This window comes from Rhipicephalus sanguineus, chromosome 1 (assembly GCF_013339695.2).
Source record: "Rhipicephalus sanguineus isolate Rsan-2018 chromosome 1, BIME_Rsan_1.4, whole genome shotgun sequence".
NCBI lineage: Eukaryota > Metazoa > Arthropoda > Arachnida > Ixodida > Ixodidae > Rhipicephalus > Rhipicephalus sanguineus.
Genome location: NC_051176.1, coordinates 177597654 through 177741832, shown reverse-complemented (window position 1 = coordinate 177741832; position 144179 = coordinate 177597654). Strand labels below are relative to the sequence as shown.

The window sequence follows — 144179 nt, the reverse complement described above, 5'->3', positions numbered from 1 at the left end:
AACCATCGCAGCTGCCGTTACTGGCTTGTCCATCAGGCCAACCTCGGCTGTGTACATCCCACCTCCACCAGTTTTGTTCACCGTTGATCATCCTTTCCTGTACTACATAAGGGACAACGACAACAACCGCATCCTCTTCGTCGGCGAAGTCCACAGGCTCTGATGCGAGTTACGAAGTGCTGGAAGATTCGCTAGCCCATAATTGAATGCGGAAGACATTCCCGTTCGGAAATAAAGTGTGCGATTTCAAAACATCCACTTTCTCTCCCGCATGGGTCTACTAATTTAGCATGGCATTAAATGCTGCAAGAAAAAAAAATAAAATCGGCAGCATGTTACACTGTCTGTGACACTCGAAGGCGAAAGCCTGCTGTGCGCTTGGAATGCAACCGGGGAACTGACTTTTTCTAAGCCGTAACGCTCGAGCCACAGTGTGAGAGACACGCATTAAATTGCCATGACGTTCTCAGTCGACTCCAATGTTCCTCCGCTGAAGCTTTCTGCATCCCCACGTGGTTTTACACTACCTCCGGGATCGACCCACCTTTCACCAAGCGACGATGTGATGTGATGACATCATCCCGTGGCGCCATGTGATGGCAGCATCACATGACTTCATAATGGCGTCACGAATTTCTGCCATCTGTGGCGTCACAACTTGACGTTATGAGGGACGTAGGTCACGTTTTTTGTACCATTTCATTCGCCTGCCATGTTTCATTCAAGGGGCCGCTCAACAGACACAAGGTCATGAACCAACCCCATGCTTGGTGAAAAACATATCCTGCGGAAAGCACTCACTGCTGTGAACTAGAGTTACTGTATACCTAAAGGTAGCATGTAGTACAGTAACTCTACTATATGAACAGCTCAGCCAAGTCTTGCAGTCCTGCGCGGCAAGAAGAGTTTAGAACCGAAGCGTGAAGTTGCCATTTTCTCAGGCACCCTCTTAGGCCTATATGCTCACTCGCTTCGAAGCACTTTGTAAAAGCGCAAGGGCGGGACAAACGAAGCTTCTCTATTTATCCCGCCCTTGCGCTGTTACCCAGTTAGGATGCACCAACCAGCCGACACACTCGTCGGAGCTGCTGGTGCCTGGTGTTTGACGCCACGCAACAGAGACCACGGGTGAGGATGGCCCGAGCTTCTCGAGAACACTAGTTTGCTCCGAGCTCTCACTGCGGTGGTCATGAGAGGCAGACAGTGCAGAGCGTGCGATAGCAGCGTTGATAAAAACGGCTGCAAGAACGAGCATGGCGTCACAAACGCATGTGCGGTATTTGCAGCGGTTTTCAAAGGAACACCGCGCGCGAACGCGTCAGCGCCGCCGCTCAGTCAAGATTTGAACAGTGTAGCGACGTCAGCGTGATTGTCGCGCTATCTATTTTCCAACTGAACATCGCGCCTCCCACAGGCGTGTTCGTGGGCGTTTTTCCAATTAGCTAATCCAATTAACTAATCAGCCGGGCGCACGTGCTCGGGGAGTGAGCAGACGATGAAGAAGAGGACTAAGAGGGCGTGCGCCGGTCGAGTAACGCGCTAGAATGTACAGGCCGACCATGATGATTATACACGTGGCCTCGGCGATTAGATCTGGCCGCGGTGTTGTAAGGCGCTCCGCTGGAGCCAATCTGAGAGGCCACGGTGCTGATTATTCTAAAGTATACATTTAGTGAGTGCAGGCATTAAACGCTTGAAAATTAATTTAAACAGCCCGTACCTCTAAAAAATATCGTTAGTAAAAGTTTCTGACACTTTTCTTGCATGGGTACACTTCTGCACTCAGTGGAACGACATACAAATGAAAGAAGATGTCTCTTTGAAGACACCGCCCAATTTTCCCGACCGCCCTTGACGTGACCCCGCGTTCCATCTTAACCAATGGAAAGCAGAGCGCGCTGAGGGATGGATGGATTTGACCTTTTCGTACTGTTAGCTCGTTCAAAGGGGTGTGTCGCCAGAGCTCGGAAAGAATCCGAGTTTCACCAAACTCGGGCCATCCTGCATATCACCCCGTGTTATAGGCATCTATTGGGTGACGTCACTGCATGACGTCACCGGCGCACGTACATCGGCTGTGGTTGGCAAAACACTACCGTATTTCCAGAATTTGGGGGCATCTGCACATGGTGTCACCTCTCGGCGACAGCAACGGCGTCCTGTCGTAACCGAATGGGAAATAGGCGAGAAAAAGATGGTTGATCCCTCCGTCATATGAATCGGAATAACACGAAAGTGAAGCGTGCCCTTACAGAAGTAACTGAATGTTTACTGTACATTGATATAAGAGAGTTTGCACAATGTATATTGATGTCTGGCAGCTATAGCATCGTTTAACGTAGATGCAAACACTTTGATGATTGGTGGTACATCTCCATCCCGACGACTAACGTCCATGTTAAATGATTACACAAAACCTTGTCGTAGCTGTAGTAGTTAACGGTGAAAGCCTTATCAGAGAACGAAGTGTGATAGCCAGAAGAGCGTCGCATAATGAACACAGAACTTGGTCGCCATTCCGCGGCATGTTAAAATGTGACTGAACACCACGGCCGGACTAGAAGGAAACGCAAAGCGCGTCGTGCCGCCCCCAGGCCGCGATTTTTCTCGAGGCGAGCGCGTGAGCGGGGAACGCGATGTAACAGCCAGGTGAGGCAGGCGCGCGTCGCAGAGCTATTTTTGGTTTGAATTAGCGTGGTGCTATGAGCGAGGCCGACGCTTTTACGACGCTTCGGCTAAGATCGCCACCTCGCGGTGTGTTAAGGCCTTGACAAAGTTGAACTTCTATTGAAAACGCGCCGAATAGGACGGAAGTGTAACGCGTTGCAGCTATTAATCGCGGAGACCACAGTAATGAAGAATTGCTTTACTTTACCGCTCCCAGGGAGCAACACGACCCCGCCGACCGGGGGAGTGGTAGATATAAAAGGCGCGTTTGTAAAGCCTGTAGAGTCTGTGACCGTGGCGCAGTGGATAGCGTACCCGGCATCTGTTGTTGCGGACCGATCGTTCGTGGGTTCGATGCCCGTTGACGGAACTTCTTTTCTTTGCAATCTGATCGTGTAAATTTTTTCGACGTCATTTCCGTGACGGAAATACGTCACTGAAGTCTTGGTGGACCCCGGCATAAAACACTTTCGTGTTAAAAAAACTTAGATACAGATATCGCGTACAGCTTCTTTAAATTGGTTAGTATCCTTGATGGTGACAACATCTGCAGGAAGGTGATTCCACTCATCACTTGTGTGTGGTACAAATGAGTGAAGGAAAGAGGAGGACCTACAAGATGGAATGCCGACTTTGTGTCGGTGATCAATGCGAGATGATATGTATATGTGGCGCCGAAAGGAGTTGGTGTCGTAAAACGGGGTGATGATATATCCCATGAAAGAGAGAGAGAGGCGCGCGTTTTTACGTCGTGAGGCTAAAGATGGTAATCCTAGATTAGTTTTCATTAAACTGATGCTAGCGGTCCTGTTATAAAGGAAAGAAGATGACTCTTAAGGGCTCGTTTTCTTTGTTAGACACAATATTAATGAGAACTCATTAATTCTCATTAATATTGGTCCTGTTATAGTTAGATGAAATGAATCGCGTGGAATTGTTTTGAATCTTTTCTGCTAAATCGATTAACTTGTGCTGACTGGGGTCCCAAACTGAGGCTGCATATTCTAGTTTAGGCCGAATAAGCGTTTTGTAGAGAATTAGTTTGAGAGATTGTGATGCACGTGAAAAATTTCGTCGGACATAGCCCAGTGATTTGTTAGCTTTGCTTGTTAGGTATGAAATTTGCGTGTTCCAGGTAAGGTCAGATGAAATGTGGACACCAAGATATTTGTAAGATGAAACACAATCTAGAGGGGTGTTAGCGATATGATAGCCTGGTGGAGTGTTAGTACGCCTGGTAACGCGCATTGCATTGCATTTTGTTATGTTTAGTTCCATCTGTCATGTGTTACACCACGCACTGATAGCGTTAAGGTCTGATTGAAGAATGGCTGCATCATTGTTACAAGTTATTTCTCTAAATATTGTGCAGTTGTCAGCGAAAAGATGAATATTAGATGAAACACGGGAAGGTAAGTCATTAATATAAATTAAAGATAAAAGCGGCCACAGAACAGAGCCTTGTGGAACGCCCGAGCAAAACCGGCCTGGAGGGTGAGTCAGAGTTGTTAGCAGAAACATACTGAGAACGACGGGACAGGAAGGATTCAAGCAGAATGAGAAGTTGGGGATCTATGTTAAGCTGGCGTAGTTTGTGCATTAGTAGATTATGAGAGACTTTATCAAATGCTTTTGACAGATCTAGAAATATACAGTCTGCAAAAGAAGAGCGATCAAGAATGTCATGCAAATGGTGTGTAAATGACGTTAGTTGTGTTTCGCATGAATAAGATTTGCGAAAGCCGTGCTGAGAGTGCGTCAAAAAGGAGTTCGATTCGAGATAGTTGGCAAGATTAGAAAATAATACATGCTCGAGAAGTTTACATGGAATGCTGGTGAGTGAAATGGGTCGGTAATTAAACGGAGAATGCTTGTTACCTGATTTATGAAATGGAATCACCTTCCCTATCTTCTATTCGGCCGGTATAGAACCCGTGTCAAGTGATTGTTGAAAGATTTTGGTTAGTATGATAGAACTGTAAACACTCGTGCGCTTCAGAAACTTCGGGCTAAATGTGTCACAACCAGAGGGAGAAGAAAGCTTTAATTTATTGATTAGGCATTCTACGCCACTTGGATATATTAGTATCGGATGCATTGGTGAGGGATTACGACACTGCGTGATCGGTGGTAAAACACTGGTCAATGATGAAAAATTGGAAACAAAAACATCGTTAAGGACAGATGCGCACTGTTCAGAGGCTATAACGTCTCCTGCGTCATCTATGAGGCTTATGGTGTTATCGTCTCTTGCATTGATGACGCGCCAGAATTTTTTAGTATCAGTCTGAAGCATGGAAGGGAGGGTGTCTGAAACAAAAGTTCTGAGTAATTCCGAGGCGTCCCCAGTTTTATTGCGATAGCAATCATAAGAACCCTCTCGGCTGGTTTTTGCTGCCATGTCGCGGCCGCAGCTGATTTCGTTCGCTTAAACCACGGCTGAGGGCAGCATTCTCGCGGCAGGCGAATGCGCTAGTCACGTGGTTCTTTTTGTATTTCGCGGGCTTTCTTTGCAGCTTGGAAAAAATGGTACACGTGAGACTTCCTTTATCGCAAATAATGCCGTTGGGGTTTCTGAAGACGCTCTCGAACTTTGCAAGCCGCATTTCTTGCCTACAGTCAATATTTAGCAATCTAATGAAATAATCCTAATTAACAAATTAGTTAATTACCAAACAAAAATTGTCTGTAGAGTGCAAGGTGACTGTCAGTAATTTGCAAGTGATTTCACTCGCCTGCCTCTAATGTATTTTTAAACCCTTGGCTAAAGATAGCTGGGACACCCTGTATAAGCCACAAAGGAAATAACTCAGAAATTTCTTCCGAAGCGCGCGACCGGGGATTCGAACCTGCGACAACTCGCTCCTCAGCACGCGGCGTTTAAACGACTCGGCCATGGAGCATACGCCCTTCAGCATACTAGCGGCGAGCTATTTGCGCGCACCTTTTACCGCTGGCGGTACGCAGAGCTCGGAGGCGCTTCAGCGTGTTCTCTTTATCACCAGTGAGATGGCGCGAAGGGCGTGCTTTAAATAGGGTGCCTCGATGCCAGCGCCACCACTTCCAGGGTGGTGACACCTTTTGACCCACTCCGCGCCTCCGCAGAGAACATATGCCGCCGTTTGAAAGACATATTGGTTCTAAAGTTTCAGGCGGAGTGCAGTGGCTACAGCGGGGACGGTGCCGCAAACGCGTTGGTGTTTATTATAAATTATTAGATCTATTCTTTGACCGCTATGACACGCTGCTGTGTGCCACTGGGCATAGGCGTGCGCACGGGGGGCAGGGGGGGGGGGGCATCCTAGTCACCTAAGAGAGGGGGGCGGCGCAAAATCTGCCCCATACATTGGATTAGTAGAGAGGGGGGGAGGCGCTGCGATGAACCTTCGCTCAACCTGATGGGCGAGAGGGAGAAAGCTCTTTAGTGAAAAACAGAATTCTGCCGGCGTTTATAAAGGCGCCTACATGCTACTCTGTATAGGGGAGGGGATTGAGGACAGAAAAGCCCTAGGAGGAGGAGGGCAGGAAAGGAGAAGGAAAAAAATAAGCTATGATCGTGGTATGTACATTTCACAACGTAATGATGCTGATGTAAGTTAAGCTACACTTTATCAATTCGGTTTAAAATTTCTGTTCAGATTCCCCCTGATGGGGAACCCTGCGCACGCCTATGTCACTGTGTACCGTTTCACATGCAAAAGGCCAACGGATGTTTCGCTTCCCTCGTAAGAGCGGGTCATGGTGCAGGTAATTATGTGGTCATGCCATATGTGCATAAGTTATCCGACAATATTAAAAAGGTGGCGATGAAACATGGTATGCGCATGGTTTTCTCGGCTCTGCGGATGTTGAGTGGTCTGTGCAGCCGCATCAATCGGCATGCGCAGAGAAGGGCCACGTGCGGCACGAATCATGTCTCGAAATTTGTGCCTTGCGCTACTCATGTTGTCTATCATATCCCCTGTTACGAGAGGCACCAGGGTATAACGGGTAGCATGACACGAGGGCCAAAGGACTAGGCTGAGAGATCCAGGCAGTAGCAAGGAAAAAGGTAGCCAACGAAAAAAGACGTTTAGTACGTGACGAGGACAAAGCACAAACAAAGCATGTGGAAGAAGAAGCTCCCGACGCTACATGCGCCGGCCTTTTATGAGCACTGAGACGCTAAGAGGAGGAGGGCGCAGCTCTGCTGTTCGGACGCGTCCGGCGTCTCTGAGGAACGCGTCCAGTGTCTCTTAGAGGGACGCCAGCAAGCAAAAGAGCACTGCACAGGGGGTCGCGCGTTCTGCACGTTAATGCAGCTCGGTTCTGAAGCCCTTTTCCAGGTAGTCATGTTCGGGGTCCAGCCTGTGGGAGCCTTTACGCGCCGCGCGATCATAACACCCTTTATCGTGTGACAAAGCATACATCGGCCGAACTGGCCGCTGTCTTAATTATCGCCTCAGGGAACACAGGACCTCTCTTCCTACGAAAGACGGTGCTCATCTACCAAGCCATTGCAGGCAGTGCAGGTGCAATCCTGTTTTTGAGAACACTAGAATCTTAGGTTGGGGAAAGACAAAAGCTGAAAGGGAAATTTTGGAAGCCTTCTACGTTAACAAAGGGGGAACGAAGTGCGTCAGTGACACGTCAGTGCACCTGTCTGCTAAGGACATGGCCTTTCTAGACGCCGTGATAACGCGTTAAGATTTTGTTTTGTTTTGTATGACGCACGGCTGCTTCACGCACGCGCGAAGGTGGTTACCGGCGGGGATGTTTGCGTTTCAAGCATTCTGTGATCAGTTGTACCAGCCTGTCCCGTCGCGTTCCTTCTCTGTGGTTCGTGTTTCCCGCTGGTTTTCATCCAATTCGACATGTACCAACTAGCCCAGTCCATCGCCTTGATCTCACCGCAAAGTTTGCGTTGAAGTTACAGAGCGCACGAAGGTCACTTCGCTCGCTACAGCGGCCGCGTTTGCGAAAAGAGTGAGCTGCTAGCTAGAAGAGCCAAAATAGGGGCAGTTGGTTGTGCATAATCGACACTCGCACCGTGCTGCTCAAACACAAAGTAACAACTGTGGCAGTTAGTTCGCGCTCATCCTGTATACCTGTGCGTTCGTTTCGTGCGCCCTTCTTAGTGCTTGAGCAGCGTGCTGCTAGTGCCGAGCTGTGACAATTGTCGCTCGTCCTGTCTGCGTTCTTTTCGTGTGCCCTTTGTGCTTGAGCAGCGCGCTGCAAGTTTCTAGTTGCTTGCCGTTCTTCGCGTGACATTCCAATTTGTTGCTATCGCATTCATTGCTTCAAAGCTCCCCGTAGGGCCCATGCATTGAAACCTATAACCGCATGGCATGCCGCATGGATTCCGCCATGATGGAACAAACGAACGTTGCCAGACCCTGAGACGCTCGCTATATTTGACGGTAGTAATCAGATTTAGTCTACCAACCTAAGCCAGCTACGCGCTGTTCATGGAACATCAGCTGTGTTTTGATGCTTGAAGCCCTGTGTTAGTGTAGCGTCGTCTGTGCAGCTGGCCCGAATGATAACAGTTAACATTTCCACTTGTTTGTGCATGGTTTTTACTAGGCACGCCTATAACGAATAAAGTTTCTCCGTTCGCTGGAACAAGGGTTACTCCGCAGATTCGCAGCTCGAAGCAAAGTACAAGGGTCACTCCACAGATTCGCAACTCGAAGCAAAGTGCGTAGGTCGTGGTCGCGCAGTGCTTCGATTTGCAATGACGAGACGTGTATCCACGTTATCTTTCAGCTCATTGCTGCCGTACTTCAGCGCAGAGAGCCATAAAGCAGAAAGATGTCGACTGCAGCATGCAGCGGCGAATGTGAGTGAGGCGTCACCCAAAAGCTGCAATCAATACTAAAGAAACACGGCACACGAAATTTTATCGCTGTTTAAAAGACTAAAAAAAATCGGTTGCGCCTAGTTGGTACATAACTTTCAGTGCTTGTCTCATCTCTTCTTTGCCGTCCGTCCTGGTTTGCACTTGAGTTTTCAGCTTGAAAGAAAAAAAGTCACAGTTTCGCCGCAAGGGCGAAGCAATGAATGCGATAGCAAGAAAAGCGGCCCGTGATGGACGCGCTGCGACTACTTTTAATTTCACGTACGCAGGGACTTCTCATACGCAAACGTGAAAAGTACACGTACGTTACGTGCACGGCATCTGAAACGCTTTTAGCTACACGCACGTGACGCGCGGTGAGAGCTACCACGTCATGTTTACTATGTTACTCTATGACCACGTAGCTCTGCTGAGAATCATGAACACTGCGGTAGTTTGTTCGAGCGCCCGCGCGACCAGACGGTAGATATTCTCTGACCAGACAGCGGAAGTGCAAGGTTCTCGCTGCGCAAATATAAGAAGAAGCGAGAGAGCTGGCCGACGCCTTTAAGTGCGCCCGCGCGCTCCTAGCACCATCTCGCTGGTAATGAAGAAACGCTTATAAGCGCCTCCGTCTCGGAGGACTGCAAACGGTAAAGGGTGTGTATATAACGCTCGCCGTTAGCTGCCACAGGCATGTACGCTTTGTGGAGTAGTGCTTAGCGCACCGCGCTGCGCATTCAGGGGTCGCTGGTTCGATTCCGCGCTTCGGAAGCATTTTTCTGATTTTATGTTTCTTTGGGATATTGATGTTGTTATGTCTGGCAGTCGGTGGCGAAGCGCTGACCATGAGAATCGGCGGGCGAGGCGTTCTCACACTGCTAGAACACCTGCATCCTTCCTGGAAACGGAATTCCCGAGACGACAAGCGACCGACAATGGGCAGAATCTCGACCTCAAAGTCGGGGACGGCAAAGCCAGAGACAATCGGCCACCTGCGCTTGTATTGGTGTGCTGCAAAGACGACCTGACCCGTATGTTTAGACAGGAGTCGCCGCAGACCCTTTTCTGCCCATTCGGGGAAGAACTAGAGGAGCAAGCACGTCCTGCCTGAACGAGCCCGAGGAACCTGTCGCCTTTTAAGTGCGAATGCACTTTATAAGCGACCCTGTGTCCGCCGTCCCATAGCAACGGCGCGAGCAGAGGAGAGGAGCGTCTGTAGCAACGGCGCAGCGACGTCACGCCCCACGTGACTGCGCGCGCTCCGCCCTCCGCTCCGTGGCTGCGCGCGCCCCGCGCATTGCCTGTGGTGATGCAGGCCGGCGGCGAGACGCCGAACGAAAGCGTGCGAAGCGAGCCGAGCACCCCGAAGCCGATCTGGCGCGGGGACGCGCGATGCGCGAGCGAGCACGGGCCCTCGAATTCGATTGGCCGGACGCGCGCTTCAAGCGAGACTTCCTGGACCGCAGCTTCGGATATAGCTGCGCGGTGTGCGATCGACTGTGGTTCGACAACAACCTGAGCCCCATCTCGGGCGTGCGCAACGCCGCCAACAAGTTGAACGCGTTGCGGGTTCTTTGGAACGAGTTCGGAAGACAGATCATCATCATCAGTGAAAGTGCTTCGCACTTAAAAACGGCCAGACCTCCGTGGGTCGGCTGGCGCGTGCTCTCTCGCTGCCGTCTCCTTCGCTCGGCTCTGCAGTTTAGTCGTGCGCGCCGCCCCATAGTATCAGCCCGTGCTTCGCACTTCCTCATACTCCCCTTCGGGGAAATGCGGGTTTTTTTTGCTTCCCCCACAAGCGTGCCGATGACCACCTGACCCTTGCTGTTTGAAGAATGCAACGACCCCTCAGCGACAGTGAAATGGACTATGCCATGGTGGGTGGGGTCGTGTGTGGGATTGATGGTCATCAAGAAGGAGGAGCCAGTCTGAGGGGTTAAAACGACGGTGCTGAGTGAGAAATGGGGCTCTGAGCCCTCGGTAACAGGCTCATCCAATGCGCTCGTCGCTGAACTCTTACCTTGTCACTATGTAATTGAGTGTTCAAAAGTGCCAGTAAACTTGTTATTGTTTTCCCGTCTTGCTAGCATCAGTTCCTCAACCCGGAGACTCGACTACGCTACCAAACGGAGTCCGGGTACGACGCTGCCCTATTCGCAACTTTCACAGATGGTAGCGACGCCATGCGGCAGCCGTCAGAACTGTCCTTCAGGGGATGCCCACGCCAACGTTTATATATACTTTTTCAGTTTCCGAACTCCCCGCTTCGCCTGCGGGGAGCAGATGGCCGGCTGCAGTTCCCGCCACCGCGGCGCTGCAGTCCAACTTTGCGCCAACCAAACGAGGGTCGTCTGCTACAGCTAGGTGCGATGTGCAGCGTTTATCCGACGAATTCAAGTTAGGAAAGAGCCCTGCCGCGCAACTTCTTGTTTTAGGCACGAGGAGTACAACTTCGGGCCTAGATACGTACCCGAGCTATGTCTTTCCGGGACCTCGGTAAAAACAGTATAGTTCGCGTAAGTTACGCGTGCACTCGTAGATTAAATAGCCGTATACCGCCCTGTAATTTCTCGTTATTTCAGACACTAGAAGCAAAATTCAGAGTTCAGCTGTATGAGCTACGTCTTAAAAGCCTCGGTAAATGTTGCGACTCATCTGTTTTCTAATACTTATTTAAAAGCTGGTTTCGCGAGTCTTAGCATTTGGATCTTCGACGCTCTGCACATTAGCTCAGCGTGCACTGCCCTAAAGCAAGTTGAAACTGAGCCCTTGCTGTAAGGTACGACCCTCGTTGAAAATCCCACTGAAACAACGTTATTTTTCTCTTCAGGTGACATAAATCAGTGGACTTTTTTTTTCAAGTATTCAGATTTCTGGATGTCTGTCAGTGGATAATATTTAGAATCATTCAAAGAAAAAACGCAAATTTTGCAATTTTTTTTGTTATTCCTTGCTGTTTCATATTGTTTCCCTTATGTATATCCCCACTCCCCTCTGTAATGCCCTTGGGCCCTGAAGGTACAGTAAATAAACAAAGACATACGAACACAAATTTATTGACACAAGAACACTTGCCACGATCATACAATATTTCACTAATATATCGCCTTTAGCTTATGAAATTGAAAATGCATGTTTAATGCATACTTTCCACGAGCATTCGAATTTCACACAAGTTTAGCTTTTTTTCTTTCCCTCTGCGCTTTGATAGCACTGTCGTTGTCTTGGCACTTTTGTCTTGCAAAAAAATGCATCCGGGTTACAATGTATACGTGAATCAACTCTGCAGTAAATTCGCTGTAGTGTTGTTTGTAGTGATCGCAGAGGTGCATCGAAAGGCAACTTATTCAGCAATTTACCGCTCGCCGAAACCACGTAGGTCAAATCCTCGCGGATGACAGTGCTCTTGAGGATGCAGTAGATGTCTTCTTTGAATTCTGCATTATAGAAAATGATTACCGGACGTTTTCCCGGCTCTTCAGGGACCGCCCAACTCCAGTTGCGGGGAGGCTGAAGTGCAGTACTTTTTTCCACCACGTCAGAAAAACTGAAGTTCTCTGAAGGAGCGGGTACCTGTTGAGGGGATTCTTCCGGCAGATCGCAAGGCAGCTGTACAGTTTGTTGAGGTAGTACAGCTACCCTTTTCTTCGGCGACCTTCGTCTTCTGCGGCTGCATGACAAGTACACTGGCAGGTTCGGAAATAAACGAGGAACTACATCGCTCCTCAGTGCCCACGCACCACGGTCGATTTCGACTACTTCTCCATTTATGGTATACTTATGTGTCTTCAGTATGTCACCTTCTTGAAAGTGAAGATCGCATACCTTGCACGTCTTCCCCAAAAGTTTGTCCGCGCGTGGAATTGACCTTTGCCACTTCTGCAGTAACAATGGGTCCGACGGCGGAGAGAAAAAGTGGCGTTTCTGAGGTTTTTTTCTACACCCGCTGGTGCACCCGGGCACAAAACACGTCGGCACGACGTCCCGAAGGTCTACAGCATCACGCACAGGATATCAGAAGGTCCACACGTACACATGTGCTCGGTGCGTCCACACGTGGTTAACGCTTGGATCGTGCCCGCGATATCAGCAATCGGAGAGTCCTACGTCGTTAATGTCCGAGTGTCTGCATGAGTGTCGACGTCGAATTGTCTTCAGAAGACCGTGAAAGCCTGCCACGCGCACAGAGGGCGACGAGGCATACACACAGATTAGAAAAAAAATCACAGCATATCCACGGGGTGAATGATGATGAGTGGGGCGAAGCTACGGAGGGAATCATCTGTAAACCGTGAAACTCTTCCGTGAAATGCGCCCAGTACATAATATAAAGAGTGTGAAACATCGTGTATATATTAAACATCAAACTTTTATTGTACTGCTGGTTTACGTGGTCCCTTCATTATCACTTGTGATCGGTGAAATGCAAGGAAGAAGTCCGCTCCCGAGCGAAAGAGCGCCAAGAGCGACCGCATTCCCCGCTCGCCCTGTGCGAATTAAAGGCAAGGCTAGAGGGAAGACAGGACGCGCGTTCCACGACGCGAGGTCGGTAGCATGCCCAACGAAAGCCAACGGAACGCGATCGTGCAAGTGCTCCGGCTTCGCATCGCCTCATGGTTCCATTTAGCGTCCCAAAACCAAACATATTGCTCAAGGTGTGCCTTGCGTTTTTCGTAGAAATAATTTCTTTATCATGTACATTAAGACGAAAAGTTGAAAGCTCACTAGAGTGTATCGCCCGCAAAGTATGTCTTTTAGTGTGATTTAACTCTCGTACGGCAGGGTCCTCGCGCCGTTGCCTGTCCACCTCGCCCGTTGACGATCGGGCGAGGTGGCTACATACAACTACTACTACTACACTTTAAGAAAAACATCTGGCGTTCTTTCGTTCTGCTTTTACAAAACATCTGGCGTCTTTCGTTGGTTTATTTCATCAATCAACGGCGTTTTGAACAAAATTTTTATTGTTTAATCACGCACAGGTGAAATCTCACCAGGCACTACCTTGGAGGTAAACAATGGCTGCTAATGGCAATGAGAGACAGAAGAAGTCGGCTTTTAGCTAACACTTACACTTCTACTTCTACTAACGTTTCCTACTGGAACATGCCAATGGCTGCTAATGGGGAATGAGAGACAGAAGAATTCGGCTTTTAGTTAACGCGCACGCTGCGAATTTTTTATTGTTCAACAACGCACAGGAGAAATCTCCCACCGGCACCACCTTATAGGTCAAAGCGTAAGACTTGTTACTCACTACTACCAGAGAATATCTACCACTTTAGAGAACGGAAACTGTACCTTTGACTGTAGTACGGAAATAAGGGTAGCGGCGGCGTACTGAACTGCAATAGAGCGAGGCGAGATGGCGCTGCAAGTACTATCATCATCATTAGACAAACGCGTTTTTGCGGTTGGTTCGCCCTGGTCGCGCTACTGCGCTTTTTGCTCTTTATGGTATTTTGTTCTTTGTCGTTGCTAATCGCTGCTCGCGTGTGTAATATTTATCGCCAGGTGACCAAACTGGCCTCGACTGGCAAAAACAACGTCAATCAAGTAAGGTTTGCATCGTTTATTGTGAGTGCCCAAGCTGGTACAAGCAATGTATACAGTCAGGTCCAAGCAAAACAAGTCACTCATACACGTCGAAAGCTTTCAACCCGTACGTGTGTAATCAGTCTGAAAGCTAACAAATATGTGCATATAACTGAACACCGAGATCGCTGAAAGAACGTTGCTCTCGTTGTGTAGCAGCGTCCGAGTTTTAACAGCATAGCTTTAGGACAAGGGTCTGATCCTTCCTTTAGTTATGCGGCGCTTGCCAGGTTGTGTTGATCTTTGAGTGCATGGTGTGGAGTCGGAAACGAAACGTGCGCTACGCCGACGATAGTTGGCGCAGTGAGAGCAATGTAGTTTTGATTAATCTTTTACGTAAACAATCGCGGATGCGTACAGTTCTGCATCTTTCTCGCTCTGCGATGTCACCTTGAATGCGTTACAAATAAGGAATATCGCGTCGTGTCTACAGGGCAGGCACGAATTTTTCGGCCGTGAAGCCATACCATAGGTAGTACGTATTCAGGTAATAGGTGGAAGAAAATATTTCAGGCTCGTTTTGTTCCTCGATATAGTTCAGTTACACAGTTTCTACAGCTAGAATTTCTTGGCGCTAGTAGTAATCGGACTGCTGAGTATGCAGCGTAGATGAATGCTAAAGAAACAGAGATATAAGGCAAGTGCTTACAGATTCTAGAAGCACAATTCTAAGAAAATAAGCTTTAGGCATGCAGTGTACATCTTCGTTGGTGTTCGCACAGAACACTAAACAACTGCTCAGCCGCAAGCACAATCTCTGTATCACATAGACATGTCGATAGAGCTTGAGCACTCTGTTGCAAGCAAACACTCACGAAATCAAACTGTGGGGCACGATGTGAACCTGTGCCAATGCTGGATAAATAAAGGTCATATATATATTGCATACTTGTTATTGTGTTATTTACTTTTTCAATATATTTGGGCTTGGGAGCACAAGTATGTATTCTCCCTGCTACTTTTAGAAGCTCCGGCTTGAAATACTGTCACATGCGCTCCTTTCTTTCTATGTTTTATGTTATTGGCCAATTGCACGTGTAGTTACTGCATTGCACAAACCGTGCCAGAATGTCTGGGAACATTCCAGATTATTTTAGGATCTTCTGTTAGGCTGGAACGTGCAATTGCAAACAGCTCAGTTTATTGTCGAACTAACGCAGCGACCAGTGATAATGCTGGAATGTTCGATGCCTCAGGTATAAATGCCGACGCGCCTTGCCACAGATCAGTTTATCGACGGCCAACGCCTGTTCGCCGCTATCAGTGTGCAGTGTGTATTGTTGTAGTTTGACTTTTCGTTTCCCGGCCACAAGTTCGGCCGAACAAAAAGTTTCATCTTGGACACACCGACTGCTGCTTTTGTCGACGTGACGACCCAGTGACAATACGTAAAATCTTGTAGTGTGGCTGTGGATAAGTCCAAGTTCATGTATGTTTTAAATTACCTCTTCGATTTCCTAGGTTTTTTTTCGTGACAGTAGTTTACAGACTTTCACTTCATAGTGGTAGGTGCTACAACTGTGACATGTTAATTTAATCAAACAGCAGAAGTAGGTGTGTTCAAACAAATTTGGCACGTTTCTCTGCTATGTAAAAAAGAAAACACTACCATACTCACTGAACACAATCTCACTCATCACGACAACGTAAACGTGCTTGGTGAAGCTGTGCTGGAAGAAGTGCTCGTCACACTTATAATTTGTTTATTAGCTGTAAATAATTTGAAGGAGCCTATTGAACATATGTGTAAAGGCTAATGTAATTGAGCACAGCCTTGTAAAGCTTTGTCGTATCTTTTTGTAAACTTCTATGATCTAAACACAGTTAATTAAGGCAAAACAGTTTTCAGCATAGTGTGTAAACTGTATCATAAGGCACAACTAAATGTTGCATTTACGTTGCGCGGCAGCTGTATTTTCAATGGAGGCGAAAATGTTTGAGGCCTGTGTACTTAGATTTAAACTTTTTTATCGTGCACAAAAGACAAGGACATTAAGGCGCAACATTTGTGCCAGGCCGTTGCAAAAAAGTTCAGAGTGGGGGGAAATAAATGCCGCTGTGGCTTAAAGGAGGAATCGAAGTTAACAAAATGCCGAAAAGGGGTGGTATATCGCATACCTTTAACCTGTGGAAGTATGTACATAGGACAGACTGGCCGCTGTATCAACACACGGCTAAAAGAGCATGCTAACTCACTAGGGAAAGAAACATTTTCACACTTGTCTGATCATTGTAAATCATGCCATTGTGAACCCGTTTTTCATGATACAGATATCTTGTTTGCAGATAAAGACAAACTAACACGCATTTTATATCAATAGGTGTGCAGAGAAATGCATCAGTCACCCTTCGGTGGCTCTAACAGATAAAGAGTTTGTTTTTTTAAATTCTGTTTAGCCCTTCTGACAGTTGTCACATGACTTGCGCCGCACATGCTCTATGCTGGTTTTTTGGGTATTTATATGTATCGTTCCTTTGAAAAAATAAACAGTTGAGAGTTAGCGCTCGTGTGTCTCTTGCTTGTCCTTGTCTTTTGTGCGCGCTAAAAAATTTTAAATTTATGGATCCATACCAACTTGCCCAGTTATCTGTCTTACTGTGTACTTAGGTTTAGGTGCACGTCAAAGAACCCCAGGTGGTCGAAATTTGCGGAGCCCTCCACTACGGCGTATCGTGATTTTGGGACGTTAAACCCTACATATTATTAGATGTTGGAAAGACTATTAATTCCCCTCACTGCCGTGATGTTCGTTTTGTAATGCGATTTATAATTAAAAAAAACTGACCCTACGTTTCGAGACCCGTTTGGTCTCTTAGTTTTTTTAAATTAAGAAGACTAATGATTAAATGTGGCTGGAGAGTGTTTTTATTCTTATAATCTTGCCCAGCCAGACAGACTTCTATATATTTACCCTTAAATTTATAATTTACACACCATGATATTATTATGAGTCATACAGTAGTGGGCAACTCTAGATTGATTCTAACTGACTGGAGTTAAACAAACGCAGTTGTAGCCTTGCAGAAGACAAGACTGCTTGTCGAAACATTTGCTCCAGCGACACCTCTTGTTAACAAATTCTTCGTCTCTTCAAGCTTCCGTCTTTCCCTGAACTTCAGACGCAGATCTAAGCACACGAGCGTCTTTGCATTTCGCCCCCAATGAAATGTGACCACCGTGGCTGGGTATAAAACCTGCGTCGTTGAGCTCAGCAGTGCCAGGTAACGTAACTAATGCACGGAGCTAGTGCTCAATTTCAACGCTATTGCGGTGTAGACTGCATGACACAGTAGACAGCTAATACTTGTGGACGATTGTAGGCACACCTCCATGAGATGCCTGGTAAATCATTCACAAATACAGCATTGCAAGCGTGAGGTTCAAGATGACCTGTTGTAGCAGACGTTCACTTGTTTCGCCGCACTTGCAGGGTGGACATTCGGGGGTAGTCATCCTGTTGTTGCCCGGCAATCCTGGAAAAACAATGACATCACCAGATATTGATAAGCATTATCAGTGAATAATAAAGTATTGGAAAAATAAACCTTTGGAAAAATAAACGTATAAACACAGTGAACAAAAACAGCGGTTTGTTATACATATATGTAAACGTACCTTATAATGCATGTTGTTTCACTCGGGCTAGCTTCTTTACAGGCGTGTCATGTAACAGGTGCCTTGCTCATTGCACACAGCTGTTTCCTTGTCAGACCAGGAGACTATGGCAGAAAAAAAAATATTTCTGATTATAGTGCCGGTTTCTTCATCACAATAAAGTGAATGTGCACTCACAATTATGTGAAGCTTTCGTTGCACTAAATGTGCAGTAAAAATAACCTAAACTGACAATAGGAGAAATGAGGCCTCTAAACCTGGCTTCTCAAACGCGACTGCGGCAAAATATAACTCGTATCTTTTTTGCACTGATATGCGGGCTAGTTACGAAGATACGTGCGAGACGTTGGTGACGCAGTTGCCTTTCTTTATTGCAGCGGCCTGGTCAATGTGAACCGAACGATAAACTCAGCAACTTGCTCCCACTTGAAGCCACGCCTCAAGGATCGCACGTTTTCTCATCGACAGAGTTTGATACGTTGAAAATTTTAATATTGCAGTGCGTCGCCTCCGTGTGACACCCACACGGTCATTGGTAAAAAGCTGAAGCAGTGGGTTTTTATACTCACCGGTTCGTATATTCTCGAGCTTGAAACGAGTGTTCATCCGGTGAACGCTTCAACGGTCCCTTCGTTCTCCCGAAGTCTGCTGAATGCGTTTCGCGAAAGCATTTCAACGAGTCAAAACAAATAGAACGAAAGCGAGTGTCTCGGCCGGCAGTGACTGGAAACATTTACAGCGAAACGAAAGAGCGCGAGACCCATCCGAATGCACCGTGAGCCGTTACCTGCCGTTACGTTGCCTCTGCCGCCGTATATTTTGAAATGAAGATAATGATGCCGATAGGCTGCTGACAACTACGAGTCTGTTGGAGCAAAAACTATTACAAAAGATTGATGACGTGGTAACTGGCAAGGCAAGGCCACTTCGTATAAACAGCAATTTGTTTATTGAAGTGTAACAGTAAGCAAACAACTAAACTTCCTTATTTCAAGAATATTTTAATTTGAAGTTTGGGCCCGACGAGGGCGCCCCTACATAAAAAGTCAAATAGCGCGAATGGCGGCCACCACAACGTCGCCATGTTATCCTAACGCAGAGGTTAGTAGATCCACTCCCTGTGTTTGAAGCTAGAACTCGCCGCGGTCGATTTTTTCGCCCTCTGTGGCGATCGCTGGAACTTGCGACTTTCCGGGGCCTGCTACTACGACCACGACGACTACGAGGGACGAACGGGTGCCGCCTTAAGGAGCTTCGCCCCTAAAAAAAAAAAAAACGGGACCACCGAACACCAACACAGACACGACTGCGACGGCAGGGAAGCGAGCGGAGAGTGGAGAGCGGCTGTTTACTTGGCGCAAAGTTGGACTGCAGCGCCCCCACACTCCCTAGGAGCAAATCGCGCCCGCCTCGAAAGGAGTTCGGAAACTCCATTCCCGCGTTCAGTCGGCACCACTTCGGCGGTTCGCTGGTGCTTTATTTTTAGTCGATGGCGAGTTTAACGACGGGTTTTCTGAACGCTGTAGTGAACTACTGAAGTCGGACAGGTACTGCGAGTCGTAGTGACAATTATTTACTTTATTGTTTCCTCAGTATGGGCAAGAGGTCCGCGTGGCGGTCGTGAGAACTAGTGGCGCTGCAGTCACGTCTAGCTCCCGCGGCTGGCGCTTGTTGTGATCGGCGCCGCCGATGTACGAGCGCACGTGGGTTACAGCGACGTCTGCGTTTTGTCCGCTCGTCATTTTTGCGACTGTTCTTGGCCAGGCTTAGCGTCTTGTACGAAGACACGTGCATGATGTACGAAGCGTAACGAGGGCGAACAGATAACAGATTCACGGTGCGGTATGCCGACTTGCTTTGCGCCGGGCTGCAAGAGCGGCTACCGCAACGACGACTCCGCTTCACGACACTTCTTCGGACCTCCAAACGGCCCTACGCCATTCAAGCTTTGCATCGCAAAGATAGAAAGGTTACTGCGAAATAAGGTCTGTGGCGTTCGTTTTGAGAGTGACGACATTGTAAAGCACTATCGTCGTGTCGTTGCGGGACAAGAAGTTTTGATCCCACGTGGAAAGTGGGAACTCGCGCCCGGTGCCGTGCCGCGCTTGTTCCCAGCACTTCCACCCCACATTTCAAAGCCAAAATGTTCAGGGTTTAGGCGCAAATCCCCCCCCCCCCCTCCCCAAAACCGCACAGCGTCCCGCGAAAGCCCAGTGCCCAGTTTGGAGGAGCCGCCAAAAATAGAACAGCAAAACGAAAGGCAGGCGATTACCTATATACGCTACCGAGACTGAGAGTTGCATCACACTGACATTCGATCAGTTGTCAGCTGTCGCTATGCCTTCAAAGCAGTGGATATTCGAGAGATTTTATGACGAGGTATATCGAACAAGATGTGCGGAATATTTTACACTCGCCGGCTCGGAAACGGGCTGCTTAGCGCAAAAAAATTTGACACGGTGCACATAGAAAAGATGAGGACCAGCGCTGGTCCTATCTATGTGTACCGTGTGTCCTATGTGTACCGTGTCAAATGTTTTGCGCTGAGCAGTTCAATAATGGAATACCAACTACCCCAATCTCACACTTTGCTTCGGGAACGGAGACTTTATTGTGCAAAATATAATTGTAGTTGACGAGCAGTTTAACTGCGTAGTGAACGGCTACAGCACGAAACGCAAACGGCTGTCGTATTGGCCTCGAGGAGTTACGGAGTCGCCCTCTATCGGACGCGCCTCGATTGCGTGCTAGGCAGGATACCGCCGGCGCGCTCCCCGTAGGTTTTGCTGTCGGCGCTCTACAAAAACACCTCGCGGAATCCCTCCAGAGCATTTCTGTAAATACTTTCGAAATGATCTGTGTTCTTTACTGTCAAAATAATCATTTTCGACGAACTGAAAGCACAAGATAGTCTACACTCGCTGTCTCTTTGCGCAAAATTGAGCACCCGCTTCACGCTGTCACCGCGTTGGAGACCCCTGAACCGGCTTCTTGCGTGAAAGGTAGCCACTCGCTCAGTGCAAACTATGTGAAATATCTCGTTAGAGTAGACTGCCTGTATAACCAAACGGAGCATAACAGAAAGAAGCCTCAAGCCAGCGATCGCCCGGGTTCGCGACGACTGACGGTGCCTCTGCTTGTATGAGCGTCTGCATGTATGTTCGTTTCGCTCTTGCTACGAGCGCGTTTTGGCCCCGCGCTGTGAACTTTAGGCCGAAAAATATGAGAATTTGTGAGTAAACAAACAACTACTGTTGCGCGGACGCTATCAGAACAGTTCAAAAACAATTGCCTTACAACTGCGCATGGCAACTTTGCGCATGGCAACTTTGTGATCTGCCGTCCCGACGATACAGTGTTTTTTTTTCTTTTTCGGTCTAAATTCGGGTACGTTTCAATGTCATTTGACAAGCTGTCTCGCACGTATTGATCGGTCTTCTCAGCGGGCAAATGCCGCTCCTTCTGTTTCTTTTTTCAGCGCATTCGTTTCGTTTGGTGCTCACACAAAACGTGAGCAAATGCGACGCCTTTTTTTTTTTTTTTAATGCTCCTTAATTATCGTTCCGTTTGCATTCCAGTGAACTTGCCGCTCTCTGTCATCAACAAATTCATAGACCAAAGCTTCACCACTTCGAGATTGCCGGTGGAAGGAGAACCAGTCTACGAGACCGATCATGTAGTAGCATGCAAAGAAAGAAAATACAGTAACGTTTGCCGGACTTGTTCTGCAAGCGTCGGCTGTGAACTAGGACCCACATGAACTTGAAATAGTGGTGAATAAAATAAAAGGTATTGCAGCAACCAGCAGCCGCAAAACACTATAGTAATTATATGGCGTGTACCCCAGCAATTTTGGCAGCAGTGTCGTGTCTAACTCCAACAGGGTGGCATCATTCCCACGTAAATAAATGAGGCTCCAAGAAAATACATGGGGTTGGCCGGTGGGCCGATCACGGAGGCAATGCAAAATTTATGTTGCTTATGAAGCAATGCATGCCTCATCAAATGGGAAAGTTGCCAGTCGGCGTCCCGCGTCGGCGGCGTCAACACGAGTGATGCAAAAAATAATCGTCACGTGATGGTGTCACCATATGACGTCATCATGACGTCACAGATCGCCAAAATATGTAGCGTCATTATGACGTCACATAATGTGACGTCACATGATGATGTATTCACACGTCATGGTCACTTTTCATTGCCTCCGTGATCGGTCACGGAGGCCGTGCAAAACCGCTTAGGTGCAGAACGCTTTAGGAGGGAGGCGCGGGAGAATCAGTACATCGACTGACAAGAAGAAGATGGCTTTCGCCTTCTAGTCATCTTTAGCGAATGCATAAGGGACCCTGTGCGTTTTTTAATTCAACGTATCTAAACAATGACTTGCGCATCTGCAGCCGATTTGTGGACGCTGAGCACGGGGCCGACGATCAAGAGGTCGCATTGGAGGGTTCTGAGATGGCATCGCACGTGGTAAAAGGCAGCGCTTGTATCATCCTGTGGCAGATAAGCATCATTTGCCGGCGGGAAGCGCGCGCGAGCCATCGTCTCAGTGCGCGCTGTCTGCTGCTCACCGAACACCGCAGGCCCGACGCAGTAACAAAAGTCTTCGTCGCGGAAGTGCTTGTTGCACACAAGACTCGTAGAGGATGGCTACTTGCTGGTTCTTAGCTTTACAACCCATGCTTCACGCTGTTTCTTGTCCCGCGGTTACCAGTGCAGGCTGACACTGGTCTCCTTTGCGTAAGCGCGGCACTGCGGCCGAGCGGTAGAGCCCCATGTTCGTCGCCTTCAGAGGCAGCCGCTCTATTACAAGGGTTTCATTTGAGTTGAAAATGAGAGAAAACTTCCGAATTTGAACAGACCGCAGCGCATGTGGGACTTCGAAGTTCGTTTTCAAAGCACGCGGCATGCGCCACCACAAGCAGCCGACGCGGCCGCTGAGACCACGTGATTCTGCCAAGCACGTCACGCCGACGGTGGCGCCGGCGTTTCCAGTGGTGGGCCTCGAGGCCAATAGTGTAAGAAGTGCTGCGGGCATGGAACATCTGCTCGGTGAAGTTGAAAAACTGAAGTTGAATACTGACGACTCTACTCGCGACAGAGTACGCGCGAATAACTGCTAGGTGCTCACATCACAGCCGATCTGTTCGAATTGTTTAAGGCACCGTATAAGGATGCGACGTAGAAAGATGAGACACCGAAAATACAACTATCCGCTGAAAAAATTGCTCAGAGACGACATCTCTTCGATGTAATCGCACACTGAGATTTCATTTACTGAGTTCTCGTGAAATTTTCCGATTTTGGGTCAGTATCCCTTTAACCGTCGCGAAAACGTGTCTTGTAAACATTGCAAAGCATTGATGTTTTTCGAGAAAGTTTTTTTTTTTCAATAAATTGTAGACAACATGAGTACAGTTTTTTCTAGAACGTTTTTGTATCTCGAGTAAGTACGCTTCTTTGTGCACTATAAAGGCTTTTACAAACGTGTTGGGTTGTTCTTGGTCTAGATAAGACGGCAGCGGCTAAAATTGTAGTGGTAGTTATAAAAATTACGTTGAAAACCCTCATTCGCTTAGAAACTCCTATGCTTGGAAGTTAAGCGCAATGTAGACAGCTCAAATATTGTCACAGTGTCGTGACGTCGACGAAGGCAGCAGTCAGCAGGTCCGAGATGAAACTTTATTAGGCCGAACTAGTGGCCGGGAAACTGAAAGTCAAACTGCAGCAATACACTGATAGCGGCGAACAAAGCGTCGACCGTCGATCAAGTGACAAGTGGTCTAGCGCGTCGGCTTTTATACACCAGTGCACGCCTGTCTCGCACCCAGGCTGCTGGCGAGCCGAGCGGATACTCTCGCACCCAGACGCCGGGCTGACGGGGCTGCCAAGGCGCGCGCGGGCTGCACCAAGTAAACAGGGCAAGCTGCAGTTCTGAGGCTTTAAAGTGCGATAAAGTACCCGTTCACGCCGCTTCAGCGTATAAGAGCTCGTCTGGGCACTACTGCGTCGTCTTTGGATGCCAAAACAAGCACCGCAACAAGAGGATATTAGCGTTGTCTGCGACGATTACGACCGGCGGTGTTTTCAGCTTCGCCACGAGTGGATTACTGCGATTCAAGCAAAAAAAAAAAAAAAAAAAAACTAGGAGCCAAGTGAAAATGCGCGAGTAAGTACACTAACTGCGTTTTCTGCAGTGTGATGCCCACCTATTTCATTTTGCGAACCTAATTTGCGTGACACGCAGCTGGGTTGAAGGCAGCCGCGAGCTTTGTGTGGGGGTGCACCTCATACCTTTGAGCGTTTCCTTTGACGAGAATCTAGTGCAAGGTAGCGCTTTCATGCACAAGCAATCAGCATGCTTTGCCATTTTCAACGTAGTATTAAACTTTAGTGCTTTTGATAGCATCCACGCCTTCGAGATTTCGTCTTCAAAAGGTAATAAATGGCACGGTGCTCCTCAACAGCTGGCCAGAATTTCGTGCTTTCATTGCAGTGTTTGATCTCCCCAAATTTATCTGGACACGAGGCATTCAGCTGCACATAATACATATATTGGCACGTAAGTAAGCAGTACTCGCGCCAGTGTCCTTTACGTCGCAGGCGTAGCTAACCGGCTTAACTAAGAGTAGCACAGTTTCGCTTGTAAAGCACCATCGTTACAAGAATAAAATCGCGCAGGTAGCTTCCAAAAGGGATCGCTGAACAATACTGCAGGTTATACTCTTTGATAGCCCGCTTTTGTGAGCAAGAGGCGTTATTGAGCGCTCGTGAAACAAAAATTACGTTCCGCGAAAGTACCCGTATTGCGTACTCTAATTATTACGTGATGCATGCTGAAATAATGAGCTTTCAAAAAACTTTGTGCACAACTTGTAACATGGGGCAACAAAACATCGTTTCACTCTTTCGCGAGCTGCACTGCAATTACGATGCACGCGTACTACAGCGAGAACGTTTTATTACAAATGTAATAGCGTACGTATGTGACGAGGTTGCTTCCGCAGCCCACTCAGCACTTACTGTATACATTGTGGACTTGCATGAGCAAGATGTTCTTGATGTTCCAATAAAATCAGCGAAAATGTCCAGGCTATAAAAGACGCGAAACACGCTCTCCGAAGGGCTGAGTTTCGGGAGTTTCACGTTTGCTCTGTGTAGCGTCTGCTGGCGTGGCAGCCCGTGCATGTTGTTTCGTCGTGTGTGCGATAGATGGCGCGACGCGCGATGCAAATATGGCGATGCGCATGGAATTCGCTGTGTTCTGGTCTATGCTAAAGCTCCTCGATCGCGTCTACTGCCGCTTTTTTTAAGTACCGCCATCTATTGTTCGACGACGACGCCCACTTCCGGTTCCGGAGCTTCCGGAAGGAAGTTCTTGAGCCACTTCCTTCCGCTTTTTCCTGCCGTCTTGTTTCTGCGCACGCATGTGCACACGCGAGAAAGCACATATTTGCTTCTCCGTTTCGCAAGTGTTGTTGTTTTGAGATTCGTCGTAAACTGCCTGCCGCCGAGCGAGTTTTCCCTCGGTGTTTCTGCGTCGCGAGGGCATGGGCGGGCATGGGGCAGGTGCATCAACCGGAAAAGCAGCAGAAAGATCATGGCGGCACTTCGGCTTCCGCTAGGCGGGGAACCGGTGTAAAGGGAGAGGGGGCGGACGAGTTGGCGCTACTTAACCTAGCCGGCGGAAAACGCATGGAGGGGCTTTAGTCTATACAGGCGCTATCGAACTTTCCAGCGATATCGCTGGTGGCGGCGTTATCTTTCGACAAAGCTGGAACATTCGCGTGCGGCGCGCAGTCTTACCAAAACGATCTACTACAATCGCGAAGCTTCTCGAACATTGCTTCGCGGACAGCGTCGAGCGTTGATAACCGTCCTTGCTGGTCAAACCCGAATACAACAAAATAAAACAAGAAGTGGGCGTGGCAATGTAGACCGAACAACGATTCTTAGCCAATCAATGAAGAACGCACGCGGGCCAATGCATACAGACGACCTTACGCATATCCACCTAAGTTGCCTAAATATCCACCTAACTAGTACAATAAGAAAGTTGCCGCACAACTGCCGCGAGCAACTGCGCGGCGGACCGCAGCGTTATGCTGTGGCAGCAGACAACGCGCCGATAGTGGCGCAAGACGGAACTGCAGCGCCGCTAGTTCTCGCGACCGCCGTTCGGACCACCCTCCTCCGCTGGCGGATACGGAGCTTTGAAACTGAGTTGTTCTAGTAACGGTGAGATACACGACGTAAACTAAGTTTCAGGGGCTTTAACACGACGCGCAAACCGGCGCAATCGGCCGCGAGCGCACTCTCGAGTGTTAGTGTTTCTAGCCTCTCTATTAGTGTTTATTGGTGTTAATATGGTGACGCCATCTAGTAAATCATATCCTGCAAACGCTCCTTTCCACGCACAGTAAATTGCATAAATAGCCGTCGTATTCTTTCCTAAAAGTATTCAAAATAAACACAAAACAATATCCCCGCGTTTGTGCAAATGCCTCTTTAGGATTTATATGTGAAGGCAAGAATGACAACGTTCCAAGATGTCAGCGTTCTTGTGGTTAGCGGTCATAGGCGGAGAGTTTTCATTTTACCGGAGGGGGCGGGGGCCCGACTTGCTCTTCCACATTTCTCTCTCACTCTTCCTATATATATATATATATATATATATATATATATATATATATATATATATATATATATATATATATATATATATATATATATAGAGAGAGAGAGAGAGAGAGAGAGAGAGAGATGAGTCCAACTTCCAATTGAAAGAATTTATTGTAACTTTAGTCTCTTAGGTGCCCGCGATATCATGATGAAGATCTGTAAGTGGAAGATCCTAGATTTATTTTTCAATTTACACAAAGACATCGATGCACCTCGTAACTCTTGGCTCGAAGCGAAAAAGGTCGCGTAGGCGACCTTTTACGTTGACTCGTTCACTGCGTCGAGTAAAATCGATTCACATGCGCCACACAGGAGACAGTAGGCTAACGCTATCACGGGAAGGATTAATTATATGCCAGTGAGTTCAATTCAAGATGATCTAAAGTAATTCTGAGATGGTAGCAAATACCATTTGCTACCAGGCAGTGTCTCCTTCCACCGGGTGGAAGGAGACGTTAGGTGGGCAAAGCGTTCGGTTCACCCATATAGCCGCTTAAAACCGGCTTGACTTGGCTTGAAGTGTATAAGTAGGTGGCGGCAGAGTAGCGTTCAGGCCCGTTTGTGTGGCTTGCGTGGTGAGTGTTGGCAGAGGAGGCACACTACTGTACTGATGTAGATATTGAGCGTGAACCGTGTGCATTAACGAGAACTGTGTGTGTTGTAGAAGTCGTAGCAAATCGTTGCCGCTTTTGTTGCGATGTCCTCCGGTTCAGTGGACCACTGCCAAATCTATAAGCAATGATAACGAGCTGTACGAGCATGAGATAAAGGCCATGTGTTACGTGATTTGTGAAATGTGTCTGTTTGACGCACAGCTTGTACTGTGGCGTACGTGTATGTGTGGTAAGTGCGTGCTCTGCGTGGCCCGTTTGTGTGCCTTGCGTGGTGGGTGCTGGCAGGGGAGGCACGGCACTACGCACTACTGTACTGGTGTTGATATTGAGCGTGAACTGTGCGCATTAACGAGAACCACCTCTGACCGTAGGGACGTGATCGCGTTGTGTATGTTGTAGAAGTCGTAGCAAGTCGTTGCCGCTTTCGTTCCTGCGATGTCCCCCTGTTCAGTGGACCATTGCCAAATCTATAAGATATGATAACGAGCTGTACGAGTATGAGATAAAGGCCATGAGTTACGTGATTTGTGAATGTTTGTCTGACGCACAGCTTGTACTGTGGCGGACATGTATGTGTGGTAAGTGCGTGCTTTGCGTGGATCGATCGCTTACAGTTGGAAAGTCATTTGGGCGAAGTGTACTTGAACCATCACTTTTATTTAACGGTGCGTCTAGGGTTACGTCCAGACGTAACTGTAGCCGTCGCTATCGTTACGCCCAGACGTAACTGTCCACGGGGTCCACGGTGCAATTCTGCCTCCGTGGTTACGCGTCCTATGCGCAGACTAAAACAACTCCTTGCTGTTTTTAATCTACTGTCCCTAAGAATATTTGACGTAAGTTAGGGGTGGTCACCTTGTGGTCGGTGTGAAAGGTTAGACGTTTACACCTATCCACTGTAACTGTAACGTTCAGCACGGCCGCTCGCTGAATTAAGCGGCCATACATTCAGTATCACTGTCGTATCACCGATTTACTAGCATCACTTATGTATTTAAACGTGCGTGGTTTGTTTTGCCGGACTGTTTCGCGTATCAGCAGCTCTGTTGTCGAGACAGACCAGCTGACGCACTTTAGGAAGACGTTAATTTCGGCCTCCGCCGGAGTCACGCTGCCTTCAGCCATCGTCTCGGGTGCTGCCTTTTCCTTAGCTTCGTTGAGGCGGTCAACCTCAGTTTGGGGCAATCACGGTTAGTGAAATAAAAGTGAAATAACTGCAGGTCTCCATCGAACTTGATGTAAGTACGGTTTGCGTGCCCGTGTTGATGTATCACACGTCCACTAGGGTTACGTCCATACAATAACAATCGGTACAGCTGCCCCGCGTGTGTACACATAAATGTCGTCTTTAGAAAGCCTCCTTCCGTTCAGTTATGTTGGTGCAGCCTTACTAGGCCTACTCGCAACACATTGGTGCGAGGTTGGGCTCACCGTCGCGGCGTTAGCAGTGTAGTATGGATGGGCGGTCGGCGGCACATATCCAATTAAGTGTTGCACATATCCAAGAAAGCGCGTTGAGTACAGCCCAATGGTGGTATATACGCCCTCCATTGCCACATTAATGCACGAAGCCGCCCTAACGTTCCTATTACGTGTGTGAGAAGTGCAATCCGCCAATCAATGGGGTACTGGCCTTCGGCGACAGTCGTGTTTTCCACTGTGCTCGACGTTTTTTTTTTTCTTGCTTTATTTGTACGTGCTTATATAGGTTGTGTTCTGCCCATACTACAATATAAATGGTGTTGTGCGACTGAACCAATATACTTCTTGCTGTAGCGGCTACAAAAAAAAAAGCCTGTATTTCTGTGTAATTTTAGTTGAAGTGGAACTCTGTGCACTCTGCTTTTCTGTTTGCATGAATCCGTGTACCTCTCTATAGAAGTGCGTGACTTGAGGTCTTTTTTACTGCTAACCGGCCTTTGCAGACTATAGTTCATGCTTGGTATCACAAGGATTTCTAAATCGCCAACACTTCACGAGATTGCGAACAGTCATTTACGAAAAGTCCTTAAAACACAGTTCTCTCCCGACTGATTGGAAAATGGCATTGGTTGCTCCTATACATAAATCTGGCCCGCGCAACGTTATCAATAACTACCGCCCCATTTCACTCACTTCTGTGTGCTGCAAAATTCTTGAACACGTTTTATATACCGCCATTGTTAAGCATATAGATAGTAATTCTTTATTGAACTCAAACCAGCACGGATTTAGACATGAACTATCGTGCGTCACACAACTGGTAGAGTTCACACATGTTTTAGCAGCAGCACTGGACGATAACTCTTCGGTTGATTGTATTTTCCTCGACTTTCAGAAGGCGTTCGACACCGTTTCGCACTACTTATTACTGCAAAAACTGTCCAGCTTTGACATTAATCCCCAAGTTATTGCATGGGTTGCAGAATATTTACGTGAGAGGCGACAATGCGCAGTTGTAAACGGCGAACAGTCTGCAATAACTGATGTTACGTCAGGGGTGCCTCAGGGATCAGTACTGGGACCCCTTCTTTTCTTACTTTATATCAATGAGATTAACGAAAACGTACAATATCATATTAGGCTATTTGCAGATGACTGCATATTATACCGCAAAATTACCTCTGAAACTGACTGATCTGTGATCCAAAACGACTTATGTGCGATACACGCATGGTGTGAGCGATGGGAAATGAAACTTAAGCTTAAGAAAACGGTGTGCATGAGGTTCACCAGAAAAAAAAAAAAAGTCCAGGTGAATTCGAATACACAATAAACTGCTCACCGGTAAAAATGGTGTGCGAATACAAATGCCTAGGCGTTTACTTTTGCCCCTCTTTATCATGGAGTCGGCATGTGGATTATATCGTAGGTAAAGCTTGTCGGAGTTTGGGATTTCTGCGACGAAATACACGTGCATTTCCACAGCAAACCCGGGAGTTATTATATAAAACATACGTAAGATCAGTGCTGGAATACGCGTGCTGCGTGTGGGACCCTTCAACAGCATCAAAGAAAGAAAGATTAGAAAAAGTTCAGTCCATGGCGGCAAGATATGTGCTTAATATACCCATGTATGACAGACATAAGCGTGCGCAGGGTTGCCCTTCAGGGGGGGCGAAGGTTCGTCGCAGCGCCCCCCCTCCCTATTATGTCAATGTATGCGCGCCTGCCTTTGCGCCCCCCCTATCGCCCCCCCCCTACAATGTATAGGGCTGATTTTGCGCCCCCCCTTCTGGCCCCCTTTGCCCCCCCCCCTCCTTCGCACGCCTATGATGACAGACAGTTTAGTTCAACGGAATCTAAGGCGATATTAAAATGCAAGTCTCTGCAGCATGCGAAGAGCGTCATTTCGACTGAAGCTATTACACAGCATATATCATTTTCATACTCGAATTCCCCGTGACGTATACATTAACCGGCCTCACTACACATCAGCACGCAAACACAATTAAGATAAGAGAATATAAATGCAATACATCGTCCTTCAGCAACTCTTTTTTTCCCAGAACTATCAGTCAGTGGAATCGACTTCCTTCCACAATTGTAGGAATTTCGTCTAATGACGCATTCTTTTCTGCAATAAAAATGATTGAATCTTTTGACCACGAGCCTTAAAAGAAATCATGCGTACGCCTGGTAATCACCATGATCTATACTGTATCCCATTTGTAAACTGTGTTGTTTTCTTTTAGTGCTTCCTTTGCATCTTGTGCTGTACTATATATTTACCACTGCCGCACTTTGTTGTAATTACTGTTCGCATTGCCATTAACTATTATCACTGTGCTTTCTGTTTATTTTAGATTGTTTTCCCAATGTATACGACATTTTTGATGTAGCTGTTTTCGACGCAGCTGTGTACGTTTGTGTCGGCGTAGAATAATCTACATTTTCATTTGCACCTGCAACTTTCATGCCCCCCCCCCCCCCCACTGTACGTAATGCCTGTATGGGCGCTATGGGTATTAAATAAATAAAATAAAATAATAATTGTGTCTCAAAAATTCTGCATTCACACCTCCATACCGAGACGTGCATGCACTCAATTATTAAAAATATAAAACAGCGCTTTTTTAAACACAAGACGAAGGAAAGAAGAGATGTATGTGTCCCTCCATTCCTTCGTCTTGTGTTTAAAAAAGCGCTGCTTTATATTTTTACCATGGAACCTCACCAACTCGCCCAATTTGCGTGTCTTGCTCACTTATTAGTCTGCATACAAGCCTTGGAAATTGAAATGCTTGTTTATATCGTGCAGACATACGTACAAGCATTTGATGCTGTGCTAACACAACGGAATAGGCTGCCCTCTGAGGACGCGCGCAGGACGTTTGCACACTAGCGAACACGGTGTGGCTAGCAGACGACGCAGGGAGCCATAATCAGCTGCTAAAGTTACGTCCACCGTGCGCACTTAAGTTTAATAATTATCTTGCCAGTCTCAGTGGTTGGCTCGTGTCACTGGGACGCTGTCGCTTCGCGGTGCGCCGTCGTCGCTCCACTATTTTGCTCGAGTGGCTGGTGTCACTACAGCAAGAGTACGGAGCGCGACGTGGGCTGGGGCGTCCACCGCTGCCACCAAGGCGATTTCCTTAAACAAAAAATATTACGGCGCCCGTGGAGCACTTAATAAAAAAAGAGAGAGAAGGACAACAGCGAGGTTCGAACCAACGTCCTCGCAGATCCGAGCACGACTCGTACTAGCCCGCTGCGCCACTAGAGCCGATCGGTTCGGTGCGTCTGCTCACGCTGGACGTAACTTTAAGATTTGTTATTCTTACGTCCAGACGTAACTGCAACGGCTCCTATAGTTACGTCTAGACGTAACGCGCTAGACACTCCGTTCTTCCTTTCCATCAAGAACCACTACTATTACAGACATTCACAAATCGCATACACATGGCCTTTATCTCACGCTCGTTATCGTTGCTTATAGATTTGGCGGCGGTCCACTGAACACGGGGACATCGCAGAAACAAAAGCGGCAACGACTTGCACACGAATCACTTTCTACAACACTCTACACAACGCGACCACGTCCCCACGGTTACACCACGGCACCACGGCCAGAGGCGGTTCTCGCGCACACAGTTCACGCTCAAAACCAACACTAGTAGTGCCGTCTCTGCCAACACCCAACACCCTACACACCACGCAGAAATAAACGACGGCCTGAACGCTACTCTGCCGCCACCTACTTATACACTTCAAGCCAAGTCAAGCCGGTTTTAAGCGGCTATATGGGTGAACCGAACGCTTTACCCCACCTACCGTCTCCTGCCACCCGCGCGCAGGAGACGCGGCCCTACTTGCTACCACTACACCTTGTGCGAAGCTGCGGTTATGAATCTGGACGAGTAATGGAGTTGCTCATTGGTGGTCGAACTTTTAGTAAAACCCTTTACTGATAAATCAAAACTGCGTACAATCTTTTCTCGGCACTTTTATAAGCAGGCATGTCGAAGGGTACGAATATGTAGGCAACCAAGAAATTACCCGGTGAGAAACAGCGCTAAAAAGACGGGACAAGAAAGGACACGAGACCACGGCGCTGACTAACAACCAAATGTGCTTTATTCCTTCAGTCAGCATAAATATACTTCACCACTAACGTAATGAAAATACAGAAAACTCAGCCTGCGCAGAGGCAGTAAGGCGATCAACGAGACATGAATTCTATCTCCTTCGGAAGGAGGGAAATCGAGGGGAAGCTTACACATGCCTCGCCGTTATTGTAGATGTGATAAGCTTCTGAAATGAGGCGCGCGCGCTCGTCATGGTATTTTGACAAGAAAGTGGTATCGTTAAAAGATGGATGGCAACCGCAATTGTTACAGTGAAGAGATAACTGACTATCTGTAGCTTGTTTTTGAACCTTGTTCAAATGCTCGCGCATGCGGTCATTAGCGCACCGCCCCGTTTGCCCGACATAGTAACGCCCGCAAACGGGGCGGTGCGCTAATGACCGCATGCTGGCTTGGTGATGGCGAGATCAGCGGCAGCTGATAAAGAATGCGGCTTGTTATAAGCACAGTGTTCAATTTAAGCATGGACATAGGATTGTTGCCCCAACGTAACCCTGGCATGCGACGAAGAGCGTTGATCCTTTGCACTGATGCAGTGACTATACCATCAACCGCACGTCGCAATAGTATATATATAGCTTGTTGTCGAGAGGCAGTGCACAGAAAAGGTCTCTACTTGGCGATGGGAGTTCCTCAGGCGGCTTCAAACAAGAAGGTCATCAATGAAGCCGAGTCTCTTCCGCTCCGCCTTTTGGCGTCTCAGGCCTTATTGACGCAGCTGTCAAGACTGTGTTATGACTGGCAGTCGGTGGCGACGCGCTGACCATGAGATGGACGGGCGATGCGTTCTCACACTGCTAGAAGACCTGCATCCTTCCTAGAAACGGAATCCCCGGGACGGCAAGCGATCGACAATGGGAAGAATCTCGACCTAATAGAGGGACGGCCAAGTTGGAGAAGTTTCCACAATGGGCCACCTGGGTTTGGATTGGGTGCTGCCGGGGCCACCTTACCGGTATGTTTTGACAGGAGCACGGCCGGTCTAGAGGCGCGCGCTCGCTCCTTCCCTTACGGCCTGAGCAGCCGCCGGGAGTACAATGGAACTTTTTCTATACAGTCACGACGACGCGCTCCGCGTGAGGGCGTCGCGAGCCAACCGCCCAAAGCGCGTTTCGCCGCATGCGCTTCGTGTTGTAAACCAGCTGTGCCCGGCCAATTTCTCGTGCTAATTACTTCTTTCGGTTGTAGCAAGCGGTGAAGGGTGCGTGTGGGGACAGTCTGCCTTTCTCGGCACTCGGCAATAGAAGACGCACACGCAGCGCTACTATAGCAACAACAATATTTTTTAAGACCCGACCACCTCGATGGAGGCGAAAATGCCTGAGGCCCGTGTGCTTATATTTTGGTGCACGTTAGAGAACCCCAGCTGCCACAGCAGTGCATTTTGAGTGGGCCACGCATATTTACAATGTCACAGAGGGGATTACCCATCTAACCTGGAAAAGATGAATGTAATGCGTGCAGTGCAACTATTAATTCTCGCTCCAAGTCATTGGCGCACTGGAACATCTGCGAAACTTGAGGGGCAACTCCTCTATTGTTCTATTCAAGGATGCAGCATCCACAATCAACTTCATGAAAGCCATAAAGAGATGGTTCGACATTCACAACACTAGGTACAGTGGAAATGACTGCAAACTTCCCATCTCAAAGCAGGACGACAGCCGATTGCTGTGGCTGGAAAATGAATTTTCGTTAAGCGCATCCAGGATTCTTCTGTCGCCGCAGGCGTTGGAAACTTTACAGACGAGGCGTACGCTGCCCTGCTTTTCACCACAAAGTCCACAGTGTAGACAGTCCGATTTCTTCTGAGAAAAGGAGTAAACTATGTGCTCACGAAGAAATTTAACAGTGATCCTATAGAGGCATTGTTTGGAAAATTGAGTTAAATGTGCGGGGGCAATGACGCGCTAGACGCAAGAGCCGTCACAGCTGCTTCGACCCACATTGTCAAGGAAAAGGCGCTACCTCCAAAAGACATGGGCATTCGCGACGAAAACATTGAAGAAGCGGCGGTGTCTATTCCGGAAGATGCTATTGAGGAACTTGAAGCTCTGCGAGAACCTCCTCGCAAACCACCGAACTCTGTTGCCTATTCAGGCTTGGTGTATGTAGGTGGTTGCATTTCCAAACTCATCACTGATGTCGGTTGCGAAACATGCGCCATGCTAGTGACGACAAACAAAACGAGCAGTCCTTTGTATCATCTTCTCCGTCAGCAAGAAGCCTATGATCTACATACTACCCAAAGCCGGAGTTACTATCAATGCTGGACACAATTGTGGCGTTCTTCGAGAAAGCAGTCAAATATCTTCCTCGAACGAAAATCCTCGAGACTCTGCAATTGACTGTTAAGCCATACCTTGAAGATTCGCCACTTCTGGACTGTCCGGAAGGTGTGGACAAGTCACGCGACAGTGCTGGCTCATATTATTTTCGAGAAGTTTCTCCGGATTCTTCTTATTAACTACACAAAAAAGTTAACAGATCAGAATGACAGGCCTTCCGATTTTATTCAAAAGCCCTCGCGGAAGCATATCAGGCTGTGACAGACTTGACTCCTTTAAACTGTGATCGTCACTACAGTGTTTTACCAGCAGTAATTTTTTTCAGTTCTCCATTCGCATATTGTTGTAGTACCAAGGAAAACATTCTGTTTCCCATTGAAAGGATTCTCTGAAAGTTTTTTATGTTTCCTCTTCGTCTGCAGCGTGGCCGTCCCCATTATGCAGTGACTTTCACTTTTTTGAAGTATTTGTTTCAATATTAAAGCACGAATTAAGATGCCTCCAACAAAAAATGTGCAATTTTGTTATTTTCAAGTACAACGACGGCCGGCACATATATTTGAAATAAACATTTCCTAAACCATGCTTAAACCGTTTCCTCAACCAAATGCAATGTTCATCCTCTTACTTATTCTCGAAGTTACAGAAACCTAAAAAAAAAACAAGGCTATGTTATAACCGCGTCGATGCTTTGCCCAGCAACAGAAGCGGGCTTATGAGCGGCCTGCGCCACCACTTCTGTAAAGCGGAATTTACCAGAGTCCTCATATATGCTTGCTACCATGTTTCTGTCGCATTGGTACCATGAATACCATATAGAGTAACTTCAGAAAGCGCCACGGTAAGTCGGAAGCCGAGCACTCCCTGCGTGCGCTAGCCTCCGCAACGGCCGGGAGTGAGCTAGGGAGCAGTTGGCTCGGAGCGCCCCCACGAAATTGCGGCCATAGGTAGCAACAGCCCCCCGTGCGCAGGCCGTAAAGGAAGGAGCGAGCGCGCGCCTCCAGACCGGCCGTGACAGGAGTTGCCGCAGACCCTTTTCTGCCTTCGGGGAAGAGTCCGAGGAACAATCCCGAGGAACCTGTTGCCTTGCTTCCCCCACAAGCGTGCCGTCGCCGGACCCTTGCTGTTTCAAGAGTGCAACGACCCCTCAGCAACAGTGAAATGGACTGTGCCACGGTGGGTGGGGTCGTGTTTGTGATTGGTGGTTATCAAGAAGGAGGAGCCAGCCTGAGGGGTTAAAACGACGGTGCTAAGTGAGAAATGGGGCTCTGAGCCCTCGGTAACAGGCTCATCCAATTCGCTCGTCGTTGAACTCTGACCTTGTCACGATGTAAATTGAGCGTTCAAAAAGTGCCAGTAAACTTGTTATTGTTTTCCCAACTTGCTAGTATCAGTTCCTCAACCCGGAGACTCGACTACGCTACCAAACGGAGTCCGGGTACGACGCTGCCCTATCGTAGCAACAACTTGGTTGCCGAGGAGGGATGGATCCAAATACCCAGGCACGACAACTGGGAGAGTGCTTCGCAGGCACGGCGCTTCTCCGGCGGCTAAGAGCGAGAACTGGCTCACATTTCAACGCGGCGCTGAACACGTTTCGATATTTAGGCTTGAAATTGCCTAAACGGCGCCTTATGGACCCGCCATGGTCTTTTGTGGATGTTGCCTGTAACTTCGGTGTACCCAGGCTACCAGCGAAACGCACCATTCCAGCCGCGGAAGCGAGGTTTCTTGTGCTGGACCACTTGAGTACCATGTACCACGGTCACCTACAAGTGTACCCTGCCTTGGCGTGTCATGGTCGGGCCGCCTGGATCGTGTGGTTTCGTCCACAACGGTAGAAAGCGCTGCGATCACCGCGGCTTTGCGAAAATTGCGATCCTTTTCTGCACGAGATGTTGTAGTGCTGACGGACTCCAAGTCGGCGCTACAAAGACTGCATCGTGGCCTACCTCAAGAAAAATTCACCAGGCAATATCTGGCGCTCATTAAACACCTTATTGGCAAGAGCTTTAATATGAAGTTTCAGTGGATCCCATCCCACGTTGGCATTGAAGGCAATGAAAAGGCTGACGCCCTTGCATGCGAAGCGCGGACATTGTTCCAAAAGTAAGAACTCCTAAAACTTACCAGAACAAAGATGCGATACGCAATCATTTCAAGGCGATCTACAAGTTTCCACACCAAGCATGTGTAATCCACGGACTTTCTCGTGAACAAGCGACGCTGTTGTACCGCATAAGAACCGGCTCCGCATACACCCCGGCTTGGTCGTTCAAGACTGGGCGATACGCTTCCCCGTTTTGTGCCTTCTGCGGTGACATTGGGGGCATTGAACCTTTTATTTTGCTTTGCCCACAGTTTGATGTAGAAAGAGCAGCGATGGTGCGCACCTTGCAAAAAGGTTGCCATAGGCACCGGACATTTGAAGATGTCATTTTTCCTGAAGGGCCCGCGGTAACGAGGAGGAGCGTGCAACGAATTTTGTTGGTTTTCCTGCGAGACACTGGGCTGTTCAGCACTTGGTGACATACCCCTACAATTCAGAAGATGCTCAGGCGGAACAATTGCCGGCCATGCAGGCCAGGCTAACCCCGCCTGCTGCAACATCACCCACCACCACCACTTATAATTTTTGTGTTCCGACAACCATTCACTACGGGGCCAAGACAATTAGAGCGCAGCTCTTAGGAGTCCGTTCCTACGTTGAGCGGCATCGCCGTTGGCGTCGGCGGTGTAACCGATAGCGCGAACGAGGACGAAAGAGAGCGAACGCGGAGTCTTGCTTGCTTGCTTGATCCTCTTCTAGTGGCTCTTACCCACAAAGGGGGATTGGCCATGAAACCGGCGGTAAACATTACATGGAAATTTAAAATTTAGGCAAAAGTAATTGAATTAATCGGACTACAAGCGAGTATTGAAAATAAAATAAGAATCTTTGGGTTATGTGCCAATAGAATGAGAAAAGAACCGTAATATCGAAAATAATCAATTAGAGAAAAGAATTATAAAATACCAAATTGCAATAGGAAATAACTTAATAAGGAACTCTTCTTGTGTCTCGAAGAAATTCGCAGACAGCTATGCAAACGTTCCTGTTGCTGTGGCCCAGAGAAGACGCCCCAAGGGAAAGAATATTGGCAGAATCTAGAGGAATGTTCAAATTTCTGAATAAATATTCGAAATGTTTTTTCCTGTGACTAGAGAAACGACGGCAATGTATTAAAAAGTGATCAATGTTTTCAGGCTCTTGACATAAAAAGCAAAGAGGGGACGGAACCAGACCAGCCCTGTGTAAATAAAAATTTAGAGGAGGAATACGGCATCGAAGTTTAGTAAGGGACACCTCCAATTTACGAGAGGGACACCATTTATTGTTCCAAGGAAAAGAAAGGTGACCATATTCTTGCTGTGGTAATCTTGTCGATATCACGATACTGGCCTCTAACCTCGTTTTCTTCCTCTGTCGCGCGCGCTGGCCCCTCGGTCGGAGCTCGTGCGCATGCAGGGCTGGCACGTGCACTGCGGCTGGCTTCGCTTGTCGTAACGGGGCTGTGGGCGTTTCACTTGGTTCACGACAGCTGCAATGCAGAGTACATAGTGTGCGTAGCACTCGAGCGCTGGCAGTTTCTGTGGCAATATGTAACGAATATTACATTGCTACAACTGCGGATAGTAAAAACTTCAAACACAGCTGGCGTTGCCCGAACACGAGGCTGCGCTCAGCGAATTAGGCAGTATCGTAATCGCCGGTGAATTTTTAAAATTTGTCATAGCTTAAGTCGTCGCTTCAGTTGTTCATCAGCGCAACATATATCTGCACGTAAAAATCCGTTTGAGGGGCACTTTTCCATTGAATGTTTGACTTGTCACTGGCCCATATGGCGAACTTTAAATGGCTGAAATGAAAAAGAAGCGGGCATGAACAGCCTCCTGTGAAATAGCTGCCAGACAGGACGACCCGGGGACCTAAGCCAAGCTCTTAAAAAATAACCTGTGCCGGCGCCAGGGGGGCTCTGCCCCCCATGAGGCAGCCCGGGGGGGGGGGGGGGCAAGCCCCCCAGTACTCTCCGCCTATGTTAGGGGTCTCGCGGCCCAGCTTTTCCTCTAGAGTCAGTATGTTAACTTTATGGCTTCACCCTTGCGGCGAAACGGCGACTTTTTTGTTGTGCTTACATTTCGTACCAAGAGGTGCCCTCTCCCAATAAAATATCTAATGATCCGGAATGGGATTTACGATAGTTTACTACATATAGTACCCTTTTTCGGGGCCCGATTAAAGCAACCTTTCCACGTGGTTCTCTGAGATCGATTGTGGAGATGAAGAAATGCTATTTTAAACAAAGTGGATATTCCCTCCTGCTTAGCGTAAAACCACTTCGGGATGCTCGGAATGACACAAGCCGCGTTTGTGATGTTCAGATGTCACCCGAGGCCAGTGTGGTCAGCACAATACTCTTTCTTTCTTCCAAACAACCACAAGCGATAGTCGCTTTTTCATAATCGAACGTAACCTGACGTGGGCCTGTGAAGGCAAACACGTACGCCGCATCTTTTGCGTATGCAATGCCGTCGACTTCAAAGCGGCGTGGTGACCGATAGTCACCTAGCAAATTGCATCTAATCAGGTTTTCTGAAATCTACATCTCCATATTAACCACGATATGATTATGACAGACGCCGTAGTGGAGGGCTCCGGAAATTTCGACCACCTGGGGTTCTTTAACGTGCACCTAAATCTAAGTACACGGGCCTCAAACATTTCCGCCTCCATCGAAAGTGCAGCCGCCGCGGCCGGGATTCGATCGCGCGACCTTCGGGTCAGCAGTCGAGCGCCATAACCACTAGACCACCGTGGCGGGGCTACATCTCCGTATTTCCCACTTAACGCGACTTGATCTTAATCTTTGTTTATTTTCCACCAATGCTATGAGCGTTTCTTGCTTATTACGAATGCTGACCAGTTATTGTTTTCGTATGCTTTGAACCTTAGCTATTCTGGAAGGCTGTGTTTGCTGTGTCTAATCAATTGGCCCCCAAAAAACACCTTGACAGTTTTTGCATATATATTGCAATGTGTAGGAACACTTCCCAGGTCATGCCTACTTGGTGGAACTACAAGTCAGAACACAGTGCACACAAACATAAAACACACAGAAAACATTATGAGAAGTAAACTTTCAATATTTAATAAATAGTATCACAGTATCCTTTTACAGCATACAGCAAAACATGCAGGTAGATAAGAAAAGCACAGAACATGTAGTAATCAATCACTAGGGCATGTGATGTGCAATAGGATCAGCAAAAGCTAAGGACAGGAAGCTGAAAAGAAAGGCACACATTCCTTGGAAAAGCTGGACTGGCACACACACACACCAAAAAAAGTCGTTCATTTGAGCTGCCAACAGCAGTTAATGCATCTGCACCAGTACCTAGCTTAATGGCACAAATGTGTTCATGTGATACAAGACTGTAGACGCAATAGAAGAAAGCATCAGTTTTTCAATTAGGAGTGAAAGTTTTAGCATGGATATACTTATTGAGCTTGCAAAAAATGGATGAATAATCCAAGCAGCTAAATTTGTCTGAAGGTACGTTTTAAGCCTCCTATCACAAGTGCTTAGCTGAAAACAATGACTTATTGGCTGTCACTGAATGTACAGTCTGTTGCAAAAGTGTAAATACCAAAGTGCCTTTTGGCAGAGCTTGCCAGCTGATGTTGGAGCTACTACAGTTATGGGTCTTTGCGACAGCAAAACTAAAGCCAAATTCTCGTGAAGGTAAGAGCAAGCACACACACTGTCAATGCTCAGAAACGAGCACAGCTTGGTGAAATAACATTTAGCCTTTTGAATAGCTCGAGTTATGAATAGGGGCCTATGAGCTGTGGCAGTACACAGACAGCTTGCAACTTTCAGACCTTTCACAATGTGGCATCGCACTGACAGTTTTTTCAGAAGTTTGTTAAGCACAATAATAATTTCTGGGGTTTTAAGTGGCAAAACCATGATATGCTTATGAGGCACACCATAGTGCAGAGCTCTGGATAATTTCAACCACCTGGGTTCCTTAATGTGCACTAACATCGCACAGTACATGAGCCTCCAGCATTTCGCCTCCATCGAAATGCAACTGCTGCAGCAAATCGAGCTCATGTCTTTTAGGTCAGCAGCCGAGCGCCGTAACCATTGTGCCACCATGGTAGACTTACGTACAATTCCAAGTGTACAAAATACTAAGGTGTAGAAAATATTGTGCCTAAAATTTAAGTGTACTATCAAAGAATGACTGCAGTGAACAGACACAAGTTGAAAGAGCATTCAATTCAAAACGTCTACCACAGTGAACAAGCCTTTTCTATTGACTTATCTACATCGTGTAGGGCAAGGGGGAAACTACTCTGCATAACTGCTGAAGAAATACATAGCGACTATGCGCATACGAAACTATACATCTGGGGATGCTTCCATTAAGTTTATTTTTTTATAAAGTCATATATGACAGCTGATTAGGTGGGCTATACCTATTTACACAGTCACCAAATACAGCACACTTCAGTGAGAACCACTGATATAGCAGCAACCTGAACAAGTTTTTTCAGTGTGCTTTAAAATAAAATGTACACAGTAACTGTCCTAGCACGAAAGCAATCACACTGCTTCAAAAGGATGTGCTCTCTGACATTGAAACTGGAGTCAGTTTTTAACAGTTCGACCTTTTAAACATTGCAAACCTGGTGAGGTATTCTCAAACAATCTTTACATAATTGCTCTTATCAAGACACTTTAGTCCACACAAAATATAAAATATAAGGTCTTTGTTATCACCAAAGAAGGCCTTTGTCTTTACACACACAAACATCATACATGTTTTGAATTAATCAATGTTCAGAATGATTACAGGTGTATGCTTTTCACTGAAGAGTTGGTGACAAATATTCAAAAATGTAAAAGAGAAACATTAATTGTGTCCAATCAGTCAGCTACTTGGACTCAATCCAAACCTTAACTAAGCCAGCATTTTAGAAAAACGATAATTATGACAAGAACGTTTTTGTCAATTACACAACACAGCATCACCCAACTCTGCATACGTAATACACCATATGTCAGTGTTGGAATATATTTTATGATAGGTAGGACCTCTACGCAGTTCACAACATGACACACTATGAGAATTTCTTTTTCTTTCAGGTCATTGTTAAGTGAAATGTCAACTTAAAATATTAAGAGATCAAAAGTTAATTCATTGTGACTAATAATCACCATACATTTGACCTTCCTGATTATGAAGCCACTGAAATGAACAAAGGGCTTGCATTCTAAGTGATAGCCAAAAAAGCAGAGGTATCAAAGAATAGTTCTCATAAAAATGAAAATATACCCATCCACTGCCTCAACTATTCTACCAAATGTATACTTGTTTTGCTGGCAACACAAGAATATATTCAATAATTTTTCAAATGTGTATAGCTCGTTTTTTGTGAAGTATCCTAGTGCACCTTGACCAGAAGAATCAAGAGCAAGAAGCAACTCGCATTAGCATTCAAGAAAGAACAAAGGACATTAATACCTAATTATTCCTTACAAAAGCTACATTCAATGAAATGTAAGTCCACTATAAATAAAGAAAAGAAGATGACTTTTTTAAGGGCTTGTTTTTCTTTGTTAGACACAATATTAATGAGAACTAACAGACAATAATGACAAAGAAAGTCTAGGAGATGCTATTAGTAATAATTAGGATATAAATGTGAAGAAAGTAAAGTGGACAAAAAGATAACTTGCCGCCGGCAGGGACCGAACTTGCGACCTTCGAATAATGCGTCCGATGCCCTAAGAAAGTCCACTATCAAAAATATAACTTGAAGAAAACCTGAACTTCGTCTTCTCAAAAAGTGAGCAATAATTTGCACCTGTGAAAGCAAAAACTAAAAGCAATATCAGTCAATGAAGCATATTGTAAGTGAACAAGTCAACATTAACTCAATGCGTCATACAAACCCCAGTACTCTAAGTGACCTCTGCAACACCAAAAACAGTGTAAAGAAAATAAATACTATGCACTAAAGATATCAATCACTAAGCACATAAGTGCCAGTTTTCTTTCTTTCATCTATCACAATTAGAGACGTTCACAGAACTTTGAACGCAACCACTTTGCGTTGGCAGAAATCAGTGCAGCAGTCAACAAACCATTAAAGCATAGTCACTTGCATGATCTGCAGATGACCATGAGCAGATAGGGAATACTGCCGAGATACCATAAAATACACGGAGTTTAGAAACCAAATGCTTCAGCAACAAGAGTGTAATTCACTATAAAATCTCAGATGGCCACTACAAAAAGAAAGAGAAAAATAAAAAAAACATTTAAAGTGCCCTTCACCAGGCTTCGGCAAATAGATAAGTGTGGCACATACATCATGTGGTGGTGATCATGCCTAAGAAGTATGATATGGCTGCATGGTGGAAAAATATTCGAAGTTTCGAACAGAAGGCTGTGTTTTTCCTTCCTCTCAAGGAAGCCACAGTTTGACTGGCTTCAAGGAAAACATGTACAAATTCCCTACACAACATGCAGTGCTTGCAATGTGATTGGCAACAGCACGTCATTCAAGTCAATAAATGCATGACATGCAATGCCACTGCTGAAAATAGAAATAACAGAAATTTTTACTCTTACAAGCGATCGTGGATGCGATGTGAATGTAGCGTGGTCCCTTGACTCTGGTACAGAGGAGAAGGCAGGTAAGGGACGCCGCCTACAGAAACTTGCCAACGAATTGGAGGAGAGATTGCATTTGTAGTATGGTAACAGGACAGTTTAATTTTTATCTTCTCCAATAATAAACAGATTTGAAAAATTATTTTGCTCATAGGCTTCCTAAATGAAACACTTATAAATTCCAGTACCCTACTAAAGAGTGCAATAGAGCCTGGCAAGGGGCCTTTTAATGGAAACCAGATCTTAACACTGCCACATTACAAAGGATTTTCGTAAAGTTTGTATCCATGAATGAACCAAGATTAAGCAATGAGACGTGTGGGTTCATAATCCGAGCCAACATACTAAGCTGCTGCAAATATTTTTCCAGATTATATTCCAGTCAGCAAACACTCGAGCCTCCACTTGCATGTCAGCTTGTCATTCCTAATCAAGTGATGGTCAGCCACTCTGTTCTTTGTCACTGTGGCTTGTTTGACAATATTAAAGTCTGCTGCACCATTTCACGCCATAATCTGGAACATTGCCACCATACGTTGCCACCACTTCAGCATGAATCTCCTTGGCATCAAGTCCCTTCAAATGGAGAAAGCAGATCACTTCTCATGCTTCAACCAACTTTCCAAATCGATGCTGCTACATACTGTTTTGACATACCAGGGTTGTTCCATAGTACTACTCATGACAATGTTATCATATTCTGCTGAAGCAAGAGAGACGTGCACTCATTTTGATGTTTGTTCTGTATGCCTGAATTTATTTTACCAATAATATGGATTTTATGAGCTCCTGCTGCATGTACAATGCTCTACAGAACTATGAGAGCTCAGTAACCTCTTTTGCTTCTCTAAATGACCTACAATACTGACACTAACAAACAATATTGCTGAGATAAGAATAGTTCCACCAGAGAAATGAACACCACTCAGACACAGAGCAGGAGATGACAACTAGTATGGTAGTTCCATTATCAAAGCACAGGATGCATAACAAAATTCGTTGCTGGGTTAGTTGGTTCATAATCTCAAACACCGTATAGCACGGACCAAGTTCTTTCTCTGTGCTGTGTTGAATCTATGCTATCCAGTATTTAAGATTAGGCACAAGATGCAGCACGGACAGTTCAAATCTTTCATTTTTAGGATAGTTGCCTATATATTGCTTTTTCTAGTATGATCCACCTGCAGTACACTTTTCTTAATGGTTTTAACTTCATTACAATTCCACAAAATTCAGCCCTTAACAGTGCACAATTACTCCATGCAATGAAAGCCTTCCATCTTCAATTCAGCCAAATTATTTCAGGTTATGCAAGTCATTCATCCCCAGTTCAGTTGAGCCAAAATGCACTGAAGTAAAACCTTGTAAGCTGTTTTAATATTTCAATTGATTACAATAACAGCAATTAATATTTAGTTTTACTATGACAGCAGTTATACTTAGGATGTGTATTCATGCTGTCCATGCTGCACATCACAGGCTTCACCGGCTGTGCATCCATTCTCGAAGCCCCATGACAGCACTGCACCAACCCAACTGTTTTGATTGTCTAAAATGCAATGACAGGCCAAGAAAACAATCGCAAGGAGCACCTGCCCTTCAGAATCACTTGAGATTTATATAGTTAAAAATTTTAGAGAAACAGCTAAAAAAAGCCAGACAAATGATTCAATCACGGATAGAAATTTTGCACGATAGCATGCAGCAAAAGCCAATGGAGAGGAGGTGTAGACTGATCAATATTTCTGAAATATTGTAAGAAATTGCACAGAACTTGCTGGCAAGCACAGTGAAAATTGCTACACATTTTGGGACATCGCTATCATTGAGAGTGATTATTCATAATTTAAGTTGCCTTTGTTTTTTCTTCAACTGTGAAAAGAACTTCCAATTAAAATATATTACATCTTTCATCTCATCTACTGAATAATAAATGGAAGCCAATTCAGTTTAGAGATAAAGAATCAAGACGTTGTGATCCCCCAAACACTTAAACCAGTGCACACACATGCAAGCACACACACACACAAACACAGCCAAAAAATATGCATAGCTTTTCAAAAAGATTTGAGCACACTGCTATAAAAGCACTAGAAATAAAAGGTAAATGATTCTACTGCTTAATGCAGTACACCCTTAATTAAAAAAAAAAGCAAACCCAGTAATAGTCTAAAAGTACCTCATCACATAAGTTTACACCATGTCATTAGTTAACATGGTAAGTAAAAACACAGTTTTTCAATGTGGTCAGGTAACACTGATAATAAGTAACAACTCCAAACAAAACTAGTGTACATAAATAATTGCTAAAAAATTATGTGAAATGATACTTGTAAGCAATTCGGTTCCACTGCTCATAAAATATTTAGATGCAATAGGTATAGCAGCAAAGTGGTAACATGAATTTACATCTTTTAAAAACAAAGATCGCATAATTCTTAGTCTTAGAAGTGATCTTAAGTGCAGCTACCATAAAAGCATTCACAAGCAGCCGAGTCCTCTCTAACAGGTATCTTTTATCTGGTGTGAACAGCAGCAAACTTTATATGCTTTGCATGTGCACTTTCTTACAGTCAACAAATGCATCACTAAGAATGCTTCTCTAATGGCTGAACATTCAAAATGCTGGCACCCGGAAAACTGCAACCACAATGGTGTACACGCTACTATATTGATCCAGCACAAAAGGCACAGCAGGTCACACAGGAAAGTAAATGCAGCATCTCACTAATACAAAAGTGTCAAAATTTGCATCCTGGCATGCATGAGCACCTGCTATATTTCAAGTTACAACCTTGTCTCTGGCAACTGTCTTTGGCAAGTCCATGAAAAATCCTTAACAATCCAACATTAAGCGTGCTACTTGAGGGAAAAAAAGAAAACTAAATGCATGCAAAATTTAAAAAATATAGGCAGTAATCCTTACACAATAGCTTTCTCCTTTGTGGCACAAACGGGGGAACACGCCCTGCAATGCCAGAACTCACATTAAGGTCTTGTCTGAGATGACATCAAGGTCATCTCTACAGCGAGGGACAAACAGGGTGCAACACACATGCTCCCATACATCCTGTGGGTAAGGCTGCACTTCCTCCCAACCAAGGCTGCCATCCAAGTCAAACCTCTCGACGACTCCACTTGCCCGGTCAAATGTTGTGTCACTGTGGAAACCACCAACTGTGTAGAGCCACGAGCCAAGCACTGCAACACCAGCATGGTATCGTGGCGTTGGCACTGTTGTGACAGGAGTCCATGAATTAGCAGCTATGTCATACGCTTCAACCGATTCGGCAAGGACGCGTGTGCCCGTTGCAGCATCTTCATACCAACCACCACAGACCACGAGGCGGTCCCCGTAAACAACCATGGAGTGGTCAGCTCGGGGTATAGACATGGGCACCATTGTTTCCCAGTTATCAGTACGAGTATCATAGCGAAGAAGGGAGTTGAGCACTGAATCTGCATTGAGGCCTCCAGAAACAAACAAGTATGGGCCCCAGGCTGCACCAGCATGCTGAGTTCGAGCACCAGGAAGTGGGGCGACAGGCATCCAAACATCAGTGTGCGGGTCATAACGCTCACAATGGGCCTCTCCATCCTCAGCAGTGTCAACATCACCAAGCACTTCACCGGCACCCCCAACTGCATAGAGATGGTCTCGAGCAACGCAAAGTGCAAATCGACAACGCTCCCAGCGCATGGGTGCCATAGTTGACCACTCACCAGTGAGTGCATTGTAACGAAAACCAAATGGGTGCACATTTTCCTGGTGCAAGCTTTGGTTGAAGCAGCCACCCACCACATAAAGCTCATTCCCAAGAACAGCTGTGCCGAAATTGCACTGCTCTACGTGAGGAATAGAGGTGAGGTATTTCCAACGGCCTGCACTAGGCAAGTAATATGTAATTTCATTAGTCACACCCGACAAACCAAATCCTCCTACCTTGAGCAACACAAGCTCCATGCCTCGAGTATTCACTAGGCTAGGGGGTGGTTGGCCGCCAATGCCAGACAGGTGGGGAGGAATCCTTCGCGAAAAAAGGCACTGCAGCACTGGGGAGTCCCATAACTCAGCAAGCCTGGATGCTGGAATTTCTGAAAAACTTATGTAAGAGACCAACTTGCGTGCCTGTGATAGCCGATCCCCTAGATCACAGGCAACCCAGTTGAGGACAAATGAAAGTACATCCCCCTCAGGACAATTCACAGGGAAATCACAGGCTAGCAGATGCTCCATTTGTGTTGTTGATAGCCGCTGAAATTCTGGTGTTTTTGCAAATTGGTGCAAGTTAGCACAAATAAAACGATAAACTCGTTTCCGAAGTCTTCGCAATGAGTATGTTTCTGCAAGTGTAGCAACATCAATGCAGTTTTCTAAGTCAAGCTGATCTTGCAGGTATGAAGAGCAGGCTTCAACGACGGGGGTCAGTCCAATATGATTTGCTGTAGCCAATACATCTTGAATGTTGGCTAAGCTGAGCACTAGCCTTGATGTATATGCATATTCCAGAAGGCATCGCAGACCCTGGGCACTGACTCCATTAAGACAGATCTCAGGCTGACGGCTCTCGAGCATAGCATCCGTGAACATAGCCCGAAAATAGTCACTGCAGGCAGCAAGAACAGCACGATGTGCCTTGAACTCTCGGCCACCAGCAATAAGAGTCACATCAAGAAGCTGTCCTCGGGCTCGCAAAAGATTGAGGCCATTAAGAAGTGCATTGGCATGTGGCGGAGACTCAAAGTGAACCATTCGGAACCCTGGTACAGTTCCATCACTGTGCCTCGAGACTTCCTTCATCCTCTGCTCTTGGAGTGAATGTCTTCAGCTAGCAAATGTGCTCAGCTGTTGCTGCTTTAGCAGAACCATTACTGCAAGGAGGCCGCCAGCACTGTTACCTGGGCATAGGAGAAACACACATATTTTTTAATGGGCATGGCTGAAAAAATTATTAAGGTGTAAAAAATTTGTAATAAACACAATATAGCACATGCAAGGGTAAATGAGCTCTCACTATGATGAACCAGCTAGCCAATACCGATTACATCAAGCCAAAAGCAAACTCAATTGCTAGTCCTTCTTGAGCAACTTCGAATAAAATATGGTCAGAACAAACGAGACATACACACCTCAGCAATCTCTTCTTATGCTCATGCATGAAAAAAAAAATGCCATAATTCACCATTGTAACCTACCTGTTAAAGATGACCATCACCATAATGTGTGCTTACACTTTTGCTATTTTACGACAATGTTATCCCCCCATCAGACTGAAGCACGTACACTGCATGCCAGTGTCAGCACCCATAGTTCCATCAGACTTTTCAAATTCTCAGCAATGGCACACACTTAACTCCTTCTTTGCCATTAAGGATTATACTACAACTTCAGTGAAAGCCAACACTGCCTGTACACATAATTTACCATGAAAAAAAGGGCAGCATAAAAAACACAACACAGAGAAGATATTGCCTGTCTCATTCCTTGTCTCCTTCATGCTATGCCTTCTGCACCGCCATTTTTTAATTATGCAAGTGTATCAACATGCCCAGTTAGCCATGCATGTACATAAATAGTAGATAAAAAATCTGTAGCAACAGCACATTAATATCCACTATGTGATATGCCACTAATGTAGGTACTTCGGTTAAAAATAAAAAAAAATACTTATAGCTCGGAAAGTGCTTAAAAAGGACACTGGTAGTCTAAATAACATGGTCACCAGAATATTTGTTCATAGAAGGTGATGTCATCATCAGTGACAATAAACAGTTTTAATATAGCATAAAACACTTGCGTTAGCATTAGTGTGTGTCTCTACGCTAACACCAAGATAGGGTGCACTGCATGCAGTGCTGGGCAGTATCGAAGATACATGTATCTTAGATACTCTTTGGGTATCTTGTATCTGTATCGCGATACGCATCGCAAGACGTGTATCAATATCTGTATTTCTGATACATTGAAGAATGTATCGTGTATCTTAAGATACAAGATGCTGCGATCGCATCCCCACGGTGCGAACCAATAAACATTGGTTGAACTCTGCTTCTCAAGCTGATACTGCTCCAACTAAGCCACTAGATTAAAACTGAAGACAGTGACATTATTTTATCTTTCCGCCAGAGTTTTCCACAGAGGGTGGACGATGAGCTGTGAGCGTCCCCTATTGGGTGAGCAGAGTCACTTGGTGGCGCTCGCGTCATCTCGACAGACAAATGCGCGAACTTATACGCCCAGATGACCTTTGTTTTCACAGTTTCATTTTTTCTCTTTAGGTTTGTCAGTGCTATTATACTTGGGTCTTTGCCACTATCCTGTGCCGCGTACTCCGCGTACAAATTCTGACGCCGCTGTAGTGCCGTTATCGAAGTTTCTCTTGCGTTGTGCTTCGTTGCAAAGTCAGAAGAATGTAAGAAAAGGGGTTTCTTTGCATCTCATGGCTTTCACACATCGGCGATTTGAAGGACCTCTGCAAGTTTGACTTACATGCAATGAGACTGACTTATATGCAGACAAGATTCAAACAGCTATGGCGCCACCGGTACCGATGCTGGATCTAACAGAACAAGCATTCACTTAACAGAAGCTATCTTGGCGTACGTCTCATTTTCTTTTATTCAATGAGTTCTCAAAATCATAACTGAATTGTTAGCACAAGTTCTTTCTTTACTGTCCTTTTCCATCCCACGCATTACCTAGCTATGTCTATGTATTGCTTTTTTTCGGGTCTGCTTACGGCAATATTCCTTGAGCGTGCTGGCAAGGTAAGCTCTCTCCTTTATTCTTACTTTTAGCTGTCTGCATCATTCCTGCTACTGTTTAAATACTTATATTCCACTTGAGTTTACTGTTATGTCAAGGTGACGTTGAGAACAAATATATAGTAACCTGAGCGTGCTTGGTGTATACAGTAACAAAAATTCTGCTTACTGCTTATTAAAACAGCGAAATTGAGTTTTCATAACGTAAATTATTAGAAGCCATCTCAAAGGTGTTAGCAAAGGGATTGGAGAAACATTGTTATGCAAAATGCTCAGTTTTTCTAATGAGCGTGCCAACGAGTGGGTTTACGCTATTTTACATAGGCACTGAATTTTCTGTGGTCTTACCTTAAATGCCTAATTGTCATAACTATTAGGGGTTACCCGCCACGGTGGTGATTACGGTGCTTGAATGCTGACCCGTAAGTAGCGGTGGCCGCATTTTGATGCCCGTGTGCTTATATTTAAGTTTTAAAACGGCACGTGGTCGAAATTTCCGGAGCCCTCCACTTCGGCGTCCATCATAATGATATTGTGGTTCTGGGACATAAAACGCAACAATTATTATTAGCTCTTCGGGGTGCCTCCTGTATTGTGCTTCTGCACTTACTGTGTTTGATACGGAACCGCTCTTCTATTTTACATAGTTACATTTGTTTTTCTTTTTTAGTCTTCACTAATCACCAAGTAATTGGAGCTCTAAATGGCAATATAGTGTGAATAGCGGCAGTGTCCTGCAGCGCTTTGTGCAACTATAGAATACGTCTGACACGTGACGCGTTTTCTGGGCTGCAGATGTCCTCTCATAGAAGAAAAATCACTATAAGATAGCACATTACTCAGTACGTCGCTAACGAAAGCTTTATGCTAGCAGATATGTAGAATATAGAAGTCATTGCAGATTTATGTCCTATACGTAAACACGATGAGTCGCAAAGAATGTCGCTACTAGCGTTGTTGCTGACGTTACCTGTCCAGTGATCGGGTATTGCGAAAACCGTGATATGTTTACGGGCAAGGTAGAAATCCACAGCGGTATTTGCAACTATGTGCGGAAGCTTCTTATTGAAGTTCTTGTGATTAGATGGCAACCCGCCAGCTGGTCGGCAAGCAGTGCAGCGACTCCACCCTATTACAAAAGCGACAAGCAAAAACCGCTATCAGCGAAGTGTATAAAGAGCTGCCGTCTTAAGGGGAGACCCTGCTTCTGAAACACGTTTCTTGTTTTTGAGCTTATCATTATGAAACTTTCACAGCTTATGTATTTTTATGTGCTGATTTCAAACATGCAATTATTGTTCTAATACAATATGTAGTTTTGAAACTATTAGATAGTTTTTGTATTGTTAGGAGCAGGCTTTATTTCTAAACTGTGAGAGTTATCAAGCAAATCAGCCTATCACAATAACCTGGAATCAATGCTGTTTGCAATAAGACAAGAATGGATGTTCTAGACCTATTTGAACAAAAGTTATGGTATGCTGAACATTCCCAGCTTGATCCCAGTTTGACCGAGCTCGAAATCGCTGACTTGCCGAGTGTTCAACGTACTATAACTTTTGTTCAATTGGGCCTAGAACATCCATTATTGTTTTATTGCAAACAGTATTCATTCCAGCTTATTGTGATATGCTGATTTGCTTTATAACTCTTACAATTTATAAATAAATCTTGCTCCCAACAATATACATGAAATATTTGATATTTTGAAAACAGCATAGTGTACTAGAAAAATAATTGCATATTTGAAATCAGGACATAAAAATACATAAGCTGCGTAAGTTTCATAAAAATGTACTCAAAAACAAAGAAATATGTCTCCGAAGCAGGGTCCCCCCTTAAGCAGCTAAAGCAACCCCAATAAGTTGTTCTGGAATGAAAGTGATATACTTTGAGCAAGATATACAAAACTTTTGAGATACTAACAGACATTTCATTCAAAATGAAACAAAACTGGTCGCAGTTAATAAATTTTCAAGCGAACATTTTTGTGCACCAGCGTTAAGTGCTACATTACTGTAAATACAGATATATAATAACAAATTTCCGAACGTAGTGAAGTATCTTAAGATACAATTGGAATCTATCGTATTGGATACAATCAGCGTTGTGGTATCTTGTATCTGTATCTCTAATACTTCTTGTCTGAGTCTCTTGTATCGTATCGCGATACAATTTCAAAGTATCTTTGCCCAGCCCTGACTGCATGGCACAAATTAGTCCTTCAGTACAACGGAAGGGAGTGAAGCACTAACGATAACACATACGGTGGCATCTAGATGTACAAACACTAGGTGCTGAAAAGCCTAATCCATACGACTGCATCTGACTTTTCTTTGCAGCAGGGAACGTGACACATCTAAGCTTATTTGTGGCCATACCCTTTGAAATGTGAAAACGGACGTAGTAGATGCAGGCAATGGCTCCATCTTGGTGCAGCAACAACAAACATGAGCAAGCTCACTTGTTAAGCCTTCTACACTGCTAATTGACAGCGTTTCTTGAAAACAGGGCTATTTTGTCACCAGCATGTGGTTGGTAAAGCATTATTACTGAGATCTAAAGCAAATATCAGAATCAGTGCAGAATTAATGACATTAGCAGTGCAGGTTGACAACTCGATACATCCACATTGAGTGGCTGTTACTTCGACTATCACTGTATTACGTACAGTTTCCTACATGCATTAGTTAGCATTGAATGTTAAATTCGGAAAATAGTGCATGTGCAGCATGGAGCACACAACGGTAGCTCTGAATCCTTGTATTTGCTGCTTTCTGCTGTACTGCTTTTTGCTGCTTTCAGCTCCCCAATAACTTCCCTGATAATGTGACCATAGTTACTATGAATGTAGTAGCAATGCAGGTTTACCAAGTAAGATGGAACACCATCAAATTTAATTGATAAAGTGAGCGCAGTGTTCAGGAAAATTGGCAATTATATGGGCTTTCCTTTCTTTACACAAAAACTTCATTATGATTGGGTGCTCCTGTAAAATCATAAAATTATGCCATGTTTAAATTGGCAGATGCAGAAAAATTGCACAGCATTAGGCAATGGCACTGTCGCAAAGTTTTACTGGATAGATTACCGACTAAGAGATACAGACAGATTAGAGGGCACAGATGAGAGGGGAGATCGTGCAAGTGTCTTGCTTTGGGAATGTTCACTTGCTTTCTCGTGATTTGCTAGGTGTCACACTCCCTCCGCACCACACTGACCTCTGGTGACAAAAAGTAGGGCACCCGGCAAATCACGAAAAAGCAAGCGAGCAACAACAGGGGCCTGCAAGTATTCAACATTTGAACACAAAGCAAATAATATTTGCTAATTGATTCAAGAAGTGAATATTTACACCTGCTCAAACATAAGAAACAACATTTATTGTAGTTATAGGGAAGAAATGGTGCTGGAAACGATGCCTGTTCCAAATGACTTTTTCGCAGGAAAGACACAAATGCTGGACAAACGCACTAGCTCCTCGGCAAACACGAACAGCAGCCGACTTCTGCATGATAAGTTCCAGACATTCAATAAGAACGCCTCACTTTCTAGTAGCGAATTAATGTGCTGCTCAATTTACGAAACTATTTTTAGAGCGCAGCTCATGAAGGGACAATAAAGGCAAATATTAAGTCGATGTGGATTGTCGAAATAGCATTCGAGACCTCATAGTGCTTGTGTCGTGCCAAGGAAATGCTTAGTTTGAAAGAAAATCATGTTTTAGTGGTCCGCATAACTTTAGTGCAATTCGAACCGTCCACCTCCGAGAATGGGCTTTCTGGCATAGCATTCACAACGTCCACCCTTTACTGCCCAACAGCCGGCACTGTGGAGCAGCAGAGCGTAGCCCGGCGAAAACAAAACTTACATCATTCTAAAGGGTAATGTCAAGAAGTCCTTTTTTCCATGAATCAACTGAAATGCACAAGCTGGATTTTATTTGGTCTTGTAATGCACTGACATGTTCTTTTTTTATTATGGGTAGTTGAGCACTTGGGATTAACTGTACTGGTGGCCCACTACGTCATCGGGCTTGTGTTCCAGAATGTCCCACTGGTGGCGCAAATTGTATCCTACGCTTACCTTAATTTTATGATTAGACAGCACTGCTGTGTATAATATTGACATTTTAGACATTCTCAAGCACTGACTTTTCACAGTGACATAAAATGTTATTTGCCTTTGGTATCCCTTTAAGCACCCCTTCGTGGTTTAAACATCATCCTCAGCTGCTTTTGCACCATAAAAAACCGAATGAACTAACATCATTCTTGGCAGTAAAATGAGCAAACGATTGATGCAGGGGAGAATGAAAGAATGAACTTCAAGCACACCGGAGATTGACGAGATTGGCAGTGATATTGAAGATGACGAGGGGATGAAGGCTACATTTACCTTAATTTCTCTGTCACTAAAGCACCGCTGTGTATAATATTGATGTTTGAGATGTTCTCAAGCATTGACATTTAACACTGACAATTAAAATTTCATCACTTCCTTGTCACGTGTACTTGCAGTCTTACGTAACAGAGAGGCCTCGTTTCCTTCACACAGGACGCGGTCAGTTTCGATATTGCCCTTAAAATTCGACAATCAATATCTCAAATTATGATTTTCATGATTTCTAAAAAATGGCTATGCCATAAATTGGCCCGCACTACAACATTCTAATATGAGTGTAAGCCCTCAAGTCAACAATTAAAAAGTTCATTCAAGAGTTTTTTTAATTAGTTATGTCAATGTCATCTTAGTTGTGGCAAAGTATTTCCGCCTCAACATAGAGTTTGCGTTTGAAAACAACAGGAGCATGACTGTCATAGCACTTTTTTAACCCATTCGCTGCCAAAGCCGGTAAATTGCCTGGCTCCTTTATTTAGTACTTTCTAAAGTTATTATGGGGTGGCAGCACTTGGCTTATCTAAAGATACTTAGGTACATTACCAATACATGGCAGTACTTGTGTAGGTTGAAGGAACTTTGGTGATGTTTTTTACGTTTTGGTCTTCTTTTCACCTAATGGCAGAAGGAAAGGCAACGCCTAGCACCTTGAAGCAAGTGAATGGGCTCATTTTCCATGCCAGATTCCTCGTAATCCCATGAAAAAGAACCCCCTCAAGCCAGTGTCAAGTGTGCAAGGCACAAGGCAAAAAAAGTGAAAGCCGCTGAGAGTGTGAAATGTGTGGTGCCACCGTCCACATGCCACAGTACTTTAAACTTTTTCACACTTAACTTCATAGATCAAAACGTGAATTTTGTGAGATGTAAATAAATGTATTTTGATGTCTTTTCTTGTAAATACTTTGGCTAGGCACGATGCAGATAAAAGGGAGCCTGTTGCACGGACATGTGCGTTTGCTGAAAAACGCGTGGTATGGAGGGCCCGCACGAGCGCGTGGAGGGCGGCCGCAAAAGGATTAAAAAATCTCTAGTGTCTTAAAAAAAAAGGAACACCCTATATACAGGTTTCAAAGGTGTAGTGATTAGGCGAATATTCTCTGGGCAAAAAAATAAAATTACCGTTACTATATGAAAACAAGCAATTTATATCACATAGTCATATACAGCGGTTGCGATCAAGGAAGCACTTCGGATTAGTCAGCCTGTCATGCCGCTCGTGCTCCATACCGCGCATTTTGCATGTGTATATATACACGAACGCACGCACGAACACGCATAAAGGGTGGTTCAACCCCCCCAGAAAAACATTTCTGGCTACGCTACTGAAGATGAGGTTATCTGATTGGCTAAAATCAAGGTAGGAGTGAAATTTAACCCTCCACTAAGTACAATACATACTACTAGTCATGGCTAGGTGGCGTGAGCCGACGCCCGATCAAAAGGGTGCAGCTTTATCCATATAATAATAATAATAATATCTGGGGTTTAACGTCCCAAAACCACGATATGATTATGAGAGACGCCGTAGTGGAGGGCTCCGGAAATTTCGACCACCTGGGGTTCTTTAACGTGCACCTAAATCTAAGTACACGGGCCTCAAACATTTTCGCCTCCATCGTGCAGCTTTATCCATCCATCCACCCATCCACACACACGGGTATTTGTGCACATGGCCAGTGTATGCTCACATTATGCACCTGCCTTCGTTCTTTCTTTTGAGCAGTACTCAACCAACTGCACATAAATTCAGGGCAAGAGCTTGCATGTACCGCAGAATGCGCAAGATCTGTGCACAACAGTATCGGTATCAACAAGTCAACCAACAACAAAAAAGGCGATGCCAGAACACGCCAGAACATTGCGATACTGAAGTGGATCCGAAAACAAAGAAGCCACGTAACTGCTCTTCATTTATTTTTACTAACAGACTGATGATGTCTCCTACCACCAGTTTAGCTTATTTACACCATATGATATACAACGTGAAAACCTCGACGACTGTAGAAGCAATTACAAGTTAATCAATGCCGTAATTCCACAGACACCTTCGGCGGAAACATCATAATTACACATCGCCAAAAAGCAACGAAATAACCTCGAATAAATAAGCGCCAGTACCAGTAATAGCAGGTAGATGCAAGTGAAGCACGACTGTTTCATCGAACGCTCGTGCATAGAAAGCAGCATTTAAACGAGAGGCTGGCTGATCGCGTAAAACACGTCCATATTATAAAGAAGCATGTTTTATCTTGTTCGATGGAACTTATCTTGCGCCTTCGTGCAAATTAACTGCCGCCAAACAAGTCTCATTACCGAACGGTACTAGATGTCGATACTCGAATTTAGAGGAAAGGGTGAGAAAAATTGTAATCAAATTAAAAACTCACCTACAGCACGCCCTGTGGGGGCGATTCCATGCCCAGCAGTGCATGGCAGGGGGTTGTCGATATAACCAGAGCCAGCGCTGCCAGAGCACAGAGGGTTGCAATATCGGTCAGCTGTATTGGCTTGCACGTTAGGACTAACCTCGGAAAAATACCTCTGATCGGCGAGCCGACAGATTACATGTGCTAACAAATGCCCATGCCAGGGGCATTTAAGTAAAGCATAACGAGTTGTTAATCACTGGTTCCGAATAAAATGTTAGTGAACGGGAGAGCGCCTGTATTAAAAGCTGAGGATCAGCTAACGACCTCAAAAGTGAAAGGATTAAAAAAACAAAACATATTCGGCAGCGGCTTTGACTGCGCTTATATTGGCTCGTGTGTAAGTCTGGCTAAAAGCACATTCTTATTTTCTCTTGTTCGGACCTGGATTTGCGCACCACCTGCCCGAACTTATCAAACATAGAGTTGATATAGCATATTAACTCTATGTTATCAAATAAGAGTCATACCGGTCATACGCTCACATTGAAGTTCAAGTGAAGTCAAGAATACGATGCTTCTTGTATTCGTTCACGTAACTGTGAGTCCATCTAATGATGCCCTCAGGAACTTAATCACTTGCGCATGAAGCAAAATCTGTGGCATTTGCACTTGCCTATGAAGTGAAGTCGCTATGTGTGATATGGTGGTTCGTGGTTGCAAGCCGTCTACCATGGCATCACTGGCTCATACTTGTATGCAGGAACTATTGCCCGAAACGTGACAAATATGATGACCAAACGCGCAAGCTGAGAAAGCGCAAACACTGGAATACTTCTGTTAAGACACGCGTTGAAGACAACTATGACAGAACCGAAACCAGAACTTGGTAGAGAGGGCGCTACCAACCCGTTGAATTACGTATGTGTTTACTTTTACTAAACGTCTTTTTTCCGGAACAAGTGAGTGGAAGCAAGCCTAAGTAGCGGGTAGGCTGAGTGAAATTGCTTCCAGTAATCGTTGCGGTTCAGGTGTTCAACGGTTGCCACTATTTTGAGTTGCTAAAGCAGCCAACAAGTCTCCGCCGCTTCCGTGAGTGCTCGCATTTCCACAATGTTTCTCATCCTGTGCAGAGTGCATATGTGCTATGCAGGTCGCTCAGCATAGCGGTCCGCACAACTATCCGTAAAAGGCTACACGGCTAGTTGGTCGTGCGGTCGCGATTCGTAACCTACCGTTTCCTATTGGGGAGAAAAATATGTATAGTTTGGCAGGCGTTTCAGCACTTAGGCCAATCTTCTCGTGCGACTAAACAAACAAATTGCAATGTTATCTGCACCACTAACGGTGTCCTTTTTTTCTTTCTTTTACGGGCGGGAGCGGCGCTGAGCCTAGGAAGGCTCGGCGGCGCTCGGGGAAGACACGCCTACAAACAGGAAATGTTCTCGCGCGCGCCGAACGTCTTGATGGCTGATTGACTGGCCTCCCAGCGTTATATACTATAGCGTTATCTGTTAGTGTTTTTTTTTTTTCTTACGCAGTGTGTGTTTGTTCAGACACACAATTTCGGGAAATCAAGATTTGCACACGCTATTTTATTAGTGTGGTCTTTAGTAGCTTCATCCGATTCCCGTTCCCTTTTGTCGACCGCTTTCGTTCGCCAGTTAGTACGTTTCGATGGAAGACATCTGCCGCCACTTACACCAGCTCAGCGCTGCTGTTTCGCGAATGTCTATGTGCCGTTCACTTCATTGTGTGTTTCCCAAACAATTAAAATGAATGTGACTCGCGCATGTCGCAGTTTTACCTCACGACAGCGTTTATCCCTGCAAAGCTTTGCCGCCGTGTATTCCATGTTACGCGCGTGTGCGGTTACGAAGCAAGAAATGGGGCAGTTCTGCTCATATTTGGGAGATTAACAAAGGTTGTAGGTCTACGCATTAACCGATCGACTGTGAAGCTTAAACTAGGGCACTTATGATCAACTACTGAATAAAAACGCGAGTGGAAAGGAAACAAGCGAGTGAATACAAAAAACTGTCTAGTTTAATAATTTCATTGCTCAAATTTATGGGCTGTTAACGCACCGTAGCAAGTTTGTGGAGTTAAAAACTCAGCGCCCGTGATTCGCATATTCGTCCCCCTGTCTTTGAGCGGTGCGGACGGCGGCCTCACAATCTGTATATTGCGTTATATTGAGTAATGACTTCGAATAAGTACTTGCCTGGTTCGGCCTGTGGAAGTGATTTCATTCAGGTTACTGAGCTGGCTTCGATGCCTACAATTACCGCGCGAAAATGATATAGTAATGATAACTGTTGTCGGTCACATGAGGTAATTTAAGCACCACCCGGAACAATTATATCGTCCTGATCAGCTCACTTGGGTTTTTCCCAAATAAGCGCGGGGCCTTCGACGTACTGTATATTTCGTATCATTGTCATATGGCGATCATAATTCAAGATTTTTGGCATGGTATGTGGGCAGGGGTAATGTAACGATTCTATGTAAGCGCCATTCCCTTTCGTGCTTCGTCAGTGGTGCAAAAGGCGCCCCGCTCGTATTATCACCGGGAACGGCCGTCCATGATTGGTACATAAGAAATAGAATTAAGCGAAATGGATTCCGTTGTTATACCGGCGCCATCACTGCTAAGTCACACAGTACATTTATAAAACCAGGCGGCATGATGGTACATGCTGCATTAGCATTCAGTCCGAGACCATTACACTGCTTTTTCTATCCCACTGTACAACCAAGATAAAACCGATGTCAGTGTTTATTAGCATATCAAAAACTTTGGAATGTCATCTGTGTCGTCGTTGTACAAATTAACGGCTGTGAAATGAGCTGTGCTGCACAGCAGGTAGGGCGCGGAATGTCGGAACAGAATGTTTGGGAATATGTCAGCGGTTCCAAATGATGAAGTGACATGATGTAGGAAAGCATTTAAAATATTTTGGGAGCTTCGGGATCCACATGTATTAGCTGTTGAAACCAGCAGTTTTCCTTTCTCTTGTTACTGTGGCGTGTTTGGTCGTGATTTTTTAGCTTGCGCGCACATGTTTGCAAAAACCGTCAATAGAGAGTTTTAGTGCCGGGGCCCCAAAGCGGCTTGCGTGCCCTTGCGTTCTTTTGTATTCTCCGTGGATGCGGCTGGGAGTACAAAGGAACGCAAGAGCGTGCGTACGCAGGTGGCTTGGGGTCCCCGGCACTAAAACTCTCTAATATGTTGACGAGCAGTATTTCTTCCAGTATGAAACGTGGAATCGACGTCGGCCGTATCTCAATGTTTGCGCCGTTGCCAGCGCCGGATCATTGTGCGTCGTCACACCTGTTGTAAGCGCCTGTTGATAGAATAGCGGGGACATTGACGGCCTGACTGGCATTGTTGTATTGATATAAGTCGCAGTATCTTGCAGTAATCTCTGCAAGCGTTATATCATCATCAGCCTGTCTACGCCCACTGCAAGGCAAAGGCCTCTCCCATGTTCCGCCAATCAACCCGGTCCTGTGCTTTCTGCTGCCACGTTATACCTACAAACTTCTTAATCTCATCTACCCGCCTAATTTTCTGTCTCCCTCTCACGCGTTTGCCATCTCTTGGAATCCAGTCAGTTACCCTTAATGACCACCGGTTATCCTGCCGACGTGCTACGTGCCCGTCCCATATCAATGTCTTCTTCTTGATTTCAACTATGATGTCCTTAACCCCCGTTTGTTCCCTGACCCCCTCTGCTCTCTTCCTGTCTCTTAAGGTTACACCTATCACTTTCCTTTCCATCGCTCGCTGCGTCGTCCTCAATTTAAGTTGAACCTTCTTTGTAAGTCTCCAGGTTTCTGATCCGTAGGTAAGTACCTGTAAGATGCAGCAGTTATATACCTTCCTCTTGAGGGATAGTGGTAGATTACCATTCATGATTTGATAATGCTTGCCGAATGAGCTCCATCCCATCCTTATTCCTCTAGTTATTTCACTCTCATGGTTCGGCTCCGCGGTTACTACCTGTCCTAAGTAGACGTACTCCTTTACAACTTCCAGTGTCTCGCCACCTATCGCAAAGCGCTGTTCTCTGCCAAGATTGTTCCACATTAGTTTTATGCATATTAATTTTCAGCGTTATATATATATATATATATATATATATATATATATATATATATATATATATATATATAGTGTGTGTGTGTGGGTGGTAGCTCCAGCGAGGAGTATGGCTGTTCGTGCTTAGCAGCCAGACTCCGTGTGCCAGAACACCGTTGGCCAGAACATTTAGTTCGCTACCCATGCTACATATGTGGTCGCGCATTCATTCGAGTGCAACCAGCGTATTGATTTGTAGTCATAAGTTGTTTATCTAGCATTTAGTGGCACCTTCTGGAAAGGCATCAAAACAGATAGTTGGACGGGTTGGTGTGCATGCGTGGATCCGGAAGTAGTTGGAAGGGTAACTTGTGGCGAAGGGGAGGTGTAATGAAGTTACCCCCCTTCCAAATGAAGTTTGTTTACTTTGTGCCTGTATAATATACGCCCACACGTACAAACACGCGTACACACATTAGAGGGTTCGGACACCCACCGCCGTAATAAAATCCCATCTACACCTTCCTCGTATACTGCTATTCGCTACCGCTCATCGCTTGGTCTGGCCTCGCACATAAAGGGAATTCAGTAATGCGCTGCGATTTGTTTCACCCAATTCCCTATTTCTTTTGCTATATCAGTCACAGCTCGCTACCGGCCAGCTACGGGACCACTATAATGAAACCCGAGGGGCCGTTATATTATCCCGGCCTAGTGCACGTGACTCCATTGTCGCATCATTAAGAACCGTGTACGCGAATGTCTGAGCCGCCTTTTATTTATTTTTAATTTTTTTATTCGCTCTGTTTGTGTAGCTTTAAACTCATCCACCAGGGCTGAATAGCCCGAGTCGGCCCCATATTTTTTTCGAGGTGTGTATCGATCAGCGTAAGCTTCGGCCACACCGTGGCTTTGGCACAAGGTTGTCGCTCTGAAAACGACAGTGAGGGAGGGGGTGTACCTCCGTGCATGTATGTCTGCGAAAGTTGTAGCTGCAGCTGTATACTGTTCGGTTGAACGTATCCAGAAAACCCCATCTGTCAGTGTGTACACTGACTGCATGAGAAAGCGCTTATAACATATAAGTCATCGACCGCGCAAAACACTTCAACGGTGGAATGAGATGCAGGGCATATCGCTATTTCTCGTGAACTATATATGAAAGTGCTTCTGCAAATGGTTCGCCGCGCCAGGATATGTTGGCTAGACGATGCTTGTTCGCTCCTCTCTCGCTCTGTCGTGTTCATAATTTATGTTGTTGATCTCTACACAGCGACAATTTCAACAGCGGCAGCATAGCAGTGTACGTTCATACTCTGTGGTTCATCATTATATAGATGCGCACTTGAATCGCAGCTCGCAGCTGTGTAGTATAGTAGTAGCAGCTTCGCGCAGTTGTGAGCCACCCCAGCTGCGCATAGGCCTGACCGCGCCGTTTCCCATTGGCCCTGTGTCCGGCGCGACCGCGGCGCTGGCCTCCGCCGTGTTGTTGCACGTACACTGGGCCGGTCGCCGCTCTGCATGGCTTCACACTGCACGTTCGTGGCGACTTTGAGTCAGTGTTGTTGTCTTCGGGAGACTTATGAGGCGCAATAGCCATGACACACGACGAACGACATGCAATGACCTGTAGCCTGCCGTTTTTTTTATAGTTTGTTTCCTGTCGTGCTCTCGATCCTGATGCTGGCACTAGTGACGTATACGCTTGCAAAATAGGGCGCCGAAGCCGCAGTGCGAAGCGGCTAACCATACGTTACGCGAGTCTCAACTTCGAAACCAACAAGTCCAACGGGCTGTTTTGCTTTGTAGACTTTTCCGATTTATATCGGCCAACTAGCCGCCCGCGCGGCAGAGGTCCTCTTCGAGTGATTTCACTGGCTTTTACGAACTCGCCTGCCTCGAAAATGGCACTGAAGTTGAGGCATATATTTAGCGCTTTACTGCCTCAAGAAATTTCATTGTCCTTATTCAGAAGGAGCATAATTGCTGGGGACAGCCGAGGTGGCGGCAGTGTCTCCTTGCAATTAAGAAAACCGAGACAATGCTTTACTCAGGCTCCGTTACTCGAGATTAGTGTGCGCCGTCGAGCATAAGTTCACAGGTTCGATTCCCTGCATCCACATTCTGGCTGCGGCGGTTGCAAAAACGCTCGTGTGCGGGCGTAGTTAAGGCCAAACCCCATATACGCGAAAATGCACGCGACAGCGACGAGCGACGCGACGTAGATTGTTTTCGCGCAAGCGGTCGCTTGGATGGGCAAACTCCATTCACGCGACGGCTTCAGCGAGCGATCTCCACTGTTGCTGGCATGAGGGCGTTTACTCGTGCCAAAAGTGGCCCGTAGTCAGCGGTATGCAATATAAAATACGATGTTTTGTTGCTTAATGGTACATAAAATGTTTATTATTGTCTTGCAGCATTTTTTTCGATCCCATCACTGCTGCTACGTGCCGCCAAGCCGCGTCACAGACGGCGCGGGACTTGTAGTTCCCGTCCCTGAGGGCACGTTCGCGTTCAACAACGTCAACGTTGATGTTCTCTGGTTGCGCTCGTCGCCGTTGGCCATGTTGATGAACGTTGTTGCTGATGCGCGTCGATAAGAAAGCGGCGACAATCAGCAGTACGTCACTTATGCATCTTGTTCCGGTGTTATGCTACTGGCTGTTTGAGCACAGCACTTCCGGGCGACGAGCGACGGATTCCAAATCTGAAAAACCGAGCGATCGCGCGAACTCGACCACGCGACACGTCGCGCGAACGGCTCGTTTCGTCGCTCACAGCATCGCTCGTCGCTGTCGCGTGCATTTTCGCGCATATGGGGTTTGGGCTTTATTCTGGGGCCCTCATACGCGTCTCTCACATGAGTTACTTTGGAACGTTAAACCCCCTCAGAAAAGAGCTGGCGTAGCATATTGTGAGGCGCTGCAGTACAGTGCTTTGTTAAATGCACAGTGGCTTCATGGAAAAGTCGACGTAATAGACGCAGCTAAAATGAACGAAAAGCGACTGAAGCGCGCGCACGCACGCACACACACACACACACACACACACACACACACACACACACACACACACACACACACACACACACACACACACACACACACACACACACACACACACGCACGCACGCACGCACGCACGCACACGCACGCACGCACACGCACGCACGCACACACACACACAAGGACCCAAAAGTTAGCGCAGTACTCGCATTTAGAGTCGTACGTGAAGTGGGTGCACTCATCGCTACTTGTCAACCACGCGCGCTTTCCCCACACTTTAGGTTCATTGGCTTTTACTTACGCGAGGCGTTTTTACTTTCCGCTACCATTGCAGTGGCCTTGACATACCGCCTCCCAAAAGATGCCTTTCGGTTTCATTGAGGAAGCGGTTGGAGGAAACAGATTCGGTCGTTAATATCCGAACTGCGCTAATACCGCACAGCGTAATGCGCGAGTTAAAGAGGGTTCTGACCCTCCACCGCAGGCCACTAATTGGCCGGACATCCCTGACCTTTGAAGACTGCTGGCGATGCAGCGGTGTGTATTGGGCGCGAGGCCCACCACTGGAGACGCGGGCGCTGCAATCGCTGTGACGTGCAGGGTTGGATCACGTGACCGCGCCTCACTCTGCCGAAGGGAAGCGGACGGTTGAATTCGTTGTTTTTAACCGCAATTTCGCGGCGTTTTCGCTTTTGAACAGCGTTGTTTTGCTTTCACTTATTGTGTGTGAACCCCCAGAGACTACACAATCCGGTAAAGTGCAGTAAATATATCGGCGGCCTGGTACTTTTCTGCTCCGTGCCACAGTGCACTACGTACGCGAGTGGCCAGGCGTGAGCTTTCACTTTTACCGCTACCCTGTTTTTCACGAGCATGATGCCGCAGTCACCTGTCTTTCTTTTTCCTTATTTCAAGTTTATGGTGTTAAAACGGACACCGACCAAGAATATTTATAAAAGCAAGACGTTCCGGCTCCCGCACGGGAGCCTTGTTCACAGTTAAAAATGAATGCGCAAACAGTTTGGTTATGTATGTTTAAAATATGACGTAGGCAACGTGCGGACATGCGTGGAAAGTTGCCGTCATGACGATTAAGCGTGTGCGCCGTTGTCTGGATTGTCAGAGATTCAAGATAAAGCCGAGAAGTCCAGTTTATTTCTCTTTCCGTTAGCTTTGCCTTCTCCCGTTCTATTTCGTGGGCAGTTGCTTCTACGTGTTCGGCCACCGAGTTAGATGAAACATTTCTTACGTCATACATGTGCTGCCTGAGTTTTTGCTGAAAGTTACCTGTCTCGCCGATGTAACTTCCACCACAGTTTGCACCCCCCTCCCCTCGCCCTCGTGTCCATTTTAATTGTCCTCGTGTCTTTTCCCGACCACACGGGTTTCCTTCAGACTCTCGACTTCAGCCCATGTAGTTCTTTGCTTATAGATTATTTCTGTAAAATGAGCCCATAGCCAGTGTCACTTGTTGTTTACGCTACAGGCGAAACCAGCCAGTGCCTCTATGTTGTTTTACGCTACAGGCGAAAACATGGCCAGCTTCAAACACTGATTCACCATCTAACAGTAGCCGCGAAGTGTCATACTGCTTTTCAATGAAGCTTTATAAATGCTGGACGCTGGTATTTTCACTACAACATAAAATTGCCATTTAGACCACGGTAAGCTACACCTTGCAGCATGGCCATTTAAGTGGGAAAGTAATACGGCTGGCCGGCACACGGTGCATTTGCTATAGCAATCGAGCCCGATCGGGACCGTATTTTTCGATCGCGATTGGCCCCTTTGTGCAAGCTGGATAACGGAGTCAATCGTCGAAAATTTTTATGCCGATGTGGCTCGGTAGCGATCGAAGATGCACCGTACGTGTGACACCCTTCGAAAATTCGCGTAATGAGAAGCAACAGATAGATATTAAAATCGTGCCACAGACAAACTCGTGTGGCACGTTATCTAGCCCCAACACTGAATGAGGCGCGCGCGCACATATGGCTCTCGTGCATGTGTCTCCAATCATATGAGACAGGTTGCGGCTGCATGAATCTCTAAGCATACTGGATTGCTTCCCACAAAGCGGAGAAGCCACTGTCATCGTGCGTCATAGGGCTATGTGTACTAAACAGGAACGTAAATTTACCCATGCTTGTCGTGTCAACCGCGGCTCGTTATTATATGCAAACTTACAATGAATGACGTTGCACAGTAGCCCATAATTCTTGCAACAAAAAATATCTTTCTTTGCCGCACGCACGCGCTAAAGCCCATTCGACGCAAAATGATTCGTTACTTTTTACAAAAGCAGCGTGCGCGGCCCCCGCGGTTTCCATATCGGTGGCCATAGCAGACGACGCCGGCAGTCAGGACGCTGTCTAAGGCATTATGGGGACGTAACATTTTTTATGAGCAGTTATTTAGCATTTCGTACAGTCAGTGATGAAGCTGCAGCAGTATTTTACTGATTTCGTTGAAGTGAATGTACAACAATAATAAGAAAAAAGCAGACGTGAAAGCGGCTGCGGGCTGAGCGGGAGAGGGCCGGCGGAGCAATCCAACCCTGCACGTCACAGGGATGCCTCCGCATGGCGGCGCCACGGTATGTCCTCCCCAAAGTTCCCGAGTCTCATCGGAGCACGGAAACCCGCGAGGAGCTCCTGCAGCCTGTGTGGGGAAGCGTGCGCGCTCGATCGATAGCGTCACCGCGCTCAGACGAGCTTTTAGCGCTGCCTTTTGTCATAACTCCATGCGTTGGGCGGAAGAGTGCTGGCGGCGTGCTCCCCCGCCCACCTCGCGAATGCGCTGCCCAGGCTAAAGAGATGGCCCTTAATGGTTCGCGTCGACTTGCAGCGCGCTGTCGTAGCGCATACTGGCGCAGCGGGGCGCACCACTGCGACCGCATAGACCGTCGCGATCATACGGGGATTCATCTTAATCGATGAGAGTGCAGGGCTGAATAAACATATTTGTCCTATATGGGGGCCCTCGCTGACTGCTTGCGCATGTCGGTGACGAGCGTGTTTGCATGTCTTCTATTTGCTGCGCCATCGCATTTGTGGAATAAGGGATACGACACTTTGTGCCGACATTTTGCCATTGTAATCCACATCCAGAAAAGCACATGCATGTTGTGCGTGCGCTAAGAATTGTGTATACATTCGGATTATTCGCTAATGTACTTATCACAACGCTAGTTTTTCGCCCAACAGCAGCACACCCTAAGCACGACGTCTTTCCCCTATTTCCCTTCTCTTTTTGAAGCAGGGGCGCCGCTCCCGGGCACATACCCCCTCCCCCTTCAATATTAGTGTGTACCATATATGATACATAGCATAGAACAGTGCACTACAACACAACTTCATATTTTTACAACACCGCGCATGGGTGTTGTCTGAAAATATTCACGTGTCTGAGAACCGTGCTTAGAGCACTGCACGGGCCGATTTTTCCGGCCCGGGCCGGCCGGCCCGAAAACACCATGCTCCGGCCCGCCCGAGCCCGGCCCGGTGTTCTTTAATGTGGCCCGTACCCGCCCGGGCCCGAAAGGTTTGGGCCGGCCCGGCCCGCCCGGCCGTTTCAGCTACTTATGCCTTGAGCATAAAGGCGACACTGTCCAACCTTCGGTGATGTGAAGATACCGGCCGCACACCAGATATTGTCTAGAGATTGCTTAAGGAATCTTTTCAGTGTCACGACTTTCACTGGACTCTGTTATACTTTCTGTTAATTACGCCCGTAACACTCTTGCGAAATAATTGCAGGGCATATAAAATATAATTGGAGTCGTAGCTGGCTGTTCATGTACGCACGCAGTGCTAACCACGCAATCTTATTTTGCATTTCAAAGAACGACTACAAAATACCTCCATAAAGTGGAAAAAAATAAACATGGCAAACATTTTTAGTTTGAGTCACATCAACTGCATACGAGCTAGGGCTGTTGAGTAAAAATAGCAAGTCTCCTGCAAACTTCATCTACTGCGCAATGCAATGAAAAAAAAAAACGTGCTCTATAACGTGCTTATAGCTGCTTTGGGAGGAATACACCAGGCTGGGCAGCGTTACATAAATTAAAGCTGTCGTGTTGACTCCTCGGCAGGAAACGCACCCACGTACACGACGTTTTCGTGTGAAAACAAGAAGGTTCTTGTCTCACCCTTTTCCCCGACTCACCGCCACTGCAGTGCCATAGATCTGTCAAAGCGACGCACACCGTTAGCGAGCGAGCCACCGTCCTCGCTGTTCCCTGAAGGGGCTGTCTCGTCGTCTTCGTGTGTGACCGCCTTCGATCTTTCAAATGTTACGCCTTAAAGCAAGACCGGACTAAGGGCTCCAAAAAACTGTCTATTAGAGCGCCGAAGTGAACACATATACACTAATCTAGGCACTTACCGTTTCCTTCACGGTACCCAAGAAACGTCTTTCAATCACTATAATGGAGGAACCTTGTAGGGTAAGGCGGGGCAAAACGCGTCAAAAATTTGAAAATAGCGAATATCTTTTTGATTTCATCGTTCCCAAAAATGTCAACACAGGAACTTCTTTTGGGTACAGGTATGTGTAATAATTATGGCCATGCTGTGACGGTTCAAAATACTATTTTAAAAAGAAACTAAATGAACCACATTCATTTTGCCCAACCTGCGGTGCAAACGAGACGCTGCGTGAGGCAACACGAGAGAGCGTGAAAAATTTTATCCTTTCAGTTCTGCAGTAGAAGCACTTCAAATTCACTCCGTGGGTAGCCACGCAATCTTCATGCGCCCAGTATTTGGATCCACGCATTGAATCCACACAGAACCGGCGCTGTGCTGCTCCGAAACTCCTGAAAAGCATTCAGTGCTTTTTCATGTCGTTTTCGCCCAGGAAACTCTAGATGATATTCTCTGTACGTTTGCACCATCGTTAACTAAAAATATCATATATAATGAGCGTAAATATATGGTTCAATTAATAAGACGCTCTCTAAGGCAATTCAATGCCTTTTTGTCGCGTTTTGCCCCTTTCACATGCCCTAATTAAAAAAATTTTCCCTTTGGCCCAAGGCACAGTGAAATAAGCTTTGGTTTGCATGTAGCTGGTAGTATAAAACTAACAACATAAATAATGACGTTGTTGTACTGATGCCGGAGTAGCTTCATGCACGGATCCGAAAATTTGGCCGAGCAGAAATTTCGCGCCTTTTGGCGGATCCACACTGACATCAGCCGCGCAATTTTTCCCGCGCGAAAGCCATGAGCGTCATCAACTTTTACACATAAAATGTCGAAACTACCGGCACCTATCGCGAGATAGAGAAACAAAGAAAAGGTACTTTTGTATTAGCTATAGAGGGCGGCGAAGTCAAAATGTCGCGTTTGCCCCGCGTCTCATTTTGCCCCGCCTTACCATATAGGCGTTTTTTGAAATTACATGTAGCATACCGATGGAGCAAAATTTGTAGACGTCTTGTACTGTGAAATTTCTGTGCACGCCAATGCACTCCAGGTGGTTTAAACTACCCGGAGCCCTCAACGACGGCGTCTCAATAGCTGGGTGACTTCGGAGAGTTAAACCCCACAAAACAACAAAAAAAGCCAAACAACGTACACACGCAATAATACAGATAACGTATGAGACCCGGGCCTAATACGGGCCTGGCTCAGGCCGAGCCCGACCCGAGCCCGAAGATCACGGGCCCGAGCCGGCCCGGGCCCGATCCAACAACTTACCCGGCCCGGCCCGGCCCGCGGGCCGGGTCGGGCCCGGGCTTCCACGTGTCTGAACCTGTGCTTATCTTTGCCGCGCATGCGCAGTCTGCAGGAGGCAGCTTCGGCTCGGGTCTTTCGCGACGTGTTGTGTAGCACAGAAATAACTTTCTTTCTCTACGGGGAATCTTGCCACAGGCGATTTACGAATGTTATTCTAGGTATAACTCGATCGTTCTTTGCTAATAGATTGGCGTATGAGAAAATAAATCTTAGCGTTGTAGCGTTTATCACAGGAAATCGCTCCGGTGCGAACGGAGGGGAAAACTGGAGACTGTGAGCACATGCGCCCGAAACAGACCGACTGGCATCATTGCCCTAGTCCTGTTTGTGAAGGGGCGGGCCCATCCGGCTCACCCCGTCACACCTCTCGCTGTATATAGCTTAATAAATGTTTTTCACCACCCACCACCACCACCACCATCATTGCAACCCAGCGCGGGAGTCAATGGATCGACAGTTTTTCACGAAGCGGGGCACGTGTTTCATTCACGAAGCGGCACGCTATAACCAGTGATGGAAGTGGTGCTCCAATTGCTCCAACCTGCTCCAAAAGAGAAATTCTGCTCCATGCTGCTCCAGCTGTAATTTTTGTTAGTAACTGCTCCGGCCCTGCTCCGAAATGGCACTGGTAACGAAAACATGAACTTTAAGCACATGATCATCCAGCGAGCCTAAACGTAATAAAAAAACAAGCTGTCTACTATCATTCTATATTTTGCGGACATTTTTCTTGGCAATGAAGAAAAGGCTGCAGAGCCAAGCTATGCGTTTGCTACCGCTGAAGAAAAAAAGCCCACAAACTGCCTCCGTGTTTTCTGCGTGAGAATTATGCAAAACAACATTGCTCTATTTTCTATGGGACGCTGTTTGAAAAGAGGTGCAGCACGCACCAAGGAGATATAAAATTATGTGTTTTTACTATATGCAGTGTCATTTACGTTTTTGCACGTGTGAAAACGTTGCAAACCTTTTACGTGCTCCTCACAGTCAAAATATGGTGCCTTCCATCTTCAGGTGAGCACTCGTCGCCCTCCAGCTTTTCCGATGACTCGCCGAAGGAACTTGTGACGAGTTTCACCAACAAATGGCTGTCTAAGCAGGCAGAGCAAATAGTATGCAATGTTATTATTCGACCATGGCTGCTCGAATAATCCAACAGCCGTCACAAGATACGGAAGGTTCACAAACTGAAACTAAATTCGAAACTCGCACCAAACCGGACTACTTCGCGGAGCAGTAATGTGCAGTAGCTCTGCCCCGTAGCCTTTCTTCATTGCCAAGAAAGTTGTCCGCAAGTATAGTTTGTACTATAGTATGCTAGTATGGGAGTTCCTATACTAGCTCCATACTAGCATGTCGACAATGCCACAAGTAGTGGCATTGTTGATATGTCTCCGATTTAGCTGTCTGTAGCTGTACATGACAGGCAGACTATTTTGTTAAAATGTGTGTGAGATTAGTTCAATATCTTACTGATTACTAACTGGCTGGTGAGGACTGCGATGTGTGACTGATCACATTATCACTTTGTCATTTTCGACCTCATTTTTGCCACAAGAAATGGCAGGGCTGTTTTTTCAACCTATCCGAACTTGGTTTTCTTGTCTTTTTTTTTTTTGATATTCAAAAGCAGGCTATTTTGGTGAAATATGAAAATAAGATTTCTTTGCTCTGTTACCGATTATAAACTGCTCTATGTGATTCTAGTTTCTTTTATAATTTGGGGCTCAGCCTCATCGGTTTTATATCATTTTTGTCACAAGTACACGATATTTTAAATATATAGCCCATCTTACCTAGTGTTCAGTGACAACCCATCTGCTTAATCATTTGTTTGTTGCAATTTGCAGTGATAATTGTGTGTGCAGTATCTTTAATAATAAGTAATATACTTATGAGATGCTTAAATAATGCTTTAAACTCCAGGAGTCGTTTGGAATATTTTGCCATGTGCTCCGAAAATGTCAATAGCTGCTCCAAACTAGTATTTTTTCTGCTCCAGAGGGTGCTCCAAAAAGCAAACCGTTACTTCCATCACTGTATAACGCTATGCTCACGCTTGGGCTGCCTCGCGGTGGGAACTATCAGGTCCGCCTGCCGATGATGATCTCAAAGACGCTAAGGAAGATTAGCCAGAAATCGATATGTATTCGAGACCCGTCGCGGTGACTCATTGACTGTGTTCCGCTCAGCGCGAGTCGCGGGTTTCATACCCACATTCCGACAGGGGCGGTATGGAAAAAAAAAATTCGTGCAATGCAATTCGAGTGATCGAAATAAACCGGTGCCCCCACCCTTCCTTATAATAACCAGCCATTATATGTATATTACACAATAAAACATTGAGTGATTGATTGATTGATTGATTGATTGAATAATAAGCAATCTCGAGCTTCTCAGTTACACATATTTTTTTAGGCTTACACTGCTACGTATGTTATTCTACGGGATATCCCTATACCGAACAAATATTTAAGTAAAACTTGCGTAGGCCTTACAGATGAAAGCCATTCGATTTATTTGTTCCGAATCTTCACAGATTCACCGACAGAAGTTATGGTAACAAACGATCTACGGATGCTCGGTTTACGCTGGAAGGAGTAAAAAAAACGCCTTTGCTAACACTTGTTTGTTCAAACTTCATATATCTTAATTCCTGAACTGTAGACACACACGACACACTCTTCGCTCCCATATTTTGCACGCACAAGAGTCGAAATTCTTCTTTTTCCCTCGGACTATTGAATTCTCTGCCGTATCGATTTGACTGTGTTACTAACAGACATGGATTACTTATTCTCCACGGGTGTTTGAATGTTTTGTGTGCACTCTGCTTGAACGTGTGCATGGTCCGCATTTATTAAGATATCCGTAGGTTACTTCGAGACGTTTAACCGTATGTTGTAATTTTTAAATTTAATGGATATACCCTCTAACAACAGTAAATGAAATCAAGTGAATAGGTCGTGATTCAACGGCGAGACGGGCGTAACCTTTATGACATACCGGGTTTATATATATATATATATATATATATATATATATATATATATATATATATATATATATAGGGTGTTTTTTTTTTAGACAATACCGATTTTTTTATGAAAATGCTACGACAGTCGGGCCCCTGTCGTCTTCGCAAACGAACTCTACGCCGTGGCGGAAAAACTTTGCCGCACCTGAAGTTACATTCTAATGAGTAATTAACAAAAAATTAATATGCACTAGACACCAAACGAAAAGATAAGACGTCAATTTGGGTATTTGGGACGACTTGCCGTTTTCCCTGACCATATTCTGCTGCCACGTGCATTTTTTCAAAAATTGTCACATGAGCTTCCGGTCTGACGTAACAGAGATGACTGATTTCCTGCGCGTCCGGTGCGCTCAGTTTCGGTTTCGCCTAGATCGGGGCCTTGAATTTCGATGATTATTATCTCAAATTACGTGCGTCGTATTTCGCTATTTAAAAAAAATGGGCATGTTGTAAATTGTCACATCCTACAATTCTTCCATATAAACGGCCCTAAAGTTATTAATTCAGAAGTTACTGAACGATTTTTTAAATTATTCAATTGCATGTAACCATAGGTCGGCAAACTCACTCATGAGTCGACTCACTCAGACTCACTCAGACTCAGATCGAGCCCTGAGTCTGAGTCTGAGTGAGTTCGAGTGAGTAATATTTTGGTGAGTTTGAGTCCGAGTGATTCCGGCTGAGAAAAATTTCAGTGAGTCTGAGTCCGAGTGAGTCCGGTGGAGAAAAAATTTGGTGAGTCTGAGTCCAAGTGAGCTCTCATGGCAAAATATATTTCATGAGTGAGTCTGAGTGAGCACCACACTTTTTTGCCGACCTATCGTTATTTCTACACAACTTCACCATTACTATCAGCCCTATGTCGGCTCACGTTTATACTCCCGCCGACTCACACATACTTCAAAGCACTAGCGTTGATACACCAGATCTATATTTATCAATCAAAGGCGTGAGTTACGTATTGGGGGGGGGGGGGGGGGCAAGTTCACCTCCCCCTGCAATCTCTTTCACAGAAAATTCTTGATAAAAATATATCTGGAAGTTACCTCTTTCAAAAAAATGTCGTTACTGGATTGCAACCACTGATAACTTATATTTGAAGGTACGAGGTCAAAAGGTGGTGCCAAGTAGAGCATCAATTACGCCAGATATTGGTGTTTAAGAGCATTGACACCATGGTCAAGAAAGGCAATTATACGCTAACCGACTCATGAGTCGACTCACTCAGACTCACTCAGACTCAGATAGAGCCGTGAGTCTGAGTCTGAGTGAGTTCGTGTGAGTAATATTTTGGTGAGTTTGAGTCCGAGTGAGTCCGGCTGAGAAAAATTTCAGTGAGTCTGAGTCCGAGTGAGTCCGGTGGAGAAAAAATTTGGTGAGTCTGAGTACGAGTGAGCTCTCAGGGCAAAATATATTTCATGAGTGAGTCTGAGTGAGCTCCACACTTTTTGCCGACCTATGCATGTAACTTAGATGCGGCAATGTTTTTCCGCCTCAGCGTAGAGTTTGTTTACGAAGACGACAGGGACTCTACTGTCATAGAATTTTTATAAAAAATCTTTTTTGTCTAAAAAAAAAAAAAACACCCTGTATAACGCGGACGTTACTCGTGTCCCGAATGCATAAGCGGTTAAATAGGAGAAATGACTACTCATATTTCTAATTACTTGCATTATAAAGGACACATATTGCTCTTGACGTATTGTGGCATGTGATTTCGCAAAAGCCTATCTTCGCAAGGCGTATGGGGCCTCCTTGCGCGATTTCGCAAGGAGGCCATATGCGAGTTGTCTGGGTGCCCCCTGTGTTTGCAGTGATGGAAGAGCTGCTCCAATTGCTCCAAACTGCTTCAAAAGAGAAATGTTGCTCCATGCTGCTCCGAACTGCGATTTTTGTTAGTAACTGCTCCGAACCTTCTCCAAAACGGCACTGGGAAAATGTAGGCGAGAAACTTTAACCGTGTGACCAACTCGCAAGCCCTAAAGAAAGCGAAAACGATCTGTACACTATCTTCTTGGTATGCGTCTCTATCAGCTCTGATCGCATTTCTGCAACAACTACTGGTACTTTAAATATATAGCTCATTTCACGGCGCATTCGATAACCAGCCATCTTTTTAATTGTTCGTTTCGTGCCATTTTCATTGGATTGTTGTCTCTGAAATATATTTTGTAATAAATATTTATATTTATGAGACGCTTCGGCGATGCTTTCAACTTCAGTTGTATGGCATATTTTGCCGTCTGCTCCTAAAACACCAATAGCGCTGCTCCAAACTAGCATATTTTCTGCTCCGAAAACACTTATCGCTGCTCCAAAGCGTTACTTTTTCTGCTCCGAAACCTGCTCCAAAAAGTAAACAGTCACCTCCATCACTGTGTTTGTACCCATCCTTTCCCTGGGCACAGGACAATTCAAGTGTCCGCGCACATGCATAAAAATTGTGGTGCCTGCAGTCTTGCTTTTTTTTTTCTTCCGTGCTTCCGACACCAATGTTCAAGTAACTATGGCGGCGAACATGAACAGGAAAGACTCCTTTCCTATTCATGTTATCCTTCTTTTCGTACCGATATAGCGCTTCTCTCTGATATATATATATATATATATATATATATATATATATTAGTGTCCCCGCTATCTTTAGCCGAAGGTTTAAAAATACAATATTATAAGCAGGCGAGTGAAATCACTGCAAATTACTGAGTCACCTTGCGCACTACAGACCATTTTTTGTTTGGTAATTAACGAATTTGTTAATTAGGATTATTTGACTAAATAGCTAAATACTGACTGTAGGCAAGAAATGCGGCTTGCAAAGTTCGAGAGTGTCTTCAGAAACCCCAATTCCATTATTTGCGATAAAGAAAGTCTCACGTATACCATTTTTTCCAAGCTGCAAGGAAAGCCCGCGAAATACAAAAAGAACCACGTGACTAGCGCATTCGCCCGCCGCGAGAATGCTGCCCTCAGCCATGGTTTGACCGAATGAAATCAGCTGCGGCCGCGACTCGGCGGCTACCTTTTGCTACCTTCGCGGCATCCCTTTTACCGCTTTTTGCCGCTAATTTTGCCTCCACTAACCAGGGAGGCTTTCTTGGTGTTTTTAACTAGGTAACTACTAAGCCACGAATGTTGCCAGATGCTTCGTTGATGCCGTAGTGTATTATGCCGTAATGGTGACATCTTATGCAAAATTGAGACAAACTTTAATTTTTTTATTACGTCGGAATAACAGTTTGGTGATGCGTGATGGTACACAAGTATTCAAATAGGACACAAGATAATGGGTAGAAAATATCGATTATTTCACTGAATTTTATGGCTGCTAACCGGTACAACGTATGGTAGTCCAAAGTACAAGCGTAAATAGCCGTCAAAGGGCTGTTGCGGTAGATATCGGGTACGTAGAAGTCTTGATATTTGATGTGTTTCAGTTCTCGCTTGTGGTCCGTTCATGCCTTTATGTATGTTGCTGTGATGTGTACTTACCATGGTAATTAATTGAAGTAATTAGCGGTTATTAATGAGTGTACGGCGGACAATGCCGTGCCATTTCGCTTTCTTTTAATTTCATCTTATGTGTGCCTTTTGTAATAGAATCAACTTGATATGGCAATGCATAAGCACACAAAAACAAAATGGCAGAAACATCTAGTCAATCATTGTAATTCACTAGTTTTAGTACGGCTACCAAGTTTCTAGTGCGGTTACTAACAACTAAGTGTAACGAACTAACCATTAGAGTTGGTACTATTCACTTATTAACCATGGTAGTGAATTTCACTAACCTGCATTTTACTACCTACTAAGAGGTTAGTGCTTTATTGTGACAAATATACGGTTAGTATTTAGTTAGTGAATATGCCGGCCCAATTTTCTAAGAGTGTTACTTGTGGCTTAAATTGTTCTACTTAAAGAAATGTAGTACTGCTGTAAGAAAAACAAACAAAACAGCCACCTGGATCTCCATTTACCTTCTAGATTAACAGTATTCGAAGAAAGGATGTCTTTGGAGCCAGAGATGCATGTTCGACCACTGCTTACTTCAGGTTTTCCCTCTGCCTGTGCGTGCATGCGCGGTAGAACGGGTGTAGCTTGTTTTTGCCCGCCTGTCACTTAGCGCTGCCGTTGTGTCTGATCCTTTGCGGTGGCTCCTTCCGCTCCCCTTCTCTTGACATTGGCCGTACAAGCTAGCTAGCTTCCGTTCGGCGCAACTGCCACCGCCAGTCACGGTACTGTTTCTGACACACTTCCGTCGAGAACTTTCACTCGCAGACCGGGGAGGTGTACTCCAGGAGCACACCGAGAGAAGACTCGAGTGCGCTGTCGCTGTTACGCCGACCAGGAGAGAATGAAAAAAAAAAAGCGAGGAGGGTATAATGGTAATAAATTGTGGTGTATTGGATGTTGTCCAGTTGGCTCCAGGGCGAAAAAAAAATTCTGCATTTTTCATGCGGTGCGCATACAGAATATCTAGGTTCCCGGTGTATACGATATCTTCAACATTTAGAAGGACTTATCAATGTTATGGTCGTACTGCATAAATTATTTGTCATAGTAGAGGAGGAAACCCTGCGCGGTGACCTAAAGAATCATTATTTAGCGCCAGTTTCTAGAATAGTGCACGTTACTTCTCGAGTTTTTGTGGAACGCCCTACGTTCCATTCAGTGAGTAAAGGCCTGCGGGTATACTGCCTCCACTGAAGTGTACGGGAGAGGCCAGTCCGATCGCGCTTCATCCCTTCGATTACACCAAAAACGTCACAAATTGCTTGCAGCCGCTTCACCAACTATACGATGCTGATGTGTTCCTTCTGAAGTTCTATTACGATACCTTCCTCCTCTGGTATCGCCTTTGACGTGTTATCTACATCCCTCTCCTTGGTGGTTATTCTTTAAAATGCGAAGCATTTCCTTGAGGACCGAAGGCCACAAAGGCCGCATCCATCCACCTATCTAGCCGCCTATGTCTGGGTGCCCTCGTGGTCGCCTCCTTAATATATACCAAAATTGGCATAGGAGGGTATCGGCCAACGTGACTGACAGATCATGACATGAATAACATGTCATGCCTGTCGCGTACGTCATGAAACCCTTTCACCGTCGCGTGTGGCGCGTACCCGCTTACCACGGCCCATATGCGGTTATGCGCCACAGGTGATTCAGTATATATCCACCCTGGAACAGCGAAAATAGGCATTTAAAAGTGTTGAAGACATTGGCGATTTTGATGTAGGAGACAAACGCTGAAGAACGTTCTGCAACGACCTTTAGCTATAGCAACCACACGGTACACATCGTCATAGGCGTGCTCAGGGTTCCTCATCAGGGGGGGGGGGGTGCGAAGGTTCATCGCAGTGCCCCCATCCCTACTAAGTCACTGTATGGGGCAGACTTTGACCCCTCCCCGTGCCCATGCCTATGCACATCGTGAATAAACGCATTACATCAACTGTTGCCTATCAGTTGTGGTGGTGGTGCTTTAACGTCAATTGTGGTTGCAGTGTTGGCTATCCGCCTTACAACAGCGTCATAAACTTTACATGTGTTCTCCTATGACACAAGCTATAGTCTAGCGTTGCTCGTCCCCCCCCCCCCAGGTATACGTCAACGAACACAGCTTACTCTTCGTTTCGATAAAGGTAACGCCTTTGCTGTAACGTGAGTGCCGACGTTACGTCAATGAGCTGCTCTTTACACGCCAGTGTAGTCAACGTGCCTGGTAAGCCCACGATATGCACGCGACTACCCAAAGTATACACTAGTCGTCGATCCACCTCAAGACTGGGTTCTAAGCCAAAAAATACGACATACGCAGCTACTCGCTGACTGCTTCGCATGAAATAGATTCCCACCATGCGTGGTATCTACTGGATTGTTTTTTTTCCTTTTTTTTTTTTGTGCCCTGTAGAAAGCGAACAAATGCCAGGACTTATAAAAGCGGCTATAAAGGCTAGCACGTATATTTTTCAAAGCCTACAAGAGCACATGGTTTGTGCATTGTCAGGTCGCCATCGTTGTCGCCTATTCTCTGAATCGGTGGTGCCCGTGCTGATATCACTCCGTCGGATATCCTGGCTTGCGTTAACAAGGCCGTGCAGCAGCATTGACATCGTAGCCGAGCAACGCGTATCAATGTGTGCGAGCATGCATTGTCGCTCCGAAGGCTCGACTGTTGCTATCTTATATGACCCGAGTGCTGTACGTTTCCTCGTATTTCCCTTTGCTCGCCCCCGTGCCCGCCCCCCATCCGCGGCCCTTGTTGGATTTGCTTTCGTTAGCGATAGTTTGCGGCAAAACGTTCTCCTTGTTAACAGCGGTACAGCCGTATCATCGAGGTTTTGTCTACTTCGCAACTAAAACCTCCATTAATAATGATGATGTAGCACTTCGTACTCCATCGCTGTTTTACAGTACACTGTTGTGTACTGTTTTAGGTATGCGATTCCATCCAATGTGTGACTGCCTCGGCTGGGATGTATGGATATGTATGTAATATGGGGGGGGGGGGGGGGTATAGTGGCCGTAAACACTGAGATGGTCAGGGTGTTCTGACTTTATTAGAAATGTATACGTAATTCCTGGATTCGGTCTTGCATGCTACTTATTGAACGCGGGATAGCCTGTTGACAGAAGTAAATGGCGATGAAGTGCTTTTATACCAGCTGACCCGCGTAATTTGTGCCAATATTTAAATAAATATGTGTGAAATCCGCGTGGCTAAACTTAACCGAGGTAACCTTGCTCGTCTCGACTTGCAGCAACTCATCCATGGTTCGTATTTCTCCCTATTGCGCAATTACACAATTAGTTCATATTAATTATTCAGCATCTCAAATATTAAATTAAAAAAAGGGAAAATTGTAGGCCGTCGTGACCAGCTTTCTGTAGCTGTTTACGTGATACACAAACGTTTTTGCCGAACGCGAGCGGAACCCCGCAACACCTGGGAAACGCGCCGGCGGCTATTCCCCCGCCGGCACGTTTTTCTGGTATTTTACCTGTGCTTTTATGGTCCTAAGAACATGCAGGTGCGCCCCTTTCGCTAAAGATTTTTGAAAAGGGCTCATCTGTATGAAGCATTATGTAAAATGGTATATTGCTGTATCATATCTACAACTAAAGCATCGCTTGACGCTCTGGCTGTTCGCTTTATATTAAGTTTTCATGTCGAAAAGCCGACAGCGTATACCGACATTAGGCGATGATATATGTATATACACAAGAACTGCCATGTCGCTTGCAAAGTCCTCAAAGTTGCGCCGTCCAAGGCGCTTCGGGTCACCCGAGCGCATTTCAATTTCAGTTCATTCAGACGTGTGTACAACATATGCCACGAGCTGTGGCAGAAGGAGGCAAGCTTATAAATGTCTCCTGACAGAGGTCAGCATCCCGGGTAATACAATGGACAACCGTGACTGAAAACACCGCAGAGAAACGAAGAAAGGCACACTAATATGGTATTTAGCAAGCATAAAACTATAGCACAATAATATAAGGTGCACAAAAAGCACATATATAGAGCTAAGCACTATGCCAGAACAAAGATGTTAAATCTAAAAACACATGCTGCACTCTTGAACGTTGAAATGAGCCTGTACTTGTACATCAAGCACGCATCTGGAAATGCACATCCGCCTGTCGCATTCCGTGCTTTCATTGTACTGCTGCACTTTTTTTTTTTTCGCCTCTTGTTCGCGCGATAGTGCCCCGGCACGTGATTTCAGTGCGGATTTGAATCTCACGAAACGTCTTTCACTATACATAATGCCACACACGTTTTTATCCAGGCACGATATCCACACAGAATGTCATAAACGCGCGTTGACTAAAAGCTGGAGTGTTCCTATTTTTCGCTACCCTGTTACCGTTTTAGAGCGTATCTCATGTGCGCCCGATCTTGCGTTGAGCGTCGTGCCTTGTTGACCCTCGCCGTATAGGCGGTCTTGAGCGCCACGAGCCAAGTTACGCTCTTCTTTTGTCGAGGCCGGCTGGATGGATGCGTAACTTCGGAACGCGTTCTAGCACGTAGCGGGCCGCTCCCACGTCGGAACAGAAAGAGTCTTTCTCCTGCGTCGCGGGCCGGATTGCTCTGAAAATATCGCCGCCGAAACGGAAAGTAAAACAGGAAATGAAAAAAAAAGTAAACTAAAAATTGAAATAAATATTTAAAAAGTAATAAAAACTTAAGGTAGTCTGCACGTACGCGCGCCTCTCTCAAATGTACAGCTGCGCTCACATTTCGCATTAGGGAGTATCGTAATGATCAGTGATCTTTTCATTTTTTTAATGGCCAACTACATCACTGTTGGCACCCGGAAGCTGTCAGTTCAATGAGCGCTTTAAGATGTGCGTGCCCTGTAAATGCTTCAGTAGCTTGAACGATTGCACCGAATCTCTGCAAACAAATATCTGGCCGTGCGCTTATCGGTTCACTGAACTTTGGAAAATTTGGAATGTGCGGTTTTGGCACGTAAAATCCCAGCTGTTATTATATGAAATCTGGTGTCTGAGGAATGTTGCTATAGTTAAAAATGTTTATAAAGTGCGTTTGTGTGTTTATATCTAAGATTACATGTGTGCAGCCCCTTCCCTCCTTTTTCGTTATTGAGAACACACAGGAAATTGAACGAAAGGGAACCTTGTAGTGCATGATCATCTAGCCCTACAATCAAAGCCATTTCTTTTTCATTCTTTAAGTCTCACGCCTTCACGCGGTAAATTAACTGCTAGACGTTATGAACCGTGTGCAGAGCGCCAAATGTGGTGATCTGAAGGTGGGAGTACTCATTGTGAATACAGGCGACACACGGGAAGACGTTGACGCAAAACTGTCGCCACCATTTTGACTGCTCTTGGCCGCCGTGGTTGTCCGCGCTGCTAAATACTCTGTGACGCCGTACTCCGCGCGGGCAGAAAAAAGAAAAAGCACCCGCGTTGAAAGCTTCCACTATTTTTGCGTCAGGTAACGCCTGAAGGAATAAAGGAATTAATCGATCCGCTGCCGTGGAGAAGTCATGAGGCGCCAAGGGGCTGCATCGAGGCGTCCCAACAAGTGGCCCGAACAAGCGGCCGCGATGGCAGGTGCGCGCTCAGTCTGCCAGCCAGCGTGCGTGGCTTGCCTTGGAGCTGGGCCAGACCGTCCGCCTTGTGTTCGCCGCTCTGCTCGCGGCCTAGCCGAAACGAGCCCCGGATAAATAAACCCGGCTGAGCGCGTGTTTTGTGCTGACGTACCGTCAGCAAAGAGTTGTCCTCGGTTTTAAGTGACAGAAATGGGAGACTAGTGTGTTCCAGGAAACTGTGGTTCCTTGTATGGCCTCGAAGAAAGACAGATATAGCCCTGTATTATTTTCGCACATGTTGCGCCAGTTTCCGTTGTTGCTTTATGAAAGACGTGGGTGCCATAACATGTGACAGCGTGGTTATTACCAGTGGATATATAGTTTGGGAGCCCTGGTTCAGCCCTGGGCTATGCCTGAATGCTCGTGTGGCCCGCCGCCGGCATGAAGCGCGGTGCCGCTTGCGCGCCCATCGAAACGCTTGTCGCGCAGAGCCTTCTTGCCTTCTTGAGTCCTATTTCAGTGCACTACCATTGTTATCCAAATATGCCATACCAATTCAAGCCCGCCTTGCAACTTCAATCGAGTTGAACCCCCCCCCCCCACCCCTCTGGCTACGCCAATGTTATCGTGCGTTTTGTTATGAAACCGACGCAGCGCTGTGGTCATGGTGTAAGAAGGACCTAATAAGGAACCTAATAGCACTCCAGGTGCCCGGCTTGTCCACCGTCTCATGTCGCATGGTCACGCAGTGGTCGATACAGGCCTAAAACAAGGCTAACAATGCTCAAAACCAATGCAAAATAAACTAACAAGGTCTAAAGTAATATAAACTTAAGAAATAACCAAGAATTTTCGCAATAATTTACTTAAAATAGCAAATAAAGTTTCTGAAACATGCGGCTGATACCAGCACCGCGCAAGAGAGGGTGCCACTGCCTCGGCAATCGCGCGATCGCCAAGGCGGTGGGAAGTGCCAAAGGAATCGTTGGGTTGCCCGTGCTACGCACTTCCTCAGGTTTCGCGGTAGTGGAGCTGCGTTAAGCGCAGCATTTAGAACTACACCAAGACCTACACAAGAACACTTTTAGATGCGAAGTATCTCTTGCTCGGGGGTATGTAAGGCGGCGTGGTAATCCGCACGCAGCGTTGTGGTCCGCACTCACACTACGCATGCGTGACTCTCCTCCTTCCCTCTCTCCAACAGCTGCGCGTTACTCTCTCCACTTCTCTATCAGCACCTGCTTGCACTTCTCCTGCGTTCTCGCTTCTGCTCTCACGGCGCATGCGCTACTCTCCTCCTCTAGTCTCCTCTCCTTCAAATGATAGAGCGCTGTGCACGTTCAGTCCAGCGCTTGCCTCTGTTGGCTCCTCGGAAATGCGGGCTCGACATGCCGAAATTCTCTCCTGCGCAGCGCCGCGATGAGGGCGCTGCGCAGGAGAGAATTTCTCTCCTGCGCAGCAGAAGTTCTCTCTTCTAGGTTAATAAATGGTTTAATTTAATGGGGGATAAATAGGATAGAGTCGCATATATTAGCCCTGAGCACTCGCAGAACACTACAAAAGCTCTTCGTAGAATCCCGTTTGAGAACCACTGCGGGCCTTTTCAGCCACGGCCGGCATCCAACATTTTAGACATGCTTCGCAGCAATAAGGAATATTTGTTGCGGTGAAGCCTCCCAATAGCGTCTGCGGGGTCGCGATGCATGATCTACTTGGCGTTCATTATTTGCGCGCTCACACTTGCTACCGAGTGTCACGCTGGCGTTCTACGATTATTTGCGTAGCTAATGGTTAATGATCAATAAATACAATCGGACATTAACCATGCTAATTCAGGCTTGTGACAATGTGCTGTGCATGCGCTTCGCAAACGGAATCGTTTTGTTCGCAACATTTTCTTTGTTTGTTTGTTAATAATAAAAGAGAAAGCAGTCTACCCATTCAGTTTATTTTCTATTTGCAATGACGTCCTGACACCTGTCGCTCGCAGAAACTGTGCGTTCCATGTTCGCCCTTGTCACTAATGCTTCGCCGCAATACACGGCTTATATGTTGCGGTGAAGCCAACATATGTGTCATCCTTCCTATGAAGAAGAGCCTGATTAACGGCTGCTGTGGGGCTGTTGGCCTTGTCGCTTTGTCTACGATAGAGCAGCGTTTCCTGTTCGCACAATAAGAATCTTCACCAAATAGTTGCACGCACTAACTGTTGTACTTCTCCGAGTGATCCTTCAATTTTCAGTCTGCTTGAAATTTGCTCCAAAACATAACTTTTCTGTTTTAAAACAGCATTTCTCCTGCGGCACCCCCCGAATTTTTTTCATGCTTTAACTTTTCGGGTGACACTAGAATACTTTCACACTTTCACAGCGACGACCAGTTGCGAATGTTAGCTGTTCTACACACAAACACCCCCGAAAAAAAATCCATGGGTGCGGCCCTGTATGAAGGAGGCTTCGGGCACGGGAAGCATCATGAGAAGCTCGCAGAAATGGCAGTTTTGATACGGAAACTGAGAGAAAAAACAAAGGGGTAAGGAGGACGTGAAAATTGCCTACGATTAATTACGATACTGCCCAATGCGAAATTGGAGCGTAGCAGTACGCGTGTTTTCATTTCGCGGCTCCCTTAGCGGCAGCAGCGATAACCTTCGGCCACCCGTGCCTTCGGCTTCCACAGCGCGTATTGCATTGCAAATACTATGGCACCATCTTGTAGTCTCGTGCCGCATTCTGCTTTTCTTCTTACCCTTTAGCCATCCTCTCCGCGTTCGCTTTCATCTTCCGCTGTGTTCGTTTTCTCGGTTGCAACGGGCGAGGCACGCCGACGCTCAACGCAGGAACGGGCGCCCAATGCAGGAACGGGCACCCAACGCCCGACCCACATGTGGAGCGCTTTTGCCGCGGCATTTCCTGGCGTTGCGTCTTGCGGCGGCGTCACATGAACGCCAAAGTGCAACCATCCGCACGAGAAGCGCAGACCAGCGCCAGCCCTGCGTCGCACGATGTGATCAGATGGAAAAACCTGAAGCCTCCTGAAGCAACGTGTAATGTCTGTCAATGTAGCAATAAAAAATATTCATGATTTTTGCTTTTATGCCTTACTTGTCGTAATTGGAAAATATTCAAAGTATTGTAAAGGAAACACACTGCCATCTCAAGGTCTCGTACTTTTTTTCTTTTTCAACGAACCTGCTAACTCGTAATGTATGGCCTCTGAGATTGCAGTGAGTGCCATCGCTGCACATCTTTGAGGCAATGCATACGGCCAATGCAGCCATTCCTGCTGAGCCCACCAATGAATTTGAGTATGGTTCTCGGAAACAGTTCAAAATGGTCACGAGTGCTTTGCCTAATGTCAAAGCTTCTAGGCACAAAGCTAAGGCATCGGTTGGGGACTTGTGTGTCACATAGTGCACGACGACAACTTAATAGATCCAAGCTGGATGGCCCCCGCTTCTTCAGCAACGACAACACCATTACGTAGGCGAAAGTTGTTGCGAGCCGCGCACTGATTGGTTCTCCAAGCTGCTTCCGGTGGTGACGGCAACGCTGCCAATGTCTGAGACGTCCTCAGGGTGACATTTCGGTCGCCATCGTCGGTAGCGTTGGCACCGAGTGACGCTGGTGAATGAAGCGCCAGAAAACGCGGCATGCGATTCGGCCTTAAGAGCTTAAGTCATGCCCTTGTGCACAAGGGCTTGACTTAAGCATGCCTGAGATAAGGGAGTCCTGTAACATCCCGGAGGCAGCAAGCAGCATGCATGTACCTATGTCACAGTAGTAAACATAAGGTGCCACGCATCAATTGCTTTTGGGCTGCTTGAAGGCTGCTACTGAGAAAACTACCATTTCTAGTCATAAAACCTTGCAAAGAACTTCACAGGTATGCGATTTACCCATAACAAATTCAGCCAAAGTAAAATTTCGTTCCATTTCGCCTTTGAAGTACTGATGCAGAACTATTGATGGTATCAGTACTATCGATAGTTGAGTCACTATCGATGGTAAAAAAAAAGTATCAATAGCGCTATCAACAATAAATTCAACAGTACTATAGACAGTATAAAATCAACAGCTTTTAACAGAATGCTTGCCTGGCACTTGATAATTAAGGTAAACTAACCAGCAGTAGCTGAAAGGAAGCAGTTACTTGTGGCTGAACTGTACGGCTTCAAATTTTATTGTAATTTTTTATTTCAAAATAAGAATATCAAGAACTAGGTTTGTTAATTGTAAGATGTAACTGGTTACATTTGAATATGAATTTATTGATGGACATATTGAGGCATTCTAACTGCGGAAATAATTGATTTCTTTTGCCAAAAAATTTCTCATAAATTAAACGAACTGAGTATTGCTGATATAGTATAGGCTATCACAAATTTTTGTCAATATCAAGGGCCAACAACAGCATAATTATTCACTGCACTGTCGATAGCATTATCGGTAGTAATACCTACCATTGATTGTACTCTCGATTTCACTATCAGTAATACTATCGATAGTTTATCGATAGTAGTACTATCGATAGTTTCTTTAGACTATCGATAGTTTAAAAGAAGCTATTGATGCTGTCGATGTCCATCTACAGATAGTTCTGCATCACTACTTTGAAGGCCAACTTAAGTGAAAACTTGGACAACTTAAAAAGCCTTGCTTAAGATTTGCAGATGAGGAGCATCCGTGCAAAATTTGTCATTTGAAACGTTAACGGAGGTGTCATGAGAAGCCCACCAAAATAGCAGTTTTGTATACCAAATATAAAAAAAATTCCACCATTACTACTACCGAAAGTAACTCATGACCTGGAAGGCACGGCTCCTCGGCATGACCTCTGAGATAAAGCGCCAGCTAGACTTGCCAGTGGCGCATTTAAACGCTTCGGAGGCAGTGTGTTGGGGGAGGCATGCATCATGGTGACAACCATCAGGTGCACTTGTCTGCTTAGGTGATGTGTAACTGTTGCTAACAAGAAAACTATACAACTGCCATGCTGCGGTTTTGGCAAGGTTGTTTCATTAGCATGTACTGTTTATATATAACGAATTCAGCCAAGGTGATATTTTGTTGCATTTGGCCTTTAATTTTTCATTCTTTTCTTCTCGCATTATGCGTTGCCCAGTCACAGATTCTTGTGATAATATCGGCGTAGCAACACCTGAGCCAATTTTGTAGGGTGGAAAGAGTGGAAAGTGAAATGCATTGTTAAAAAACATGGCCCCAGTGCTCCTACTTTTCTTCAACCTCCTGCAGTCGTGCTTTTAATATAATGCGAATTAATTAGATTGCATGTTGCTCTCCATAATTAGTAGTTGTGGGTGGTTTGCAAAGGTATAAGCGCACAAGATAAGATAGGTATGGTCACTGTGTAGTGTGTCCTAAAGCAATAGCTGCGGTGTGTGTGTGTGTGTGTGTGTGTGTGTGTGTGTGTGTGTGTGTGTGTGTGTGTGTGTGTGTGTGTGTGTGTGTAAAGCTTAAAGTAGTTCTTGTGCTGTTGTTTCGGTGCAGCGTAGGCGCCATTGTGGAAGCTTCTAGAAGCAGCAGCACTAAGCAGTAACAGGTAGACACCTTTAGTAAACCCAATCGTCATAATCACGCACAGATGGCCGTGAAGTAGATATTATACGAAGGTTGTCAGATGATCATTGAATTATAGTAGTACCGCCTCATTATGCTATCAAATTACAATCAGTTGATCAGGTGATGCGTCAGGGGCCTGCAGGTTTTTTTTTTTCCTCAAAAAGTGTTTTTTTTTTCTTTCATTTTTGTATGCCGAATTTTTTGTGACATGTGATCTGTTGCACCAGTGTTGATGCCCTTGTGGTTTTCATAGGAGGCCGTGCCAAGCAGACTGTTGTCATAGTCTCTGCACCCACTGGCAGAATGCAAGGCCAGGGCTTCCCCGACACTCACACGACCACCACAACGACCACAACTACTAGGTCTGCCTCATGGCTGGTCTTTGACCCATCGTATCTGCGTACCTTGCCAGGCATCTTGAAAGGAGCCCAAATTGTAAGCTGCTTCTGGACTTCTTATATGATACCCACAACCTGGAAGCCATGCCACATGTTGAGCATAAGGGAAAGATGACTTACAGCATGCTGACGAAGCGGCCTTAGGTGCTGCTGCCAGAAGAATAGCATTGTGCTGTCTGACAGCTTTTATCAATGAATTCTAATAGTGGCTGAAGTTATTATTCCTTGATATAATCTCTGGAAGGGGGCAACCACTGTAATATCAGGCTCATCACTGAAACTCGCTTCACTGTATTTTGCTTACCCTTTAGCACACCACAGCGGTTATAAGTTCTGTATACAGGAAGCTAACTTCACTAAGCACAACGCTTTGACCATGTAGAAAGTTTTGCAAATGCGGCAGGTAGCAAGGGTGGTAATCAAGAGGAAGGAGAAGATTCATATACAGTCGCCGACCGTTTATTCGGACGCCGAAAATTCGGACATGCTCGTTTATTCGGACACCTTCGCGGCACCGTCACTCGTCCCATTGAAGTAATGTAAACTCACGACCGAAAATTCGGACGCCCCACAGCCCGCCGTTCGATTTTTCGGACTCCGGCTGGCTGATAGAATGCGACGTTGAACGCCATAACAAGCTGTCAGCAATGTTTACAATATTTTTACTAGGTTGCCAGCACTGAAATGTTACACTGGCTATAACTGGAGATCGTGCCAGTGTCAAAAATCCACGCAGAAGTTACCGATTTCGAAGGCTATGTTTGTTGGCTACACGTAACGGTTGCCTTTTGGCTTTAGCCAGTCACGTATCCATTGAACGGCTACCACGGCCAAACAGCAGGCCAAGCCAAGCCAAGCTTGGAATCGGCTCTGTGCGGCGTTTGAGGCGAATGACAGCGCGTACGAGTACGACGCGGATCCTAATTCGGACGAAGAGATTACGACAACAGATTACAGAAGCGCTGCAACATCAACTAGACCAACATCGTTTCCTTTTGGCGTGTGAGGGTTTGCGTTCTCATGTTTCTGTGGCTAGGCCTGATCTGCATCCCGAGCTTTGTGTCCTGCTCATGCGAGGCCTGATCTGCTGAAATTGCTCCGACGCTGCCCGTTCCATGTGCGCCGTCGGAACTAAAGAAACGCGGCAACTACAAGGCCCTGACGATGGCGAAAAAAAGCGGCGACTATTCACCAGGTGGAAGTTGCTTGGGAGTTTTCGCCGAGTTGGGCGATGAGATCCGTCAGCTACTCGAACCAGCGCGTGTGGACAGTGACTGTCGTGATGATGCACCTCCCACACCACAGCCATCAAATGCGGATTTAGCGTAGGCTGTTGCGGTGCTATTGAAGACCCGCAGGGGTGGCCAAACATTGGCTGAAATACAGGCCGACTTGGTCGCGCGTAAGCGTACATGTGTACAGACGCGCACTAACAAGTTTTTTCCGGCCGCTGGACCAATAAAAGTGCTTTTTTCTGGTGAATCCTTTTTTTCGGACTCCCGATTATTCGGACTTTTCAGCGGTTCCCGCCGAGTCCGAATAAACGGTCGGCGACTGTACTTCTATTTAAAAGACCCCAAATCAAGGAAATGCAGATTAAGTATGGCTGGTTGCAAGTTATTTGAACATAATGTGGAAGTAGCACCACAAGAGACGTCAATAATGCACAGTGGTCTGATAGAGTTGTGTTAGGCTGTGTTGCCACCAGATGGGCTTCCGTGAGATGCTTGCAGCAGCAGATAGGCGACAACATTCAGGGCTGGATATTCAAGGTGCCATACAACACCTCGTTTGAAAGGTGCTGAAAGTATGTGGTGTTAGTGTTTTGTGGAGTTTTTTCTCTGGAAATATTTGAAGGTGTCTTCTTTGATTGTTAATAGATCTGCTCGTACTATATTGTCCTTACCATGAGCTTGCAGTCTTGCCCTCTTATCTCCTTTTAGGAGTCTGAAAATTGTGGCAGCATATAGTAACTATATGATAAATCTGGACAAACTGTACGTCAATGTGTTGAGATTTGGTATCTGTACGCACACTAGTATCATTTTCCACCCTCGTATGGTGCCACTCCCATACCAAAGATGTGACTTTCATATTTTGTTTAGTCGGTTGTCTCTTAAACTGTCAATGTGTTCTACCTATCTTAAACAACTTGCACAATTATTGTCACTGCAGTGGTCTGTGTTCTTTCATTTCGCCCCATTCTAAAGCGCAGTTCCCTCCTTACAATTATTGTCATAAATATTTGAGTGAACACTGTGCTTTCAAAATTTTTCCCAGTGTTTCACAACCGAAAGGACTAACGTGATAGTTAAATGCAAGCAAAGCTGTTTACTAAAGAAACACTGTGCAAGAACACCTCAGTTTATGGGACAGTAGTTTTCAGTGCTTTCACAGATTTCGCTGGCATAAAAGTCCCCTTAGCACAAAGGTGCACGAGGTGACAGACAAAACAAAAAATTCCAGTCCAAGACAGCAGCAATGCTTACTATGGAAAAGGCAGAACAACTCAAGATCACTACTACGCAGGACTAAAATGCAAAACCAGATGTTCCTTATTGCACTTCTTGAGGTGTTTGTGCACCCACACATACACATTCCATATGTGGGTGCACTGACTTTCACTAGAAAAGTAATATCTGGCAGAAATAGCAGTGCAGTGTTGAGAACATTTTTGTTCACACTGACAGTACTGATTATCTCAAAAAATCTGTCCAAGAACTGCAGCTGCATCGTTGTTGTTTATTCGTAAGTCTCAGTAAACTTTTAATCAACAGTCCTTACTCTTTTCTAATGGACAGTCATAGATCACTAGCTTGAACATAAAAACCTAGTTGGTGTTGTTTTCTGATGGGAATGCAAAGATTTGTGCTAAGAAAAATTGTATCTTGCTGTTGTGTACCCTGTTCGCTTTTGTGATAGGAGCGCTTAATGGTGCTGTCATTGCAGATTATTAACCTGATCGGGTTCATCTGCTCTCAATTGGACTACTACTTTCCAAGTACGTCCAACTGGTATGGATTTGTGTCAATGACCGCATTTTGGGTTACGCTGGTGCTCCTCTTCTTCTACATTTTTCGCCTGATTGAGAAGATCAAGATTGTTCCTTGGATGCTTGCGGTTAGCACACCTTTTTTTTTTGTCTCTGTTTGGAAACCTTCCTGGTGTAGACTACAGCTGCTTTGTGCATGTCTTAGGCAGAGAAATGCAGAAATGTTTCACCAAATAATGTTGATTTAGTAAGTGTTTATGCAAACTCAGGGATGCAGGTTTGATTCCCAGCCATGGTAGCCACATTTCAGTGGGACGAAGTACAAAAACACCTATGTGCAGTCATGTGCAATATGAGATTACCTTTTAAAGGTCATGGCAGCTAAACACAGCTGGAAAGCGCAGAGGTGTTCTTCACTGTAAATGCTCAATGTGCACCTACATCTAAGTACATTCGTGAGCAATATGAGAGGGAACACCGAATTCGTGCTTAATCAACGATTACTTGCACTGTACTGATATCGATGTGGTGTATTGAATTGAAAGAGTATCTCTTGCAATTCACTACATCACATTCATGTTTGTACAACGCAAGTAGTTAAACCTGAGTTCGATGTTCCCTCTCATATTGCTTATGACTGGGATAAAAGAGAGTGCTCGGAGCCAGTGACAAATCCCTGCAACTCCACTTGAAGGATCCGAAGAATTCTTTTGGCAAGAGATTCATGAGGCAATAAGCTAGATACACACTAAAGAATGCCAGGTAGTCAAAGTTCATGTCTCAATCATGTCGGGTCATGTAAAACCCCAGAGTTTGAGTTTTTAAATTTTAATTTGCAACTTTACACACAGCCAGGCTAGCTTGCAAATCCTCTAGATTCAGGAGGCTTCTTTGAAGGGTCAAACAATATAGTACATTCAACAAAAGCAAAAGTAATGAGATCCAAGAGGCCTGCTTTTTTTGTTTTATTTGTCATAATCATACAAAGCATAACACAATGTGTTAAAGGGCCTTGCAACACCTTTTCAAGTAATGAACAAATTACCTCACTGTAGGAGTTTTAGCCTCGTGAATCTCTTGCCGAAAGAATTCTTCGGATCCTTCAAGTGGAGTTGCAGGGATTTGTCGCAGGCTCCGAGTACTTTCTCTTTTGTCCCGACAAGTGGGCTAGAATCTACACAGGGAGGACTGACAAGGGGGCAGGAAGGTACGTCAGTGCATGCCTATGGCCTGGAGCATTTTAGGCGAGTGCGACACTGGCATATGGCGGCGCCCCATGGGGGCCACAGTACCTGTGCAACACAAGCACGACTGTCGTCCTAAAGTCCGGCCAAGCTTTATGAGAACCTGGTCCACACCGGCTTTGTCCTGCATTAGCTTGACTGACAGATGATAGACAAATTCAGATAGCTCATTTTAAAGTGGTTTCAGTTTGCTAAATGCCAAGCGATATCTGCCAAGGGGTGCAGCTCGCAAGGCACATTTAAAGGGAGCAAGCATCTGCTGGCTAGTGAACCGGTAGTTCTGGAAACGACATGTGCATCGGTAACTACTGTAGTAGTGGGCTCAGTTCGATACAGGCAAATTGCTCATACACATAATCTTTGAAATAGCATGAATGTACTATGCTTGGTGCCACCTCACATGAGCATAGGAGGAAGCAAAACTTTAAGCAGACAATTGTCAATCCAGGCAGGAAATGCAAATATAAGAGACTTTTTCGGTGTTTTTCAAGACTGGGATGTGCATATTCTTTATTTATTGAATTTGTTGCAGGCTCTGAGCGCTTTGTCTCTTTTGTCCCGGCAGACTATAGAAGTACTGAGGATTTTTTCGCAATCATGAAATCATCCAATGGCAGTGGCCTTTCTTTCGTCTACATAGTCAGTCCCGTCAACTACGTAGTTTGCCGAAAGGAGAGCAAGCGATCTCTAGCTGTCTTTCAGATGAAATTGTGAATTGTGTGCACTGCTGTGTGCAGTGCTATAATATTTCGTTAACATGTTGACCGGAGCCTTGATTGGCAGCGTTTTCTGGCTGTATTCATAAAGTGTTGCAGGTAGAGCTGTGCGAATAGCAAAATTTTGGGTGCAAAGCGAATTCGAATATTGAAGTGTGAGTGCGAATCGAATAGAATATTTTTCGAATATTTCTCGAATATTTCTGGAATATTTTTCGAATAATTCGACGCGAAATTGCAGAAAAAAAAGTTGGAGATGATTCCTAAGCATATTATTATGAGATAGCAAGATGAAAGTGTTTCTTTTCGCTAGGTTGAAATGCAATGTAGAGGCCCATTTGTATTTGTGTACATGATTTGGTGCAACCAAAGTGTTGCCGACAACACTTTACACGTGGTAGGCAAAGATGCCATTTCCTCAGCCTCTCCTCCTCTTTCAACTTCTGTGGAAGCCCAACTGATGTGGCGGACGAGGGTGTGCTCCCTTAAGTCCGGAGTTCTAAATCTGCCTCGTAGACATCGATATATAAGAACATCTAAAATTTTGGATGCTAAAAAGCTTCGGCGTTCGATTTTTCGGACTTCCTGCCCAAATTTCACATCCCAAACAGCATTAGTTGAGCCCCCACCTCTGCCACATCTTTCATCTCCATGTTGGAACCAGCGTTTTCTTGCGACCGTAGCGGAGCTTGAAAGGCAGCTTTTCCGCAATGCGGGGGTGTGATGAGGTGAAGCATATTGAAAATCTAGGGACCACTTCTAATCGGACGTTGACTGTGTCTTGGCCACGGTGTAAGATATATACTCTTTAGGTGAGGAAACTCGCGAGACGCGATCGACCAGATAAAATAACAACGTAGAGAGCCCATCGGACCACTGACGGCAGCGGATACCTATCGGCGGGATGATGCAACTTCAACAAAAAACAGCGTTCCCGTAGCAACTGGCGCTTCGCGGCAAATATGAATTTCCTAGTCAGCGACCGTGGTTACGGCCCTCCACCAACTCAAGTTGGAGACGCATACCGCGTTTTTCACGGGCGAACAACGAGACATGCGGTGGACGCCGTGCGCTGCTGCTTTCAGTGGTACTGGTGGCGCCACCAACGGCGGACGGTGGCGATAGGTGGATATGCGCGGCTCATAGAAGCCGTGGGCAAAGCGCCTGTAACTCTCCGTTTTTCTATTCATGTTTCATTCTGGTTTGGTATTTGTACTGCCGACGCTGCTCCACTAGACAACCATGCCGTCTGTTACGTCGATTGTTCTATATTATTTGTTTTAAAATGACAGGCCCGTTTTTTTATGCGTGCGCGCGATGCACTGCGTACGTTTCTTACGTGCATGTGTCCAAGTTGTTTGCGTGATCTGTAAACACAGATGAAATAAAAATTGTTGCAGTACAAAACAGCATTCTTGTTTTATTGAACACCCCAATCAGTACAACAACAATGAATATTACGGCTGTATGCCTGGTTAAGAAACGCACAAAAGACACGCGTTTTTATCTTTTCCCAACACTCGTAGCACTCAACTAGGCCAAGAAAACCGAAATCTAACTTGCTGAACGTTTTAACAGCCGTCACACAGCTGCATAATAATGCGTGAAAGTACTTTAGCAAATGACCAACAAACATTCACACAGCGTTTTTTTTTTTTTTTTGTTCACAGACCGTGTTAACATATGAGAAAGTCATTGCAATCACATATTTCGGAATATCTAATCACTTTCACCATTGAAGCCACAATCCTCTAACACATGCGCTTTAAATTGAGCATGGCATTACTCAGACTTATATAGGAAATGCGCACGCGTGTAATGTATCTCGTATGCTAGTTTCTCCTTTGGTACGTGCAGCTCAAAATAAAATGCGATTCTAGAAGTAATGTTCGTGGAGTAGCGAGCATATAGCAGGACAACTACTTACAGCTTCACTTACCTTTGCAAAAATGGTATTCCAATTGCAATTCAATATTAACCGACGCAACAACGATAACAACACACTTGTTGCACACAGGCGTACCAGGTTGACGCGCGAGGCCAAGCGCGGTATTTTAAGTGTAGCACAATCGTTCGCGTACAGTACGCTAGAATATTCTGGCACAATGTCGTCAAGCTTGCAGTCACTTCAGCGGTTCCCACGATGTAGCACCAGTTGACGTCCTCGCGTCATCAAACTGCTACGACGCCGAGAACTACGCACACAGCTGACTTGGAAAAACGCGGTCTTGCAGGAGGCCATCTTGTCCCGCAACCAACGGACAAAAGTACACAACTGAGGCGTCTGAAACATTGCCGTTGATGAGATGGCAGCTGAACGAAATCAGGGCTCATCGTCCGACGTGTGGCCACCGCCTTAACACAATATTAACGTTGCAACGTTCAAGGAAGACGCGACGAAAGCGACGAGCCCAGCCGGTCTTGTCGGGTGCGCTACAGCACAGCACAGTGCACAGCGCTCGCTCTCACGGTGGAAGCAAGAGGAAGTGTTGCGTCGTCGGTGTGGCGTATTGTCGAGAGATGGCGCTAGTTTGTTTTTGCGCAACGAAATCGCAAACTTCATTCAAAATGCATGGGATCCTATGGGGGGTTGGGAGAGGGCACAACCGCCTTAGCCGAGCGGTGGCGCCACCATACCGATGCACGAGGCGGATAGCAACAGTGCAGAACCCATTTTCTCTTTAAGTTGCGTCTTCCCGCCGATAGATACCCGCTGCCGTCACCGGACCAACAGACGCGCGCCTCTGGTACTTTATCTGGTCGAACGCGCTCTGCATGCAAGCCGAGAAGTGTCCCCACCTAAACAGTGTATATCGTACACCGTGGTCTTGGCCATGTTCGACCGTAACGGAGCCTGAAAAATAGCTTTGCCGCAATGCGGGAGTGTGATGAGGTGAAGCATATGGAACATCTAGGGACCACTTCTAATCGGACGTTGACTGTCTCTTTGCTATGTTCGACCGTAACGGAGCTTGAAAGGCAGCTTTGCCGCAATACGAGAGTGTAATCAGGTGAAGCATATAGAAAATCTGTAGGGGTCACTTTCAGTCGGACGTTGACTGTATTTGTCTTTGGGAAGTTCGAATAGTTCGAATAGTAAAATTCCAGTGCGAATCGAATAACAAACACTATTCGAAAAATATTCGAAATTTCGAATATTCGCACACCCCTAGTTGCAGGGTCCCTTTAATTGGTATGTTTAAATGAAATGTAAAAATAGGGAGGTAAAGGGAAATCAATGTGGGTCAAAAGTTAACTTGTCGCAGTTTGAATCCAAATGACATCTCTTCCTTTATGCTTTGGTATTTTGTCAACTATAGTCAGGGTACAACTTGAGAAGTCTGCAGCATTTCCTCCTCATAGGCAGATGCACACAAGCCTGCATCAATGGGCACACACACCAGACTTGCATCTTGAGCAGGGTGGCTGGTGACCTCACCTTCAGAGAACATTGCCAGTTTTTCAGTTATGTGTAGATGGATTTGCACAAGGCTTATCCTTCGAGCGTGACCGGGAAGGGACACGACGTTCCTCCACCACCGTTATGTACAAAGACCCTATGGCCAGGTTCCTATACTCTCTGACACGGCGCAGAAGAGGCACTCGAGGCAGGGTGTCAACAATTGTGGGTTTATTAACCCAAGATGCAGCATAGTGCGACAGTCACAGGATTCCAGGCTGTACAGGGTAACTCCGCGAGACCGATAGAGTGCACTGGCTACCACACAAAGGGGACCACCGAGCGCGTGAACGAGAAGTTGCCTGTTAAGGCAGCGCATAACTCATTGCAGGCGTGCGAGCATCTCCCCTGCAGCAACTAAGTGCCAGACAGAAGAAGAGCTGAGGTGTAGAGGGGGTGCGGGGGCTGTCATTGGCGGCCAATGAGGAAGGGCATGACACGGTGACGTATGCTAGTGCGACACGCACTGCCAGGACGTCTCGACGCCTGGAAAGAAGCATGGCCTGCGCAGGGAACAAAGCCCAGCTCTATGGCAGCATGGCTGCCATGCTGCTGTTTGGCTGCGGTTCCCGGCGATTGAGTCATGCGGGGCCAGCACAGCGAGCTAGCTGGAGGACGAGACTCAAAGGGATGGGTGCTCTTGATTCCCACAAAGTTTATCTGCAGCCCTACACCACAGAGTCTTTCATGACTAGATTGTTGCTTTTAGATGTAAAACCCCATTTAATATTTTAACTTAATTTTTAAATAGTGTGATAGCACAGAAGCGCATTATTGGATGCACTCCTCCAAATTATCTATGTTAATTATACTAGTATGGAAACACGTTCTTACATTATCTGGCATTCTGAAATATTTGTGTTCTGTTGGCCGCATATGCTGTGATGCCAGTTTTCAGCTTTATAGTAAGAATGAATGTCGTTGTTTCAATGTTTTATTTGCAAGTCCTTCATTTGTTCAGTACTAAACAGATGATATATTATTCATGCTATTTTGTTGCTGTATATGTACATAGTAAACAGTGCTATAGAAGCAACAGCTCAAAGGACTGTTGATTGTGCAGTCTCCTCCTTATCAATGCTTGTTGAAATCTTACTGCGTTCTCAAAAAGCAATAAAACTAGCTGCTGTACACACTGTTCTGCATATTTCTCTTGTGTTACTATATACCTTTGTATGTAACCACAGTATCTTTTTCTTGCTTGTTAGGAGTTTGTGTACTGCGGTGTCTGGGCAGCTCTGTATTTCACAGCTGCCATAGCGGCAGCTGTCAAAGGCAGATATCAAGAATGTCTGGCCGCTGCTGCCGTAAGTAGACCTTCAATTTCATTGAGCATGCCACTGGTTTATTTGCATTTCTAGAACCAGGAATAGACAGTGCATTTATAAATCTACTGGGTGTTTTTGAGATCACTTATTTTCTGCCAAGATTTGCACTTGCTGTGTGTGTCTGTACAGTACTCACGGATTGAAGTGCAACATAGTTCTCTTTAGCATAACGACTGCTATATGCAATTGCTCATGGTAACCACGTCATATCGCTGCAAATCTGGCTGCTAAAGGTAATGGTGGCACTTAAGTGAGCGTTTGAGTGAAAATTGCACCGATATGACACAAGCTGTAGACACTGTAAATGAAAGTACATGTATTACATCGCCCTAAATTTTGCATTTCAACCCATAAGTACTGTACATGCGCTGTCTAGGTGAAGGAAATAAGCTCACTGGCCACACATTCAGTGGCATCATGTAGTGTTATACAGTCGAACCCAACTATATCGAACTTGGGTAAATCGAATTATCCTTTATATTTCACTATTTTCAATCACTGAAATGCTTTAACGTCGGGGCGTAAGAAAATCTACGGCTGCATCAAACAAAAACAGCCAGAACGCTTGATGTATAGAACATCGGGCAGTGGGAAACGCCCCAGAAAGTTCGCGTTCCCTCAAGCTTTTGGCTTTTCCTCACGAAAGAGGACTTTCTTGCGTGTATTTGGGAGACCGAGCGGTATGATTAAGAGGACGCTGCACGGAGTGAGTAGAAACTACCGCTTGTCTTCATGTGGTCTGTTGTCATGTTGTCTTTCTGCCCCACGATTCCTCATCGTTGCGCCACCGGCCTGTCATGCGGGGTCGCCGTTCGCTTCACCGCTCGTTTTGTTAACATGATAGTAGATGCCGTAAAACAAAGCTGCTGTTCTCTGCAAATCTGGCGATAATCAATACAGCTGAATTTGGGGAAAAGAAGCCTTATGTCGCCGCTGCATAGAGCATCCCAAGAAGGACGTTGAGTAAGATATTGAAAAACAGGGCCGAAATTAGGGCCGAGGCAGATTACGTAGATGCTTCCGGCACCCGACAAGCATGCACAGCTGCATATGAAAATTTTGAGTTGCTATTTACATCGATACCGTATTTTACCATGTATAACCCGCCCCTACATGTAACCTCGCACCCCCAACTACAAGCCACGGAAAAATACAAAATATGAAAAAATGCCGTGTATTGCCGTCAAGGAATCTTTTTTAGATTATTATTAGGTAGTGCTGGGAAGCCAACTTGCGTACCAAAATTTGCGCCGAAGTACAACTTCATTAAAATATGTATATCGAATTATCCAATATATCAAACAAATTCCTGTTTTTTTGCGAGTTCGACATATGGGGGTTTGATTGTAATGTGTATACTATAGTTTGTCTTACAAATATTGAAAGGCACTTTCCAGCAGTCATATAACACAGTGTAAAATTGGAAGCTGCAGCTTTGGTTGCAGCTTCTAATTTAAATGCATGTTTAGGTGCCCGCTTAAAAACCCAAGGTAGTCAGAATTAATGCATGGTCCCTGTCTACAGCATGGCATGCTTCATAATCGTGTCATGGTTCTGTCACGTAAAAGCCCAGAATTTATAATTGACAGTACATGTGTAGCCTGTGTGCAGAAAGTTAGAAAGGGAAGAGGCTTAGAAAGGAACCAATGTTCTGGGCTGATGATGTCTGGTGGTTGTTGCAGTTACGTCTCAGTCCCTGCACCATCTGTTCTCCACAAGTAGTTCATTCACTTGTATGAGCAGAATAGGCTGTAGAAGAGGCTGTTGACCATGCAGTTCTGGAACCTTAAAGCCTTACTAACGTACCTGCCAACTCTTCTGATTTACCAAGGAAAATCCCACTTTCTGATCTGTCCTCCTGATTGTACAAGGGAAGCCATAAATGTCCTGATAAACTGCCTCAGCCTAATTACAAAAAGAAAAAAAAACTAAATCAATTTGAGTCACATAGCACAGCCACATTGTGATTACCATCACGAGCATGTATAGCTAGCCAAAGTCTAATTTGAATCCAAGCCATTTGAGTGCAGGGATAACATGTTTCACATCATGGACGAAAATATATATAAACTAGGAGGGAGCATTAAGCCACGTAGCCTGCCTTGATATGCGAATGCTCCGTGAAGCTTCATTGTGTCCCAAACACGTATGATTGATGCAGCGCCAAAGATGAATACGAAAAGAAACACAAAGTGCACAGGATGTGCGCTGTTTGGATTTCCTTTCGTATTCGTCTTTGGCGCTGCATCAATCATGCATGCATTCCAACTAGCCCAAATTTCCATTCTACTGTCCCAAACACATTGCGTTTCAGCGTTTACTTGCACTGCCATAGTTTCATAGCTTTGCCTACACTGAACATCCTTGGCTATATCGCATGCTGGGCTGACACTTGTTTTTTTTTTGTTTTGTTTTTTTATGGTGTTTTCTGAGTATGCTCACAAAGTGCTGTAGGGCTCCTTCAATGTGGCCATTTGAGATCAAAACTAATCTCATAGGCTAGCGCGATCACTGGCGTCACCTAAAAAGATAAACTCCATCCCCCTCCACTGCGGTGAATCTCTAGATTTTAGAAGTCCCTAGGTTGTTAGGTATACCTACTAATTACTGTTACTTTTACTTACTGTTTATTTGATTAAGCCTGCACCAAAAATTTGTACAGTCTCAGGTAGTGTAGACATGGCAACTCCTGTATATAATTTTATATTTGAAATACCAGTGGATACATCATTAAAAGCTTGCAGAAGTACATGTTTCTAATGTTGGTATAGAAAAGAAACACTGCTATTACCATTGTTGAGAACCAGTACCCGCTGTATGACCGTCGACAATGGGCAGTGTGCTGCAGGGTGCATTTTGATGTTGACGAGTTGGTTCATTTTTCAAAAATAATTGGGAATAAAAAGAAAAGATTGGAAAGAGTGCCAACTTTCAACTGATTTTATTCACGAAGAGGCCAGCTGTCTGATACCTCACCAAATAAATAGGGCACATGTGCAAAAGCACATTTGATGTTATATCTATTGCATATTTTGACCAAGAAACATGTATGTACATAATACAGAAAATTTTAAGTGCTCCTGCAATGACCCTATGTATTGTATTGACTCTGTCATGACATTCTCTAATGCAATTTTTTCATTTAGGAAATAAACTTGCAGTACGTGGCAGTTTGAGACAACTTGCACATCAGAGGCTTAGCTTGCAACTTTTTGTACACCTGCATAGGTGCGGATGAATGGAGGGTTCAGGGGTTTTTGGAGGGTTCAGGGGTTCAGTTTTGTTGAAGATTGCATTAATTTCCCAAACAACAATCAATTAAGCACGAGATGTCGTTGGGCAACTACACGTAACGTAGCTCAGAATTGGCTCACCGCCACAACCAGCTGTAACAGGTTGAACAGATGTGACTAGGGAATATCATGTGGTCCCACTGCCAATACAGTGCGTTGTGTCGTGACATTGACGTTTCTCCTCTTGGCACTTTATTTTCCCAATGCTGCTAGTTCTTTGGCTTTGTGGCCATGTTCCTGTACGGTGCGGATGCCTTCTTCAAATACAAAGGCTGGAAGTCTGGAGAGCCTGCCCAGGGTGAGAGATCGGTGCCCAGTGCAGGGCTTGGAGCTTCAAACACGGTGTCGCCTACCAGCCCCAACTACCCTGCCTACTAACCATGCACGCTACTAAGGCATGCACCCACCCCTCGGGCTAAGACCAGCTTGGTGAGTGTGGCACTTTCACATAATTGCACTTTCTCCATGATTGCCAGCAGAGCAGCTTTGTCCCAAGTGAAAATGTGTGTGGTGCTTGCACCGGTGTGTATTGTCGTGTATTGGTTATACTCGGAATGTTAATTTACATTTGCTCTGTTTTGTATTTCCTTAACTATACTAACAGTATTTGTTTTGAGGCTTTTTCAGTGTGGGTCTTCTTAATGCAAGCTTAAATCAGGATATAATTGTGCAAAAGATATTTTCTTGAAGGTGTTAACAGCGTGGCTTGTGTACTGTTTGTTTGAGATTACTCATCATGCACTTCATATACATTTTCATTTACATCAGTGGGCCTTTACCTTTCTACAATTAGTTCAGTTTTCTTGGCTGCTAGTCAAGCTGCTTCTCAGCCTTTTCTCCCAGCCTCCCTCATCTTCTTGATGAAAAATAAAGAACCTATTATTATTACAAGTATTATTCTCAATACTCCGAACTTTTACACGAAATGATATCTGAACACGAAAACATGCAAACACACTGAGTGTACTTTAGATGTCTGGAAGGTTTAAATGCACAAACACATATACATACAAGCACAAATATTTCAATACAAAACACCTGTGTTTGTTTGTATTACAACCTTAAAGAGACACTAAAGGGAAACAATGAATTGGTTTAGATTGATAAAGTGTGCTCGGAGAACTCTTATGTAGTTTATTTCACCACCATAGGTTTATTATTAGAGGAGAAAACCAAGTTCAAAGTTTATTTTTAAATTTGGCGCCGAACTTTGTAATTCGTGACGTAAAAGCTTTCAAAGAGCATTTAGCGTATTTTGGCGCCACTGGCTCGACGAAATTTCCACAAACTCGTTATGTCAAGTCTCTGGCCCCCTCAAAGGACAATGTGCTTCGATTTAACCGATTAGGAACTACGTAGGCCCAAGCAGGCGCAGTCAAAAATATGTGACGTCACAACAAATGGTGCGGGAATTCCAAGGTGGCGTCGCCACCTGTATTTCCTTTTTGCGCGTTTTCTCGCTTATTAAACATCTTCTCGCAGCAAGCGTGGTGTTTTTGGTATCGTGGAAGACTACTTTACTAATGCGAGAAAAATCGTTTTGCTCTTTAGTGTCCCTTTAAAGCTTGGTGTAAGAGACACAAGCATATTTTACGAGGGTGCTGCCGCTGATGGAGGTGCGCTCCTTTTGATTGATGATTCTCAGCTTTGAAAATGATCTTTCAATGTTGAAAATGCCCTCTTAAAATCGGAGCTTGTCAGATAAATCCAAATTGTCATACCAGCGAGAGTTAATCGGATTTTTTCGTATTTATCTGAAAGCACGGAGCCCTGCTTATGGCTTACCAAAATGGTGAGCTGATTATAGCCAGAATTCAAATCGGTATTTAGACCACATTGGTGATTTTCCAGTACTTATTCTTTTTGAATAAGTTATCCTTCTCAAAGATCTTCTCACTAGTCAGTAAAGAAAATCATCCAGTACTCCTGTTTCATGAAAGAAATATTTGTACATATAACCATCTGTATGATATTATGTGGTTGGTATAATACTGCCCATCTTGGTACACTAGGGAGCGAGGCTTGCTGCTAGGGATGCTGTGCACGCACAGATCATGGCTTTATTTTTCAGAGTGTGTGCTCCGCCAACGAGCGACCACCGGTCCGGCGCTCCAAATTATTTTGTGGGCACCTGTGCATGTCCTGAAAGCATTTAGATTTGTTATCGCCTTGATGGTGGTTGGTCAAAGTGACAGCAGGAACCAAACCTCACTTTCATCATCATCATCAGCCTTTATTATGTCCATTGCAGGATTGCCTCTCCCAACCCACCCTGTCCTGTGCGAGCTGTTTTCCATTTGATGCCTCCGAATTTCTTAATTGCATCGCTCCACCTACCCTTGGCCATCCCAGTCAGTGTTTCCCATCTCTTGGCTTCCATTCTGACGCTCTAATTGACCATCTGTTATCTGTACTCATAACATGGCCTGCCCAAGTCCATTTCTTTCAATGGTACTAGGATATCGGCTACCTCTGTTTGTTCTCTGATCCACTCCGCGGTCTTCCTGTCTCTTTGAGTTATGCCTATCATTTTTTTTTCACACCCGCCATGGTGGTCTAGTGGTTATGGTGCTCAACTGCTGACCCCAAGGTCGCGGGATCAAATCCCGGCTGCGGCGGCCGCATTTTCGAAAATGCTTGAGGCCCGTGTACTTGTATTTAGATGCATGTTAAAGAACCCCAGCTGGTCGAACTTTCCGGAGCCCTCCACTATGGCATCCCTCATAATCGTATCATGGTTTTAGGACGTTAAACCCCAACAATTATGTTTCATTTCATTGCACACTGTGTGGTCCATAGCTTATTTTCGAGTTTCTTTATTCGCCTTGTTTCTTCCCCATATGTTAGAACTGGTGAAATACACTGGTTGTACACTTTTTGCTTTAGTGACAGTAGTAAGTTACCGGTCATGAATTGAGAATGTCTTCTATATGTGTGCCAACTCATCCATATTCTTCGGTGGATTTCCTTTTCATGAAGTAGGCTCCCCCTCTTAATATTTGTCCTAGATAGACATAATCTTCTACTTGTTCAAGGGCACGGTTGTCTGTGACGAATTCTCATCACAGACAATCGTGTTGTTGCTGGACCACCTAGCATTATCTTTCTTCTGCATGATCATTTTTTGCGTGATTCATTGCCGTCATTGCTGAAGAGTGTGATGTCATCTGCAAACCATAAATTTCAGACATATTCTCCGTTAATCTTTATTTCTATTTCTTCCACACACTACACCGGAGAGATTGTGTAGTGTCACAAGCTTTCTAAATATGAAATGTCCATCTTTGATCAAATTTGTTATGTCGTTCTCTCCTGCCACTTTTCCACAGAACAACATTCTTTGTAGGGCCTTTCTAAGCTCATCGATAGTTACTTCTGGGACTTGTGTGTCACATTCAATTTTGCTTTCACTCGAAGTAGGGTGATTTACATTTCAGCTCAACCTTCAACCACCATCACTATGTCATTATAATTGCTAAGAATATTGTGTCACTCATTTTTGATGGCATGCGTTAGGGTTTTTCCCATACAGTTTTCTTTTAGCTGCCTTGATGCTGCCACCCTTTTTTACTATTGCATCTACCTTTTTGACATTATAGTTTCGTATGTCACTAAGTTTTCTACTGTTGATCAGTTTTGACAGCTCAGCCAGTTCTGTTTTGTCTCTTGAGGTAGTTACTTTAATCTGTTTTTTTTATTTTTGTGTGTTTAGTACTTTGAAAGAGCTTGCCTAATTCTTTTCTTGGTGCTCAAGCTCCAATTTAAAGTGCTGCTTCAGAAATTATTTATTAGTTTCATTCATATGCTCTGTCTTTATTTTCTTCTTGTTCTAAAGTAATCTGTTCTCAATTGCAATCCTAAACTCCTCTGCTTTTGACATGATTACATCTAATACTCCTGACACATGAGCATCCTAAAGTCCTTTAGGTAAGGGGACATCTTTCGGAAAGGCGTTTGTCCATAGTGACAAATGACAAGAGTATCATTACGGGAAAAAAAGTTTAATTTGCGAGAAAGTAGATCCTGCATCTGCTTTTCGGAAGTAAAGGTGTTCTCTTGCATACAGTGTGCACAACTCAACAATGCAGCCTTTCAACGAAGGCTCCCTGGTTGCGGTCATAATCCCCTCTGGAGCTGTTGGAAATATGCGTGACCCCCCCAAAAATGCACTGTCAGGGCAATGACTTGTTCATCTGAGGAACAGGAGCTAATCTCAGAGGCCACGAACCACCTAAAGTGCTGTGTGTCATCGGCACAACTTTTCTGCAAAGGGTCCTTCACAGTAACATAAGTGGTTTACTGCAGTGTACTTTCCTTTTGCCAGTGTGTAAGAGTCAGAGTTGGCTTGTTCTTTAGTAATTAATTTTGTTCTAGCTCTCTTGGTGTTGAGTGTTATATTCAACATGATCTTCAAGATGAGTGTTCCTTCAAGATGGTGCAAACATTACAAAAATTGATATAATGCCTTGATTCACTTACTCTCACTCAGAGAATGCCGGAAGATGAACCTTATAAAATTTCTTAGTATTAGGTATATTTTCATCACAGGTCACTCATGTGGGAAATATCATTTCAGAATCCAGAAACTACTGTTGCCCTATAATTCCATGCACACTGAATTGGTAAAACAAGTCATCATTTGTGTCTGTTTTGTGAATGCCTGTAGTATGCTGCCACTACATGAGGGGTGATAGCCTTTAAAGTATAGTAAATACAGTTTTATGCTTTGTTTAGCTGCTTCCAAAAGTTTGAATGCAGATTTACCATTTTTGCACTTTGCATGTTCCACTGCAATATAAGCATGTCTCTTGAAAAATACCAGCTTACGCTACCTGCACTCCTGATAACACACGAATACTAATAGCATGTTGTGAACAAGATGGAGGTGATATTTATTACAGTAGGTGCTACTGGGATAAGGAGGTGCCTTTGGATTAGCTGGACAGTAAGTTCACTTAGCTAGCTTGCCTCACTGCACATGGAGGTATACAAGTAGATACTTTCACTTACAGTATACAGGACATGGCTTTTTGCTCGAGTGAAGTGTTTTGCGTGCATCACAGGAGGTTAGTATTAAAGGCTGAATTTTTTTATGTGCCAAGAAATGCAGCTAACTGCTTCATTCTAGCTATTACGTATGAAGAGGGGCTCCCATCCATTGAGGGCTTCTGGCATGATTTTGAATTTTCTTCACAGCAGGGAATGAAAGCACCATTTATGGGCTGCGTCATACACCATAGAACAGATTGCACTGATGGGAGTGGAAGCCAAATCCCACATGAAGCCATTGCTCAGCATGCTCATGTAGCAATGTCTTTAGCCTTGCATTTCTCTTTAGGAAGTATCAGACAAAAATGTGGCACTGTTAACAAAAATGTAGTGGTATAAACAACACCCATCTTATTGGCTTGTGGTGCACACTTCACATCAGCATCAATGGGCTGTAAGCATATCTGCACTTTCACCATTTCATAAATTGGAACTGTTTATACGGAATGGTGCACTAGTTAACCTATGCAATGTAGTCTACAACATATACAGAAAATTTAAATCTGCTTTAGTGAAGGCACAAGCCGAATCCTTCTGACTGCAAGGTAGCCACAACCACTGCTTATTTCTGGTATACTGCGATAATTGAGAAAAAAAAAAGATGTTGCAGTCTAGGTGAAGATACTGTAGAAGTGGACAATTACAGTGATGAGCCACTTTAATCCCATACACTCACTGGTATTACAGCCAGAGTCATAAGTGTTTTATTGCAATAGCTATTGTGTGGACACACCAGGCACATTTTTGCCATCGCCGTGAGATTCTGTGCAAAGTCTAAGGGCAGTAACATTGCTCCGTGCATCGTATGTTCTGTGTGCGAATCTGTTCTGTGGAATCCCGCAAGGTGGAAGGCGGGCTAAGAAAGGGAAATTGACAACCATCCGTCTGTAGCACGAAGCCATGAGGAAATCCGTACGAACTTCTCGGGAGGAAATTTTCTTAGTTGCCGAAAAATTTGTCCTGGTCTGGGGATCAAACCTGGGACCGACGGCTTAGTGGTGCAAAGAAGAAGATGAACTAACATTGCCCTAGGTGATATGTAACATCTTTATTCCACCGTCACAATAAAGGTTATACCAGTATTGCTGAAGTTAGGGTTACCGATCAACGACAGCAAGACATGTTAAGTATCCTTAAAATAAATTAGATTTCGCAAGGCAGTTGCTGAGTCCTTACTTGAGGTTTCTGTCATTCTGTTACCTGCAAGACAGTGGAATGTTCAGCATCTTTTCTTTCTTTCTAAGGATACTGTGGGACTAGGCAGTTGCAGCGAGGCAATGGAGTAGTCAAGAGTGGCAACATGAACTGTAATGCATGTTTTAGCTGGCTGTCTGTTCTTTTATGCAGAGTGAAAAGTGGTGTGAAGATGAACCTTGCGAGTCATGCATTCAGCACTAAAATGGACGGCCGCCAGGGTGTCAGTGATGGGAGGCAGCTGCTGCAATGGGAAACTGATCGGTGGAGAAGAGGAGTGGCACTTGTCATACTTTCTTTTTAATTTGGCTGTATCACCTTTCTCTTTGTGTTAATGGATATTTTGGTCTTTGTGAACAGGAGTGTGCTAGGAGGAGAGCTAAGTTAACATTTTGTGGGCAACATATTGGGGATAAAAAGCTGTAGCTTTCACTTTTAGTTAGTTTTCTCTCTCATTTGCCTGTATGTTTCATGATTAAGAAAGAGGTTCAGCCCGTGCAAATGAGCAGAGAAGTTTTTAAGTTATTGGCTGCTAAAGTGCTGGGATGCAGTGCTGCTGCACACCTCTGTTTGTAAGCAAGTAGTACCAAAGTATATTTTTTATTTGCCACCCCAGGGCATTGTAGTTTTTTATTTAAAGCCTTGCATTCAGAAAGAACAGTTGCATTCAGCAGAGATGTTGAAGGCCCTGTTTTTAGTGCAGGTAGGCACTACCATTTTTTGTGATTGTGCACAAATTATCTTGTATGCATATTTTTAGCATAAATGCAAGTATAAAATTTTATTGGAGATAGTTGATCGGATTGTTATGTACATAAATGATCTATGAGATGACTTTAAATGTTATGTGGCCCAGTTTGGATTGTGTAGTAGGCAAAAGGAATATCGGATGTGTCTGTGACTGTTATGAAACACCTCTTGGGTTGTGTACTAAACAGCTGCAGTGTAAAAACAAAAGCAGCAATTGCATCAAGGCCTTTACATCTGCATGATTATTTTTATTACTTTTATTAGTTTGTTGCCAATATTGATGCTTTACACCTTCTTAGTACTCGCTGTGTATACGTATTGCACACATACTGGAGCTGAGGCTGCACATTAGCATCTTCAGAAGTTTACTTGCACTAATGTTTGTTCAATCCTATATTTAGCCCTGCAGTGAGCATGGCCTTGACTTGTTAGTCCTTCACTGTGGCGCTCTCATGTAGTACAAAAGCATCAGCTCAAGTTTTGCCATTGCACTGATTGTCCTCCTTGTAGACTGTTCATGTGGAAGGTATGTGAACGCTTTGTCTGTATGTTACAGTCACTTCCTTTTTCTTGTTTTTCTGGGGCTTAGGTGTTATAAAATTTGTGCATATCTTATATTGCATCTTCCACAAAAACTGAACAAGCACCGAGTCAGTGATGTGATGCTTATGTTCAATGCCCTGTTCCTTTCATAGAAATTATTTACACTGTGTACATTTTTCTGTACCTGCAGTATCATTGTAGTGATGCTTGTGTCTTTAAAGTGTTCCTGCCATTCCGTAACCTTGGATAAAATGAAAATGCAGTTTGTGCGTTCATGTTCCATGTAATTTAAGGCCTGCCACTTGCAGGGTTTTCTGCAGCTTAGCACAAGTTGCATGCCATGAATGAATGGCCTCTGTACATGGCACCACTGCAAAATATACTATTTTAACTTGGTTTATTGCTGTTTAACTTTATTTTTAAGAAATGGTTCTCCTGGTGAGCTACAGTATAGTTCAAAATTTATTACCGTTCCACTTGCTTCAGTTATGTTCAAGTTTCCCTGCTTGTCTGCAGACCTGCTGAGACCAAGAGATTTAATGGCATGTGCAGGGTTATTTTTTCATCTTTTCTTTAATACACCTTTGACTTATTTATTCTGGGCAAAGAATTTTGTATTAGATATGCTGACGTTTGAAGACTAATGTAACTGCAATTTCAATGCTCGCCAGCCATTGCAATTTCTTTTTCCTCTCCATTAATTTTTTCTTCTGCTGTTGCATCATTTGATAACACTTTTTGCCTAGTGTCCCCACTAGGCACCTGGCTGTGACTTATCGCTAAGAAACTTTGATGCAACATTCTTGTATCGTGCCAAGGTGTCTACAAAATTCTTGCTCTTCCTGTTGTATGAGGACACCTTGAGCATGTTGATTGTTGGTTGAATTGTGCCATAACGTATATAGCAGTTTGTATCTTGGCTGTAATGGAGGAGACAATGAACATAAATGTGCCACATGACTGGCAGTAGCATGGATGGTTATTTTCGTATGAAGTGGCACTTAAAAATGCTTTATTTAGAATGCTGCCGTGCTGAATCTCTCTGAACAACCCGCATTCTCATTTGCACTTGTTCCCAAACTGCACTGTCATCCACCTTGTGTCGATCTGTTGTAGTTGTGCCAGGCCTACAAGTAACGCACATACCAAACTTGCTTTGTCTGTACTAGATCAGAGCATTTATCATTTATTGTTGTGAAAATGTGTATGGAAGGCAACTGTGTATACATGCAGAGATATCTGGGCTGCTAGGGCGGTTGAAGGGATGCCCACATATAAGTAGCTCCTTCAGGAAATGGCGTCATGTGTAAAACCACTGCCAAATGGGTGGAAATGTTTGTGTGTATGTGTGCATGTGTGGACACAGTGTTGGAGAAAGAAGCCACATTACTTGGGGCCGTAACATCGAAGACTTTGCAAGTCACCTGTTTCATGTGCTGCTTATTGTAGCTTTTATCACCGGCATGGTTAAGCTCATGTTTGTTTCCCATTTGTGACCTTTCCAGACGTGTTGCACATGTTGCACTGTTGAAATTGTCTTGGTTGACTTGTTTTACAACATGTGCTTTGAGTACATTAAAGATCAGTGCTTATACAAAGCAAATATCAGGCATTGTTCAATCTAATGTCCTTTTTGCACTGGTTTCATGTGGCTGAGCTTTTTGTGCTCTTAATTTTGAATACTAATTTGCCATGTGAAAGCAAAAGCAACTTCATGTTGATCTAGCTGAAGGTGTCATGATGTCCCTGTTATTAGGTTACAGAAATGCTGCAGTTTTCCATTGATAAGCACATCGCACTTGTCTGTGAAGTGGCCCTAGTTTAAAATCAGATTTAAGAATAACAGGTGCACCTTTTGGCTGATCCATATAATGCTACAGACGTGGCGAATAGTGTGCCATGTTTAATGAGCTTCAGTGCAGCACCTGTGAGCTGTTGAGCTTTACCTTTTTCCAAAGACTTCTATCCATAGCCTATCCATCCATACACGCATGCACATCATATGTGTGGTTATACCATAAACTGCATTATTGCTTCACAGTTGTTGTCTATGTTTTTTGTTGTTTCAGTTTTTGCCGTTTTAGCTGTGGCCGCACCTGCAGTATGTAAACGTTACAAATATGTCTGGTCTGCATTGTACATGTTTCAATAACACTTGTATAAAGTGCAGTCATTCTGAATGGTTCCAAAGTAACTGTAGAAAACACAGTACATTAGAAATTGTCATTGTTGTATGTCTGTTTATTGCCAGAAGCAGTTGCACAGACATAAATGCTGTACTGTACCGAAAGAACAGTTTTGTTGAAACAGCACTGAAGCACCTCCTCTTGAACCACGAAGAAAATGTTCAAATGAGTGCACTGCACTACTAAAGGATTAGAATCCGGAAGGAGTCTGATATTATGAGCGCAATGTTTAATTTTGTCATTAACACCTCAAGTCGGACTGTTCACTCATTGGAGGCTACTCTGGCAGTTATGTCTCACCCATCACATATCTCTTTCCTCTTGTTTCTTTTTTTGTTCTCGAAAATGCCAAAGGTACAACAAAACTGTTGAGAGCAACAAAGTACTGCAGCAGGGCTAGTGAGGCTGAACAGCCACCACTTCCTGGTTTTCTAGTAATAAAACTTGGCAGATTGAGAATAGTGTGCATGCATGCATGCACATGAGTAATCAAAATATTAGTCGGGAATACCTGCCCAATAGTTAGCATCCATAGGCTGCTGCTATGCAACATCAGCTGGCAGCCAGGTAGCAGTTTTGAGTATAGTGATAAATTTCGCTTAAGAGCATTGCGCAAAAATTTTGTGAAGGCATTTATTATGCTTTGCTTGCGGAATGCGGCTGCTCACCAAGCCCGCAGGGATGGTTCAGGGCTCGTATAAGTTTAGCATTCGTATAACTTGGTTTTCCCATTTTGTGCTCTAATGCACACTGACCCTTCATTGCCTTATTTTTGGAAGAAACTGCATTTATGGAACATTTTGCATGGTTTTGCAAGAATATGGTTTCATAGCTAAGTAAGGTGGAAAGTTAAAAACAAGTGATTGATTTCCACTCTGTCGAAACTTATCAAATACAATTTTGTTCTGTGTCCTGTGGCTTTGCATGATATGCAACATCTATAAAGACATGGTAAATACTTGGAAATATCAATTTCATTTCATATCATGTGCTTCACCGATGAGATGCTAATGCTGGCCACATTAGTATTGCACACTGTACTCATTCTGTAAATGTGCACTGTAGACAGGCTTTTGTCTATTGTGCAAGATATGCTCAAGCATTGACCATGCCATGCCTTCTTTAGCCTAAGGACATAAGATATAAACATCAGGGTATTTCCAAGAAAGTTGAACATTAGGTCAGTTGGTGCTGCATTGACAGTTTCCCATTGTATTGGAAAGAGACAAGGATGGACATCCAGTGCTATTTGAGTCTATTCTTGTCTTGTAGGATGCGCTGTGAAACTTTAGTACTGTTATTCAGAATTGTTTTTCACTGAACATGTCGCTGAAACCAATCCTATAACTAGAACTGTTCAATGGCAGCGCTCGCGGAGGTGGGATGCTAGAGGCTCGTGTACTGTGCGATGTTAGTGCATGTTAAAGAACACCAGATGGTCGAAATTCTTGGATAATCATAAACCTCGTAATTATATTGTGGTTTTGGCCCACAAAACCCCAGATATTATTATAAGAACTGTTCAATGCTGAAGCATCTTTGTTCATACCAGGCCACTTTGCAAGTACTTGTACCTTTTCTTTGCTGATGAGGTCTTCTGAGGGACTGTTAGGAATAGGTGTTTTCCCTAAGTTATTATATTTTGATATGCTTAGTGGAACTTCGACAAAATATCTAAAGAACCTGTAGGCTGTTTGCACTGCCACTCTTGTGGGGAATGAAAGATATCGCCGCTCTCCGAACACACGGACACAGTATACACTCCGCCCGGGCAACCAACACGTGTTCATTTTATTAAACACTTCTTTTACATACGACGAGCTCGCCTGCCGAATCTGATACACAACTATAGTCGAATACAATTTTAGAAGGCAGCGGCATTTCCTCCTCAAAGGCGGATGAACACAAGCCTGCACCAATGGGCGCGCACTCGGGACTGACGTCATGAGCGGGACGGCCGGTGGCTCCGCCTTCGGAGAATATCGGCGCGTACATGAGCGGGACTATTTCTTTAGTTGCGGAGGCGATCGGCTGCCGCGCTTCGGTCGTCTGGGCGGGGCCTCTCCTGCCTTCTAAAGTTGTATCCGACTATAGTAACCCGCTAAGTAATACAATACCCGGAAAACATAACACACAACCCAGACAACATAAGGCATACAATGCACCGCGAATGCCACGTCGCCGACTCACCACGAGCACGGCCGCTCGATCTCGAGCGGCCGTGCCGTGCCACGAGGGGCCCGCGGGAAAGGAGCCGCGGTATCGCCCCCCACGGACCCACCGCGGGAGACCTCCATCCACGCACGCCGCCAAACCCCAGAAAAAGACTCGCTGCGGTTTTCTGTCCGCCGGCCTAGCTTCTCCCGCAGGTGGCGCTGCCGGCGCCACCGCGCTAACTCTAACCCGCTAAAACATGGCTAAAACCGCTAAGATAGAGGGACCTTGTAATACGCGCGAGCACAGCGCCACTGCTCGCTCAGCAGCTTTTAAACCCAACTGCGGCTAATACGCGAGACGCGCGTGCGCCATGAGGCGCAAACGACTTTACAGCGGGTGATAGCACGCCCACACTCTCCATTGGAGCAAGCACCTGGAATGTGTCGTATAACTGTCCACCACGTCCATGAAGGCTGTAGCATAGCAGCGCCACAAATAACAGTTACTGACACTGAAGATGTTGTTACACATGCGCTCATTGCTATTGCATGTAGTATCATCAGTGGGCATAGAGAGGGAGACAGAAACACATTGAAAACAAAAAAAGGCAAGGCCTATAAAATTTCTGATCGTCATACTTCTCATGCAAGAGGCATTGCAGCAAGCTTTCATATATGGTCTCTTGGTGGGTAGAGGTTCCACTTTGCATCATCCAGTCATTCATAATAATACTGCACTTTACAGCCCAGCAATGCTAATGTATTGCAGTGAGCCCAGGACGTGTCCATATGTCTACTGCTTTGGCTAGTCAAATCACTTCGCAAGTGCGGTAGATCAGGTCCTGTGACATTTTGGTACATCAGGCTCTGAAGACAAGTGTGACCACTAGGTTTTTTTGTGAGTGGAGTGTCACATGCTGCAGTAGTGGCAATTTTCAAGGGGTGGGAATTCGTGTCCCTCCGGCACGCACACCTGCACAGCAAGCTGTGCAAGGTGTCCTCAATCAGTTATTAGACTAAAACAGGAATCTCCCACCAAAAAAGTTCTCACTTTAGCGCGGCTGTGTTACTTCATTTGCAAATGTGTACACACAGGCTTCGACATGTATAAGTGGCAGGACCGTAATTAGTTTTCATCAAGACTCGTTGAGTGTACGCACATTAGTAATGCTCGTAAGCTTGTTAAATTGGTGACAATGAAACATTTTCCTGCGGGCAGGATGCTATATAAAAGTGCAGGTTTGGTGAAAAGGACTTGTTGCGTCTGAGGTGTGCTTTTGCAATGTCGCCTTTCTCTCGTGTAAGATAAAGGCTGTTCTATTCAGATTTTATTACAGGATCTGTTCCGGTCTAGCATATTGTCCCTCTATTTCTGACCCTATAGTGGCACCCCCTAGCATATGTAACTTCAGCAAAGGCACAAGGGGCAAGGAGCTACGTCCGTTTGTCAGCGCGCGTCATGACCTTGAGCACTTTTTTTTTTTTTCGAACGCGCGACTTACTTTCAGTGTGAGCGCGCGGCCACGTGGCGGCATCCCGCGGCGGCCGCGGTAACTCTGTGTGTGTGTGTGTGTGTGTGTGTGTGTGTGTGTGTGTGTGTGTGTGTGTGTGTGAGTGTGTTTATACATGGTGTTTTATACATGGTGTTTTACCACAAATAAATAATGAAAATAGGCGTTTTTCTCAAGTAGTCCAGGCTTTCAGCAAGTGCCCCCCCCCCCCCCCCCCCGAAAAAAATCACGGGCCAGGAACAGGTGCTGTCCGCGCTGTCGCGAAAGGCGCGGCAGTCACGCGCGGGCGCGGGCATGTGCGCTGCGTGACCATCAACGGTGCGTCGTTGCCTCCGAGATAGTGCGCGCAAATCTTGGATGCCTTTAGGCGCCTTCGTGTTTAGATTACAGATGACGTTGACGTCGCGTTTCTTTTTTTCTTTTTCTTTTTTTTTTTTTTTTGCCGACGCGTTGACTCGTGCTCCTGTGCTCGAGGCAGCAGCGTCTTTGTACTGTGTTAACACGTGCCTGCCACGTCGATGCAAGCCATGTCCCCGCAATCAGACGTTCTATGAAACAAGACTGAAACTGAGGCTGCGGGTCCGTCATGAAGTCCCATTAAAGGTGGATGAAGACCCCAAGAGATGAAGCGGGCGGTCTTGGCGGATGAGCTTGGCCTCTATCTATCGTGTGCAAAGCGATTCTTAAGTCACTTTCGCCGCAGTACTTTGTTGTCATGCAGAAAAGCGTGGTAATATTCGGAAGGGGCTACTAGCGGTCACGGGGCACAACACATCTGGCTCGTTAATTACACAAGCGCGCATGCACCGTATATTTACGAGTACAAGTATGATCGTTGACGTCTAAAAACTTTACTGGCAATCATTCGGAGCTGTTCATGACGTCGCTGAGGCCCTGAGAGACACTGAATCAAAACGTATGCCAACTTTCTTTTGTTACGTACTAATTTTCCATGTTTTCTGGTGATACGAATTTCGGATCATACGAATATTTTTGGTAACCCCGCAAGATTCGTATCACCGAGGTTTTACTGTATCCAGTTAACAAAGGCCGCCAGCGCACCATGAGCGTGGCATGTAAGTCATGCCGTACATGACATGCATGTCATGATTTGCAGGTTAGGACCTGTCAGTTATGTTCGTCACGCAGTCACGTCGCGCAATACCAATTTTGGTGTATATCAAGCTAGCGAAACGGCCGCGAGTGCATAGATAGATAGATAGATAGATAGATAGATAGATAGATAGATAGATAGATAGATAGATAGATAGATAGATAGATAGATAGATAGATAGATAGATAGATAGATAGATAGATAGATAAAGCTCAAATTCGCAGAAGTTCGATAAGAAATGCTTCGCATTTAAAATTCGTGGGGCCGCAACATTAATTTGAGGAAGGATTGCCAGCGAAGCTATAGATTCGCGTTTATCCCGTAGACGCCCGTGCGCTCGCTTCTCCTACGGGAGCGACTGCAGACGATGACGTTCTTCTCCGGAATCGTGGTCCTTCGACGGATTCTCCGCTCTTGCGCCATCCCGCTTTCGCTGTGTGCATTCGCGTTGCTGCTGTCCACGTCTCTCCACTATGCTAGCATTTATTGCGATAGCAATTATATGGACACTCTGCGATAGCAATTATATGGACACCCGTCACATTCCGTATAAAGTCCAAATTCACAACATCGCCCCGACATATGTTCTACGCGCGAGTAAAAGCGTGCGAGCGCTAATGCCAACGCGGCTAAAGCAGAGATGAAACGAGCCGGCCATTTCCGTCGCACGAAGGGCGCGTGCAAGAACATCGACCCGCGTGCTGCTGTCTGTCTCCTCAAGCAGAGAGGAAATGACTGCCCGTCTTTCGTAGAGCGAAGGAGCATGAAGGGTGGAGCCAGTGGAGGGGCTGCGTCGATCGATCATCAACTGCGAACTTTGGTCAAAAGGGCGGGTGGCGAGCTCTGGCGCGCGCGCTATCTCGACAGACATCAGCAGACAGTTCGTATACCCTTGTCCGTGCTGTGCTCTCGCCGCCTACTTCGCGCTGAGACGACAGACAGCACGAAAACTGCGTCGCTCCCTGGAGCGGCCGTATTCCCTTACACCAGCGTTTTCTATAGTTAAGTGAGATCGCGGACCCAAAAGAGTTAGCCTTACTTCGTATAACATTCCACTTTATTGCTATCGCATTCATTTCTTCGCCCTTGCGGCGAAACTGATTTTTTCTTTTTCTGCGGCGCGACCGCGCTGCGCCGTCTCGCATTCTCCGGTTTCTAGCAGCACTACCAAACAACGCCGAGGCAAGCGTCTACATTCATTTTGTCTACATATTCGGTGCCTACACATTTGTGTTCCTTTACTTTCTTTTTCTCCGCCAGATAGTTTTTTTCATTCATTCATTGACCACCGAGTTACTGCGCGCCAATACGAAAGGGCGCAGTATCTCGGGATCTTCCATTAGTGCACGTGGCTCTTGGACCATTTTTTAATAAATACATTGTCGAACATTTTTACAGCCAAACTGTATATAACTAAGCCATTCGTAACTCCGCGAGTTGTATTGGCCTCGAGGAGTTACGGAGTCGCCCTCTATCGGACGCGCCTCTATTGCGTGCTAGGCAGGATGCCGCCGGCGCGCGCCTCATAGGTTTTGCTGTCGGCGCTCTACAAAATCACCTTGCGGAAGCCCTCCGGGACATTTCTGCAGGTACTTTCGAAAAGAAATATGTTCTTTCCTGTGAAAAGAATAGTTTTCGACCAACAGAAAGCACAAGATAGTCTACAGTCGCTCTCTCTCTGCAGAAAACCGAGCACCCGCTTCACGCGGTCACCGCGCTGGAGACCCCTAAACCGACTTCTTGCGTGAAAGGTAGTCGCTCGCTGAGTGCAAACTATGTGAAATATCTCGTTAGAGTAGACTGCCTGTATAACCAAACGGAGCATAACAGAAAGAAGCCTCAAGCCAGCGATCGCACGGGTTTGCGACGACTTACGGTGCCCCTGCATGTATGAGCGTCTGCATGTATACGCTCGTACTGATGGTTTCGCTTTTGCTACGAGCGCGTTTTGGCACCGCGCTATGAACTTTAGGCCGCAAAATATGAGAATTTGTGAGTACACAAACAACTACTGTTGCGCGGACGCTATCAGAGCAGTTCAAAAACAATTTCGTTACAACTACGGCTTCGGTGCGCATGGCAACTTTGTGATGTTCCGTTTCAGTGTTTTTTTTTTTTTTTTTCGGTCTAAATTCGTGTACGATTCAATGCCATTTGACAAGTTGTTTCGCACTGCGTATTGATCGGCCTTCTCAGCGGGCAAATGCCGCTGCTTCTGTTTCTTTATTAAGTGCATTCGTTTCGCTTGGTGCTCACACAAAACGTGAGCAAATGCGACGCCTTTTTTTTAATGCTCCTTAATTATCGTTCCATTTGCATTCCAGTGAACTTGCCGCTCTCTGTCATCAACAAATTCATAGACCAAAGCTTCACCACTTCGAGATTGCTGGTGGAAGGAGAACTAGTCTACGAGACCCAGCATGTAGTAGCATGCAACGTCAAGGAAAAGAAAGAAAATACAGTAACGTTCGCCGCACTTGTTCTGCAAACGTCGGCTGTGAACTAAAATTCACGTGAACTTGCAATAGCGGTGAATAAAATAGAAGTTATTGCAGCAACCAGCAGCCGCAAAACAAGACAGTAAATATTTGACGAGTACCCCAGCAATTTTGGCAGCAGTGGTGTTTAACGCCAACAGGATGGTATCTTTCCCACGTAAATAAATGAGGCTCAAAGAAAATACACGGGGTTCGAGAGGCCCAACGCCAGTTTGAGAGTGGCACAAATAAATTTGGGACATAGTGTTTGCGTCAGGGGAACGCAAGCATGACTGAAAAAATGTTATTGCCAACATAAATGCAGCACACAGCCGTAGCATTCGACTCTCTCACTATGTACGTCCACCAGCAAACGTCGCGTAGCTTATGAAGGCGAAAGCCAGATGCCTCTTCAAACGGAAAGATTGACCGTCGCGGCGTCAAGACGAGTGACGCAAAAAATAATCGTCACGTGATGAGGTCACCATATGACGTCATCATGACGTCACAGACCTACTAAATGTGTAACTTCATTATGACATCACCATGACGTGACATAACGTGATGTCACATGATGACGTATTCACACGACATAGTCCCTTTGCATTGCCTCCGTGATCGGTGATGGCGTTATTATATGACGTCATCATGACGTGACAGATCGTCAAAATATGTAGCGCCATTATGACGTCACATAACGTGACGTCACATGATGACGTATTCAACGTCATGGTCGCTTTGCATTGCCTCCGTGATCGGCCACGGAGGCCGTGCAAAACCGCATTAGATGCAGAACGGTTTTGGAGGGGTGCGCGGGAGAATACATCGACTGACAAGAAGAATATGGCTTTCGCCTGCTAGTAATCTTTGGCGAATGCATAAGGGACCCTGTGAGTTTTTTAATTCAACGTAGCTAAACAATGACTTGCGCATCTGCACCGATTTTGTGGATGCTGAGCACGGGGCCGACGATCAAGAGGTCGCACGGGAGGGTTCTGAGATGGTATCGCACCTGGTGAAAGGTAGCGCCTTTTTCCATCCTGTGGCAGATAAGCACCATTTGCCGACGGGAAGCGGGCGTGAGCCATCGTCTCAGTGCGCGCTGTCTGCTACTCACCGAACATCGCAGGCCCGACGCAGTAACGAAAGTCTTCGTCGCGGAAGTGCTTGTTGCACACAAGTCTCGTAGCCGATGGCTACTTGCCTGTTCTTAGCTTTACAACCCATGCTTCACGCAGTTTCTTGTCCCGCGGTTACCAGTGCAGGCTGACACTGGGCTCCTTTGCGTAAACCTGGCACCGCGGCACCGAGGCACCGAGCGGTAGAGCCCCATGTTCGTCGCCTTCCGAGGCAGCCACTCTATTACAATGGTTTCAATTGAGCAGGAAATGCGAGAAAACTTCCGTATTCGAACAGACCGCAGCGCATGTGGTACTTGAAACTCGTTTTCAAAGCACGCGGCAGCGCTCCACAAGCAGCCGACGCGGCCGCTGAGACCACGTGATCCTGCCAAGCACGTCACGCCGACGGTGGCGCCGGCGTTTCCATTGGTGGGCCTCGAGGCCAATACCTACTCAATAGTTACCTATTCAACAGAAACCCGTAGCAGCTATATGCCACAGAAATTGGGCAACCCGCACTGCTCACTTCTGGTCCACTAAAAAAAAAAGAACAAAAAAACCCGGCGCGCTGCATTCCCACGCAAATCGAGGTGGAGGTGCTTTATAAAGGAGCATACGCTAAATTTAAAAAACTGTGTCTTTCTGCACCTTCCATCAAAGTTATGTCACCTCTGTGCCGCGTCTTACGCAGCTTCGCTGGTCATCCACATTCACAGAGCGAACGACTCCCCTTTTTGTTTTTTAACACGAAAGTGTTTTACGCCAGCGTCCGCCACGGCTCCACTGACTTATTTCAGTCACGGATATGATGTTGTAAAATACTGTGAGACCTCGGTGATACGATCACAGCTGATACGAATTTCGGGGTGATACGATTTTTTCGTTGATCCCGGCCAAAGCCCATTGGCCTGCAATGTAATGGAGTACGGTTGTTGCGAACAGATTTTCACCCACCGAGTTTTCATACTAACGTACGCTACAGCCCAGGTACGAAGAGGTGCTGTCCGCGCTGTCGCGGAAGAAGCGCCAAGCACGTGCGAGCGCGGGAACGCAAGCATGGGCATGCACGCCGCACCGAATCGTCAGAATCGCAGAATAAACCTTCAGAGACGCGTCACAGCCTCCGAGATTGTGTGCGCGAATCTTTGAGGCTCTTTTGTGCCCCCGTGTGCCTTCGCGTTTAGATTACTTAGGGCTTTAGCGCCATGCTTTTTTTTTTCTAACGCGTCGACGCGAGCTGCTGTCGTTGTACTGTGTTTACACGTGCCTGCCTCGCGCATCAGACATCCTATGAAAGGTGGACGAGGACAGAAAGAAGGAGAGGACGGTCTTGGCGAAGGAGTCAGGCCTCACAACGTTGAGGTCGCACTTGTGCGGGGACGGCCGTAAATCTCCCAAAAAACATCCCTAACACCTCCGCAATAACAAAATCATAACATAAGACCGTGGTTCTGTAATTTTGTGGCCTTGATCCATCGCGTCACAGCGCTTCTTTTGTTACTTTCGCTGCAGTACTCCGGTGTCATGTAAAAAGCATACTAAAATTTGGAAGGGGCTACTGCTGTCACGGGTCACAACGCGCCTGGTTCATTAATTAAATACGCGCGTACGGCCCGTATATTTGCGAGGGCTGCTATGATTGCCGACATCTAAAAATTAACTGACAATCATTCAGGGTTCTTCGTGACGTTGCTGCGGCCCTGAAAAACAATAAATGAAAATGTACGCCAGCTTTCTTTTGTCGCATGCTAATTTTCCATGCTTTCTGGTGATACGAATTTCGGATGATACGAATATTTTTGGTGGTCCCATGAGATTCGTATCACCGAGGTTTCACTGTATACACTAACAGATGGCAAAGAACTAGAAGAAAAACATGGCTGATCCCTCTGTCATAGGAATCGGTAAACACGAAAGTGAAACGTGTCTTCACAGACGTAGTTGAGCGTTTGCAGTGCATTCTTTCGCCCCAAGCGCGAAGGAATGAATGCTACAGCAACAGATTGTAATGTCACGCTAAGAACGCCAAGCAGCTCGAAACTTGCAACGCGCTTCTCAAGCAGAAAGGGCGCACGGAACGGACATACACAGGATGAGCGCGAACTGTCACAGATGTACCTTATTTCTGTGTGAGCAGCGCTCTCCTCTCGCAAAAGCGGCCGCTGCGGTCAGCGCAGTGACCTTCATGCTTTGAACGCAAACTGGTGGTGAGAGCGCAAGACGTACACACCACCGCCATCACGAGATAAGCCCGCAAACGAGCGACCACGCCCTGTAGAGGCGCGCGCTCATCCGCGTGGGGCGACGCCCTTTACAGCGCGCTCATCGAGACCTTCGCGCCACCTCGCTAGTGATAACGAAAACAGGCTGAAGTGCCACAGATCTCTATCGCCATTGGTAAATGGTATATACAAATAGCTCGCCGTTAGCATGGCAAAGAGCGTGGCGTTTGTGGCCGAATCGTTTCGCGCTCTACGCTGCGGGGCGAGGGGTCGTAAGTTCGACTCCCGGTGACAGAACTTTTTCTTTGCCAGCTGTTAGTCTTTATATTTTACAACGTCATATCCGTGACGGAAATACGTCAGTAGAGCCGTGGTGGACCCCGGCATAAAACACTTTCGTGAAGTTCCGTTGCCGGGAGTCGAACCTACGACCCCTCGCTCCGCAGCGCGTGGCGCGGAACCACTCGGCCACAGAGCGTACGTTCTTCAGCATGCTAACGGCGAGCTATTGGCCTCGAGGCCCACCACTGGAAACGCTGGCGCCACCGTCGGCGTGACGTGCTTGGCAGGATCACGTGGTCTCAGCGGCCGCGTCGGCTGCTTGTGGCGCACTGCCGCGTGCTTTGAAAACGAGTTTCAAGTCCCACATGCGCTGCTGTCTGTTCAAATTCGGATGTTTTCTCTCATTTTCTACTCAACTGAAACCATTGTAATAGAGTGGCTGCCTCCGAAGGCGACGAACATGGGGCTCTACCGCTCGGTGCCGCAGTGCCGCGCTTACGCAAAGGAGCCCAGTGTCAGCCTGCACTGGTAACCGCGGGACAAGAAACAGCGTGAAGCATGGGTTGTAAAGCTAAGAACCGGCAAGTAGCCATCCGCTGCGAGTCTTGTGTGCAACAAGCACTTCCGCGACGAAGACTTTTGTTACTGCTTCAGGCCTGCGATGTTCGGTGAGTAGCAGACAGCGCGCACTGAGACGATGGCTCGCGCCCGCTTCCCGCCGGCAAATGATGCTTATCTGCCACAGGATGGTAAAAGCGCTACCTTTTACCACGTGCGATGCCATCTCAGAACCCTCCAATGCGACCTCTTGATCGTCGGCCCCGTGCTCAGCGTCCACAAAATCGGCTGCAGATGCGCAAGTCATTGTTTAGATACCTTAAATTAAAAAACGCACAGGGTCCCTTATGCATTCGTTAAAGATGACTAGAAAGCGAAAGCCATCTTCTTGTCAGTCGATGTACTGATTCTCCCGCGGCCCCCTCCAAAAGCGTTCTGCGCCTAAGCGGTTTTGCACGGCCTCCGTGACCGATCACGGAGGCAATGCAAAGCGACCATGACATGTGAATACGTCATCATGTGACGTCACGTTATGTGACGTCATAATGACGCTACATATTTTGGCGATCTGTGACGTCATGATGACGTCATATGGTGACACCATCACGTGACGATTATTTTTTGGATCATTCGTGTTGACGCCGCCGACGCGGGACGCCGACGGGCAACCTTCCTATTTGATGAGGCACGCATTGCTTCATAAGCTACATAAATTTTGCATTGCCTCCGTGATCGGCCCACCTGCCAAACCCATGTATTTTCTTGGAGCCTCATTTATTTACGTGGGAAAGATGCCACCCTGTTGGCGTTAGACACGACACTGCTGCCAAAATTGCTGGGGTACATGCCAAATAATTACTATCCTGTTTTGCGGCTGTTGGTTGCTGCAATAACTTCTATTTTATTCACCGCTATTTCATGTTCATGTGGGTCCTAGTTCACAGCCGACGTTTGCAGAACAAGTCCGCAAACGTTACTGTATTTTCTTTCTTTTCCTAGGCGTCGCATGCTACTACATGCTCGGTCTCGTAGACTGGTTCTTCTTCCACCAGCAATCTCGAAGTGGTGAAGCTTTGGTCTATGAATTTGTTGGTGACAGAAAGCGGCAAGTTCACTGGAATGCAAACGGAACGATAAATTAAGGAGCATTAAAAAAGGCGTCGCATTTGCTCACGTTTTGTGTGAGCACCAAACGAAACGAATGCGCGGAATAAAGAAACATAAGCAGCGGCATTTGCCCGCTGAGAAGACCGATCAATACGCAGTGCGAGACAACTTGTCAAATGATATTGAAACGTACCCGAATTTAGACCAAAAAAGAAAAAAGAAAACACTGAATCGTCGGGACGGCAGATCACAGAGTTGCCATGCGCACGGAAGCCGCAGTTGTAAGGAAATTGTTTTTGAACTGCTCTGATAGCGTCCGCGCAACAGTAGTTGTTTGTTTACTCACAAATTCTCATATTTTGCGGCCTAAAGTTCACAGCGCGGTGCCAAAATGCGCTCGTAGCAAAAGCGAAACCATCATTACGAACATATATTGCAGACTCTCATACATGCAGAGGCACCGTCAGTCGTCGCGAACCCGTGCGATCGCTGGCTTGGGGCTTCTTTCTGTTATGCTCCGTTTGGTTATACAGGCAGTCTACTCTAACGAGATATTTCACATAGTTTGCACTCAGCGAGTGACTACCTTTCACGCAAGAAGCCGGTTCAGGGGTCTGCAACGCGGTGACAGCGTGAAGCGGGTGCTCGGTTTTCTGCAAAGACACAGCGACTGTAGACTATCTTGTGCTTTCAGTTCGTCGAAAATGATTATTTTGACATTAAAGAACACAGTTCATTTCGAAAGTACTTACAGAAATGCCCTGGAGGGCTTCCGCGAGGTGTTTTTGTAGAGCGCCGACAGCAAAACCTATGGGGAGCGCGCCGGCAGTATCCTGCCTAGCACGCAATCGAGGCGCGTCCGATAGAGGGCGACTCCGTAACTCCTCGAGGCCAATTTATATAAACCATTTAGCGTTCGTGGTACTCGGAGCTCGGTGGCTTCAGCGTGTTCTTATCACTAGCGACATAGCGCGGAGGGCGCGCTTTAAAGGTCGTCGCCCCACGCGTTGCGATGAGCGCGCGCCTCTACAGGGCGTGGTCGCTCGTGCGCGCGCGCTTATCTCGTGATGGCAGTGGTTTGTACGTCTTGTGCTCTCACCGCAACTTTCCGTTGACGTTACAGAGAGCACGAAGGTCACTTAATTCGCTCGCTGCAGCGGCCGCGTTTCCGAAAGAAGCGCGCTGCTCACACGCAAAAAGTAACAATTGTAACAGTTGTTAGTTCGCGCTCGTCCTGTGTATGTTGGTTTCGTGCGTCCTTTCTGCTTTAGAGTTCGCTGCAAGTTTCGAGCTGCTTGCCGTTCTTCGCGTGACATTACAATTTTTATAGCACTCATTCCTTCGCCCTTGTGGCGAAACAATGCACAATAAACGCTCAACTGCCTCTGTGAAGACACGTTTCACTTTCATGTTATACCGATTCATATGAAAGGGGGATCAGCCATGTTTTTCTACTGTAACCCTTAACTTGCAATGCACTGCTTTAGCTTTAATTGTGGCCCGAGTTGAAAGGTGGTTTCACGTCATGTCAGACCTCTGAGCGAAACGAGCCTGTTAACAGCGTTCATTCTCGTCATCGCGATCTTGAAGACAATCGCCGTCGTCAGATAAAGTCGCCTGTTCGTTTGGATTGAGCTTCTGCTCACACAGGAGAGCTGGAGAGAGAGAGAGAGAGAGAGAGAGAGAGAGAAGCAAGCTGGAATTTCTAATTCGGTGTGGCTGGCTCAAAGTGCCGACTTTCTAGAACGCAGCCCTTACGCGCCCGTTCATGGGTTTCGCGTCGTCAGTTGTAACAGAGGACAGGGAAGAACCAACGCATAGCACAGCGGTATTGAACGACAAAAAAAGTTACCGACGATTACCCTGCTCGTTAATGCAAAATGTGAGCGTAGCTGTAGGCGTGTTTGTATTTGGATTTTCTCTAGTCATTTTTCGTTTTTTTTTCTTTTATTTTCATTTTCGGTGGCGCGAGCTGTAGTTACATCGCTTTAATTCTGCGAAACCAATTCTTCATTGAGCGGAACGTTGGAGAGCATAGCTTCGCAGTGGCGTAGAAGTGTCAGGGCACAAATCTCTTTCGCCAGCTTGCTTTATTCTACTTTTATTGCGATAGCAATTATATGGACACTCTCAGCGGGTTTTTGCCGTCGCCGTCACGTCTCATATAAAGTCCAAATTGATAACATCCTCCCGCGCATCGTATGTTCTACCGCGGGTAAAAGCGCGCGAGCGAGAGTGACGAACGCAGCTGAAGCAGAGATCAAACGAGCCGGCCCATCTCCGTCGCTCGGAGTGCGCATGGGATAACATCGCCCCTCTCGGGAGGCGTGCCGTCGAAGCAGAGAGGAACGCCCCGCCCGTCTTGCACGAGCATGAAAAGACGCGAGGGGGTGCGGGGAGGGGGGGGGGTCGCTCGAGCGGCAACCTTGAACTTGATTCTAAGGACGCGATCGCTGGCGCGCGTGCTATCTCGGCAGCCATTAGCGCGCGGCGCTCTCAACGCGAAGAGACTGTGCGGAAAGAGCATCTCTCCTTGGAGCGGCCTGATTCTCTTACACCAGCGTTTTGTAGTTACACGAGATCGGACCCAAAAGAGTTAGCTGCCAGCCTCACTTCGTATAACATTGCAATTTGTTGCTATCGCATTCATTGCTTCGCCCTTGCGGTGGAACTGACTTTGTAAATGCGAAGCATGTCTTAGCGAACCGCTTACACTTTCAGCGTTTCTATCTATCTATCTATCTATCTATCTATCTATCTATCTATCTATCTATCTATCTATCTATCTATCTATCTATCTATCTATCTATCTATCTATCTAGCCGCCTACGTCTGGGTGCTCTCATGATCGCCTCCTTTAGTTGGTGCAGACCAAAATTGTCATGGGAGGGTAAGAGGATTTGACGAATATGACTGTCAGGTCATGACATGAATAACATGAAAATCCTGTTGCGTACGTCGTCAAACCCTTTCCTCCAGACACGTGTGGCACATATCCGTTTACCTCGGGCCGCGGTGTACGGGTATGTGCCATAGGTGACTGACAGTTTATATCTACCCAGGAACGGCGAGAACAGACATTGGTAATTTAAATGCCAGAGCGTTAAGAAAAACCGACATCGGCAGCGTTGACCCGACGAATGGAAAGAATAAAAATTAGGATCCCAGCAGGAATAGAACCCAGTCATTCTGCCTGGCAATCAGGTATTCTACCGCAGAGCCACGCCAGGTCTATAAACTGGTAAGAACAACCTATGCGGGCGTAATGTCGGTGCAACGTCACTTGTAGTTGTGGTGCTGGCTATCGAATTTTACAACAAAGCAATAAACACTACATATGTACCCTATACGATACAGGCGTCATATCAGATTAACGTCTGTGGCTCCAGTGTTGGCTCCGCTTTTATAGCAGGCTAATAAACCTTACATTTGTATTCCTATGATTCAGCAAGCTATATTTAAGCATTGCTCGACCCCGGAGGAATGCATTAACGAAAGTTACGTGTGATATTCGCATGATTGCACCATAAAGTACACCTAGTTTCGATAATACTGACGTATGTACGTGAAGGCTAACGCTACGTCGCACCAAAAGTTACCCTTTAAACGCCAGTGTTGTCGACGTGCCCGCTAAGCCCACGATGTGCACACACAAAAACACGTCGATCCACCTCGTAACGGTTTACTCAAAGCCATAAAATACAGCAGTACTCGCTGACTGCTTCGCATGAAACCGATTCCCACAACGCGTGGGATCTGCCGATTTTTTTTTTGTTTACTCTGGAAAATAAAAGCCGGCCTCGGGCGAAAGAGCGTCGCATGCATCGAGGCGCGCGCGAGAGGCGACTACGGCGAGGGCCAGCAAGGGACGATATGCTCAACGCAGGAACGGGCACCAAAAAGCTGCGCTGTAACATAAAAATTCGGCAGATCCCACGTACCGTGGGAATCGATGTTATGCGAAGCATGCGCAGGAAGGTGACTGTGTCGTAATTTTTCACATTGAGCGAAACGTTACGGAATGAAGCTAGAGAAATGTGCAAATGGTATACGCACACACAGATTTTGAAGAGTCGCACGTGTACTATGTAACCCGTTGTTTACAGTTGCTTAACGATGCCAACAGCAACATAGGTGTTATCAACACCAAACGCAGTAAGCTGATATGTAGTGCTTATATTCTTCAATATTGGATAGCGTGTATTCGATCAGGACTATGAAGGAACACACATGCACAGGACAAGCGCTACTCGCAACTAAACTTTATTCACGAAAGTTTCCCTAGATATATACACAGCCGAGTGGCACGCGCAGGCGCACTGCACGTACGTTATTCACAGCTGCAGTTTTTAGAGTTGCGTTACAGTTGTTATGCTTATACGTTATGACGGAGAACGCACGCACGCTTCACGAACCCGTGTGCATATGTGGAAGGAGTTCGTGGCAGTTCTTCAAAGGTCATAATCACCGTGATCAGTGAGCACCAGCAGCTGGACAGGACCTGTTATCGGATCCGTTCGTGATCGCGGCTACGAACGGTCAAAGTGTAGTGAAGTGCGAGGTATAGTAGTGCTGGTGGAAGCCGTGGATGGCTTTTACGAAGAAACGATCTATGATGCCTTCTGTCCTGGACGTGGCACCGAGGTCTTGTGACGCCCTGTCCACATCCAAGCAGTCTTTCATGCCGTCTAAGAACGAGGCGTTGTTGGGTTTTGATAGATAAATGCTGACGTCACCGGTAATCATGAGGGATATGGTCCTCTCGGCAGAGTTGGTGTAGGAAGCATTGACGCCGGTTCCTGCGTAATCCACGTGGTCGACGTTGTGGACCACGTGGACGAGTGGACGGTAGCCCAGCGTCTTGCAGGGGTGCTCTGTCTTCAGCTCCCTAACTTTGCTTGCGTCGGCCGCTGTGGTGTAGTGGCTACGGTGTTCGGCTGCTGACCCGAAGGTCGCGGGTTCGATCCCGGCCGCGGCGGTCGCATTTCAATGGAGGCGAAATGCTAGAGGCCCGTGTACTGGGTGATTCCAGCGCAGGTTAACGAATACTAGATGGTTAAAATTTTCGGAGCCCTTCACATGGCGTTTCTCATAACATATCGTGGTTTTGGGACGTAAAACCCCCAACAATTACTATTATTATTAATTTCCTTCCGTGTCAATGTGTATGTTCGTGGTTACTGCTTTGAGACTCTGTTAGCACCTGTGGCACAAACCCACATAACATGAACTCTGGTATGTGGGTTTGTGCCACACGTGACTGAGGGAAAGGGTTTCATGACGTACGCGACAGGTATTTTGCGTTATTCATGTCATCACCAGTGAAACGTGTTCGTCATACACTCATCTTATGTTGTGCAAATTTTGGTATATTACAACCTATCGAGACGACCAGGAGATAGATAGATAGATAGATAGATAGAAACGGCCAAAGTGCCTGAGGTTCGCTAAGAAATGCTTCGCATTTAAAATGCCGTGGTTGAACCAAGCTTGTCGCGTGATAGCAGCAACTACCGCGGAAAGCATACCACAGCGGTGTCGCGCGCGTTGGCGCCCCAGCGCAGCCCGGTGTCCTCCACGTCACAGGAGTTGAGGTCTGGAGGAGCGCGCGCACGTCGGCTCACCGCTCTCGCCGACTGACGGAGACGGGTGCACGGCAGCGCGTCACAGAAGGATAATCATAGTTTTTCCTCGAAGAATTGCGGTTTATTGCACAGATATTTAATGCAGTTTTTTTTTTAATACAGTCAGTTCATTACAACTAATTACACTGATAAAGGTCCCCCAAGGTCAGACTGCACGGGCCCCTTGTCAAAAATAATTCCATGATACAGAGGTACCTTGACAACCAGAAGGTATCAGTGATACGAATAGAAACGTAAAGGTAAATAAAGCACTTAAAAATCGACACGAATTAGCATACGCAAGAATTCCACCATACTAAAGATCTTTGACAGCTCGAATGCAAATGAAAGTGTAAAGCTAAACTACGAATTAAAGAATAAATACGAATTAGTATACGCAAGAATTGCACGACTCCAAGGCTCCGTGAAAGCGCGAATATACGAATTATACGAATCAAAAGATCAAATAAAATATTATACAAAAGATATTTCGTAATCAACTATACGTCCTGGCCATAGATGCGCCGCCCGTTGTTCTCAACACCGCCCATCACGTTGGCAGCCGGGACACATCGATGATCACCGTGATCGGAGATAAGCAGATGGCCCTCTTCGACTCTTTCTTGTGGGAGGTCGAAGGCCGCGTCTGTCTCCAGCAGCAGCCGGTCGGACGGGGTCTTGCTGTCTCGTCCAGCGGTCACTGGGTGCAGGCACCGACGTGTGACCACTGCGAGCTGGCTGCTGAACGCCGTCTGTGGCAGCCTCAGCTTCGGGCTCGTCGACGTGCCCGCTGTCTGCTTCGCGATGTCGAGCTCAATCTCCGCCAGGCCTAACGCGCTGCGATGCTTCAGTGCACGACGAGCTGCTGCACCGCCTCGTCAGTGTAATTGTGTGCCCTGCGAGGGTTGCAACCAAAGAACAAGGAGCAAGAAAGCAACACTTTTGCGCGACGTCGAATATCATGATAATGCCAGACACAGCACCTACCCAGAACAAAGCATTGATCAAGAAACGGGTGCTAGTACGTGAAAACAAACAAACAAAAAGTTGGGAGCTTAATTTCCCGGAAAAAAAAAAAAGATGACCATATTTTGATAACGTTTGCAAATGCCCGTTTCCCCTCGGCTACAAGTAAAGCAAATACATGCATTCTTTTGAGCATAACACGAGCTTGGTTTGAGTAACCTTGAATGTCTGTTGCAGGCGTTACCGAAAAGGTAATACTAAATACGCTGCTCAATGAGAAAAAAAAAAAAAAACCTATTATACTTTTATCAAATGGCTCTGCTTGTAGATTAAGGTAACGCGCATAAGCGTGCCCAGGGTTCCCTTTCAGGGAGGGGGGGGGGGGGGCAAATGTTCATCGGAGCGCTCCCCTTCCCTATTAAGTCAAAATATGGGACAGACTTCGCCACCCCCCCCACCCTCTTAGGTGACTATGGGGGGGGGGGGGGGGGCGCCCCACCCCCTGTCCGCACGCCTATGGTGAACGCGTTGCGCTATACCAAAAAAAAAAAATAGAGTAAGGCATGTGTGAATTCATACATGATTCGAAATATTATACATTACGTCTTCGCCACAGAATTCCAAAGAACGATTATATATATATATATATATATATATATATATATATATATATATATATATATATATATAGTTGAAAAAAATCAAGCACGTAGGAAAATTGTTCAGTAAAGGACTGACGTTTCGGCCGCGGGACCGGCCTTCGTCGGAGACGAAGGCCGGTCCCGCGGCCGAAACGTCAGTCCTTTACTGAACAATTTTTCCTACGTGCTTGATTTTTTTCAACTTTTACTTCCGGGTCCTTTGTTAGCATTTTATTGTTTATATATATATATATATATATATATATATATATATATATATATATATATATATATATATATATATATATATATATATATATATATATATGGGCAATGCCTTTCATTACCTTGCAATGGTAACCGACAGCGGCCAACAGTGCTAGCAGAATGCGACTAAATCGCTCTACACAAGCTGCGCACTTTTGTCGAAGCACCTCCATTTGTTTACGCATTGAAACAGTGTTTAATATCTCTTAAGTATGACGGCATGCTCAAGAGATACACGAACTACGAGTACAACCTAAGCCTCAAAGATGTAAGGAAAAACTCAATGCTGTCGTGGGCTCGACTTTTTAATTAGTTTACATTGGTCTCGTTCGCCCACGTGCGCGGCGTCTGAATGTCACGGGGCTAAAGACAGGGTTGTAGTGGTACGAATAAACCATTAGCAAAAGCAAGCAAGACCTGAACAAAGCACAACAATGCAAGCAGGCACCGTCTATATTGATACAAAGTTCTACGAGCTGCGAGACCTACGAGTCAAAAGAATACGGAACGTCAGCGCTCTCACCTTCAAATGACGTGGCCTCGGCCAGGAAGATGTGTCGGGGCTTGTACTGGCTAGTGGACACAGCGAGGGCGGGAAGTGGCAACGAGGGCGATGAGCGCGGTGAAGACGCGTGCACGGTGGCCAGTCGGAATTTCCTGGCTGTTGTCCCAGGGACCCATTATTCCGGGGCCTAGGTCTCCGCTGCCGCCCGAAGCAGAGCCGCCCTCGATCTCGACCGCTGGTTCCTGTTCCTCCGGGACTCCGACCTCGCGCCTGTCGCCGCGTCGAAGACAGCCAGGCGAGTCCCATGTGCATGGCCGGCGCCTCGCTTCTGATCCGCCGGTCTCGCAGTCCCGGCGTTCTTTGTCATGCGCTCCGCACACGTGGTCCAATCGCAGCGCACCACGCCTTCGGAATACTATTTGGCCGCCGCTCATTCGACTATCTAGCACCCCACGTCGCCCAATCGCGGTATGCCGTGTCGCTTGTTTGTTTGTTTGTTTTTCCTTCTGTTCTATGGCACGTACCCACTCTGGGGGATGGGCCAAGAATGCGTAGTTGAAACTTAAAATCTTATTCGAAGAATAAGCCTCCGTATTTGCCTCCTTATTTGCCCGCATCCCGGTTTCGCTAAAGGCCAACTGCCATTGTTCGTTACCATATCGTCGCATCATATAATCTGTGACTCAATGCCTTTTTTTTTTTTTAACTGCGGAGCTGTTTATGCCGAGCGTTGATCCGTGACGGGTGAGCAGAAATGATCATCATCATGAACCAACACGCGCTCTCTTCATCCTCTTCTGCTGCGCTCCCAGAACACGCGCGCCGATTTTTCAGGCGTGGCCTGCAATAACTTTTATGAGTGAGAGAACGAGTACAGAGAGAGAGAGAGAGATAATGAAAGAAGGAGATAGAAAAAAAAATTACTGGCGAAAAAAATTTTCTTGACGATGCGGGATTCGAACCCGCCTAACCATGATCTGAAGGCGAGCATCGTAACCACTCGGCTATCCTTCTTTTTTTCTTTATTACCGGTTTCTTATAGCACGACGCAAGCATCAATAGCGGACACTTCCTACAATAATAGACACAACTGCAGCAATGTCAAGACAGTCGACAAACCTATGGGTTGTTACATTCCTAAAGTTCTCCTAGGTAAGCCAGGGGCTCAACCCTGGAAAGTCATTCAGGTACAATCTCTTGCCCTTTTAGAACATCAACGTATTGGGAAATGCACTCGCGAAAAAGCACGCATGCAGGTCGCCTGTCAGGGTCGCAGTGGAAACCGGCCATTCTAGCCCGCCATAGACAATGAAGGCCAAGAAGCATTATTAGATTGAAAGGCAGCCCATCCTCATTTTCTATTGGTAAAAACCTGATTCCAAGTGAATGTACAGGGAAGTTCTTTTTGTTTTTTTAGCTTTCTCTGTAACACATCCCAGAAGTAGAGCCCTTCCCAACAGTGCAAAAATAAATGATCTAGCAAAATGACGCCGGACCACCGGGTGGCTCCGGAGGCTTCTAGCAGTGAGCTAGATGTATACGCGGTAAATGCCGTGCTCCAGGCCCGCCACCTTTTTTTAGTATGTATAACGATGGCTAAAAAGCAGGCTCAAGTATACCGCTTGCTAATTGACCAAGATATTGTCACAGGCTCGTGACGTTTACGAAGGAAGCAGTCGGCGTGTCTAAGATGAAACTCTTTGTTTGGCCGAACTTGTGGCCGGGAAACGGAAAGTCGAACTACAAGCAATACATTGCGCACTGATAGCGGCGAACAGAGAGTCGGCCGTCGATAATCTGACAAGCGGTAAAGCGTGTCGGCTTTTATACGTGGGCTATCGAAAATTCCAGCGTTATCGCTGGTGGCCGCGTAATCTATCGAAGAAACTAGACTCTTCGCGTCCTGCGCGCAATCTTGACGGAATGATCTAAAACAACCGTGAAGCTTCTGAAACATCGCGGCGCGGTCTGCGCGGAGCGTTGCAAACAGTCTTTGCGGGTGAAGCCCGAAAACATGAAAATCACATGTTTGGCAATGTCGACGTGTTAGCCGTCCAGGGGACAAAAGTGGAGCGGGAGGAGAAGACCCAGAGCATGATGCCGCGTTTTACGTCGAAATATTATGCCGTTGTTAGTCACGCAAAGGGAACTTCCGATGGCTGTGTGCTGTTTGTTAAAAAAACTTACGGGATTGATTGTTCAAAACCACTTGTGACTCAGGCAGAATAGTCATTCGTGATTTCATTACAAGTGAAATTGAATGGGGCGTCATTTGTGTCTATGCGCCGAACGTTGAGGCAGAGCGAGAAAGTTTCTTAGCGACGATTAAGCAGCATGTATACGTGCACCAAAACAGCTTGTTCTATATTGAGTGATTTTAATTGTGTATGGAGCGCGAAGGATAGAATTAATAACCGTCCGGTTCGAGAGAAAAGCGTTGATGTAATCTATGAATTGCTGAATGAATCCAACTTACATGACGTAGCTGATTGCCTCGAAGCAGGGCTTGAAGTTTGTTTTACGCATTTTCAGGGAATCAGTCAAGCACGTCTAGATAGGACAGACATGGCAGGGGAGACGATAGCTAAAAGCAATAGTTACTCCGTGTTGCCTACTTCTTTTAGTGTAACGTTGGGTCGAAACAAAAAGACAATAAATTTAATTGAGAATTATGGAAACATAACGCTAAATCACCTTTTGATGACACTTTGAATAACTACGTAATTGAGGGCATGAAGAATATTAAATTTTTCGGCGGCTGTAATATTGGCGAGGAATGGGAAGTGTTAAAGCAACGCGTTAAAATGAAAGCCATTTCGAGATCTATAATGTTTTGAAAGAAGAAAAAAAAATGCAAGAAAATGAACTCAAAGCATCGCTTCAGAAATTGATAGCACTAGAAAGTAAAGAGCCCGGTGCGTTAGGAATGCTACAGAGGATCCCTCCTTCGTACAAGAGCAGATGCGAAGACGATGGGGGAGACGCCCACAAATCGCGCTTGGAATCGAGAGATCACATGCGCGTCGTAATCATATCGAAGTAACAGAGGACAATTATATCCAACTAAATACTAACAACACTATCGCACATGCCTTCTTTCGGCACTACAAGGGTCTATTTGCCGTTGTATTAATTGCTGTAGAAAAAGTTCAAGGACACTTTCCTAAGCCGGATGCCGCAGTTATCTCACGAAGCGAAAGAGGCTTAGAGGCGCCTGTAACCGTTTGCGAAATTGAAAAGGCAATAGACAGTCTTGCTCCTGGAAAGTCACATAGGCCAGACTGTCTAGGTGAGATGTGGTGTAAAGCGTTTAAAACAGAACTGTCATCAGTATCACTAGATGTCGTCAAGGAAGCTTATATGACGTTCCCTCCCTCATTCGCCGAGACGCACACTATTCTAATACAAAAGACAGAGGGAAAAGCAAAATTAAAATTAGTTACTTCATATAGGCCCATTTCGCTAACTAACACCGACTATAAAATACTCATGAAAGTATTGGCAGGCAGACTGCTGTCCGTCATTACAGAAATAGTTGGTGAGCGCCAAACATGTGGCATCAAGGAGCGCTCAATATTAACGAACACGCACACGATGCGCTGTGTCCTTGAGTGCTGTGATGCTTTTCATTCTCGCGGCGGCTGCATTTTCGATGGAGGCGAAAATATTTGAGGCCCGTGTACTTAGATTTAGGTGCACGTTAAAGAACCCCAAGTGGTCAAAATTTCCTGAGCCCTCCACTACGGCGTCTCTCATAATTATATCGTGGTTTTAGATATTATTATTATTATTATTATTATTATTATTATTATTATTATTATTATTATTATTATTATTATTATTATTATTATTATTATTATTATTATTATTATTATGCCGTTGCTGACTGTTTTGCCACGCATTTCTCATCCATTTATAAGGCCTCAGACTCTAGCACTGATATCAGACAACAGCCCAAGGCAGTTAGCTCATCCAGTGCTTTGTCGCTGGATGAAAATCTTATCTGCGAATGCATTAAGCGCTTAAAACCATCCTTATCATGTGGGCCAGATGGCATCCCCTCCGCCATACTAAAAGCTTGTGGTAGTATATTTGTCCCAGTACTAACTACGATATTTAATAACTGCCTGGACACTTCCACAGTTCCTAGCATGTGGAAAACTGCTCGTGTTTTCCCAATATTTAAGTCGGGCTCTAAAACAGATATTTCTAATTATCGCCCGATTTCTCTACTATGTGCCACATCAAAGATCTTCGAACTGGCTCTTCACAAAATATTGTCTTTTAGTGTGAAAAACTCATTGATTCCAAATCAACATGGTTTTCTTGCTGGCCGCTCAACTACCACAAATCTTGCTAGTTTCATGACGCAGATCTCTACACCCATTTCTCAGAGAGGACAGGTTGACGTAATCTACTGTGACCTGAGCAAGGCTTTTGACGTAGTCAGCCACACACTGATTACGGTTAAACTTGCACACTTTGACGTTGACTTGTCGATTGTGAATCTCTTGCACAGCTATCTGCTCAATAGATCTTGTTATGTTGCCGTAAATGGCCAAACCTCTTCTTTGTATAATGTGACTAGTGGGGTCCCTCAAGGGTCGGTATTAGGCCCACTCCTATTTTTAATTTACGTTAATGATGTTTCTTTTGCCATTCGTAATTCTTTTTTCCCCTTGTATGCCGATGACATCAAGATATTTAAGGAAATTCATTCAGTTAACGACTGTCGCTTGCTGTAGTCAGATTTGTGTTCTTTTTCCGGATGGTGCAACGGCAATATCCTTTCTCTGAATACCTCAAAGACAGAATTCATGTCTATCACTCGCAAAACATCTAGCGTGTCATTTCAATACTCTGTCAATTCTGTGTCGTTTGCAAGGTTTATGAAATCGGTGATCTCGGTGTTATTGTTGACAGCGCGTTAAACTTTTCTTCTCACGTTAAGCGTGCTGCTATGCGGGGCCTTCGTTCTCTCGGATGTGTTTGTAGAATATCTCGAGAATTCAGGTCTCCCATGGCCCTACACAAATTGTACACGGCAATATGTCTTCCACAACTTGAGTATGCGTCCGTGATATGGAATGGCATTGCTCAATCCAGCGGTAACACCATTGAACGAGTCCAGAAAAAATTCCTCAGCATATATAACCATCGCTTTGCTAAAAATGACTCTGGATCTCGTTCAAATACTGCTAAATCATTATCACTGCCATCACTTCACTGCCGACGAAATCGTTCTGATCTCTTATTTCTTTACAAGCTAGTCCACGGTATCATATCCTGCCCTGTACTTCTCAATTGTGTTAATTTTCGAATTCCGCGTAAGTTAACCAGAGAGAACAGACCGTTTCATGTACCCGCCTGCTTCTTCCAACACTCTACCGTTCACAGAATACAAAGTCTTTATAATATTAATTTTCTTGATCTTGACGTTTTTCATAGTCCACAATCACTGTTTTTATCCGAGCTTTGCACTGTTTTGACATAGTATGGCACAATGTACAAAGTCTTCCCTTCTCCGTCTTTCCGCATAGTTGTATATATGCAATCAAATTTTTTATTCCCCTTCAATATTTCTCATATTGTCTTATTTTACTCCCTCCCTTTTGTGTTCATTTCTCTTTGTCTACGTGTTTTTGCTCTTTTTATTTCTGAAGACTGTCTGTATTGTATTGTTTATTTTTATTGTTTTTTTTTTGCATGCGCCTGCACAAAGACCTCACGGTTGTTCCTGGGCACGTTAAATAAACGATTGATTATTATTATTATTATTATTATTATTATTATTATTATTATTATTATTATTATTATTATTATTATTATTATTATTATTATTATTATTATTTTCATTCTGCTGCTGCGATCCTACAGCTTGATTTAGAGAAGTGTACCGCATGATGTTCTATTTGCCACAGTAGAACATGTTAATGTCGAATCGATCATTACAGAGGGGGTGGTCCTGGCGTATAAGAACTGTACTACGCGATTAATTATTAACAAGACGCCGGGGTCTCCGATTAGGCTGGAACGTTCTGTGCGCCAGGGCTGCCCAGCAAGCCCACTCTTGTTTGCACTGTACATTGAGATCTTATGTTTGGCCATAATACACAACGAGACCATTCGCGGTTTAAAGCGTTGGGATATGCTGGCGATGTAGCAGTGTGTTTTACCACCAGAGAAAGTGTACAGAGAAAGTTGCCGTTGTTAAAAATTTTTGAGAAATTACGGGAAGCCCGGTGAACTGGGGAAAGTGTCTGGAACTATGCCACGGAGAATGGTCACCAACCCCCGATACTAACGTTGGGTGGTTTAGAACTCCGGTAAAGTACATAGGTGTGCCCTACGAACGCAACAAAGACACCAATAAATACTGAGCTCAACGAATAAAGCAAACGCGCGAAAAAACAGCGCAGTGCAACGGCGCCTGTCTCTCAATGTTTGCTAGAGCCACTGTACGCAACCTATTTTTGATGAGCAAATTATGGTATGTGATGCAGGTGTTGTGCTGTACACGAGTGAACGTGCAAAATTTTCATGGAATATTTGCTGTGTTTGTATGGGGTTCCACTTGGGGAAGACGTAGTAGGACGAATCTGTTCAGAAGTGTAAAAGAGGGGGGACTGAGCCTGTCGCATCTATTTGGGCGGCAACTTGTTAAGCGTTTTATTTTCTTTCGGGATTTTCGAGACACCTTCTTGAGAAGAGTATGCCAATTGCGCCTTTGTCGTGTGTTGCCTAACTTTGTTGTTAGCATCGCATGCATGCCCGGTGTCACGCGAGTTTTTTTTTTTTTTTTTTTTTTTACGAAGTTGTGGGCAGCGTACGCTTTTTGTCAGTAAGTACAGGTAGGGTCCCTGTACAGGTACGCATTTGGGCTGGTTGGTTCATGATTACGAGAGGGAAAAAAAAAAAAAACATCGCTGAAAAGACCGGAACAGAATGGACACAGACCACGGCGCTAACAACCAAATGTGTTATTCCTCCAGAGGGTGAGGATGAGAGATGTCAGGATGAGGAGGAGGGAAAGGAGAAGGGGAGAGAGTAAAGCATAGCATAGAGAGAAAGAGAGAAATAGAGAGATAAAAAGGGAGGCAAAACAGAAAGAGAAAGAAAGACAGAAAGGCAGAGAATCAAAGAAAGAGAGAGAAATATATAGGCAGAAAGAGATAGAAAGAAAGAGGAAGCGAGAAATGGAAAGAAAGAAAGTGAGGAAAGAGAAAGAGCGATGGAAGGAGCGAGAAATAGACAGAAATATATATAAATAGAAAGAAAGAGATAGAAAAAGGCATAGAAAAATAGAGGGTAGAGAGAAAAAGAAAGACATGATGAAATAAAAATAAAAATTAAGAGAAACAAAGAAGGCCGCCCAGCTCCGCACTTAATTCAGGCTTATTGGCACCACTAGTGCAACGCTGCCTTCGTTTTTTTGTTTTTTTTTTGATGTGGTTAACGCACGTCAACTGTAGATTTATCGCAATAACCAAGGGAAAAAAAAGGGTAACTGTCGGCAAGAAATTGTGAAAACAACTACTGCATTTAATTCTGTTTTCAATAGGGAAAACTGCGTTCCACCGTTCACATCATCAATCGAGATAGCGCAGCTTATGGAAAGATGATTTGTCGCACGTACTTAAAAGTAGCAGTTTTTCCTGATTAAACGACAATTTTTTCCTCATGAGAAATGACGTTTGGCTCCCTGCTCGGAAGAAAACATCCAGGAGCTATACGATTCCTTACAGGGCCTTCGTGATTCCACCGCAGGAAGACAAAAAAACCTGCGCAATCACCGAGGCCCCGGATCACGTGCTCCTTCATTAGTCACACGGCTGCTTTAGTGACGTTGGGGTTTAGTGACCATAGTGCACCTTTCTCAGTGACACGACCAGCGTGTGCCACTCTCGTTTCTCTTCCGAGCACCTCCGGTCGAGCGCTGGCTTCCGCTTCTCCCAATATTCATAAAAAGTATTCTAAAAAATATCAATCGATAGTTCTGGTTCAAAGTTAATTGTTATATTAAATACATATGATATCGGAGCATAACTCGACTTAAGATAAGGGCCAGTTAACTGCCAGTATAATTAAAGAAATTTAATTGATTTAGATTTTTTTTTCACGGTATTGAGCTGCTGGGATCGTTGCGGGTGCTCGACTGCTGACCCGAAGGTCGCGGGATCGAATCCCGGCCGCGGCGGCCGCATTTTCGGTGGAGGCTAAAATGCTATAGAGGCCCGTGTGCTTAGATTTATGTGCACGTTAAAGAACCCCAGGTGGTCGAAATTTCCGGAGCCCTCCACTACGGTGTCCCTCATGATCATATCGTGGTTTTTGGGACGTGAAACCCCAACAATTATTATTATTATTATTATTATTATTATTATTATTATATTATTATTATTATTATTATTATTATTATTATTATTATTATTATTATTATTATTATTATTATTATTATTGTGATCGTTGCGGCACCTGCGCAACAGATCTCAACTACGCGTTTTTTTTTTCTACGTGGCCCCTGAGATTCGCTTCGGCAGCGCGACGAAACAGAATGTTAACCCGAGGAATACGCCCGGGCACACGAGTGCGGACACTCGAGTGCCACCACCAGACAGCTAAGTCAAGGATTAGGGCCGCCTCCAGATTCTTTTTTTTTTATGTATATTAGTTTCTTCTTTTCGTAACTTGCATTGCGCAACCTATAGTTTTACTCGTTGGTATGGGTAAACAATAAAGTGCCACTGCCTTCGCGTGATGATGTTTAACCACTGTGGATATCGGCGATTGGAAAAAACCTCTTGTACCCTTCTCATTGTCATGAATTCGATTTCGACGAGAATTGTCATGGTCCGTAGAAAAAAAACACTCATCTCCACGAAGTGAATCATGACGAGTGGGCGAAGCTCTGCAGGGGTATCGTATGGGTGAGTAACCGTACGTTACCTGAGCGTTGCCTCATATAATGTAAATTGAGTGACATAATGTGACATACAGTGACATAAAGGGGCATAAAGTGACAAAGAGTCGACGACAAAGCTAGGTCCTAAGGTCCATAGTGTGTACGTTCAAGTCGCCGACTAGTATGAAGGGTTTCTTCTTACAGGTGCTTTATATTGTCCTGTCACAATTATGATTGATATTAGCCTATTGTTAAGCCTGATGTTTCGATTTTACACGGTGCTATGTAAGCACGGACACGGACGCCAAACGGATGGATGGACAAGCCTCGGCCTTAAGGTGCTTCGCCCCTAAAATCAATTCCAGACCTATTTTTGTCGCCGGGGCAAAGGCATCGCTTCTCGTAAAGAAGCCAATCAAAATGCGGCACTGTACGAGAGCCACGACTTCCGTGGAACGCTGCCAGCGCGGCCCTGATGGTGTTCCTGTATGTGCTCCCTCAGGGACACATACATACATATTTACATATTGGTCATGACATGCCATGCACAGTATCAGTGCTGCAACGCTCCCCGCGTTCCTTCACAGCCGTGGTAGCACTGCGCATTTTTGCAAAATGGGCGGGTAGAATGGCATGTCGTCGCGCGGAACGAAAGTCGCCGTGTGAACGTGCCTCGCTTGATGCCGTCACGTTCACGCTTAACGCGCGGAGAAAAGCTTCCGGGTGTAAGGGCACCATTAGCGCTTGTTCCTACGGTTTAAACGTATCACACAGGGTAACTATTTAATTTCTAACTCCATACGACTGACGTAAAGCGACGATTTCTTTCCGAACGTGAAGACGCTGAAATCGCGCTTGATTTTTCTTCTCTGTCGCATGGAAATGCGTGTTTTTATTATTTTGTTACATGAGTCGGCTCGGCTTATCTATCGGCGTAATAACGTATTTCAGGAAAAAACATATCTGACCAACAAACGGGTGCAATAGTTCAACGGTGTAGAACAGTCAAAGAGTTAGAAATTATACTCTCCAGAAGTAACAACAAGGATAGACAACTTTGAGAGTGGAAGTAAGCGGAATGTGGTGTTTCGAATATACCGGAGAGCGAGAAAGAATCTGTGACTGACCTCGAAACGAACGTGTTGGTAAACGTATTCGAAGAGAAGTCGGACATCGAACGGTAAGAAAGAGCGCCCGGCCACTCCCTGTAATCCCAAGGTTAAATTACTGCAGGAAAAAAACTGAAATTTATAAGCCGCGCAGGAAGCTGAAAGGCAGCTGAATTTATGTGTCGGCCGAAGCCAGCCTCTTGCCACATATAAGGAAGTTTATTCGCAGATGAAACCTGCAGCTGTATAGCCAAAGTCCGGTAAAACAGAAGTACGCGTGTTTTGAGTTTCGACAGAATTAATGACGAAAGCATTATTCATTATTTTTCCGTTTGTTCACAAAGATTCTGTCGAGCGGATGACGTGAACACGATGTGGGTTGCGTTTGGATGAATCATTAGTATCATGGATGGGCGAATAGTAAATTCGATGTTCGAAGCGAATTCGAAGCAGAGAGTGATTTAGTCGAATAACTTCGATTCGAATCGTTCGAATGGTATATATCGCATATCATAAAAAGCACCCAACTAATTTGCACAATATTTTTAAGAATTGGAGCTAGGCACGTGCGAATGTCACTTTTCTAGTTCGAAGTGAAGCAGTAGGGTGCCAGTTATAAGCAGCAAAATACGTTATGTAGGTTCTAAATTTACTATACTTAGCGCATATAAGCCCGCATAGCACGCTTTTAAACTTAAAAATTAATTAATTGATAGTGAAGGTAACATGTACATTTAACCTTAAAGTGCGATTTCGCGGCAGTGTGGATTTATCTTGGATAAATGGTTTCACGGCATAGCATCCTATCCCGCAGTGAAACCACATTTACAGGAACGTTACATACGGTCATGTACTACGTCTATTCGTTCATTTCGAATACTTCGAACTTCCGAATAATATGAATTCGTGTCAAAGCGAATTCGATTGCTGTCATATTCGTTCGTATATTGGAAACGGTAGAATATTCGTCCTTGTCTAATTATTTTGTATTATTTTTGTTTACGTGAATTGATTTGTGTCATCACGGAGGACGATAATATGTGCACAGAATTAACTCTTGCATAACACATGAAATCCTATATAAAAGAAGGAAAATTAGCTGAGAAAGAAAGAAACTAAAAAAAAGATCTGAATAACATTTCGTCGTTGGGCTCTGTGGTGCGCGCGAAGTTGGCTGCTGCTAAAACAAAATACTATGACGTGGCGTTATACCTAACAATATGACGCCAGATCCTCATCGTTTCTGGCCTTCACTTGTCGCCGACTAACGAAGTCAAACTGACGTCGTCGAATCTGATGATAATACAGACATGATATAATAATTGTTGTGGTTTTTGTCCCAAAACCACGATATGATTATGACAGGCGCCGTAGCGGAGGGCTCAGGAAATTTCTACCACCTGCGGTTCTTTAACGTGCCCCTAAATCTAAGCACACGGGCCTCAAGCATTTTCGCCTCCTTCGAAAACGCGGCCGCCGCGGCCTGGATGCGATCTCGCGACCTGCGTGTCAGTAGTCAAGCACCATATTCACTAGACCACCGTGGCGGGTAATAATACCAGGCATGGCATATTCTCAGAACGAAGGACTGTCCATGAAGCGGGTGGTATAACTTGGAAAAAATCACCCCAGCTTCATTGACTCAACGTCGCGAGGACTGGTGATAGATGGTTAATCTTTTTTGGCGATTAAAGCAAGCACAACCTCCCTTCAAACTCGTTTATTTTTGTCTCCCCCACTTGTTGTTGTTGTTGTTGTTGTTCAGCTATGAACTTTGGCTCACACCTCACTTTCTCCCAAACCAACGTTATCTTTGCCAGTCCCAACGCCTTCAGCACTCACGCGACTCGTTTCTTTCTCATGTCGCACACTCAGCTTCACGCGTCTCGGGATCCACATCGTCACTCGTTTGGGTAATTTCTTCACACGTCTCAGACTCGTCTTCGGAATCGTTTGCATACACAGCGCTAAGGAAACACATACACAGGGGGCAAGACTTACTTTTGTAGCGTTAGCTACACTGGCCTAGCCGAGCCAGTTTCGCGTGGCTCCTCAAGAGCCGTGCTGCGCATGCGCGAGGATCAGTGATCTCACACAGCTGGCGCATCGGAGCCAGCACCTCCCACGCACTTCGCCGCTACCGCGCGCGACTCGTTGCCGCTGGTCTGCGCTTTCCAGAGGAGTGACGTCGTAGCCGAGGTAGACGTACTGGCGCCGGCGCGCGCGCAGCTATTCGCCGTCGTTGTGCAGTCGCCGTCTGACACTGCGCTGGAGCGGCTTGATAGCGCCTCTGACTGGCGTTTGCCAGTGTGGTTTAACCATGGAGAAGGAGCGCGCAAATGCTGCTCAGCGGCGCAGAAGAGCGGAGAAGCTTAACTCATCGGATCCCGAAGCAGTTGCCTGGCAAAATAAATATACATGTGCCACATAACAAGCATGCCATGTGTGTGTCATTGGAGCAGCAGTAAGCATGATAATCAAGCTAATCCTAGACAATCAGGAAAGCTAAGAACAATCAGCTGAACCTTTGCTAACGCTACGTTATCCTGGCATAGCCGAGCTAAGCCACTGCAACATTTTTTCGCTCTCTTCTTCATCGACGCTCATCTCTTCCTCCCCGCGGTAGACATCGCACGACAGGCTCCTCGTGGGCTACCGCTGCGGCATGCTCTGGATCTCTACAAACCTCCTGTTCCCCCATCAAAACGTCTTCCACAAATTCGTGTTCGGTAGAAACTCCTTTCTTGGGCAGTTTAGTCCACTTGGGCTGTCTCTTACACTTTACGATCACCGCTTTGTGATCGCTTTAGCCATCGCCGAACATTCTGG

General features: G+C 45.6%; 3 protein-coding genes across 5 annotated transcripts in view; 2 read left to right on the top strand and 1 right to left on the bottom strand.

Moving 5' to 3' along the window:
• The window catches only part of LOC119403071 (intracellular coagulation inhibitor 3), a 1359-nt gene extending 1103 nt beyond the window's left edge, over nt 1–256 (top strand). Inside the window, exon 1 of the mRNA XM_037670023.2 lies at nt 1–256. This exon is cut by the window's left edge and continues 1103 nt beyond it. Within this exon, the coding sequence (XP_037525951.1) occupies nt 1–163 (163 nt within the window). The 3' untranslated portion in view covers nt 164–256.
• Nucleotides 257–40016: 39760 nt separating this feature from the next.
• On the bottom strand, nt 40017–57476 carry LOC119403061 (kelch-like protein 20). The gene is made up of 2 exons (XM_037670014.2): nt 57137–57476; nt 40017–48482 (listed from the first exon to the last, which is right to left on the bottom strand). The coding sequence occupies exon 2, from the start codon at nt 48382–48384 to the stop codon at nt 46567–46569; it is 1818 nt and encodes a 605-aa protein (XP_037525942.1). The 5' UTR covers nt 48385–48482; nt 57137–57476; the 3' UTR covers nt 40017–46566.
• Nucleotides 57477–58059: 583 nt separating this feature from the next.
• Nucleotides 58060–110203, top strand: LOC119403045 (CKLF-like MARVEL transmembrane domain-containing protein 4). Of its 3 annotated transcripts, none has more exons than XM_049417997.1 (6): nt 58060–58207; nt 87889–88070; nt 90983–91153; nt 97654–97752; nt 101280–101495; nt 107463–110203. In XM_049417997.1, the coding sequence occupies exons 2-5, from the start codon at nt 87939–87941 to the stop codon at nt 101442–101444; spliced, it is 567 nt and encodes a 188-aa protein (XP_049273954.1). In that variant the 5' UTR covers nt 58060–58207; nt 87889–87938; the 3' UTR covers nt 101445–101495; nt 107463–110203. The 3 variants fall into 3 exon arrangements, with proteins under 3 accessions (XP_049273954.1, XP_049273956.1, XP_049273950.1); XM_049417999.1 differs by having other exon boundaries at nt 58077–58211; nt 101280–101364; XM_049417993.1 differs by having other exon boundaries at nt 58077–58211.
• The last annotated feature ends 33976 nt before the right edge of the window (nt 110204–144179 follow it).

Bases quoted from the DNA above. Each gene is read 5' to 3' on its own strand.
- LOC119403061 (XM_037670014.2), bottom strand. From the start codon at position 48,384: ATGAAGGAAGTCTCGAGGCACAGTGATGGAACTGTACCAGGGTTCCGA.
- LOC119403045 (XM_049417997.1), top strand. From the start codon at position 87,939: ATGCAAGGCCAGGGCTTCCCCGACACTCACACGACCACCACAACGACC. The intron at 91,154-97,653 runs GTTAGCACACCT...CTTGCTTGTTAG, and splicing joins TTGTTCCTTGGATGCTTGCG to GAGTTTGTGTACTGCGGTGT. The intron at 97,753-101,279 runs GTAAGTAGACCT...CAATGCTGCTAG, and splicing joins AATGTCTGGCCGCTGCTGCC to TTCTTTGGCTTTGTGGCCAT.